A 144,179-nucleotide genomic window follows, 5' to 3' on the forward strand; every position below is an offset into this window, starting at 1 on the left:
TCCCTATCTATTTGCCTTGAAGTAATGGGACTGGATGCCATAATCTTCATTTTTTGAATATTGAGTTTTAAACCAGTTTTTTCACTCTCCCCTTTCACCTTCATCAAGAGGCTCTTTAGTTCCTTTTCACTTTGTGCTGTAGGGCTGAGATTATTGATATCTAAGCCCTGCATATCTAAGATTATTGATAATTCTCCTGGCACTCTTGATGCCAGCTTGTGCTTCATCCAGCCCAACATTTCACATGATGTATTCTGCATAGAAATGAAATAAGCAGGGTGACAATATACAGCCTTGACGTACTCCTTTCCCAGTTTGGAACCAGTCCTTTGTTCCATGTAATGTCCTAACTGTTGCTTCTTGACCTGCATACGGGTTTCTCAGGAGGCAGGTGAGGTGGTCTGGTATTCCCATCTCTTTAAGTATTTTCCAGTTTGTTATGATCCACACAGTCAAATGCTTTAGCATAGTCAATGAAGCAGAAGTAGATGATTTTCTGGAATTTTCTAGATTTTTCTATGATCCAACAGATGTTGGCAATTTGATCTCTGATTCCTCTGCTTGTTCTAAATCCAGCTTGAACATCTGGAAGTCCTCGGTTCACATACTGTTGAAGCCTAGGTTGGAGAATTTTAAGCATTACATTGCTAGCATGTGAAATGAGTGCAATTGTGTGGTACTTTGAACATCCTTTGGCATTACCTTTCTTTGGGATTGGAATGAAAACTGATCTTTTCCAGTCCTGTGGCCCCTGCTGAGTTTTCCAAATTTGCTGACATATTGAGTGCAGCATTTTCACAGCATCATCTTTTAGGATTTGAAATAGGTCAGCTGGAATTCCATCACTTCCAGTAGCTTTGTTTGAAGTGATCCTTCCTAAGACCCACTTGACTTCTCACTCCTTGGTGTCTGGCTCTAGGTGAGTGATCACACCATTGTGATCACATTGGTGCATTGGCTTTGTAGAAATGAATTTTCACAAAGAGATGGAAAGTGGTGAAACAAGTAAAGTGTTTATTAGGAGGAGAAAAGATCACAGACTCACATGGACAGGTTCAGAGAGGCGCCCTCGTGATAGTTTGAATCACTAATATGGGGTATTTCTTCCAGGTTTCCTCTGGCCAATCATCTTGCTTTGCCTGGCTCTGAGTCCACATTTGGTTTTTCTCAGGGTCCTCCCCTGTGCATGTGCTTCTCTTAGTCAGATGGATTCTAGCAGTGAGGCCGATGGGGAGGTTGACATCACCTACTATGGGGGTGGCACTCCTCCTTTTTTATGCATTTATAGTTGGAAAGGTCTCTTTGACCTGGAAAATGAGAAATATGTGATCTCTTTGTCTCTTATCTAGGCAGGGCTCCACTCTTCCTCACTCCTGCTATTATCTTCATCTTTGAGTATCTGTCCACAAGGCACAGAGCCCAGCTGCTCGGCCTGGGGTCCATCTATTTCTTGCCTCAGTTTTGTGATCTCTAAACCACCATAGGAGAAAAAGTCAATATTAAGTGAATATTGCTCTTTATTGAAATATAGAGAAGTTTCCTTTTCTTAGAACAGCCTGAGACTAGGTTGAAAATTTTCAAATAAAGCATCAAGGGAACTAAAGAAACATACACCCTCCAAAAGCATGGGAAAAGAGAGAGAGTTCAGGTCTCACGTTCTAAAGCCCTTTGAGACTGGTGGATGACTAGGTAGCCGAAGAGTCAGTGAAGGCGGGAGGAAGAGCGCTTCTCCGCTGAGTCCCACGTGTGGCTTTCAAGCAGAGCTTTGCTGCCGCCCACTCTCTGCGCGACTGCCTTCCCTCCCGCGGGTGAGGACTTCCGCCTGTGTATGGCTTCATTCATTCATTCATTCTCTTATACCCAGCACTTGGCATTAATGGTTTACACTCTCAAACAACTTGAAAAGAATAAGTATAGTTCAAACATGAAAAAAGCATGCTTTTTCTTAAGAAGGCACTTATAATGGGAGTATTATATGTATAAAATTTCCTGTAGTCCTGTTTCCTCTATGAAATCAGTTCTGCCCTTACCCATCCCGGCTCCCCACCTGGGTCCTTACAGACAGGATGCCTATAACCCTGGGCTGAAGGAAGGAAGAGAAAGAACAGGGCCACGATGACAGATGGGAACCCAGGGAGGAGCAAACCCGTTAGGACCTGGGTGCGTCCAAGGCCAGTTCTGACTGTGCTGGCACGGGGCCTGGTCTGGTGCCAGCTTGGTAGGAAGTCAGTCTTCTGGGGGACTCAGAAAAGCCAGCAGTCCCCACGGGAAGTTGTAGAGCAGTCCTGGCATGCCAGGCCCAGGCTGAAGTCTCCCTGTGCTGGTCACGACAGTCTGGTGGCTGCAGCCTCTATTCCACTTTAATACACAAGGTTCCTGGGGTCCCAGGGAAGTGCTTTGCTCAAGGCCACTCCACAACAGATGCCTCAAGTGGATTCAGACTCAGGCTTCGTCAAGTCAATCTCTTGTTCTCAAGCCGTGCTGTGCATCAGAATTACCCAGCAGAGAAAAAGTCACCCAGAGGTGCTGGTAAAAACTGCAGAATCCAGAGCCTCACTCACCCCCTCAGATTATGATCCAAGAGTTATGAGGTAAAGAAGGAATGCTCCTTTAACAAGTACCCAGGTGATTCTGTTAAGAACTGTCCAGAGCACCTTGGATACAAATAAGAAGGGTTTAACAGTTGGAACATTCACCAGAATGGTCCTAGAATAGGTAGAGCTAAGATTAACTCAAAATTTACTATGCATCAGGTACTGCTCTGAAGGCAGATTAACTCACTGAATCCTCCTAGCAAATCCATGAAGAGAAAGCTATCTTTATCTCCACATTACATTATATTATATTATAATAATATTGTAAATAAATAATATTAAATTATTCTAAGTGAGGCAAAGGAACAATAGAAATTGAGGCTGGGGGGACCTCTCTGACCAGTTAAAAATGAGGAAATTGAGGTCAATGCCACAGAACTTTTGATAGGCAAGCCTGAGTCTGGCCATCTGGGACCAGGTCTCTGTATTTCCATGCTAAACAGCCTCTTGAAACACGTGCCAAAAAGGCCCACGAGGAAGTGACCAGCAATTCCTCCAATGCTAGCTGGGGAGAGGGCAGTCAGGGAGAACTCTGGGCAGACACAAGCTAGGACTCCCACGTGCAGAAGCAGACCCACAGAGAAGTCAGGAGAGGGCGCTGTGGACTGAGATAATATAACTTGCAAGAGACCTGGGCAGGCAGAGGGGTGTCCTCCATGGGTCATGAACACGCGCATAAGTGTAGAAGGGAGTGGCCACCAGTGGGGCTGGAGGAAAGCCTGCTGATCTGAAACTCTGGGGGTGGGGCCAGGCCCCCTGTGCTTCCACACTTGCTCCAGGTGATGCCGATGCTCACATGATCATGAGGTGTTCTGAGCTAGAGCATCTGGAGAGGCTTCTTCCTTGGGGCCTCATAGTTTCTGGGGATTTCTCTTAGTCTCCTGGTTGCCTTCTCCAGTTCACTCCACACACCTAATCACGAGGTTGGCACAGGAAAGTGGAGAAGGAGGAAGGCTGGATTCAGAAAGTGCTTCCATTTTGTAAACAATGATTCTGAAGCCAGACGCACTTCCACAGCAAGGTACCTAAGTGAATGTGGCAGCAGGGACCTGCTTGACCCGCCCAAGGGTACTGGCGAGTGGGCACAAGCAGACTCATTTCCCCCTCCATTGTCTACCAGCGCGGGCTTCCAGCAGGACCTCAAACAGGTTAAGCACAGTGACAACAGTTGGTAGCTGTCAGCCTCCTCAGCATTATGTACTGGGGTGTGACCCCCAGCACCCTGTGCCATCCTTGCCAGTCCCCTGACTCACTGCTCCAGGCATATGGGCCTCCTGCCCCTTGGCGGATGAGGGGAGGCTGCTCCTTACTCAGGATCATGGTCCCTGCCCGTCCCTCTGCCTAGAATGCTTTTCTCTAGGCTCTGTCACTTTCTACAAGTCTCTGTTTTGGTGCCGCCTCATCAGAGAGGCCTCCTTAGCCACTCTAGCAAACGTGGTCATCCATTCCCCACTTGATTCCACTTTTCCTATTTTGGTTTTCTTCCACTAGACAGTATTTGACTCTTTATTTATTATATACCATCCACCTCAACCAGAATATTAGTTCCATGAAAGCAAAGATTTTTTTTTTTTGGTCTACCACTAAAACCCCAGCTGTTAGAAAATACCAAGTACACGAGGACTAAATAAATCTTTATTGGATGGAAAAAAAATGTATGAGGCCTTTGTGATATCCTTGGCTAAGGTAAGGAGCTGCACTGGGCAGTATAGACACAACTCTGGGATTCTTGCCTTTGAGCCGAGGATGAGCCCTGGGCTACAGTCTAGGTCAGAGGCACCTATTAATTATTCATTCATTTGTTAATATTCCCAAATACATAAGTAAGGCCTTGCTAAGTACAAAGCTCTAAGGTAGATGCTAGCAATGCTGATTACTAAATGCAAGCAGTGTCTTTGACATCCTAGAACTTACAATTCAAATACTACAAAATAATCACACAAAATACAAATGTGCTTCAAGGAGAGGTAACCTGGTACCCCAAATCCCTCTAATGAAAGGACTTGATCTACTCTAGGTCAATGAGGAGAGCTTCCCTGAGGAAGGATAGGATGAGCAGGAGTTAGGAGGTAGAGAGGAGGAAAGATGATGGGGAGAACATTCTAGACAGTGGGAGCAGCATGGGCAAAGGTCCTGTGGCAGGAAGGGAAGCCTGGTGAGTTTGAGGGAACAGAAGGAGGCCAGGGTTCCTGGAGAAAAGAGAATGATGAAGAGGTGAACTGGGAGTGCCTGGGGTGGGGTGGGGTTTAGAGATGCAATAAGGAATTTTGCCTTGATCCTAAGAGTGATGTAGACCCACCAACACATTTTAAACTGGGTAAGAGGGTGTAGATGAGTGGAATAAGCAGATTTCTTGTTTTTTAAAAAAGATTTCTCTGGCAATTCACTTGAATATGTATATTGAACTCAAAATGCTATATATATGTGTGTGTGTGTATATATATATATATATATATATATATATATATATAAATAAGTGGTGGGTAAGAACCATGGGCAGAGAAGGCAATGGCACCCCACTCCAGTACTCTTGCCTGGAAAATCCCATGGACGGAGGAGCCTGGTGGGCTGCAGTCCATGGGGTCGAGAAGAGTCAGACACGACTGAGCGACTTCACTTTCACTTTTCACTTTCATGCATTGGAGAAGGAAATGGCAACCCACTCCGGTGTTCTTGCCTGGAGAATCCCAGGGACAGGGGAGCCTGGTGGGCTGCCGTCTCTGGGGTTGCACAGAGTTGGACACGACTGAAGCGACTTAGCAGCAGCAGCAGCAGGAACTGTGGGACTGGGCACTTGGGTTCAGATCCCAGAATTATCCCTCATTACCTGTGTATTCTTGGGAAAATTACTCAGTCTCTCTGCCTCAGTTCTGTTATGTGTAAAATGGGGATAATAGTAAGTACTTACTTCATAGGGTTGTTGTGAAGATTAAATTAGCTAAAACATATAACAAGTGTGTACTTCACAATATGCATTTATAATACTAGTTATTGGTATCTCCATGGAACAGATTTAAATCTGCAGCACAAAGAATTTAAACCATACATTCAAGATTGTTCAGCTCAGTGACAGAAACATAATTCAAACTCTGTCTATCAGACATCCCAGCAGCCACGGCTTCCCAGGTGGCGCTAGTGGTAAAGAAGCCACCAGCCAATGCAGGAGGCGCAAGAGACACTAGTTTGATCCCTGGGTCAGGAAGATCCCCTGGAGTAGGGAAGGGCAACCCACACCAGTATTCTCGCCCAGAAAATTCTACAGACAGAGGAACCTGGCGGGCTACTGTCCATGGTGTCTGGAACTATAATCCATGCGACCTCAAAGAGTTGAATAGGACTGAACCACACAAAACATAGAAAGAGTGTGTACTTTATGATATGCATTGATAATACTAGTTATTATTATTGACCCCATCAAACAGATGAAAAACTGCAGCACAAAGAAGTTATACCATACATTCAAGGTTGTTCAGCAAAGTGACAGAAACATAATTCAAACTCTGTCTAACCCCCACATTATCAGACATCCCAGCAGTCAAGATAAATAGGACTGGCTGGACTTTACTGAAATATTCCAGCAAAAGTCACTAACCAAATAAACAAGAAAACAACTCTGGGGAAAGTTAGGGCAATATATCTAGAGTTGCTATAATATATTATCTAAAATTGTAGTCACTGCCTCCTGTACAATGTTACAAACCTCTGTCCATAGTTCTTCAGGTATTCTGTCTTACCCTCTCATTCCCTCCACTGTATAATCATAAGGGATTTGATTTAGGTCATACCTGAATGGCCTTGTGGTTTCCCCTACATTCTTTGATTTAAGCCTGAATTTTGCAATAAGGAGCTCATGAAATGAGCTCCAGGTCTTATTTTTGCTGACTGTACAGAGTTTCTCCATCTTCAGCTGCAAATGATACCACTCTAATGGCAGAAAGTGAAGAGGAACGAAAGAGCCTCTTGATGTGGGTGCAAGAGGAGAATGAAAAAACTGGCTTGAAATTCAACATTCAAAAAACTAAGATCATAGCATCTGGTCCCATCAATTTGTGGCAAATAGAAGGGGAAAAACTGGAAGCAGTGACAGATTTTATTTTCTTGGGCTCCAAAATCACTGAGGATGATAACTGCAGTCATGAAATTAAAAGATGCTTGCTCTTTGGAAGGGAAGCTATGACTAACCCATATAGCATATTAAAAAGCTGGCAAAGGTCTGTGTAGTCAAACCTATGATATTTTCCAGTAGTCATGTATGGATGTGAGAAGGGGACCATAAAGAAGGCTGAGCACCAAAGAATTGACGCCTTCAAATTGCGGTGCTGGAGAAGACTCTTTCGAGTCCCTTGGACTGCAAGGAGATCACATCAGTCAACCCTAAAGCCCAGGGATGGGGGAGCCTGGTGGGCCACCGTCTATGGGGTCGCACAGAGTCGGACACGACTGAAGTGACTTAGCAGCAGCAGCAGCAGCAGCAAAGGAAATCAACCCTGAATATTCATTGGAAGGACTGATGCTGAAGCTGAAACTCCAATACTTTGGCCACCTGATGCAAAGAGCCAACTCATTGGAAAAGACCCTGATGCTGGGAAAGACTGATGGGAAAAGGAGCGACAGAGCATGAGATGGTTAGACAGCAGCACTGACTTAATGGATATGAACTTGAGCAAATTCTGGGAGATAGTGAAGGACAGGGAAGACTGGCGTGCTGCAGTGCATGAGGTCACAAAGAGTCAGACACAACTTAGCAACTGAGAAACAGCAATAATTATCTAAAATATCCAGTTTTCAAAAAAATTAGAACTAATGAAAAGAAGCAAAAAGTATGACCAATCAAGAAGAGAAGTAGGAAACAGAAACTGCATTTGAGAGGATCCAAACAAAGAGTTCTTAGCAGCTGTAATAAACATGCTCAAAGAACTACAGGAGACCATACTTTCAGAAATAAAGGATTAGGTTAAGGCTCATTGGCAGAAGTTAGAGTAAAAGCTGGGAACCTAATAGAGGAAGAGAAATTCTTAAAACAAGACAAAAGAGCATGAAAATTTTGGGCTGCTGAGAGAATAAGCCAACTGCTCTCAACAACTATCTCCCTTCTTCACATTCACTTCAGTTCAGTCACTCAGTTGTGTCCGACCCTTTGCCACCCTGTGGACTGCCGCACGCCAGGCCTCCCTGTCCATCATCAGTTCCCAAAGCTTGCTCAAACCCATGTCCATCACGTCAGTGATGCCATCCAACCATCTTGACCTCTGTCGTCCCCTTCTCCTCCTGCCTTCAGTCTTTCCCAGAATCAGGGTCTTTTCCAATGAGTCAGTTCTCCGCATCAGGTGGCCAAAGAATTGGAGCTTCAGCCTCAGCATCAGTCCTTCCAATGAACATTCAAAACTGATTTGCTTTAGGATTGACTGGTTTGATCTCTTTGCAGTCCAAGGGACTCTCGAGTCTTCTCCAACACCACAGTTCAAATGCATTACATGGCTGTTTTCATAAACGGGTATTCTTTGCAACAGTTATCATTTTTTTTAAAGTCTAAATATGTTTGGTGTTGTCTCAGAAGACAAGAAAACATAATATATTTTAGATGGATTTCATCAGTTAATGTGTAAGACTTAACTATCTAGGGAGTTCACATAGGCAATAGATATCTTTTCTAAGGGCTTCTAGCTAAATGAGGAATACTGGTTGTATTTTTCATGCCAGTATTAAAGATGTGGACTATAATAGGAAAATGGGAATTTCCCTAAGTGCATGCCTACTCCTGTTACTCTTACTATTTAAAACATTAGATACAATTAACATTAAAAATACATACATAAATCCATCAAGAACATTTTGCTGTTTCAAATGAAAGGTTTGCTCCCAATTCTCAAGATGTGGAAAGCACTTTATGAGCCCCAGTATTTTGATAACCAAGCTCTCTAGGAGTTTCCTCATTTGGCTGCTGGATTTTTGAGCAAAAACATCCAAAAAAAAGGGGGGGGGTTGTTTAAAAACAAGACAACTTTCTTTCACCACTGACTGTTTTTGCATGCAATAGTCGTAGGAGAAGGGTCTCCTTATAAACAATAAAAAATGAGATCAGAGATATATTTGATATTAAAAATAAACATTGAAGTTGTAATTTAATAACAGCCCTAGATAAATATGTTTTGGTTTTATTTTAAAAAAGAAAAAGGAAGGTATAATGATAATGTCTCATCGAACAGAGCATATCAATTAAGAGATAAGAATTATCAAAAAAAGACAAATGGAAATTCTAGAGTTTAATATACAATAACTGAATTGAAAAAACCTACTAGCAGGACTCAGCAGTATATTTGTGCTGGCAGAAAAAAATAATTAGTGAATTCGAATATAGATTGATAGAGACTATACAATGAAGAACAAACAGAAACCAATAAATAAAAATGAAGAGTTGCTCAGAGACGTATGAAATACCACCAAGCCTATGAATGTACACATAATGGGAGTTCCAGAAGGATAAGAGAGATAAAAAGGGGACACAAAAGCCAAAACAATATCTAAAGAAAGAGTTGCCAAAAACTTTCCAAATTTGTTTTTTTTTAAAATGTGTAAAAATATCTGTAGATTCCAAATAAGATAAACTCAAAAAGATCTACATTAGACATACCATAATCAAACTGTTGAACAGTGAAGACAAGGAATCTTGAAAGCAGCAACAAAAAAGCAATTCATCACTTATATGGAAACTTCAATAACATAAATAGTTTATTTTTCATCAGAAACTATGAAGTTCAGAAAGCAGTGGGATGACATATTTAAAGTGCTGGGGGTTAAAAAGAGAATTCTGTATCAAGTAAAACTATATTTGTACATGACATAATTTTGTATAAAGAAAATCCTAAGAAACCCATTAAATCAATTACAACGAATGATTTTGGCAACTTTTTAAGATACAAGGTATATAAATCAATTGTATTTCTATATACACTAGCAATGAACAATATGAGATAAAATTAATAAAACAATTTCATTTACGATGTCAAATGGAGAAATACTTAGAAGTAAATGTTATAAGACTTTTGCTCTAAATTCTTAAATAAATGCAACAATATTTCATGTTGCCGAACTAGAAGACTTAATATCATTAAGAAGGAAACAATCCTCAATTGATCTATAGAATCAGTATGTGTGTGTGCTAAGTCAGCACACACATACAATCCCTATCAAATCCAAGTTATCTGTCTTCCAGATATTGACAAGGTTATGTTAAAATACATTATGGGGTCTCATGGGATGCCAAATAGCAAAAAAAAAACCTTGAAGAAAAACAAAGTTGAGGATTTGTGCTTCCCAAAATCAAAATTTACTTCAAAGCCACAGTGATCAAGACAGGGCAGTAGTGGCATAGGATAGACAGGTCAAAATTGAGAAGTCAGAAATAAACTCTGACACTGATTATCAATTGATTTTCAACAGTGGTCCCAAGATAACTTAATAAGGAAAGAAGAGTCTTTTCCACAAATGGTACTGAGACAAGTGGGTAGCCTCAGGCAAAGGAATGATGTTGGACCTCTACCTCACATCATCTACCAAAATTAATTCAAAAGTGATAATAGACTTAAATGTAAGAGTTAAGAGTATAAAGCTCAGAAAAAAAAATCGGAGTAAATCTTCATGACTTAAAGTTGGGCAACGTCTTATACATAACACCAAAAATGTTTGGTAGAGGAAAAAAGAGATAAATAGGATTTCACAAAAATTAACAACTTTTGTGCTACAAAGGACATCATCAAGAAAGTGGAAAAGACAACACAAGGGATGAGAGAAAGTATATGCAAATCACATATATATAATAAAAAGGAGTTGTATCCAGAATATATTATAAAGCACTCTTCCACTCAGAAATAAAAGATAAATAACCCAATTTAAAAATGGGCTAAGGATATGAATGAACAGACATTTCTGTAAAGAAGATAAACAAATGGCCACTATCACATCATTCACATTGCTGCTGCTGCTGCTAAGTCGCTTTAGTCGTGTCCGACTCTGTGCGACCCCATAGATGGCAGCCCACCAGGCTCCCCCGTCCCTGGGATTCTCCAGGCAAGAACACTGGAGTGGGTTGCCATTTCCTTCTCCAGTGCATCATTCACATTAGGAAACTACAAATCAAAACCATGAGATATCACTTCCCACCATCAGGTTGGCTATAATAAAAAGACAGAATAGCAAGAACTAGCAAGGAGGTGGTGAAATTGTTACTCTCAGATATTGACAATTTGAATGTAAAATGTGCTGCCACCTTGCAAAGCAGTCAAGCAGCTCCTCAAAAGATTAAACAAAGTTGCCATATGGCCCATATATATAGTTATATATCCAAGAGAGATTAAAACATGTCCTCACACACACAAAAATTGTGCACAAATGTTCACAGCAGCATTATTCATAGTAGTCAAAGCCAAATGTCCATTACCTAATAAATGGATTTTTTTAAAATGTAGTACAGCTGTATAATGGAATAAAACTCAGTGATAAAAAGGAGTGAAATATTTATGCAGGTCCTAACATGTATGAGACTTTAAAACATGCTAACTTAAAGAAGCCAGTCACCAATGACCACATACTCTATGATTCCATTTACACAGTGTCCAGAATAGGCAAATCTATAGAGACAGAAAGTAATTTAATGGTTGGTTAGAGTTGAGGAGGTTGAGTGGAAATGAAGAGTGATATGAAGAAATGAAGAGTGCTAATGGGTAAAGGGTTTATATTTGTGGTGGTAAAAGGTCCCAAATTATTTGAGGGGATGGTTGCACAATGCTGTGAATATATTTAAAACCATTGAATTTAAATGAGCTAATTGTATGGTACCTGAATTATATCTCAAGCTGTTAAAAAAGAAGTTTCATCTTTGCCATGTTTAGAGTCAGCTTGTTTTCAGGTAGCTTCTTAATCATCACAAAATGACTGCCATGACTCCAGGCATCGCATTTTCATGGGACAATATCTAGAAGATAATAAACGTGTGTGTGTGTCTGTGGGAGTTGGGCGGGCGGTGGTATTCTTTCTCATGCTTTCTTTCAAGATCTGGGAAATCTTTCCCAGAAACACTCAGGCAGACTTCCTCTCACAATCCATTGGCACAAACTGGATCTCAAGTTCACCATTAAAATAAAGAGACTACCACTTCCCCACTCCAAACTCTTAAGTGTTTCCCCTCAGAGAGTCAAAGTCCTTATGATGGTCTAAAATATTCTGGAGGATATCCTCCTCCTCCCCCAATCATTACTGCTCTACTACTGCCTCTCTAGAAATCATGGAATTTTAGCTCACCCCATCAGTGCTCAGGCCTGATGAGTGGCCTGCTTAGACCTCAGCCCAATCTTGTCCATCTGTACCCTTTGCTCTGAAACAGGGGTCTGCCTCGCTTGGAAAGCCATGTTTCCTAAGCAGCTAAGAGTCTTTCAACCCCAAGAAGTTTCAGCATTGTTAATAGAAAGAATGACGCAAACCATACTCACAGTTTGAATATATTTTTGTGTGTTTGCTTTAGGAAAATTTATGTATATTTGATATTTTTAAAAGTACTTGTAATGTTTAAAGTTACTTGGCATATTGGAGTATATAAGAGATCAATTTATGATTCCAATTAAAAATGTAATTGAGTAATTGATTTAGATTTATGATTTTACATTAAATAGTATGTGATTTTATTAAGTTTGTAAACTGATTTGAAATGTGTAAGAAGACTTAAAAGTCACCATATTGCAAGTGTTACTCAAATATTTCAAAGTTTTTATTTATTAAACAAGCAATTAAAGGACTCAAAAATAAAATCAACTATATTAAATTTAATAGTGCAGCTTGATATATTTATTAATTGCAAAGGCCCCCTGAAACTGATTATTCTAGATCTAGAAGTAGAATAAAGATTTATGAGATTTATGAATTAATAGTTTAGAGAACTAGGTTTTTACTTGCTAAGCTTAATATGTTTAATGTTAAATGTAAAGTTAATGTAATAAAAAATAGTATTTGCTGTTTATGAAAGACATCCTCAGGGAGCCCACACTGATATTTTTGGGAGCAGGCACATGACCCACCAGAGCCAATGACATGTAAGCAAATGCTTGCTAGAATTTCTGGAAAGGTGAAGCTGGTTTCCTCTCCTTTCAACAAGGGGTACCAGAATATATCTTCTCTCTTTCTTCAGTTAATAGTGTAGGTGATATGAAATATGGAACAATGGGACCATGGTGTACACAGAAGAATCTAGACCTATTTTGTGATGGGGCAAATGTGGAGCCAGAGGAAAAAGCTAAGCAACAAAGCACTTTGAGATCAAAAGAAATTAGGCCTTTGGTGAATTCATTTGAACTACTAGATCAACACCTGAATCCACACTAGACTCTTTGGTTACATGGTCCTGTAAATCCCCTTTTCTGTCAAAGACAGATTCAGTTGGATTTTCTGAAGGTGCCCTAACAGTAAAATGAGTCAGTATAATCTTGTATATTGATTTAGGTCATACCTGAATGGTCTAGTGGTTTTCCATACTTTCTTCAATTTCAGTCTGAATTTGGCAATAAGGAGTTCATGATCTGAGCCACAGTCCACTCCCAGTCTTGTTTTTGCTGACTGTATAGAGCTTCTCCATCTTTGGCTGCAAAGAATATAATCAATCTGATTTCGGTGTTGACCATCTGGTGATGTCCATATGTAGAGTCTTCTCTTGTGCTGTTGGAAGAGGGTGTTTGCTATGACCAGTGCATTCTCTTGGCAAAACTCTATTAGCCTTTGCCCTGCTTCATTCTGTATTCCAAGGCCAAATTTGCCTGTTACTCCAGGTGTTTCTTGACTTCCGACTTTTGCATTCCAGTCCCCTATAATGAAAAGGACATCTTTTTTGGGTGTTAGTTCTAAAAGGTCTTGTAGGTCTTCATAGAACCGTTCAACTTCAGCTTCTTCAGCGTTACTGGTTGGGGCATAGACTTGGATTACTGTGATATTGAATGGTTTGCCTTGGAAATGAACAGAGATCATTCTATCGTTTTTGAGATTGCATCCAAGTACTGCATTTCGGACTCTTTTGTTGACCATAATGGCTACTCCATTTCTTCTAAGGGATTCCTGCCCACAGTAGTAGATATAATGGTCATCTGAGTTAAATTCACCCTTTCCAGTCCATTTTAGTTAGCTGATTGCTAGAATGTCGACTTTCACTCTTGCCATCTCCTGTTTGACTACTTCCAATTTGCCTTGATTCATGGACCTAACATTCCAGGTTCCTATGCAATATTGCTCCTTACAGCATCGGACCTTGCTTCTATCACCAGTCACATCCATAACTGGGTAGATCAAATTGCCAACATCCACTGGATCATGGAAAAAGGAAGAGAGTTCCAGAAAAACATCTATTTCTGCTTTTGACTATGCCAAAGCCTTTGACTGTGTGGATCACAATAAACTGTGGAAAATTCTGAAAGAGATGGGAATACCAGATCACCTGACCTGCCTCTCGAGAAACCTATATGCAGGTCAGGAAGCAACAGTTAGAACTGGACATGGAACAACAGACCAGTTCCAAATAGGAAAAAGAGTACATCAAGCCTGTATAGTGTCACCCTGCTTATTTAACTTACATGCAGAGTACATCATGAGAAACGCTGGGCTGGAAGAAGCACAAGCTGGAATCAAGATTTCCATGAGAAATATCAATAACCTCAGATATGCAGATGACACCACCCTTATGGCAGAAAGTGAAGAGGAACTAAAAAGCCTCTTGATGAAAGTGAAAGAGGAGAGTGAAAAAGTTGGCTTAAAGCTCAACATTCAGAAATCGAAGATCATGGCATCTGGTCCCATCACTTCATGGCAAATAGATGGGGAAACAGTGGAAACAGTGTCAGACTTTATTTTTCTGGGCTCCAAAATCACTGCAGATGGTGACTGCAGCCATGAAATTAAAATATGCTTACTCCTTGGAAGCAAAGTTATGACCAACCTAGATAGCATATTCAAAAGCAGAGACATTGCTTTGCCAACAAAGGTTCGTCTAGTCAAGGCTATGGTTTTTCCAGTGGTCATGTATGGATGTGAGAGTTGGACTGTGAAGAAGGCTGAGCACCGAAGAATTGATGCTTTTGAACTGTGGTGTTGGAGAAGACTCTTGAGAGTCCCTTGGACTGCAAGGAGATCCAACCAGTCCATTCTAAAGGAGATAAGTCCTGAGTGTTCTTTGGAAGGACTGATGCTAAAGCTGAAACTCCAATACTTTGGCCACCTCATGCAAAGAGCTGACTCATTGGAAAAGACTCTGATGCTGGGAGGGATTGGGGGCAGGAGGAGAAGGGGGTGACAGAGGATGAGATGGCTGGATGGCATCACTGACTCGATTGACATGAGTTTGGGTGAACTCCGGGAGTTAGTGATGGACAGGGAGGCCTGGCGTGCTGCGATTCATGGGGTCGCAAAGAGTCGGACACAACTGAGCAACTGAACTGAACTGAATCTTGTGTATTGAGCCTGGATTTGGATTCAAGTATTCGTGCATGCTAAGGCACTTCAGTCGTATCCAACTCTTTGCAACCCCTATGGACTGTAGCCCATCAGGCTCCTCTGTCCATGGGATTCTCCAGCAAGAATACTGGAGTGGATTACCATGCCTTCCTCCAGGGGATCTTCCTGATCCAGGGACTGAACCTGAGTCTCCTGCATTGGCAGGTGGGTTCTTTACCACTAGCACCACCTGGGAAGCTGATTCAAGTAGATCTGGGTTCAAACCCTGACATATCATCCACAGACAATACTTTTCTGAGTCTCAGTCACCTTTTGAAAAGTGGCAGTAACCCCTTTACCTATATACCAAAGGTTTCCAGCATAGTGCCTCTCAAACACTGCAGGTGACTAGGAAGTATGCTCATTTAACATGTTGCATTTGTTGGGGACCAATGCAGAGCACTGCATCTTTTCTTCCTTTCCCTTTTATTTTTGTATGCTCATATCATATGTACCTTCAACAGTAACTGGGCAGTTGAACTGAATCTCTTCCTCCCGTCTGCTGGATACAGTTACCTCATTTCCCAGGACTCTAACACATGTCATTCCTTCACCAAAACTCCAGAGATCCCTTTGTTTCATTTTGTAATTATTTGTGTCCTTGGTTTATTAACTCCACTACACTCAAGAGTATCTTGCTGACAAGCAGCCTGGGAGCTGGTATGCAGGAGGTACTTAATAAGTACTTCATGAATAAGTCAATTCGTTTATACCCAAACAGAGCCCTTAAAACTCTCATCCTGTCTGCTTTCTCATAAATAAAATAGTGACAATAGCTGCCTATTCTTGGTTGATTTTTCCTGCGCATGAGTGCCTGCTCCTGTTCCTGCAAGCTAGAAGTGCCATGCCCTTTCCCAGCTCTCCTGTTTGATCATGTCTTTCTCCAGTGGGATCCTGAAGCTGTCGATGATGAAGGGACTGAAACCATAGCAAGTGAACAGCTGATATGGCAGCATCCATCACCGGCTTCATTTTGCTGCCTTGGCTTTGCTTGTGGATGAGTTTGAGATACACTATTAACTTTGATGCTTCACTGGAGGGCTGTTCTGTGCCTTCGGTAATGAGATTTGGCAGTTCTCTTCTGTTCTCACTGGAGCTGGAGCTGTGCCTTTTGGTTCCAGGCATCTGATTAAATTGTCCTCTGAATTTGTCTTTAATTCTCAAACATGAGTAAAATCCAGTCATTTGGGGAGCAGTTTCCTTCAGCCACCTCTGTACTGTTAGAAATGTGTTTAGTACAAGAAACAGAAAATCTGACCCCAGAGGCTATAATCCAACAGAGGTTTGTTTTTCTAATATAATGAGACCAGAGATAGGTGGCTGTTGATTTTGGTTCACTAGCTCAACTATGTCAGGGCACCTGCTTTTGTGATTCTCTTCACCTTCCCCTCGTAGTAACAAGATGGCTGCCACTACACCAACCATCATGTCTATGTTCAAGGCAGAAAAAGAAAGCAAAAGCTTTAAGAACCCCTAAACCCACACTACACTCAAGTCAGCAGAATTTTGCTTAGGTCTCATTCACCAGCGGAGAAGGCAATGGCACCGCACTCCAGTACTCTTGCCTGGAAAATTCCATGGACGGAGGAGCCTGGTGGGCTGCAGTCCATGGGGTCACTAAGAGTCAGACACGACTGAGCAACTTCACTTTCACTTTTCACTTTCATGCGTTGGAGAAGGAAATGGCAACCCACTACAGTATTCTTGCCTGGAGAATTCCAGGGACAGGGGAGCCTGGTGGGCTGCCATCTATGGGGTCGCACAGAGTCGGACATGACTGAAGCAACTTAGCAGCAGCAGCAGCAGCATTCACCAGAATTGGGACATGAAGCCACCCTTAATTGGGAAAGTGGGGAACAGGACTGTTGCAATTGGCTTAGATCACTTGTGATCCAAGCCATGGGTCTGGATACACAGTCTTCCTGGGTGTGGTTACCTCAGCCTCCAGATGCTACTGCTGCTGTATTTGGGGGACGGTGCTTGTGGTTGCAATTTTTACTGCTTTTATCGAAATCCTGTATTAGGTGGGCCTCCCTCCCTCTTGAGATAGTAATAAAATCAGCTGGAAACCTTGGCTCTGAGCCCTGTTAAAGATTTCCTTATGGTATCTGTGAATTTCCAGGGTAAGGTAGGAATATGGCTGATGCCCTCAATGTCAATTCCAGCTTTGGATTCTTGCTTCCCGAAGCGTTATCTCTGTTTCCCTCTGGGTCCCTTCAAATGATCCCATAACTGCTCCAACCTGTGTACCACCACCACCATCCCCTGCCAAAGAAAAGAAAACCAATCCACACAAAGCCTCTGTTGAAAATAGCAGACCTTAATCAAGGGCAGGGGTCATGAGGATGTGTGCATGGTGCACTGTACACCATTCCATAAGCAACATCGCATCTGTGGTATCCAACATTGTTCTCCAAAGCTACCTGGTCTCCCGTCACCAGGGGTTTCCTGCAGGTCCTTTGCCTTCTGCAGTCCAGGCCCAAGTATCTCTGCAGGGAATCCCCTCCCCTCCTCTGCTTTCTTTTCTCTCCTTTCCTGTCCCTTGCTGGGGAAAGTACACATCTCAGTCAGGGCAGTTTGCCTTTTCCTCATTGGTGTCATGACCCTGCCAACACCTAAGCCCTCACTTTCTACCCTTAGTGATTTCCTGAGGTATTTTCCACCCTCCTATCCCCACCAGAGAAATTCTGATGCCAAATATGAATACAATTTTATTTCGTTACATGCTCAGTGTTAATGGGGATCAGGCAAGACCAGATCAGAACACACTGGTTTGAAGCTATTTTGTCTTGAACACCTTAAGAAAGGAGTGGCTTACCCTAATCCACATCACTCACTAGGTTCTCTTTGCTGATATTTATGGCAAAGCTCAGTTAATCGTAAAGGCTTACCATGCCCCTTTTGTCAAAATGTTCTTTATGAATATACCTATTCAGGATGAGATTATAGAGGGTTTTCATCTTCTTTTCGCTTACATGCAATGAACTTGAATAAATAAGCACACTAATTTGTGTGTATCTACACCCACACACACACATATTTCAAAATATAGTTCTCCTCTCTCTGCTAATGTCCTCATACCACTTTATTCTAATCAGCTGAACTAAGGAAGAGGATGAGGGTGGTTTGGGGGCCCAGAGGTCTTTGAGTTCCAACCCTCAATCTTAGAGAATCCAGCAACAATAGTTAGGATTCTTGGCTGTAAATAACAGTGATCCTGCCCCTCTCCAACATAGCTTAAGGGAAAAGAATTGCAGAGATAGAGACCTTTCTCCTGGAGCTCCCAAGGCAAAGGTATGGCACAGATTTGGGTTCCAGTCCTTCAAGAAACTTTGACTCCATGTTACTTAATGTGTCTCTGCTATACTTGTTCTTCTCTGCCATGGCTGTCAAGAACCATAATATTTTTAGAGCTCCTCCATTTAAGACATTGGTCCAAACTAAACTCTTGGTCCCAAATCTCTATTTCCAAAAAAGAGATTGGTTCATCCAAGATCAAGAGTCTACCCTTGGTCCAATTAGTTATGGGAGTTGGCTGGGTCACACTGCTTAAACATGACAGCCTGGGTCCTATCCTATGGTTTGGGTGAACAGTTTCCAGAGAAAGTTAGTCAAGGTATTCTCAGAAGTGTCCTCTGTACTCAAGAAACACAAAGCCTCTCGTCTTCCCCATCCCTAACACATCAGATATTTTAGCTTCTATAGTTGTGGATGGACAGACGTGGGGCTTTTCATCTCCACCTAAGGAGCCAGCCTGGCCACAGAGATGGTTCTGGTGTGTCCTCTTACCCCTCTCCACCTCATCAACATCTAAGCAGCCGACTTAGCTCCAGCCCAAACATGTGAAAACCATCCCCACATCTCCCAGTTCTAAGGAGAGCAAAGTTTATTCATCCGTGGTGGACATAGGGGAGTGGCTTGATTATAATCAAAACTCGCTAACAAATTTAACAATTTGGATGACATGAACAAATTCCAAAATGAACAAAAACAGCAAAACTGACACAAGGCAAAACAGAAGATATGAGTAGCTCCATAGCTGTTAAAGACGTTGAGTCTGTCACCACAGATCTTCCCACCAAGAGTACTATGCCTCAAGTAGTTTCTCTGGTGAATTCTAACAATATCTAGTTGAGCCTACTTCCTGTGTGACTTTCTCTACTGCAGTGAATGGAAAACTAGGAATGCATTTCTCAGACTGCTGTGCAGCTAGGGGCTTGGATATAATTTCATCTGACCAATCAGATGCATTTTAAATGTAGAACTGAATGAGGTGGGGAGGGGAGCGGGACACAGGCATTTACTTTGCCCGTGTGGATCACAGCAAAGGCGATGTGGTTCTGGAGTCAGGAAGCAGGGTAGCTGTTCCTCGCTTCTGCAGGCAGCTTCCTCACTGTGGTAGGGACAGTCACTCGCTTGGCGGCCCAGTTCTGCAGTGTGACTCTAGGAGTCACTTCTGGAAGGTAAGCACAGAGGTCGATTCTTCAATCCTTACAACAATTCTGTAAGCCACTCACTACTCTGGTGTAGATTCCTTTCTATACAAGTTGTGCATGTGTGTTAAGTCACTTCAATCATGTCTGACTCTTTGCTATCCTATGGACCGTAGTCCACCAGGCTCCTCTGTCCATGGGATTCTCCAGGCAAGAATGCTGGAGTGGGTTACCATTCCCTTCTCCAGGGGATCTTCCTGACCCAGGGACTGAATCTGTGTCTCTTATATCTCCTGCATTGGCAGGCAGGTTTTTTTTACCACTAGAACCCCTAGTTTAGTAAGAGCAATTCTGTACCCTGAAACTGACCAATACATAATCTTTCAGATTCAGACTCTGGAGTTGCCTCCTCCAGGAAGCTTTCCTGGATTACTCACAGAGCCCCTTATCTGAGCTCCTGCAGCCTTGCCCATCTGGGCTTTTCATCCGTATTTGCTCGTTGCCTTGTACTGTGAGCTCACTTTTCTGAGACTGAGCTCCCTGAGGGTGGGACCTGCAGCCACATGGGTGGCAACATTTATCATGGTGCTTGTGTCGCTTTGCAAATGATTAGTGGAGTGAATGTAAGACCAAGCTCTAATGAGGTGCCTGGCAACCACGGGGGCTTTCAGTAAGATTTTTGTCCCAGGAAAAAAGAACATTTAGAGAAAATGGTCCCTTTTGGATCCATCCCCTTCCTCCTGCCTTGACTTTGGTTTTATGCAGCTATTTTGTAACCACGAGAGCGATAACAAACTAAGGACAAAAGCCCAACACAGCTGCGTCAGTTAGCTTTTGATGACTGGAAAAAAACCCTCAAATGTAGTGGCTCAAAACAACCATCATTTACTTGTGGGTCAAAATGTGGGCTGGGCTCAGCAGGGATGCTTTGTGTCTGCCCCACATGGTATTGCCTGGGGCAATATCTTTATGACCAGGGCCTCCACTGGGATTGCTGAGTCTCTCACCATGAAGTGGAGGTTGGTCCAAGCTTGTTTACAGGGCAGCAGCATTTTAAGGGGATGAGAAGAAGGCTCAAGGTCCCCTGGGGCCTAGGCTTAGAACTCTCTCACCCTCACTTTCATTGTATTCTATGTATCAAAGACAGGCTGGCCCAGACTTAGGAGCTGTGAAAACCCTCCAACTCTTCACAGGGCCATTTGGAATTGGCTGGAACAGACAAGGATGATTGGACAGAAAGACAGAACAGGTCTGGTCAGAGACAATGCCTGTGAGCTACTCACCAATGCCTTCCTTGACTATATGATATAGGGAGATTTCCTTTTTTCGGGGGTGGGGGAGGGATTTCCTTTGTTAAAAAAAGGTAGCTTTTTTCTTGCAGCCAAAGGAACCTCTAGCTTATATATTAGAGGGAAGAAGAATATACACTCATTGGACCTCTGGGAGATGAAATGAGGTCTGTATGCGTGTAAAGCACTTGGCGGGTAAGCATGCAGTATGAGTTAGAAGGTATTTCAATTAAAAACCATTCTCAGTGTACATCCTAAACACAAGCCATTCCCATTATGGGCTTTTTTTATTCGTAGCCACCAAAGGGGAAACACATACACTGAGCCTGGGCCCCACAGGCCAGTTACTAGGGGTCAGTATGGCAATCAGCTGCCAGCTACTTTAGAGAGCTGGTGTCCCATGCTGCTGCTGCTGCTAAGTCACTTCAGTCGTGTCCGACTCTGTGCGACCCCATAGATGGCAGCCCAACAGGCTCCCCCATCCCTGGGATTCTCCAGGCAAGAACACTGGAGTGGGTTGCCATTTCCTTCTCCAATGCATGAAAGTGAAAAGTGAAAGTGAAGTCATTCAGTCATGTCTGACTCTTAGCAACCCCATGGACTGCAGCCTACCAGGCTCCTCTGTCCATGGGATTTTCCAGGCAAGAGTACTGGAGTGGAATGCCTTGCCTTCTCCGGGTGTACCATGCTGCTGCTGCTGCTAAGTCACTTCAGTCGTGTCCGACTCTGTGCGACCCCAAGGACTGCAGCCCACCAGGCTCCCCCGTCCCTGGGATTCTCCAGGCAAGAACACTGGAGTGGGTTGCCATTTCCTTCTCCAATAGAGAACCTAAAATCAAGGATGCTGATAACTTCAGGCTCACAGAGAGGGGTTAGGCTTAGGGGAAATCATTAAATTTTTCAGATGGGGAATCTGAAGTCCAGGGAAAAGAAGTGACACAGCCAAAGTCACAGAACCCAAACCTCCAGACCCCAGCCCAGGGTTCTTATGTCATTAAACTCTGTCTTCCTGGAAACAGTGGGGTTTTCCCCACCAAGAATGGAAATTTACCCTGAGGGTAAAGTGAAAGTGAAAGTGGCTCAGTTGTGTCCGACTCTTTGTGACCCCATAGACTGTAGCCTGCCAGGCTCCTCTGTCCATGGGATTCTCCAGGCAAGAATACTGGAGTGGGTTGCCATTTCCTTCTCCAGGGGATCTTCCCAATCTAGGGACTGAACCCAGGTCTCCCACATTGTGGGTGGATTCTTTACCATCTGAGCCACCAGGGAAGCCCCAAGGGTAAAACAGCCACTAAAGGTCCAGCTGAAAGTGAAAGTGTTCCCCAGGGTTTGTGACTGGGCAGCGACAGCAAAGCCTGAAGAGCCTGGGGAAATGTTCTGTTTCTTGACCTGAATTCAACCTATGGTAAAATTTTGTGAAATTCACTGAGTTTGAGATGTGCAGGCATGACCCGTGTTTGCTTGTTTTTAAATCTTTATATTTCAATGGAAAAAAAAAAACCAAAAAAATAAAAACCACTTCTCCCAGATCTCATCCTCACCAGAGGCTCACGGAAGGTGGACAGAACCTGCTGTGATGGACAAGGCACTGGGTCAGGGCTCAGGCACTGAGGCTGTAGACCAGCTCGTCACTTTGTCTTAACCTGCCTCAGGGTCCACTGCCCTCTTCCTGAAAGAGGGAGAGTCATACTTGTCTTGAATCCATAAGATTGCACTGGAGCAAATGAGATCATGGGTGTGAACAAACTTTGAAGACAATGGAATATATGAGTTATGTGCTTCCCACGCAGGGCTCACAGTTCTCCTTTCTTGAACTATTGTGAGGAGGGTGGGGGGGGGGGGACTCTGTAGAGACTGCCCCGCAGACACACCGGCCTCAGTCTCCCTTGCAGCCCACTAGGACTTCGCAATACTGCCAGGGGGCGGGCGGGTGCCTCCTCCCACTCCTTTCATTAGCAGTTCCTCTCAGAGGGCGGGAGACAGCCAACCAAAGGGCTCTCCAGGCCAGCGGGCCAGTGCGGGGATTGTCAGAAGCCGAATTAAAAGTCTCTAGCAATTTAGAGCCTCATCTCTCATGCCATTGGTGCCTATGAAATTGTAATATATGGTCCAAATTAAGGGCTAAAAAGAAAAACACCATTGCACTGGGGAAGGGAAAGGGAGGAGAGGTCACTCCCTTACTTTACTTATCTCTCTGTCATTGCTTATTGCGTGTCCAGCCTGCCCATCTCCCTCACTGCCCTCCCAGCCAGCTCCCTGCCAGTAGCTGTAACACCGAAGATCCGGCCTGAAGAACCCCTCCAACAGGAGCAGCTCAGCCTGCACCCAGTCCAGGCCAGGGGATCCGAGTGATGCTCGAGTACGGGAGGTGGAGGACCAGTCCCCCCATTGTCCTCGTCCTTCGGGTGGGAGACTGCTTCCCAGAGTCCTGCTGGAGGTGAGCCCCTGTGCCGCAGTCACCTGCTGGTTCGCTTCCTTGTGTGGCTTCTCTCCCTTTCCTGTTTCACTTGCCTGGTCCCCTCCAGGTGCTTTCTGTCCCTCACAAACATCCCGTTAGGACTCAGCTCCTAGCTCAGGGTCTGCTCTTGCCTGGACCGACCTAAGACAGTATGTATCTTCAATGCTAGAATGCAAACTCTACAAGAGCAAGGGTCTCTTTGACTCAGGAATTCAGCTCCCGCACGTAGAATCATGCCTGACACATCAGAGGCTCTGCCAAAATATTTGTTGAACAGATTGTTTATACATTGAATGACATTCAACAGATCTTTAAGGAGTGCCTACTCTGCCAAGCTTGGCACCAGGCATCTGGGACATTCCGGGAGCAAGATAGATGCAAATCCTGCCCCCTGTGCTCACAGTCTAGCGGGAAGAGAAAAAGAGTCACTATAAGTGGTCATTACCAAGGCGGGACATACAGAGGGCTGTGGATTACAGAGGAGACAGCAAGTGAAGACACTGGGGTTCCAGCCTGCATCAGAGTGGGCTTCAGTGATATGCAGCATGTACAATCACACAGGGCCACAAACGTGGTTTAATGCTTTGCTGTTGCATCTTGAAATTCTGAATATATGTTGAACAGGAACCCCCATGTTTTCATTTTGCATCAGGCCCAGGACTCATCAGAAAAGACCCTGATGCTGGGAAAGATTTAGAGCAGGAGGGGAAGATGACGACAGAGGATGAGATGGTTGGATGGCATCACCGACTCGATGGACATGGGTTTGAGCAAGCTCTGGGAGAAGGTGAAGGACAGGGAAGCCTGGCGTGCTGCAGTCCATGGGGTCGCAAAGAGTCAGACACAACTGAGCAACTGAACAATAGGAAATCACATATGCAGTACTTGCTGGTGTGGGATCCACCCTGAGACCGGAGAGGGTGCATGGAGAGTGGGGGTGAAGGGGACTGCAAAGGTCATGTTCCAGGCTCAGAGGTGAGAGGGAGCCCAGAACATTCTGGAAACTTTAGTCCAGCTGGAGTATAGAGGGCACGGGGTGCCAGAGAAGGTGGTGGGAGCCAGATGTGAAAGGCCATGTGGGTGTCCCATGCTCGGGGGCGTAGACTTTATCCAGAGGTGTTCACTGTGGGTCAGGAGGGCTTGGGGGCAGGACCAGAGGCAGAGAGCCCAGCTGGAGCTGCTTCCAAGGATCCGGGCCAGAGAGACAAGGAGAGCATGGCAGATCTGAATGATATTTAGGAGGTGGAAGCCAGTTCTCAGTGATGGATTGGGTATGGAAGGAGAAACTGTGCCAGTGTGTGTTTACCCAAAACCTTCAAAGTGAGAGTCCCTGGGGAGTGGCTCCCACGGGCCCGGGCATTGTGCCTTTCAGATGCTGGTTTGCGACACATTGCAGCTCAAGCAGGGCAGAGAGCCGGGGGAGGCCCTGAGTGGGGAGACTTGGCTCCGGCCTCTCCTCCCAGCTCTAACACAGGCTCCAAATGAGCTTTCTCCTGGAACTTTAATACGTTAAAAATGACTGTGGCGCTGCCTTTGCCTCCCAGCACCTGATGCTGCCGAAGCCACAGACTCCCTGGGGAGAGGAAGCGAGAGGAACTGATGGTGTGAGGGGCCTGGCTTGATACCAGGATCAGTGGCTTGAGTCCCTAAGATTAGTGAATTCTGAAACACAGAATATCAAAGCCAGAAGGAAGGTTAGCCATAATCTCATCCAAACTCCTTCCCATTAAATAGATGGGGAAACAGACCCTGCAGAGAAGAAACAAATTGCTCAAGGTCACAAGGGAGGGATGGAGTGTCCCAGGCTCCTGACTGCCATCTGGCGCTCATGCCATCATCTGTGTTGCCTCCCTGACCCATGACCCCTGCCCCACCCAGAGGATCTGAGAGGCACAAAGCTCCAGTCACAGAATGCCTCAAGATGCGTTTGGTTTCATGGAACAGAAGCTTAACTCAAAATGCTTTAACGAGTGGTTCTCAAAGTGTAGTCCTCAGACCAGCCAGCATCAGCATCACAGGGAACTTGTTAGAAATGCAAAGTTTTGGCTTTGCCTACTGAATCAGAAATGCTAGGGGTGGGGTCCAGCCATCTGTGATTTAACTGTGATGTTAGTGCTGCTCAAGTTTGAGAACCTAAAGCAGTAAAAATGTTTGTTAACTCACAAAGCTGGATGCCCAGAGCTGGTTATTTCAGTAGCTTGATGCCCATCACTGCATGGGCCTGTCTTCAGACTTGGCCCCTCCTGGTCGCTTGGTGGCTGCCTCCATTGACAGCTTCACAAGAAAATATTGGGAAGAGCAGAGACCATATTCTCTGGACATCCCCCTCCCCTTTATTTTTTGCCATGCCATGGGGCTTGTGGGATCTCAGTTCCCCAGTGATTGAACTCCAGCCACAGCAATGAAAACTCCGAATCCTAACACAACACCACCAGGAAACTCCCTGGACATCTGTTTTAATTAATAAGAAAACCTATCCGTACCCCTACACACACACACACATGCCCCTGCCAGACATTCTCTCACATCTCATGGGCCAAAAGTGCAGCATGCTCTTCTCACACCAATCACTGATCAAGAAAACAGAATTCTTATGATTGGTTAGGGGTAATCGCCAGCTATAGAAAAGAAATATAATAAAAAGCACGGATTCTCTGGCTCTTCCACCCTCGAAATCCTGGCTCTGCCGTTTACTCATTTTATGACCTCGGTCAAGTTACTTAACCTCTGTTTCTCAGTTTCCTCATCTGCAAAATGGGTATAACAATAACCCCATCTCATAGAATTCTTAGGAAGACTAAGTGAATTTATAATTTAAAAAGCACGTAAGACAATTGGCTATACAACAGTTTGTTAAATAAACGTACAGATAGTTCTTTATTCTGATTTTTACTTATCATATTTTTTAATAACCTAACTATTAAGAGTTAAGAATCATCCAGTAATAGTACAGATGGGACTTATTCGTTCTCTTTTTTGTTAGTTTGTTGGCAGGCTATTTCATTATATGGGTGTGCATATAAGGTTATTTTAATTTCTTGGCTGTTACAAATAGAGCTGCAATAGATGACCTTGTGAATGTGTTGTTTTATGTATGGGTGAGGATATACGCTGGACAACATCCTAGGAATAAAATTGCTGGGTTGAAGGATTACTGTATTTGTAGTTTTGATGGATTCTGCGACATGGCCCTTCTCGGCAGTTATGCCAATTTACTCTCCCACCAGCAGCATGTGAGGGGGCTCCTTCCACCCAGTCTCACTACCACAGTTAGTGTCTCTCAAGTCCTCCTCCCCTCACAACAATTCACAGGGTTCATTGCTCTCACCTACCCAGAAGAGGTGAGCTGACCTGCCTGCAGGTGATCAGTGAGCGCAGATGAGAATGAGATGAGGCCTGGTGCAGGCCTTCATGGTCTCCAGAGCACTTCCCTCCTACAGCAGGAGGTCCCTTGGTGCCAACTCCCAGTGTGATTTCACGCCCAGCATCCAGCACCCACGTCTTTCAGAGGACAGCCCTTAGCCAGCGCTTATGGAGAGGGAAGTGCCTGGAGAAGTATGTCCTCCCCCAAGGAACTTACTTCCTCTGATCACTGATGAGTACAGAAGAATAGATACTCTAGCTCCCTTGCTCTCCAGATGCAACAGCTCTGAGATGCCACCAGAAGTATCTCCAGATCTTTGCTGCAGGATTGATCCAAAGTGGACTTTGAGATAACTCGTCCTTGTTTGGCTGTTGTCCATCCTCTCTCTTGACTTCCCGTTCTCTTTCCTAGGAATGCTCCACAGTCATCATCCTGTATCATATCACCTTCTTTTATATGTAATCTTTACTCTCTGGAATCTTTGTCTCAGGGTCACCTGCCATTGTTTCCTTCATGCTTTCTTGCCATTGTACCCATTATACACAGGAGAGAACAGATTGGCGAAGGGACTAGCTGGAAGTTACAGAGCTACCAGGGGGTCCAGGCAGGGACGAGTACCCAGGACTTTTAACTCCTCATCCACGTTCCTTCAAAGGAAGGAGGGAAACTCCAGCCCCAGGTGAGAAATGGAATTTGTCCCTTCCTCTTTTCTTACCTCCTGAGAACAGTGGATCTTCTACAAACACCAGCCTGTGTGCGCCTCTCCCCACATGGCGTGTCTGGGTCTCCGAGTTCGGCCTCATCTTGTCTCCCACATGATTCTGCTGCCTGATACTAAAATCAGCTCACCATTTCAGGTCGGTCACATCCTGAATGCTGAGTTTGACTATAATTGCAGTAGGCAGATCATAATACATTTATTTAACATACCTTGAATTAGGACCTCTTGCATATATTTGCATGCTATTTGCATCTATTTGATTGGATTGGGAAAAAATCAACAGATGTAGCTCTTGAGTCAGGTAGGCTGGAAAGGGGCTGCGCCTAAGGCTGCACTAATCAGGGGCTGAGCAGACCCCCACCTCTGCTCTCCCCACAAGGCTACCTTGGCAGGAGCTGGAGCGCTGTCCCAAGTCTCTTCTCATCCCAGGACTCACCACGCCTAAGACCAGGGTGATGCCCTTCTGAGCCCAAATCCCCATCCTACACGTCACCCCCAACCATGCTTCGTGAAGGCCAACATCACCTCTGTCTCGTTGCTGCTGGATTCCCACAGACTGTTGGATGAATGGATGAAGGAACAAATGGACACACGTGGTCTGGTCTATTTAGATCCTGTCCCTTCCTTGCTTGAAAACTTGTGGTGGCTCCATATGAACACAGGATAAAACCCAGGGTTTCATTCTGGCATTCAAAGCCTTTCACAACTGATTCTGAGTGTATGAAGTATAAACAGTGCTTACATCCTACTATGCCAGGCCTGTGACAATGATCCTGGAACTGGGCTTGCAGAGAAGAGGTGAGCTGACTTGTCTTTTTCCCACTTCTCTCCTCCTTCCTTCTGCATAGCTGGTTGGAACATCTTAAGGTTCAGGCCCAGGGTCAAAAGCCTGGGTAGAGAGGGAAAGCCCAGAATGTTAGAGAGATCCCACCTGGAAGGCTGGCAGGAATCCCAGGGATCTGCAAGTGAGCCTCTAGTGGGCGCCATGAACCTGGCTCCACTTCCCAGATTGGGCCAGGAGGGGGCGGCAGTATCCCAGCTTACAGGTACAAAAACCACCTCTAGCTTCTGAGTATGATGCAGCTGGGAACATCTGAATATGTGAGCCAGGCGTGGATGAGTGCACGTGTTTGCAAGTGTGGGAGAGGGTCCAAGTGTGTGACTGAGTGCCCTGACTGAGAATATGTTTCATGAGTGCATGTATTCATTCAACTCTGTCGCTCATTCACAAGTGTTTATTAAGTGTCCACTCCTCCCCAAGCCCTGCTCAGATGTCTAGGACACAGCAGTGAGCACAATGAATGTGGTCCCTGCCCTTATGAAGCCAGGGCTGGGCAGAGAGGAGACAAGGAAGAAAGCAGGCCAACAAATCAGTGATGTCACAGGATGGGAAAGATGACCTCAGGCCAAGTGGGCATAGAGCACCTCTCCAAGGAAGTGACGCTGGAGCTGAAACTAGAAGGACCAGAAGGAATCAGCCAAGCAAAGTGGGAGATCGCCCCTGGCAGAGGGAGTGAAGAGGGTAAAGGGTTGACAGCATCTGTAGAAATCTGAGCTTAAAGAGCTTGAACTTTATTCTAAGGAAAGTCCTTGGACTTTTTAAACTGGGGGTGATGTGATGTTGATTTACAGTTTTTAAAACTCTCTGGTTCTTGAGTAGAAAATGGTTGAAAACTGGACAGGGTAGACAGTGAGGAACCTCCTGCAAGGATCCAGGCATGAGCAGACAGTGGCTGCACCCCAGTGTGACTGTGGAGCTGGGGGGACAAATGTGGACCCCACATTGTGGAGGTGACCCGACGGTGGGCGAGAAAAGAAAGCAAGGGCATCCCTGGGCTCTGGGCCTGAACGGCTGGGCTTCTAAGTGGGAGCAGCTGTGTCAGGGGCTGCTTTGCATTTTGCATGCGTGCATGCTTAGTCACTCAGCTATGTCCGACCCTTTGCAACCCCATGGACTGTAGCCCACCAGACTCCTCAGTCCATAAAATTCTCCAGGCAAGAATACTGGAGTAGGTTTCCATTTCCTTCTCCAGGGACTCTTCCTGACCTAGGGATCAAACCCGCATCTCCTGCATAGCAGGCACTAGCTATCGGGGAAGCCCACTTTGTATTTTAAAGGCCTGTTTCTGCCTGCAGCCTCTATGTCTGGCTCCCTGGCCTGTCTGACCAGCTCAGACCCCCTGGGGCCAGTCCCTCCTGCCTCCTCTGCTCCACCCCTGCCCTCCAGGCTTACCCAGGCTCCAGGACACAGCATTCCACTTGGATCCTGTGTGGAGGGACCTGCCAGCTCCAGGCAGATCTCTCCCTTCCTTGCTACGCTTTATTACCCACACACTCCATCCACTGGGGGCGGGGCGGGGTGGGGGTGTCAGCTCAGAATAGGCTTTGGAAACAGAGAGACTCTCCCAGGACTCTTGCTCCAAGGCCCCAGGGAGAGCCACTCAACTAGTCTCAGCCCACCCAGCCCAGGAGTGAAAACACCTTTTCGGGGACTGGAGCCCAGCCCCCAAGTTACTCATCTAATGCCTACAGGAGAGAGCTGAGTGGTCTCTGCCAGGCCCTGCAAACTGCACATTCAGGTACACAAAAAGGTTGCTGTTTTAAGTCATTACTTAAAATGTGTAGTTTGTCACACAGCAAACAGGTATTCAGATACCTGAATAAATAACCCAGAATCCCAGCCCTACCCAACTAGCTGTGTGGGCTTGGGCAAAAGCCTAAGCTCTCTCGAGTCTCAGTTTTTGACTGAAAACAAGGACACTCATTATGAGGTGTTCCCAGGAGAAATCCTCATCATACCCAGAAGGATCATAACACTCACGTGACCCTCGTCACATGACACCTCACATGCCCCTCAGATACCTCATGTGACCTTCATAGCATGACATCTCACGTGACCCTCATCTGTGGAGGGTCACACAGACAGTAAGCAGAGACAAGGACGCCTGGCCTGAGGCCCGTGCTGCCTGTACTGCTGAGTTTCTGTGCCACACCCTGAAGCAACCCCTAGAGACCCAAGCTGGGCTGGCCACCGAAGGAGCGAGGTGGTGTCTGAAGAAGGGTCAGCATCCAGAGACTCAGCGCCTCTAGGTCTGTGACCTCAGTGTGTCCATGGAGGGGCCTGCCTGCTGGAGCCACTGCTCAGGTGCCACATAGGCCCCTCCCACTCCAGGTAGTCTAGGGCCTTGACCACTTGACCTCTGGAGCCTTCACTTACACTGCAGGAATGCTGGACCTTACATCACCAGGGCTTGGGAGGTATTAGGCCCACAGTTCAGTTCAGTTGCTCAGTTGTGTCTGACTCCCTGTGACCCCATGGACTGCAACACGCCAGGCTTCCCTGTCCATCACCAACTCTCAGAACCTATTCAAACTCATGTCCATCACTTCAGTGATGCCATCCAACCATTTCATCCTCTGTTGTCCCCTTCTCCTCCTGCCTTCATTCTTTCCCAACATCAGGGTCTTTTCTAATGAGTCAGTTCTTCACATCAGGTAGCCAAGTATTGGAGTTTCAGCTTCAGCATCAGTCCTTCCAATGAATATTCAGAACTGATTTCCTTTAGAATTGACTGGTTGGATCTCCTTGCAGTCCAAGGGACTCTCAAGAGTCTCCTCCAACACCACAGTTCAAAAGCATCAATTCTTCAGCGCTCAGCTTACTTTATAGTCCAACTCCCACATCCATATAAGACTACTGGAAAAACCATAGCTTTGACTAGACAGACATTTTTTGGTAAAGTAATGTCTCTGCTTTTTAATATGCTATCTAGGTTGGTCATAGCTTTTCTTCCAAGGAGCAAGCATCTTTTAATTTCATGGCTATAGTCACCATCTACAGTGATTTTGGAGCCCCCCCAAAATAAAGTCTGTCACTGTTTCCATTGTTTCCCCATCTATTTGCCATGAAGTGATGGGACCAGATGCCATGATCTTAGTTATCTGAATGTTGAGTTTTAAGTCAACTTTTTCACTCTCCTCTTTCACTTTCATCAGGAGGCTCTTTAGTTCTTCACTTTCTGCCATAAGGGCTGTGTCATCTGTATATCTGAGGTTATTGATATTTCTCCCAGCAACCTTGATTCCAGCTTGTGCTTCATCCAGCCCAGCATTTTGCATATGTACTCTGCATGTAAGTTAAATAAGCAGGGTGACAATATACAGCCTTGATGTACTCCTTTCCTGATTTGGAACCAGTCTGTTGTTCCATATCCAGTTCTAACTGTCACTTCTTGACCTGCATTAGGCCCACAAGCACTCCCCATCTTCCTCCTCTCCCACGAAACCCAGTCTGAAACCTCCCCATGACCTCTGACCCCTCTGTCCTCTGTCTCCTCAGGTCACAGTTGTGGTGGGGGGCAGGGGGATGCTGCCTGCCGACCCACCATAAGCTCCCGGGCAGCACCCTCGGCCAGGCCATTTGTTTCCTCACCTGTGCAGAGGGGATGACAATCCCCATTTGCTGGTTCTCATCGGGATTTAGGATGATAATAACAACAGGAGCATCTGTGCGCTTCTACGAGGGCCACAGGCAAAGGCCCAGCAGCTGGAAGCTTTGCTGCCAAGCCTCCACCGACACTCTACCTGCCCTCTCCAGAGCCCAGCAGGTCTGGTCTCGGCTGGTGACGTGGACCACCACCGGAACCTGTGGCCACCCACGGTGTGTGATGGTGCCTGTTGCCAGGCAACAGGGCTCAGCTCAGGTTCTGTGTCTCGGGGTCAGCAGCCCACTGACCGGCCTGCTATTTCCGGGCTGTGGGGCTGTCTGTACTGCTAGCTCTCTCTCCTCTATCCAGCCTGGGAGGGAGGAGATGGCGAGCTGTGCTCTGGGGACTCCTTAAGTTGCCATGCCTCTTGAGAGGCAAACTCAGGTAGGGGTGCTGGAAAATAAGAAATCCCATCACGTTTGGGGCCCACCAAAGAGAAGGAGCTTGCCAAGATACAGAGCAAGTCATTGGTGGAGCATGGGTTCTAGAACCCAGAGCTATCTCCTAACTTCCATCCCCACTGAGAGATGATGCAGGTGGTTCAGAGAGGTCAAGTGACCAACCCAAGATCACACAGCAAGTAAGGAGCACAGGGAGGATTCCCTCCGCCCTCCTCTGTTCCAAGACATCATTTATGTACCTTGTGGTTTGCAGCTGGGACTTCTTGGCACCTCAGGTGTCTGCAGAAGTGTCTTGGGGCCTCAGGGTGAGGGGGATGTGACAGAGAAGCTGACTCATGTCGAACTCTTCTCCCACTTTCATCTACTTTTTTGGGATGTCGCAAGCAATACAGGAAGGTTAAAATTTTTGAAAAATTGCTGACTGATTCAGCACCTTAATCACATCAATGTGAAGACCAAGGCTCACGGAGGGGAAGGGGACTTCATGGAGCACAGCAGGAGCCAGGGTTACTGAGCCCTCAGCCAGAGGCTTCCTAGGGGGCCGGGGACAGGAAGTGACACGGATGGAGTACAAAGGGTCTTTGTATACACCAAGCAGCAGCTAATAAGACACTAAATACTCTCTTTACACCAGTACACAAGTATTTTCTTTCACCCCATCACATTACCTAAGCACCCTTTGTCCATTTCTTTCCCATTCACCTTGGTATTTGGTGTCCTCAGGAGTCATCCTGTTATCAATCAACTCACTTATTCAGTACAACCTCTCCACCACCAGAAGGTGGGCCTGGGGACAGGGACAAGCTCCACCTCCCTGTGCAGTGCTTGGTTTCAGTTACCAGAAATGATGAAGTCAAGTCCTCGCAACACCTCAAGCAGGACATTTGTCATTTTTGGTCACCCAGTATCCTTCCTAGAAGAACCTCAATTTCTTTGGGGAGAATTACCTTCCCCACCCTGTGTAGAGTCCTGGTGATTTGACAAGTCATGGAAGATCATTGCTGAACTCTCCCCTCCCAGAATATAATTATAAAAATGGCAACTAGCACTTGCTGAGTGCTTTCTGAGTGTCAGGTCCTATTCTAATTGGTTTGCACATATCACTTCATTTCATGTTTGCAGTAAATCCAGTACGCAGAGGCAGCTCCCCCGACATTTACACAGGGCCAAAGCAAGCTCAAAGAGTAACTTGCTCAGACACAGCAGTCTGGGGAATGAACTGAGATAGGCTTGCTCCAGAGGCTTCTTGCTTTCTCACTTCCCTGTGTGTGTCTTTCCCTCAGGTCCTGCTTCTTACCTGCTTCATGGTACAGCCAAGGTTGGACACACGATCATGTGCAGAGCCTTTAACTCTTTGCGTCCTGGCATGCAAGCATGAAGGCTTTGGTGGAATGGTCCCTTCTATAGGCAGGGCCCTGACAGTCTGATTCCTGCCTGATTCCAAACCTGGCTCTTTAGCCTTCACTTCAATTCTGTGATCCCCAATAATCTCCCAATATAGTCACTTTTAACCCAAGCACCAAAAAACTTAGCAGATTCAAGACCAAGAGGAGATCTATCAGTTAGCTGCTGTTGTGGAACAAAACAGCTCCTGAATTGAGTGGATTAAAACAAGCATTTATTTCTCACAATCCTGTGGGTCTACTGGAGACTTCTGATCTGAACCAGCTCCTTGGGGCTTATTGGTCTAGAATGGCCTCCATCACCAGTCCAGCTGTTGACAGACTGGTTGGTCTGGGCTTCGGCTGGTCTAGGGCTTCGGCTGGTCTGGCCGGGTTCTGTCTCCTCCAGTGGGCTAGCTCAGGCTCTTCACAGGGTGGTCTCAGAGTCTCAAAGAGAGTGAAGCCTCCGCTTGTGTTGTGCTTGCAATTGTCCTGCTGGCCATAACAAGTCACATGGTGAGCATGGACAGAGGGAGGGAAACCGTGTTTCATTCTCAGCATCTGCTGCCGGAGAGGATTGTTAGCGGTGGTGATCACCATTGTCCAGAGGAAGAAACCAAGGCGCAGAGCAGCAGAGTGACACTCAGCCGCCCTGGGAACCAGCAGAGCAAGGATTTCTCAGCCTCCTGGAATCTCTCCCTTAGATCCTCTGGTTAAAGCAGGGCCTGCTTTTTTCTCTCTGATGTGAAACAAGCTGATACAATAATCCTTCTTGCAATAAAGAAAAGCTACAGTGAGACATTTGTTGTGCAAAATTAGTGAGTCCCATTTCCTGTATGGAGAGCTGACCTGGAATAATTGCCTTTATGCACAGAAAAATAAGAAAGGGACCTGAGATTGCTTTCCAGGGCCCAGAAAGGTCACTTTGCTTAAAAAATCAATTACCTATTCCCACTTCAGAGAAAACACTTCACACACGCATTTTACATTCTAAGTAGAACCCAGCGCTCCCGGCTGAAACCTACCTGAAAATTCTTTTCAGGGACTGAGTGGCCAGACAGAGGTCCCCAATTACCTTGGCTATTGATGTTTCAGGTGGTGGAACGCAGTGGTCCCCTCAACAATGAACTACTTTTTCTATCCAGATGAAAACCCCAAAGTGTAAAATAAGCCTTGGATTGGGTTCCCCTCCATCTGACTGGTTGGCTGCCCCTTCCCTCTCCCCTCTGCACACACTTACTGGTCCTCTGGGTCTGCATGAGCTCTGCTGTCAGACAGATACAAGTCTGATCCCTGTTCTGCCTCTAATTGTTTGAAATTGGCTAACGACGCTTGCTCCTTGGAAGGAAAGTTATGACCAACCTAGATAGCATATTAAAAAGCAGAGACATTACTTTGCCAACAAAGGTCCGTCTAGTCAAGGCTATGGTTTTTCCTGTGGTCATGTATGGATGTGAGAGTTGGACTGTGAAGAAGGCTGAGCGCCGAAGAATTGATGCTTTTGAACTGTGGTGTTGGAGAAGACTCTTGAGAGTCCCTTGGACTGCAAGGAGATCCAACCAGTCCATTCTGAAGGAGATCAGCCCTAGGATTTATTTGGAGGGAATGATGCTAAAGCTGAAACTCCAGTACTTTGGCCACCTCATGCGAAGAGTTGACTCATTGGAAAAGACTCTGATGCTGGGAGGGATTGGGGGCAGGAGGAGAAGGGGACAACAGAGGATGAGATGGCTGGATGGCATCACTGACTCGATGGAAGTGAGTCTGAGTGAACTCTGGGAGTTGGTGATGGACAGGGAGGCCTAGCGTGCTGCGATTCATGGGGTCGCAAAGAGTCAGACACGACTGAGCGACTGAACTGAACTGAATGACTTAACAGCTCTTGACCATGGTTTTCTCGTCTGTAAAATGGGCACTGCCGCTGCTGCTGCTATTAAGTCGCTTCAGTCGTGTCCGACTCTGCGCGACCCCATAGATGGCAGCCCACCAGGCTCCCCTGCCCTGGGATTCTCCAGGCAAGAACACTGGAATGGGTTGCCATTTTCTTCTCCAATGCATGAAAGTGAAAAGTGAAAGTGAAGTCACTCAGTCGTGTCTGACTCTTAGCGACCCCATGGAGTACAGCCTACCAGGCTCCTCTGTCCATGGGATTCTCCAGGCAAGAGTACTGGAGTGGGGTGCCATTGCCTTCTCTGAAATGGGCACAATAAGAGCAAATCTCAGAGTCAGGGACTACAGCATCTTAAGGGGTCTTCCAGGTGGCAGTGCCCTGTACGGAGGCAAAGAGGAGGGAGCAACATTAGTTAAGCACTCCCTGTGGCCTCAGCCTCCCTGACTGTTGTTGAGGCTAGGTTTAGGCTCTGGAGCAGAACTGCTTGGGTTCAAATCCCTCACCAGCTGGCAGATTTTAGGCAAGTCATTTCGATCTTTGCTTTGATTTTCTTATCTGTACAGTAGCGGTGCCTGCTTTAAAGAGCAGACATGTGGGGGAGCAAGTCAACTAATACCTGGCAAGTGCTGAGGCAGAGACTGGCTCCTCGCCCTGGGGGTGGGAAGAGGATGGGCGAGAGAGGGCGTTGGCTCCACTGCAGCACCAGCCTCCCACCTACCCAGACACCCCATTCAGGGCCTTGGCGCTTGCTGCTCCCCTCCCCAGCCACCCACCCACCTGGCTCGCCCCTCACTCCAGCCAGGCCTCTGGTCAACGATCACCTCTGCACAGAACCTGTCCTGCTGCCCTGACCCCTCCACCTCATTGTTCTGATTGCTCTCCTTCCCAGCACTCACTCCTGCTGCCTGCTTATGTTTGTTCGTTTATATCTGTCTCCCTGAGCTGGGCTCTAAGAGCCAAGAAGGCAGATGACAGTGGGATGCACAGATGACTCTGGTCCCCAGCAGCTGGCCTGGGCCTGGTTTGGAGTGGCCTCTCCATGATCATGACCCTCACTCACTGACTCTGAGAGGGAGCCCGGCCCTTGACATGCGTGCATGGTGCTATGAGGCCAGTCACCATTACCATTGCCTAGTAGCAGAAGAGGATGACAAGGCTGGCAGAGCCCCCGCCTGGCCTGGGTCACACTGTGGGCAACAGAGGCTTGGGCCTGGGCTGTGCCTCACCCAGCAGCTCAGGCTGTGAGCCCTAGTGCAGGAAAGGTCAGTGGGCAGACAGGCAGAGTCTCAAGTGAGGCCTTCAGCCCAGGAGTATGTGGGCAGGGGTTATAGGTGTTGACCTCTCAGCATCCCCACTGCCCAGGTTGGGCGAGGCCCTGGACATACCAGTGCCCCAGTTCCTCCCAGGCCCCGGGTGTCTGTGCAGCCTCCCTTCAGGGCCAGTGGGCACGGTGAATGGGCCGTGGGGCCTGTCGAGGCAATTAGGGAGCACAAAGCTGAAGGGTTGGCAGCTCGGGATGTGGCTGGGGAAGCTTCTCCGGGCAAATGCATAACAAAGGCCCTGCCTGCCCCTCTCGCTCTGCCTGATGCCAGATTATGTAATGTGTTGATGCCGCAGGTGGCACCCACCCAACCCTCTGAGAACCTGCCTACACCCAGGAGATGGGTCTCAGGAGAGTACCCAGCTGGCCCAACAGGCATGCATACATTTGCACACACACACCACTGTTCAAAGGGAAGCAGGGACTGGCTTTGGCATCAGTGACTCCAGAAGTCTTTATTGAGTACCTGCTCTGTTGCAGGCACCCTTCTAAGTGCTGAGAATACAGCAGCGATGGGACAGACAAACTGACTGCCCTGGGGACGTGGCATTCTGGTGGGAGAGATGGGCAAAAAACAGGACAGATAGATGGCAGGTGAGGTGGTGAGAAGTGCGCAGGAGAAAGACAAGACAAAGCCAGATGGGAGGGGAGCAGAGGGAGGACCCTGGGAGCTGGCCCAGAGTGGAGTGGGGAGACATTTCCAGAGAGAAACAGTGCAAAGCCCTGAGGGGGCATGGCCCTGCTGTGTGTTCTCAAAACCGCCCAGAGGCTGGTGGGGCTGGAGCAGAGTGAGTGAGGCCAGGAGGAGAAGAGACTGGCAGGGTGGGGACGGTGGTAGACCCAAGGCCTGTGTACCACGGTAGGATCTCAGCTGGCACGCAGGGTTTCTGAGGGCGAGCCGGGCTGTAGGCACACGATTTCCCAACTACAAGAAGAACTGGTGGCCTGGCACCTCTTGAGGCCGTGGCCGGGGCTGGAGACAATGTCCTCAGCCACTGGGCTGCTCCTCCACACCTGCCCCCTTCCTGAGACTCACCCATGCTTTATTCTGAGCTCCACCGGGGGTGGGGGGCTCCAGGAGAACAGGGGCAGCAAGAGGAGCCGAGCAAGAAGTGACAAGTACCCTGCCACCAGTGGCCCAGGCCGGACAGGCCAGGTGGGGCTGTGGCTGAGAAGAGAAAGAAGTGCCAGGGACCCCTGGTGCTCAGAGATCTGAGACCTAAGCTGACTCACCCAGCCGGAAGGACCCCTCTGGGCCAGCTACCCCTAACCTGCCTGTTCTCCTTCAACTTTTAACTCTAGCTTCAACTTTACACTGACAGAAAAGTTAAGAAACATGCTACAAACACCCATATACCCTTCAGCTAAACTCACCAGTTGTTAGTATTTGCTGCAATGCACACACTCTCTCCCCACCTCCCCTCTTTGCTTCCCTTTCTTCTTCCTTCTCTCCTTGAAGGGGGCTGAGGACAGCTAGGATGAAGGTATATAGATGGAGCTATCATACCATTTCACCTCTAAATACTGCAGCGTGTACCCAGGTATGGCCCAGAAACGAGGGCATTCTTCTGTACAACCAAAACACCAAACACCAAAATAACCAAAATGTTTCATGTTCTTACAATACATTGTCACCATCCATTGTTACAATAAAATCAGCATGTATAATAACTTCATAGAGCCCAATTCTGAATTCTCCAAATGTCTTGATAATATCCTTTATAGCTGTTTTATTTGGACTTTTTTCAACCCTAGATTCCATCAAGATTAGGAACATCACTTGCTTGTTTAGCTCCTTTAGCGCCTGACCTAGAATGGATCCTGTCCACTTCAACTCCCATGCTGCCTATTTTTTCTTTCATGACATTGATAGTTTTAAAGAGACAGCCCAGTTGTCACGTTGAATGTCTCTCCATTTGAGCGCATCTGATTGTTTCCTCGTGATTAGATTCGGGCAGAACATTTTGGGCAATAACACTACAGAGGTGAGGTCGTGTCCTCCCCAGCATGTTACGTAAGGATGGAGTCACGCCAGTTGTCCTGTCATCAGTGATGTTAAATGTAGATCTCTGCACTCTAAAGTTAATTTTCCACTTTGTAAACAATTAATCTGGGTAATGGATGATGATATTTGATACTGCGAATACCCTGTGCAAATTTTCCCCAAACTTTCCCCCAGTGATTTCAGCAGCTATCGATCTCTTGCCTGAATCAATTATTGCATTGGTGGCTGCAACATGGGAATTTTCCTATATTGGAGTATAATTGCTTTACAGTGTTAGTTTCTGCTGTACAACCAAGTGAATCAGCTATATATATATACGTATCCCCTCACTCGGACTTCCCTCCCACCCTGATCATCCTATCCATGTAAGTCAGCACAAAGCTCTGAGCTGAGCTATTACTCTTTGTACATTTTTCTGCAAAGAAAAGTTTTCCTCTCCTTCCTCTCCTCTCCCTCTTTTCAAACAACACTTTGTAGTATTACCACGCATTTATGGATTCTTTTATTATTACTACTGTTCAATGTATTAAAAATCCATTACCATCATTGTTCTTTTTGATGTTCAAATTGTTCCAAGTTTGACCTGTGGGAGTCCTTTCAAGCTGACTCTTATATCCCCCAACTTCTTTAAATAGCAATTTTATTGAGGCATAGTTGACACAGAGTAAATTGCACATATTCAAAATGTGCAATTTAATAATTGCTGATGTATGTACATAGCCATGAAGCCATGTTTATAGTCAAGATAGAGAGTGCATACACCACTCCCAAAGCCACCTGCTGCAGCCCCATTTTCATTTCATAGCCGTCCCTCCAGCCCTCCACCATCCCCAGGCAACCACTGATCCTGCTATCAATTACTATTGCTGAGTTCGCATTATCTAGAGCTTTATAGATCCTGTGGATCATAGAAAAAGCAAGAGAGTCCCAGTAAAACATCTACTTCTGCTTTATTGACTACACCAAAGCCTTTGACTGTGTGGATCACAACAAACTGTGGAAAATTCTTAAAGAGATGGGAACACCAGACCACCTTACTTGCCTCCTAGGAAATCTGTGCATAGGTCAAGAAGCAACAGTTAGAACTGGACAAGGAACAACAGACTGGTTCCAAATTGGGGAAGGAGTAAGTCAAGGCTGTATATGGTCACCATGTATATTTAACTTATATGCAGAGCACGTCATGTGAAGTGAAGGGTTGGATGAAGCACAACCTGAAGTCAAGATTGCCAGGAGAAATTTCAATAACCTCAGATGAACAGATGACACCACCCTTATGGCAGAAAGCGAAGAAGAACTAAAGAGCCTCTTGATGAAGGTGAAAGGGGAGATGAAAAAGCTGGTTTAAAACTAAACATTCAAAAAATGAAGATCATGGCATCCGATCCCATTACTTCATGGCAAATAGATGGGGAAACAGTGGAAACAGTGTCAGACTTTATTTTGGGGGGCTTCAAAATCACTGTAGATGATGACTGCAGCCAGGAAATTAAAAGACTCTTGCTCCTTGGAGAAAAGCTTTGACAAACCTAGACAGCATATTAAAAAGCAGAGACATTACTTTGCCAAAAAAGGTCCATCTAGTCAAAGCTTTGGTTTCTCCAGTAGTCATGTGTGAATGTGAGACTTGGACCATAAAGAAAGCTGAGGGCTGAAGAACTGATGCTTTTGAACTGTGGTGTTGAGAAGACTCTTGAGAGTTCCTTGGACTGCAAGGAGATCAAATCCATCCCCTAAAGGGATGGATTGAATGTTCATTGGAAGGACTGATGCTGAAGATGAAACTCCAATACTTTGGCCACCTGATGCGAAGAACCGACTCATAGGAAAAGACCCTGATTCTGGGAAAGATTGAAGGCAGGAGGAGAAGGGGACAACAGAGGATGAGATGGTTGGATGGTATCACTGACTCGATGGACATGAGTTTGAGCAAGCTCCAGGAGAAGGTGAAGGACAGGGAAGACTGGCATGCTGCAGTCCATGGTGTTGCAAAGAGTCATACACGATTGAGAGACTGAACTGAACTGAGAGCTTTATATATGAGAAATAAAATACTGCCTGCCATATCAGAAAACAAAGCATGTTGCAGCCATTGAGCCATCACATTACAGCTGCCCAAGCGGTGAGCCCTGAGGGAACTCAGAATGGAGACACACAGGGGCTGCCCACTGCCAAGCCCGTCTGGCAGTCAGCCACAGAAGCCACCCCTAGCGGTGCACCCAGAGGACACTCAGGATGACAGCCCCAGACAGCTGAAGTGAAAGTGAAAGTCGCTCAGTCATGTCCGACTCTCTGCGACCCCATGGACTATACAGTCCATGCAATTCTCCAGGCCAGAATACTGGAGTGAGTAGCCTTTCCCTTCTCCAGGGGATCTTCCCAACCCAGGGATTGAACCCAGGTCTCCCACTTTGCAGGCAGATTCTTTACCAGCTAAGCCACGAGGGATACTGGAGTGGGTAGCCTAACCCTTCTCCAGGGGATCTTTCTGACCCAGGAATTGAACCAGGGTCTCCTGCATTGCAGGCGGATTCTTTACCAACTGAGCTATCAGGAAACAGCTGAGGTGTACATCAAAGGAGTGATTTCAGCGAGCCCAGGTTCTTGCATCTACTCATACATAAAAAAGCACTACATCCCTTAACTTGAGATGTCTGTTTTTCTCTTATTAAACAGTAATTCTTTGATGTTCCTACTACCTGGTCTTTTGTTGAAAAAACTTCTATATCTCCCGACTCCCCACCTAGCCTTTCTGGAACAGTTTTCTCAGCATTATCTGAGATGCTGGGTCCTGGGCTTAAGTCTTCAGAAAGTCTGCCGAGTAAAACAACTCTCAACTTTTCAGTTCAGTTCAGTCACTCAGTCATGTCCGACTCTTTGCGACCCCATGAACTGCAGCACGCCAGGCCTCCCTGTCCATCACCAACTCCCGGAGTTCACCCAAACTCACATCCATCGCTTCGGTGATGCCATCCAGCCATCTCATCCTCTGTTGTCCCCTTCTCCTCCTGCCCCCAATCCCTCCCAGCATCAGAGTCTTTTCCAATGAGTCAGCTCTTCACATGAGGTGGCCAAAGTACTGGAGTTTCAGCTTCAGCATCAGTCCTTCCAAAGAACACCCAGGACTGATCTCCTTCAGAATGGACTGGTTGGATCTCCTTGCAGTCCAAGGGACTCTCAAGAGTCTTCTCCAATACCACAGTTCAAAAATATCAATTCTTCAGCATTCAGCTTTCTTCACAGTCCAACTCTCACATCCCTACATGACCACTGGAAAAACCATAGCCTTGACTAGACAAACCTTTGTTGGCAAAGTAATGTCTCTGCTTTTTAATATGCTATCTAGGTTGGTCATAACTTTCCTTCCAAGGAGTAAGTGTCTTTTAATTTCATGGCTGCAATCACCATCTTTTAGGTTGTGTATTTTTTCAATCCACAATATATAGAAAATCACTCTTTTGTATGACTTTTTAAAAAATGTCTGGTTGTTTTTATGTCTAGTTCCTTTTACTCAGCATGGTACTATGAGATTCATCCATGTTATTGTGTGTATTGCATTCATTCGTTTTTGTTGCCAAGTAGTACCCCATTGCCGGAGAAGGCAATGGCACCCCACTCCAGTACTCTTGCCTGGAAAAATCCCATGGATGGAGGATCCTGGTAGGCTGCAGTCCATGGGGTCACTAAGAGTCGGACACGACTGAGCGACTTCCCTTTCACTTTTCACTTTCATACATTGGAGAAGGAAATGGCAACCCACTCCAGTGCTCTTGCCTGGAGAATCCCAGGGATGGGGGAACCTGGTGGGCTGCCGTCTATGGGGTCACACAGAGTCAGACACGACTGAAGCGACTTAGCAGCAGCAGAAGTACCCCATTGCATGGATATATCAAAATTTGCTTATGTGTAAGTTGATAATGTTGATGGGGATTTGGGTTGTTTCCAATTTGTGGCTATTACAAATAAAACGTTTAAGAACATTCACGTAAGTCTTCGTATAGACATGTATTTCTTCTTCTCTTGGGTGAATATCCAGGAGTGGAATAGCTTGATCATATAGGAGGTTTATGTTTAATTCTTAAGAAACTATCAAAAGTGTTTCCAAGGAGGTGATACCGTTTTCCATTCCTTTCAGCAGTGTATACAACTTCCAGTTCCCCCTTATACCCACCAAGATTGCTATGGTCAGTCTTTAATTTTAGCCACTGTGTTAGATGTGTAGTGATTATCTCATTGGAATTGTATTAATGACAAGTGATGTTGTTTATCTTTTCATGTGCTATTTGTCATTTATTTTCTCTTGTTAAATGTCTTTTCAAATCTCTGGCCAATTTTTTATTAGACTGTTTGCTTTCTTATTGTTCAGTTTTGAGAGTTCTTGAAATAGTCCAGATACCAGTCCTTTATTAAATATATGCTTTGTAAAAATTTTCTCCCCAGTCTATTTTGTCTTCTTTCTCTTGTGTTTTAAAATGCAGAAGTTTTATCTTTTGATGTAGTTCAATTCATCCATTTGTTCTTTTATGAATTGTGCTTTTGGAGGCATTTTTTTTTAATTGGAGGATAATTGCTTTACAATATTGTGTTGGCTTCTGCCGTACAATACCCCAAATCAGCCATAAATATACTTATACCCACTCCATCTTGAGCCTTCCTCCGACCCCTCCATTCCGCCCCTCTAGGTCATCACAGAACACAGGCTGAGCTCCCTGTGTTATACAGCAACTTTCCAGTAGCTTTCTATTTTACACATGGTAGTGTATAGGTTTCAATGCTACTTTCTCAATTCATCTCACTCTCTACTCTCCCCTCTGGGTCCGTACATCCATGGACGTGTAGCAGTCAGCCACAGCAGCCACCCCCAGCCTCTATTCCTGTCCTGCAAATAGGTTCATCAGTACCATTTTTCTAGATTCCGTATATAGTTGGTGGCATGTCTTTTAAGAGGTACTTCCCTAGCCTACTGTAGATCACAAAGACATTCCTGTTTTCTTCCAGAAGTTTTATCATTTCACATTTAACCTTTAAGGTTATGATTCATTTCGAATTAAATTTTGTACATAGTGTGAGGCATACATTGAAGTTTTTTTTGTTTGTTTTTGATGTGTATCCAGTTCTTCCAGCACCATTTGTTTAAAAGGCTATCCTTTCTCCATGGCACTGACTTCATAACTTTGTCAGAAATCAGTTGTTCAAATATGTGTGGGTCTGTGTTTGGACTCTATTCTGTTATACTTATCTACATGTCTATATTTTTGCCAGTACCATACTGTTCTGATTACTGTAGCTTCATAATAATTCTTGAAATCAGATAGTGTTAGCCTTCTAAATTCGTTTTTTGTCCAATCTCTTTTGACCATTTTATGTCTTTCCATATGAATTTCCATATGAATTTTAAAATCAGCTTGTCAGTTTCTGTAGAAAATTCTGCTGGGATTTTTATTGGAATTGCCTTGAATCTATAAATCAATTTAGGGCAAATTGCCATCTTAATATTGAGTGCTCTGACCCATGTACCAACCAATACAGTTGAGTCTCTTTATTCCCAGTAGTTATTGTCTATACAATCTCCATGAACACTAAATTGGTGAATCTGAGCCATTGCTCCCACGGGAAATACAGGGTTAGGTCCTGTGAGCGTCTAATCACATTTTTGTCAACTGATCAATAAGTAAACTTGCTGTATGTGTGTTTCTGTTAAAAGATGTCTTTTGTCATATTTTCTGGTGATTTATGAACAATGAATTCACAGCCAACAACATTATAACTCAAGCCTGAATGAAGTTTATCTGACATAACAAGTTTTTGCAAAAAGGCACCTCCCAGACTTCTTGCACAGAAAAGCACCAGACAGCCTTTCCCCACTATTCTTGGGGGATCATTTTAAAATTACCAACAAATAGTACAAATGTGAAAACATAGCCTCAAATAGGCTGTGAAAAGGACACTTGCTGAGGGTCTGAAACAAGAGGCAGAGCGTCACCTTGTTGACCTCAGCTGGGAACACGTGTGTCATGAGGTCCTGGGCAGCCTGCAAATCTGCAGCAGCATGGGCACCACTGACTCAGGGTCACAAATGAACTTAAAGAACATGTGAGTCCGCAAATGTAGAATCTACAAATACAGAAAAGCGACCTATCTCTCTCCATGTGTAGATTTTCTTTAATTTCTTTGGGCAATGTTTTCTAGTGTTCACTGTATAAGTCGTTCACATGTTTTATCCCTAAGTCATTCATATTTTTTGATGATACTGTAGATGGCATACTTTTCTATTTCAATTTTCAATTATTCATTGCTAGTATACAGAAATACAATTGATTGTTGTATATTGATCTTGTATCCTGGAACTTTGCTAAAGTCAATTTTAGATTCCATTGGATTTTCTATATAAATGTCACATGCTAATTAAGAGTTTTACTTCTTTCTAATCTTATGCCTTTTTTTTTTTTTTTTTTAAGTTTTAAAGAACCTCTTTGCACTGGCTAAAAACTCCAGTACAGTGTTGAATGGTAAGAGTGGATATCTTTTCTTGTTCTGATCTTAGGGGGAAAGCATTCTGTCTTTTACCATTAAGAATGATGTTGCTGCTGCTGCTAAGTCGCTTCAGTCGTGTGCGACTCTGTGCGACCCCATAGACGGCAGCCCACCAGGCTCTGCCGTCCCTGGGATTCTCCAGGCAAGAACACTGGAGTGGGTTGCCATTTCCTTCTCCAATGCATGAAAGTGAAAAGTGAAACTGAATTCACTCAGTCATGTCTGACTCTTAGCGACCCCATGGACTGCAGCCCACCAGGCTCCTCCGTCCATGGGATTTGTCAGGCAAGAGTACTAGTGGTAGTTTTTTCATAAATTCCCAAGGAAGGACAAACTTGTATGGTGTTTAGACCATGTTGGAAAAGGTGTAGTTCAGTCACCAGAGAGCAGAGAAGTTTGATGATTTAGCCAGCTGGAGCTGGTCTGAAACTTCTGAGCAAGTCATAGGCATCGCTCCAGAGTGGATACATGTGGGGGAAGAGAAAAGTCAAGTTGCTCGGTCGTGTCTCTTTGTGACCCCATGGCCTATACAGTCCATGGAATTCTCCAGGCCAGAATACTGGAATGGGTAGCCTTTCCCTCCTTCAGGGGATCTTCCCAACTCAGGAATCAAACCCAGGTCTCTGAATTGCAGGCAGATTCTTTACCAGCTGAGCCACCAGGGAAGTCCAAGAAGACTGGAGTGGGTAGCCTATCCCTTCTCCAGCAGATCTTCCTGACCCAGGAATCAGACTGGGGTGGTCATCAGGCCTTTAGCCAACAGTATCATGGGCTGTGGGAGACTGCAGGTGGCCTTCAGACCACCTGGGCTGCACATAGGCTTGTGGAGGGGCCGCTACTGGGTGTGTAAACTCCAGGCCAGAGGCAAGTGTGCACAGACTATGAAGGGGCCGTGGTTTCAAGAGGGCTCTGGACAGGTTATCAATGGGCCGAGGCTGCAGTCACATGTGGACCGCTTTCTGTGTCCTCTGCTGGAGTTGGAATTCATCTCCTGTCCTGAGCTGGGAATTACAGGAGGACTTTTCCTCCTGCCATGTCCCTCCAGAGTCTTCTACTAAGAGCTTAAATTCATGGTCACCTTAAAAGGGAAGTGCTTAAAGGAATTCTGTTGCTTACCATAGAGCACATATTGAAGGAACATTTAGAACTGAGGGGCAATTAATTAATACCTGACAAAGGTGGTCAGAGCTCACTGTTTTAAATCACTCCCCAAAGCTGGCTGGGGAGGGTGTGTGATAGTCTCAAGAACAGGGTTGGGTGGAGGGAAATGGTCATAGAAACTGCCCTGGGAATTGAGTCTGGGGTCCTGAGAAAAGAAAACTGGCAGGGCTCTGAGGTGAAGGCAACTAGCTCAGCTCCACAGCATCCATGGCTGAGAACATTTTGTCCTCAGATTACTGCTCATCTGATAACTTAGGAAAACAGAGGATTATTTTTCTGTGTTGGAATTGGGTGACCTTGTCCCCTGGGTCCTGTCCACAGGCCCTACTGCCTGCCCAGAACTATGAGACACAGACGTGGGCAGGCCACATCCCACCTGGGCCTGGGGCTAACCCCAAGTCTCTTAGCCCCTTGGATCCATCTCGCCTGGACCAAGTTCTCAGAATATGTCCTCTGTGTGCCCCTCCCCTGACCCCACACCTCTGCCTAGCCATCTTCAGGACGGTCAATGTGGTGCACAGTTGGAGGCATAGGAACATCCCTGTGATGAGAGAATCAGGTTGAGATGGATTTCATCTTTGAATCTGCAGTGCCCAGCAGAATGGCTGTTCAATGAATGATCTGATCCAGGCAGCAGGAAGAAAGCCAAGTAGGTGTTAAGGAGCTTCACGACCCACTCAAGAGATCCCAGTGCTTCTTATTCAGTGTTCAAAGCACTTTATTTGTATTAATTCATTGAACTCTCAGAATAATCTTGTGATGGTGTTTATTATATTCTCTAACTTAGAGGTGAAGACAATGAAGCTCAGAGGGGTTAAGTAAGTTGCGCAGGATCACACAGGAAGTGGCAGACCTGGGACTCTATCCAGAAAGCATATTTCAGACCCCAGTCTTAATTATCATAAAATACTGCCTCTTCAGCCATCTCTTCTCTACCCTCAGTCCCAGAATAGCAGTGGATACATAACTATTGACTAAATACCCAGCCCTGGGTAGTTCCCCAGTACTACACAGGTGGCCACTCTGCCAGCTCTGAATAAGGTGCCCTTGTATCTCTTCTGGCTAATTGTTTTCTCTCCTTTTTGAGCCCAGATCTGCAGCACTGTTATTAATAATGATAATATGTGTGTGTGTGTTAGTCACTCAGTCGGTCTGACTCTTTGAAACCCCATGGACTGTAGCCCACCAGGCTCCCCTCTCTGTGGAATTCTCCGGACAAGAATACTGGAGTGGGTTGCCATTTCCTTCTCCAGAAGATCTTCCCCACCCTGGGACTGAACCCACACCTCTTGTGTCTCCTGCACTGCAGGTGAATTCTTTACCATCTGAGCCACCAGGGAAGCCCAATAATGATAATACCTTACCTTTATTAGATGAGCCAGAGGCATCCTCAGTACTTGACTTCCCAGTATCCAGTCTTCCCTCAACCTTAGTGACAGGTCCACTGCCCCCCTCTTGTCCCAGCCTCCTTGGCAGCAGATGTGGCCCTGTGCTAATTTGCCAAGTCAGTGAGATATAAGTGGTGACATGGGACTTCAGGGAAGCCTCCAGAGAAGGAAGGGCGAGCTCTTTTCCTCCCTCCCTCTTTGCTATCACTTGGGATGAGGAGACAATGCCTGAAGCTCCAGCCGGCTTCCTGGACTAGAAAGTGACCTTAAAGATGAACCTGACTGGGAAGCTACTTGTGGAAGGTGTTGCAGCAGGAAGTCAACAGGAGATGGGAACCCTGATGACTCCATATCACCAGCACCATAGCCCTGGACGGCACATGCCCCGTTATGCTTGTTTCAGCTGCTGTTCTTTGGGGTCTCCAGTCTAGGCAGCCATACTGAAACCTCAGAGACACAGATGCAGCTGTCACCTCCATTTTACATACGGGGAAATTGAGTCCTGAAGGAGGCAGAGCCAGCTGGTTTGAACGAGCCGGTCTCATGGCAGGGCCTGTGTGCGGCCCCACTAACTACAGGTGCCTCCCAGCAGAACGCTAAATGCTCATCAAAGTGGGTAAACACTAGCTGGAGGGCGGTGGGGCTTTGCCAACATGGGGAGCAGGAATTTGAGGGCTTTGGCAGTGGCTTTGGTCTGCTGGCGGGGGGGAACTGCTCTCTGTGTTCTCACCACATTTGAGTTGTCTGAGCTGGGGCCCTGCAGCATTTTGGCAGGGTACCCAGACCATGGTTATTAAATTCCTCATATTCTGATCTGCCCTCAAGGAGCCAGTAGACCAAGCAGAAGCAATTATTGGAGTCTTTTGCAAGAGGGAAGTGATTCTGGCCCCATGTGAAACAGGATAGGATGGCTAAAGTCCCTGGACAGGTAATTAGGATCTAAGAGCTGCAAAGATTCTCTTGTTTAGCATCTCTCAAAGTGGGCTTCAAAGCATTTTCCCAGAACACTGGTGTCAGGAGATGTTATCGGCATTCGATGTGGAAGCGCTGATGATCCGCGAAGCTTGAGAAACAGGACTTCTCAGAGCCTTTATGATGCATTAGGACATGGAGCGGTGCATTGCTTACTGGTATTTGAACTTTGAGCCCCCTCCCTTTTTTTAAGAAGCACCTTACAGGATGTTTCTCCTCTTTAAAAAATATTATCAATATATATTATTTATGGCTAATTTAATGCATGCCAGGTGCTATACTCTGCAATATACATGCACTGTCATTAATCCTCAGAAAAATCTATGAAGTGGGTAATGATACTACTGCCATTTTACAGATGAGAAAACTGAGGCTCAGAGAATGATACATCATGGTCACAAGACTGTCAGTGGTAAAGTGATTATCCTAACATTTCTGTCTGGCCCCAGAATCCACCATACTATTCAACCCAGAGAGGAGAGAATTTGCCACATCCTGCAGCTGGCAAGAGGCCGCGCTGGATGTGGGTGCAGGTTTCTGGACTCCTGTTCCAATTGTATTTCATGCTTTTCTAGATTCGAGAACATATGTCCATCTCCCTGCACTTTCCTTTCCTCCCCCAACCAAGCTGCAGCCAACAGACCAGCTAGAGATGAAGCAGAGCCTCTGGGCCTGGTTCTCCCCCATCACCCTACATGACCTCTCACTCACCCCTGTGGACATAACACGTGACCCAGAGACACAAATCTGAGCTGGACTCATCAGTTCCAGGCCATGCAGTCTACTGCACAGGTCCAACTGTAGACTGCTCTGGATATGCGGTTTTACATTTTTAAATAGTTGAAGAAAAATAATATTTTGTGACAATGTAGTGGAAATCATGTGAAATCTAAATTTCAGTGTCCATGACCAAAGTCTGATTGATTCAGAGCCACACTCACCTGATTACATACTGTGTGTGGCTGCTCGTGTGGGAACATGGTGAAGCTGAACGGCAGCAACAGGGCCCAGGGCCTGCAAAGCCTAAAGTACTTACCTCTTGGCCTTTGACAGAAAAAGCTTAAAGATTAAATTAGTATCATCATCTACAACTGGTGATTCCTTCTCACATAGCTTGTTTTTTCCCTACTTCTCAGGCACTGGTGGGAATGGGAGGACTAAAACTCATGAGCAGACAGGAGTTGCAGGCCAAGCCACAAGGGTGGCTAGGCTCAGGAGCCCTGCTTCAAGGGCTGGGGCCTGCCCTACCCTGCAGGCCCCTGAGCAGGTTCCTCCCATGGGGCCATGTTCCTGCAGGTACGATGTGCCCTCATCCATCTACTTCATAAACATGTGCATGCTAAGTCGCTTCAGTCATGTCCCACTCTTTGTGACCCCAGGGACTTTAGCCCACCAGGCTCCTCTGTCTATGGGTTCTCCAGGCAAGAATACTGGAGTGGATTGCCATGCCCTCCTCCAGGGGATCTTCCTGACCCAGGGATCGAACTTACGTCTCTTATGTCTCTTGCATTGGCGGACTGGGTTCTTTACAACTAGTGCCACCTGAGAAGCCTAATAAACATGTGAAAGTGAAAGTGAAGTTGCTCAGTTGTGTCTGACTCTTAGTGACTCCATGGACTACAGCCCACCAGGCCCTCTGTCCATGGGATTTTCCAGGCAAGAGTACTGGAGTGGGGTGCCATTGCCTTCTCCATTAACAGCGGCTGGCATATTATATTTACTTGGAGCTGGTATACTTGGTGACAGCCTTAGTGCCCTCAGACACGGTGTGCTTGGCCAGCTCCCCAGGTAGCAGCAAGCGCATGGCGGTCTGGATCTCCCTGGATGTGATAGTCGAGCGCTTGCTGTAATGCACCAGGCGCGATGCCTCACCAGCGATGAGCTCGAAAATGTCGTTGATGAAGGAGTTCATGATTCCCATGGCCTTGGATAAGATGCCGGTGTCCGGATGGACTTGCTTCAGCACCTTGTACACGTACACAGAGTAGCTCTCCTTGCAACTGCGCTTGCGCTTCTTGCCGTCCTTCTGGGATAAACATGTAGTGAACACCAATTATGGGCCATGTTGGGTCCTGTTTAATGTATTTATATACATTCACACACACGCTACCCACTCCAGCGTTCTTGCCTGGAGACTCCCAGGGACGGGGGAGCCTGGTGGGCTGCCGTCTATGGGGTTGCACAGAGTCGGACACGACTGAAGTGACTTAGCAGCAGCAGCAGCACACACACGCTTGTATATTGTACACGTGTGTGACACATAAAACTTTCTGCTAGTGATTAAGTTCTATAAGGAAAAAGAAAGCAGGTTAAAGGGCTTGAGATAGTGATTGGGTGTTTCTTTGGATAAGGGGACCAGGAGAGCTCTCTCAAGGGCATGAGCAGAGACCTAACTAGAGCAGTGAAGCGATGCCTTCCAGGCAGCAGGAATAGCAAGCTAAAGGCACTGAAATGGAAATGTCCTGTGTGTGCTTCTAGGAGAGCAGTGAGGCTGAGATGGCTGGACGGTAGAGCCTGAGGGGTGCTGGTAGCAAAAGGGTCTAGGGAGGATGATGGAGAAGGGCCTGACAGGCCAAGGAGAGGGTCTGGATGATCCCATGAGTACAGTGGGAGCTCAGAGGGTTTGTGCCATGAGCTATTTTGATGATTTAAAGGGGAATCTGCCATGCAAAGGCTGGATTGAGCAGTTGGTCTCAATGCCACAAGCTCTCCTTTGGGTCCTCAGGGTGGGATACGATGCAAAGACCTCCTGGGTAGCAGGAAGATGCTGCAACTCTCCAAGTTGAAAGGCTAACAAAGGCTGGGTGCTGTGCCCACTGCAGCCTGTCAGGGCACTGTGGGCTGGGGACTGCAGTGTGGCCTGGAGAGAGCTGGGGGCTCAGGTCAGACCACAGGTTGGACCAAGTGTGGCATCAGGCCTTACCTCGTCCAGCATGTCTCCACCACAACCACTCCATAGCCGAATGTCCATCTGCCTCAGGCCAGGCATGCCATGACGCACCTGTCTTTTTTGAGTCCTTCCTCCCCTAGATGTGGAGCCCACAGGCCCCACTTGGTTCATAAGCAACGTGCTGGTGGCTGGAGCGGCTACTTACCGAATGACTGAGCCAGAGGCTGGAATTGGAGGGACATGTGGAAGCAGGGCAGGAGGGGATGGGGAGTGCAGGCCTGGATGTGTGACCTCTCCTTACTTGGGTGAAGGGCGCCCAGATCCCCCTCTCCAGAGACCCCATGTCCCAGTGGTGTGCCCAGGTTCAGCACTCACACCCACACCCACACCCGACACACAGTGAGCCTCTCAAAGCCCCTCCACTTTGATCCCAGTTCTAATGAACCCACAGTGCCTGGGAGACAGGGAGAGAAAGAAATGCTCTGGAGTGCCCACCATGAAAACTTTCAGGCTTGCCAACTCTCACATGAAGGGGATTTTACTACTTTGCAGATGAGAAAATCAAGTCAGAAAGGTGATCTGCCTCAGGGTCAAGGAGCCAACAAACAGCAGAGCCAGTTTGTGTTCTCTGAACTCTGCACCCCATGCCTGCTGGAGTAGTGACTGGATGGGAATCTAAACCGGAGAAGGCAATGGCACCCACTCCAGTACTCTTGCCTGGAAAATCCCATGGATGAAAGGGCCTGGTGGCTGCAGTCCATGGGTCGCTAGGAGTTGGACACGACTGAGTGACTTCACTTTATCTTTTCACTTTCATGCATTGGAGAAGGAAATGGCAACCCACTCCAGTGCTCTTGCCTGAAGAATCCCAGGGACGGGGGAGCCTGGTGGGCTGCCATCTATGGGGTCGCACAGAGTCGGACACGACTGAAGCGACTTAGCAGCAGCAGGGAATCTAAAGTAGCTATTCACTGTTCTCCCTTGTCCGCCATTAGTGGTATAGGGGTGTAGACATCTCTTAACACCTACGAGGATGACCGCAAAAAAAGACAGTAACAAGTGTGGGAAAGGAAGTGGAGAAAGTGAAACCCTCTGATATCGCTGGTGGGAATGTAAAATGGTGCCCCCTCTTTTTTAAAAAATTGGTTTACAGTGTTGTGTTGGTATATCCTTGTGGAGACCAGTTTGGCAGATCCTCAAAAACTGCTGTAGGCATTGGATGCAGTCTACTGCCGGGTATGTATGTGCCCAAGAGCATTAAAACACAGGTCCGCGTAAACACTTGTACACGAATCTGCATTGTGGCATTATGTGTAATAGCCAAGATACTGGAAACAATCCAAACGTCAACCAATTGGTGAGTGGATAGATAAAATCTAAGATGTGGTATTTCCATACAATGGAATACTATTGAGCAATAAAGAGGAAGGAAACCCTGGTATAAGTAAATAACAGGGATGAGCCTTGAAAACATTATGAAGTGAAAGAAGCCAGACACAAAAGGCCACCTACTATGTGATCCCATTTATATGGAATATCCAAAGAGGCAAATCCAGACACAAAGGCAGATCGGTGGTTACCTAGGGCCGGAGCGGGGGTGTGTGTGCTGGGTGGGGGGGGGGCTGGTGTGAGGAGCATGTTTGGGAAGGGATGACAGCAGGTGGGCATGGGTTTCTTTTTTGAGGTGATAAAAATGTTCTGGAATTAAGAGGTGATGGCTGCATAACTCAATATACTAAAAACCACAGCCATGTACCCTTCAAAAGGGTGAATTATCTCAGTAGTTATTTAAAAACAAAAAACAAAAAACCCAGAACGCTTGCGGGTTGTTTTTCTTCAAGCTCCAGGTTAAACACAGAAGTGTCCTTTGCTAGAAGCTTCATCCCCAGCAGCTGCTGGACACCAAGGCTTGGGCCTGGAATGCAGCCTGCTCACTTTCAGATTAGGCGGGGAGCCTGTCTTATCTCTTCCGCTAAACCCACATTCCAGAGTTCTGACTCTGTCCTCCTGCAGCTCTATGACTCCTGGGCTTACCAGATCTCCTCAGGAAAAGTCTGAGTGGTAGGTCCCATGTCAAACACCAATTCTTTCCTGATTTTTAAGCTTTACAGATGCTGTGCAGTACCAGGAGTCAGGGTCCAGAGTTCAGCAGACTCCCAGAGAATCCCAACTCTGTCCCTTTGGGAAAAGGAAACTAGAGACCCATTTTTCGAGAGCCTTCTAAATGCCCGGCCCAGGACTACGTTCTTACGGAGCCCTCAGCTTCTCTGAAGGTAGCGATCACCACCCTCACTGAAGAGGAAGGGACATGCAGCCCGGCTGACACCTGTCCCAGCGACGCGTTGCACGTGGCTTTTCCTCTTCACCAAGCGTTCACCCTGCAGCCTGGATTTCTCTGGGCTTTAGTGCTCTCCTCAGCAGAGGGGCACACACACCATGCAGGTAACCAAGCACCTGAGTTTTAATGCCAGTCCTCACTCTTTGTGGAACGTGCTCTGTGCTGGCCAGGCAGAAGGTGATGGGCTGTATGCTCATTCTTCCCTTCCCCAGAACCTCCAAGGCCAACCGATGCTCTCCGCACAGGGCTGCTACCCCCACATGGCTGTTCTGCCCTGCTCCTCTAAACAGCCACCTCCCGGCTGAGCTTTCCAAGAAAGTCCTCTTCCCCTTGTAGCCAGGGTTGGGAGACTCCTCTCATTTCTACACTAAAAGTCCCTAGGGGCAGAACTTGCGGAAGCACAGAGCTGGGGCTGGAAGGAAGGGTCTCTGGATGTCTGGGCAGCTGGCAAAGTTGGCTAGGCCTTGGACCCCTGGGGAGAGAACAGCAAGCCTGGGGTGGCTTCCGGCCCCAGGTGTGGAGGGGGAGAAGACCACTCAAGGCCACGAGGCATTTTCTCACCAAGCAGCAGAGAATCCTTTTCTCTTGCTGCTCACCCACCAGGACCCACACAAGTTCCTCTGCACAGGAGACGACAAAACCACAAGGCACTCCTTTTCAAATCACATATGGCTTCTTTGACCCCATCAAATAACTTTATTCACACAAACGTCCCTTAATTTACAAAGCCTCAGTCATTCATACACATTAGGGGGATCCACAGTGTTCAAGGAACTTAAATATAATGTATCATACCAACCCAAGTAAACCAAGTACAAAAAATATTCATATATAAAGTTGTTCACACGTAGGTCCTAGATTACCAGCTTCTGTGCAAAAAAAAAAAGAAAACAAAGAAAATAGATTAACTAGTCTTTGAAACTAACCTTGTGCCTGGGTTAAAACCTCCCTTGCACCCAAGCTGGCCCCACACGAATGTAAATCACTCCAACATCCTCCCTGCTCTGATGGAAAGAGGCACCTGGAGAACAGACTTCTTTAAAATGTCCCTTCCTCCTGAAGCCTCTCAGGGAAAAAGATGCAGGGGTCTCCTTCCTGTTTACCCCCTAATCTTAGGGACTCTGGGAGCCACTGGCAGCGGACTCAGCCCTTGACTATGTGTGCTGACATTAGCCAACCTCATGACACATCCTGGTGCTCCACTCCCAGTGCCTTCTCTCCAGATGGCCTGGCCACTGAAGCCTGGCAGGGCAGGATCGGAAATGGCCCACACTGTCCCTAAGGCTGCGCCTCAGCCCCAAGCCAGGGGTCTGGAGCCTGGAGCCGCACAACTCAGCTCTTCTCAGGTTACCAGGTCTTGGAGACTCCAGCGGCTGGGCCCCCTGCCCAGGCTCAGGATGGGGAAGGGACAAGAACCTAAAAGTCCCACTTAGAGGCAGAGCCAAGACAGGCAGGGAGAGGTCGGCACAGAGGAGTAAAGGTGGGCACGCATTTGGTAGGCAGGGCTGGGAGCCTGGGCGGCAGGAGCAGAGAGTTAGGGAGTGGAGGCCTGATCCTACCTCTCCAAGCTTCCTAAGGATAACCTGAGGCTGAAACCCAGATATCCATCCAAGTTAGAGCTGTTTTCTAAAAAGGTAAACAGCAACAGCAGGAAAAGAAAGAAGATTCCCACAATGTCTGCTCTTTTCTTTTTAGAAAAGGACTCAAGCAAAAAAAAAAAAAAAAAAAAAAAAAATCTTATTGCTCCAAACACTGGTTTTCTAGGAAATAACTGATATGTTAAGGAGAGAGATCTTGGAAGAAGGGAATGAGAGGCGGGGAATGAAGGCTGTGAGGAAGGTGGCAAGTGGTCTTAGCACCGCAAGGTCAGGGGCAGAGGGGTTGTGGGGCCTGTGCCCCAGCCCTGGCCCCCTGCCTTCATTCGCTCTGGGGTCACCATGGGCAGTGCCACAAAGGAGGCCAGGAGCCGTACAGAGAGTCAAATCTCCACCCAGCAACGGGCAAGTTTCTCCTCCAGCTGTAAACAGGGTATTTCTTAAGTAAACATTGAATACACTCCCTCAGAAAGGCAGCCATGGGGGCACGAATCACAGCGGGTTAGGGGAAAGAATTCCACTTTTGACCCATTGCCTCTGGATGAGAGGAGGCTAAGGTCCACGGCCTTAGTCCCTGTGCCCAGGAGGGGGTCAGATGGAGCTGGCCTTGAAGGCCTAGAAGAAAGAGACGTGCATCCTCCTGGCTGGAGGGAAGAGGTGGGGATCTGCTGGGGAGGAGGGCAGAGCGCACACCCGTCTACAGCACAGCTCTGTCCTCAGCGAAGCTGCTAGTTGTGCCCTGGGGTGGGTGGGGACACATGGCTGGCTACAGCTGAGGAAGGGATGGGGAGGTCGCGGGGAAGCCATCCTCCCACGTGGCTATGTGTGTGGGGGAGTGAGTTTAAAGGACAGATGGACACAGACAGGGAGACAGAAGCCATGTACTAAGCCAGACGGTCTGGCGGAGAGGGCAATGGAATAAGGCACTATGATCTGTCTTGTTGATTCCTCTCACTGAGGGAGAATGAAGCTCAGATCCTCCCTCCGAAGACTTTCCTTTCCACAGATCCCAAGAGAACAACCGACAGTTATTTTAAGGACTAGAGATTTCTACAACTTGCACAGGACTAATAAATTGGTGGTGCTGAGATGATGTGCCCCAGGGCAGCTGCCAGGCCCGAGACCCAGGTGAAAAGGCAGGAAGGGACAGGTGGCTGACCCCAGCGAGAAGAGATGCAGAGTGGCTGAGCCACAGACAGCTAGCTACCCAGGCAGAGCCAGCCTTAACTTCAGGCTGCCTTCCACTGGCTGCGGGGTGCCGAGGCAGACGAAGTGGAGAGCAGGGGAGGGGGAGAGACAGGCACTTGGGGCTAACAAGCTGGGCCTCAGGAGCTAGGGAAGGAGGTCCTGCCACCAAGCAAGGATGGGCTGGGAGTCCTGCAAGACCAAGGTACGTGGACGCTGCTACCTGACCGAGACCACCCACCTCGCCCAAAAGGTATGGCCACCTGGGACCTTACTCAGAGCCAAGACATCTGGGGAGGGCAGAAGGGAAAGATAAGCAAAAGGTAAATATCCTGTTAGACGTGAACCCTCGCTAGGATTTCAGAGTGCGGGCTGTGGCCAGGGAGAGGTGGGGGTGCCGAGTCCAGGGACTGCTTCCCCATGTGCTCGTGGACAGACAGCTGCCCCCAGGGGAGGGCAGGGAGGTGGGGCGGAGAAGGGGCACCAACTGCAATTAGGGGCTGCGCTCTTCCAGCTGCAGCTCAGCGCATCCCCAGGGGAGTGAGGGGCCTGGTCACCACCTGCCGCCTTGCCGGACCCTGCTAACCACAGCCAGCCATCTGCCCAGAAGGAGGAAGAAGCCTTGAGAAAAGGCGGAAAGAATGTGAGCAAACACACTGCTGAGTTTGCAAATCTGGGCTGATGCTGTGTTGGTCTCTTCCAGACTCCCAGGGTGGAAGGACTGTGGCTCTGGGGGGAAGCCCCCCTTGGTCACATACCAACTTAAATGCCCTCCAACATCTCCCCCTATCCATTCTACGCTGGTTTAGAGAAAACAACAAAGATAAACACAAAAGAAGAACTCCTTTTCCCTTCCTTGCCTTGCTGTTCTGGGGTGAGAAGCCTGTGGAACAGCTGAAGGGGCTTCTGGGTACGGGGCAAGAGGAACAGCTCTCCTCCTGGCAAGGGGAGAGGACACGCCTCTTCGAAAGCCCAAGAGGGAGGCTGCGTGAGTGTCGATGGAGAATGGAAGAAAGGCTACACAGACAGACACTGGAGGTGGGGTCGGGAGTCACGGCCACCAAGCCCAGTCACCTGATGGCTGTGGTCCACCCGCTCAGCCAGGTCCATCCTTTCCCTTAGACACGTTTACACTGAGGGTGGGCACCTAACAGGAAGGCTCTGCGGGGAGGGAGACGACGCTTGGCATTGTCACCATATATGACAGCCTGGGGCCTGGCTCACAGGGCACACGCTGCACTGTGAGGAGTTAACAGCCAGTTTAGGACACCCTGTTCTTATGGCAATGGTCACAACTGGGTCTCAGGGGGCTCTGACACCCTGGACATCTGGCGGGCACATCTGGGAAGATGATCCTGGAGGCAGGAGGTGGTGGGTGCTGACGTCACAGGAGTGACAGATGCCAGCTGAAGACCCTGCTGTATCCTAGGCAGAGGTTTGGCACGACATTTTTTCCCAGGGAATCATCGTCTGGGAGGAAGATCACTGACAGAAAGGTAGGTCTGTAGAGCTGGGGGGGGCTGGCCGCTCAATTACCGGGGAGTAAGAGATGGTCACCTTCGGGCCCTCCCCCGTCAGAACCCCTGGTTATGAAGGGCAGTAGAGGGAAACAATTCCCTCTGTAAGTCCTGGTGTGACTCTGGGTTTCCAACCACTTAAAAAAGACAAACTCCAAACAGGGATCTTCTTTCTTGAGTTCTCCGGGCCAAGCTCTGGTCTTCCCCTTCTCGGTGGTTCTTGGCCTCTGATCATCTCCAAGGCCGAAGGGCCAGACAGGAGCAGCCCACCAGGGAGTCCAGCAGTTCCTGCACCTGGTGGGGAGGCGGCACAGAGGCCTGCTTCTGTCCTCATGCCCCCTGATCCAGGAGAGGTCCCCAGATTCTCCACGGAGGGGTAGGCCTTCTCTGGGGAAGTGAGGTGTTATAAGCAGAACTAAGAGATGGGTAAAAGAAAGAAGACAGGGAAAATAAAGGACAAAAACAAAATAGCTCCCTAACCCCTTATAAAAATTAAAAATGAAATTTATACATATGCTTTGTCCATATTGAGTTTCTTTAAAGAAAGTGGTGCCTGTCCACAGCATAACTTCCTGCTCTTCTGAAGTCTTAATCATTTAAATTAAAAAAAAAAAAAAAAAAAACAAAGGCAGGGGGACAAAAAATAAAAAATAAAGCAAAAGTAAGAGGAGGGGGAAAACCCAAACGAAAGCTTCACATTGCTGGAGACCCGGCTGTCAGGAGATCACCAACCGGCCAAGCCACCACCTGTGCCCTCTGCTGAACTCTGTGCGAGACACGATGAGACTGTGGGTCCCGAGGGTCAACCTGAAAGACAGAAGGCAGGGAGAGTGGATGTGGGTCAGTGGGTGTGGGTGCCTCCAAGCTCCAGATGCCTCCCTAGGTGCCAGCACCCAACCCAGATGAATTCCGGAGCTGTGCAGGGGTGGGGTGGGGGAGTTGGTTTCACTCTTGGGGGGTGAATCCAGCCTCACTACAGCCACCAGGTACCGGACACGCTATCCCCACCATTCCAGATCAACTGTGATGCAGGCTAAGCACCACACGTCAGATCACCTCACTGCCTAAGGGGCAGGCTCCGGCTGGAAATCCACATGTGAGGCCCTGGCTACAAATTTGAGTCCCTCTCTCCTGGCTTCCCCACCCTGCTCAGAGAAGATGAACAGGATCCTAGTCATCTGTCCCTGAGCCATGGCAGCCAGGATGCCCTCATCCCCTCCACACCCCCTTCCCTAGTGACTAATCAGGCTGCCCTGAGCATTCACAGCAACCCTCTCATCCCATTTCAGAGACAAGAAAAGTGAGGCTCAGGGCTCTGAGAACCTGCACTAGGCTACCCGCCCAGGTCATAAGGCTTTCTAGAAGGTCATAAGGAAGGCCAGAGTCCCACAGGCAGGGGCACTGTTCGTCTCCCAGCCACCCGCTGGGCCCTGTGCTCAGGACACTGCCGTGCTTAGGAAGGAGGCTGGAGCCAGAACTGCAGCCCAGTCCACAGGCTCTGCCACTTGACTGTGAGCAAGTCTGAGTCCTCTGGTTCTTTGGTCTGGGCACTGTACCACATCACAGGTATTATGAAACCCAAATAAACTAATATGTGGAAAGCTTACAACAGTGCCTAGCTGTACTGTTACTAGCTATCTGGGAATGGCAAGACCAGTGGCCTATGCTTCAGGAACCTGTTCTAGTGGAGGCCTAGAATACAACAACCTGCAGAGATTATCTCTGGGCGGTCTCCACCCTGCCCAGCCCTACTTTCCCAGTCTGAGCCTGAACAGAGCTAAGCATAGTCTAAGCCTGGCAGGCGGGCCACCCAGGGCGGTAGTGTTCCGTGGAAACCCATGGTCTCATCAGTTTCTAAATGCCCATCTGAATGATCAAATCAGACCAGCCTTACCCAGGGTGCTTGACTCCCCCACTGGCTTCAAGGCTCCGTGAGCTGTTGCAGTCCGACAACACGGCGTGGGTCCCAGCCCCACCTCCGACCCCCATTACCTGACACGTGTACACTCAGAGCACTGTAATCCTCAGGTCCCGGGGAGATGCCTGGCTATCCTCACTGGAGGCGGCAGGATATGGTGATATTGGACAATTTACTTCTCCAGGTCAGCCTTCCTTTCCTCTTCTGTGAAATGGGGGCTCTTTTTTGAGATTTGAGTGGAATAACAACTGTGTGAAGTACCTGGCCTACGGCAGGACCCGACTCCTTGACGAGCCCATCCTCTCCCAGCCATTTGTCCCCAACCAGAAATTACAAATGTGTCAGGCTTACGAGGCCATGGCCCTTGGCCACTGAACCATCCTAACTGCCTCCAGCCCCGTGAATGACGGCAAGGACATGCACACCCCTGGAAGAGTATGACAAAGCCTTCTAGAAAGCAATCTGGCAACGTTTTCAGAGCTTCAAATGTATTTAGACCCTAAAATTCCACTTCTGGAAATCTAGTTTAACTGAATATACTAAATATGGAAAAGACTTTATGAATAAAGATGTCCACAGAAGCAGTATTTAAATTGAAGCAATAACCACAAATCCAAAAATGAGAGATTGAAGCAAATGATCCATCTACTCAATGATACATTATAGAGGAAATGAGAAAACCATGTGGCATTCTAAACAAAGTGTGGCAGAAGCATTTCCAAGGGTTAAGTGGGAAAAAAAAGGCTATGAAGTTCTGTGACATACAGTATGATCATAGCTATGTAAAAGCTAAAAACCTCCAAGTATAAGAAATCTGGCAAGAAAACACATCAAAATACATCAAAATGTACTTGTCACGGGTGGATTTTCCTCTTCCTCCTCTCTCCCTCTGTATTTTTAATACTGAGTACACATCATGTTGTCACACTGTACTTTTTAATGGGAAAAACCATGTCCTTTGATGAATAAGAAAGGTCCCTGGGAGAGGTCCCTAGAGTAGTGAGGGGTCCCAGAGCCCAGATCCAGGCTCTTCTCTGGGCTCCTCCACACACAGTGGATGGTGGAGAATCTCCACACCTTCAGATGAGAGACTAGACTGTGGGACCCTTCCTCCACTGCACAGGGGAGGCGTGACCTGGGGTCCCTGTGTGGAGTCATGTGAGATTGGATGATAAAGGCACTGGAGAAGTTATCTGATCTTGGAAGGAGAAGCTGGGACCTCTTCGCCCCAGCCTTCTTTTCTGCTGCTTCTGTTGCCCTGCCTATTAATCCCCCTCAACAAACCTCCACTGGTGGGTCTTGTATGCCAGTTTTTGACTTGGAAAAATACAGTCATCACAAGCATATCCTGGGATGGTCCTGCCGCCATCCCCAATTCCAGCTTCATTCAGCAGGCCGAGTGCCTTCTCCCTGCTGCTTCCAGTAGATGAAGCAGAGCAACCAGAAGATGGGGGAGGGAAGGCTTGGGGGGAACTTCACCATATAAGAAGACATTAAGTCCTTGTGAGACACAAGAAAGGCCTGGGAAGTGGTACGGTCATGCTGACATAATTTTGGAATCAGTGATGTCCTTTTCAACACTGCTTTCCTCCCTCCCCTGGCTGGACCCAAGCTGAGGACAACCTCAAATGGATGACCGTCAGTCACAACAGGAAGGTGGCCCATGGCAGCTGAAAAGCAGTGCCGGCAGGGAAATTCAGAAGCCAGAAGTCTCTTTTACATAAGAAACTAGCAGAACAGAGTGTGCCTGAAGAAGGTCAAACCATGTGCCCAGCACTTTGTGAGAGTGCCGGAGACACCAGCCTAATGACTGCTGTAGCCACTGGGTCCCTTGCCAGGACACGGCTGACATTTCCACAGGCTCCTCCATACTCCCTCCAGCTTTGGCACTGGCCCTCCTGGTAGGACACCTCAGGACAATCCACAGGTCTGCCTGCTTCTGCCCAGTGGGCAGGGACAAGAAAAATACGACCCTTTCTTCCATAGAGAGGACGCTGGCTTTGCACTCTTCTCCATCTCCCATGAGAGAAGGTGCGCCTTCCCCAGGGAGCCCATGGCTGCAACCTCCCTGGAAGAGAGCAGGGGTGGGGGTGGGGGTGGGGTTCGCTACAGCCTGGAGTAGGAAGGGCTCAGACCACATGGTTCGAGGTAAAGCAGCAGCAGGCTCTCCCAGAACAATGAATGGTCTGGGCCCAGCCCAGTGGGCCCTTGGGACTCCTCCTAGCAGGTGCCACCCCTCCGTTCCCTGACCGCCTGGACTGCAGCCTGACTGCCTGATTCTCGGCATCAGTCATGGCTTGCCTTGTCCGTTTCGATTGGAACACTGACCATAGTAGAGCCCTCCAAGTAGGCGAAGCCATCCCTCTGAGCACAGTGAAAACTGGTGACGTGGTTGGCCCGCAGGTGAGGTGCCATCGGCAGTGCATGCCCGTCTCCCACCTGCCCTATGAGCTCACCCGTGAGGAGTTAACAAGGCAACAGACCCAGAGATGGAGCCACTTGCCCACAACAGAGCAGCAGGACCAGCCCTCAGCCCCTCTTCTCCAGCCTCACAGCCCAGAGCCTTTCTACTACGAGCCTCTGTTTAGTGCTTCCCGAGCGGGCTCCGTCAGTGGCTCTAACAGTCCATATTTGAGATGTCTCCTGGGGAGAAGGTGCCAGGAAGGTGATGGCAAATTCTTCCCCTTTTTACGTTCGCTCTAGAACTAAGTTCCCTCAGCACATCCGACTTCCTTATTTCTCTATGATTGTAAGAGCAATCACTTGGTCAGCACTGATTATGTACCAGGCATGTTCTATGACATATAAATATAGGCCACTTTCATAGGTAACAACTTAGTAAGGCTGTCAACCCTCTTACGCTGCTTCCCGCTCACTGGACACACACGTTTTACGTCCATTGCTTCCTCTCACTCAACCACCGTACTACGTAGGAGCTGTTGTGGCCCCAGTTTCAGAGACAAGGAAATGAAAGTCCAGAGTGAAGATCTGCATGGCTAATAAGTGGCGGAGAAAAGGGCTGAGCCTAGCTCTGACTCACTCCAAAGCTCCTGCTTTTTATTACATGTAATATCCCCCTAGAGAGACAAGAAGAGCCTAAGTAGAGTTTAAAAGCCATTTAATCCCTTCATCTATAAACAGACTCACTCAGAAAAGGCTTGTGGAAGGCTTGGCTGAAGTACCTCTTCTGCATGGGTCTGGGGTCCAGAGCACAAAGGGGATGTGGTGCCAACCAGGCAGTGAGCAGCCTTCTGGCAGCTTTCTCTGCCAGCCAAGCAGTTGTCTGGTCTGTCCGAGGAAGCTGAGGAACCAAACTGCTCCCATTAAGGCCATCAGCGGGCTGGAGAACAAAAGCTGGGGAAAGCAGAGGTTGGAGCAGGTAGCCATGGGGCTGGGGACAGAACGGGCTCACACAGCCAACTCCCTCCCCTAGTCCTCGGCTCACAGACTGGGAACAGCCGGGTAAATAGACGATTACCCTTTATCCTAAAGGTATGGCCTTCCTATGCTGGTCAAAATGTCACTTCTTTGATGAAATGATAATGAAAAGTAAATGGGAGTGGTTTAAAAAGTTGTCTTCCATCTCCTATCTCCAGTTCTCAGCTTTTAAACTCTACTGTCCTTCAAAACATGTAAGTCTGGCAATCACAGGATTGAAAACTATCTGGGAGCCACAGCTACACTTTAACTCGGCACTTTCACCTTAGCCACGTACATTATCCAAACCTCTTTTTCCCTCCTAACAAACAGGGAATCTATTTGCCCTCTGGGGTCAGCTGTGAGGGGTGAGGATTCCCAGCAGTGGGGCATGGAGGGAGCTCTCTACCTTATTAGTTATCTTTCTCTCTCTAACTCATCTGGAGTCAAAGCTTAATTTGGGAACTTTCTATGTTTTCAAGTTGTTTAATGGACTTCCCTGGTAGCTCAGACGATAAAGTGTCTGCCTACAATGTGGAAGATCCGGGTTCAATCCCTGGGTCGGGAAGATCCTCTGAAGGAAATGGCAACCCACTCCAGTACTCTTGCCTGGAAAATCCCATGGACGGAGGAGCATGGTAGGCTACAGTCCAAGGGGTCGCAAAGAGTCAGACACGACTGAGCAACATCACTCACTCACTCACTGTATTTTCAAAACGGAGATTTAAGAATAAGGGCAGGCAGGGTGGTGGTGGAGGGGGGAGGGTAGCTTTTCATGGCCACGCCTTTGCCCCAAGGGCAGCCAGATGGTGGCAAAGGTATCCTCAGCACCTTTCAACCTGCTTAGGCCTAAAGGTGGACTTTTGAAGTCCAGGGACCTAGAAATCTGAAACACAAGAGTCCTTGCTCTGTGCTGCTAAGGTGAGTGGGGAACACTGAGCCACAGTCCTCACAATATTCTACTCTACAGACACATCTATCCATGAAAAAGGCTCTCCTACAGATGAGGGATTTTAGTCTCAAGAGGTTACATATCAAGTTGTAAAAGGTTAAATGGTTGGTAAAGGGTGGTTGTTGTTCAGTTGCTCAGTTGCATCCAACTCTTTGTGACCCCATGGACAGCAGCACGCCAGGCTTCCCTGTCCTCCACCATTCCCAGAATTTGATCAAACTCACGTCCATTGAGTTGGTGAGGCCACCCAACCATCTCATCCTCTGTCATCCCCTTCTCCTCCTGCCTTTAATCTTCCCCAGCATCAGGGTCTTTTCCAATGAGTTAGCTCTTCCATCAGGTAGCCAAAGTGTTGAGGCTTCAGCTTCAGCATCAGTCCTTGCAGTGAATATTCAGAGCTGATTTCCTTTAGGGTTGACTGGTTTGATCTTCTTGCTGTCTAAGGGACTCTCAAGAGTCTTCTCCAGCACCTCAGTTCAAAGGCATCAATTCTTTGGTGCTCAGTCTTTATTAATGGCCAGCTCTCACACCAGTACATGACTCCTGGAAAATCATAGCTTTGACTATATGGACTTTTGTAGGCAAAGTAATGTCTCTGCTTTTGAATATGCTGTCTAGGTTTGTCATTGCATTTCTTCCAAGGAACAAGTGTCTTTTAATTTCATGGCTACAGTCACTGTCCACAGTGATTCTGGAGCCCAAGAAAATAAAGTCTGTTACTGCTTCCATTTTCCCCCCCATCTATTTGCCATGAAGTGATGGGACTGGATGCCGTGATCTTCATTTTTTGAATGTTGAGTTTTTTTTTTGTTTTTTTTTTTTGTTTTTTTTTGACAGGAAATAGCATTTATTGGTGAGCATGATTAAGGAGGGGACAGCCCTGATGCTCATGAGTGCAGGGCCTGCCATTTGTCCAGGGGACCACAATTAGGGATGCATTTGACCCCACAGCCATCTGGGATGAGTTGCTTTTCTGCCACCATGTTCTCAAATTCATCCGCGTTGAACTTGGTAAATCCCCACTTCTTAGAGATGTGGATCTTCTGGCGGCCAGGGAACTTGAACTTGGCCCAGCGGAGGGCTTCAACCACATGTTCCTTGTTCTGCAGCTTGGTGTGGATGGACATTATGACCTGGGCACTGTTTACTCTGGCCACTGTGCCCTGGGGCTTTCCAAAGGCACCGCGCATACCTGTCTGGAGTCTAGATTGGGAAACAGCAGGCCAGTCATGAATGCCCACTAGGAAGAGTTGTCTCCAAGGTCCCTTAGAGCAACCTGTACAGGCAACAGGTTGCATACACTACCAAGGAGGCTGCTATTTGCAGCCACTGCACACTGGGCCCCTATGGGGAAAAAGAGCACAGTCGGCTTAATTGGCTGCAAATGAATGTTGAGTTTTAAGCCAGCTTCTTCACTCTCCTCTTTCACTTTCATCAAGAGGCTCTTTAGTTCCTCTTCGCTTTCTGCCAGAAGGGTGGTATCATCTGCATATCTGAGGTTATTGATATTTCTCCCGGCAATCTTGATTCCAGCTTGTGCTTCATCCAGCCCAGCATTTCGCATGATGTACTCTGCATATAAGTTAATAAGCAGGGTGACAGTATACAGCCTTGACATACTCCTTTCCAATTTTTGAACCAGTGTGTTGTTCCATGTCCAGTCCTAATTGTTTTTTCTAGACCTGCATACAGGCTTCGCAGGAGGCAGGTAAGGTGGTCTGGTATTTCCATCTTTTTAAGAATTTTTCACAGTTGGTTGTGATCTACATAGTCAAAGGCTTTAATGTAGTCAATGAAGCAGTAGATGTTTTTCTGGAATTCTCTAGCTTTTTCTATGATCCAATAGATGTTGGCATTTGATCTCTGGTTCCTCTGCCTTTTCTAACAATGGCACCCCACTCCAGTACTCTTGCCTGGAAAATCCCATGGATGGAGGAGCTTGGTAGGCTGCAGTCCATGGGGTCGCTAAGAGTCCAACATGACTGAGCGACTTCACTTTCACTTTTCACTTACATGCATTGGAGAAGGAAATGGCAACCCACTCCAGTGTTCTTGCCTGGAGAATCCCAGGGACAGGGGAGCCTGGTAGGCTGCCATCTATGGGGTCGCACAGAGTCGGACACGACTGAAGTGACTTAGCAGCAGCAAGTTCTTGGTTCACGTACTATTGAAGCCTAGCTTGAAGGACTGTGAGCACTTTGCTAGCGTGTGAAGTGAGTGCAACTGTGCAGTAGTTTGAGCATCCTTTGGCATTGCCCTTCTTTGGGATTGGAAAGAAAATTGACTTTTTCCAGTCCTGTGGCCAATGCTGAGTTTTCCAAAACTTGCTGGCATATTGAGTGCAGCACTTTAACAGAATCACCTTTTAGGATTTGAAATAAAAACCAAAAAGATGTAAAGGGTTGACTGGGATTCAAATTGAAACTCTGGTTCTCTCTATTCTTCTCTGCCTCTCATGTATTTATCAGAAAATAGTCACCTGACTGGCATACACAAATCGTGGTGTCATTGAGTGGGAAGCCAAGAATTCACCCTTACCTAAGCTCTCCCAACGTCCTAGCTGGTGGTCTTAGTACTGCAGTTAATGATGTTTGTGAAAAAACCAGACATCGTGCAAGGCCTGATCCGCAAAGCTTCCTTTTGTTCAGGCAAAGGACCATGTAGGAATTATCTCCATTTTATGGATAAGCGCATTGAGGCTCAGGTTATTCATTTCCAGCATATCATTCTGGGGAAGCTCAGAGGCAAGGTAATCTCAGGGTCACAGAGGGCTAGCCTCTCGTTCTAAGCAGGATTAGCTTCAAAATGAGTCATTTTCATTTGTTTTACATACTAGACAGCTGGCTTTTCATTAAAGATATCAACATGCCAGCCCTGGCCGGGGCGGGGGCGGGTGGAATGGGGAGGGGGAGAATGGGGGGCTGTCAGTGGCTCCGGGACTACTGTCTAATCTGTCAGAGGGACTGAGGCCAGGGAGCCAAGCTTTCTGGCATCACTTCTCTGAGGCTCGGCTAAGCCAACAGTGGTGCTCAGCACAGGGCAAAACCAGGGACAACTGTACTGTGGACACCTCACAGCACAGCATATGAGGTCCTATTGTCAGGGTAAAAGAAAATGGAGCAGACACTACAAATGGGATAACGATGTCTCCAGGTACCCAGAAAGGGCACGGTGTCAAGGAAAGGAAAAGTTCAGAGAGCACCGAAGCCTACCCAGCAGGAGCTTCACAGCAGGTTTAGACAACCTGGAAGGCCTTGGTGCTGGGCTCTGTGGCCTCTGAGTCCTGATCAGGGGACCAAAACAAGGCAGAAGCCCAGGAGCAGGTCCCCAGCGTGGCAGGAGTGCCATTCAAAGAGCACAGGTTACAGACTGGCGCAGTCAGTGCTCTGTCAAGGGCCTGGGTTTTAGAGTAGAAAGATCTAAAGTTTACACTCCAGCTCAGTCAAGTCTCAGTTTTCTCAACTTAGTGTGGAAACGTCTATTTTGCAGGTGTGAAGCCCAGTGATGGGCTCAGTGAGACACATAGGAGATACCTAATCAAGCCTCAAAGACATCCCCCAAACCAACATCTCTTATCCACTCAGGCAAAAACTTCAGACAAGACGAACTGGTCTCGTGTCAGTCTTCTCTGGAGGCGACAGCGTCTGTCCTGCTCTGAGGATCCATTTTCCTTTGGTCCTCAAGAACCGCAGGTCTGGTTACACCGCTCCCTTCCCTGCCCCTTTGCTGTCAGCTCAGATGGCGCATGCCTCCTCCGGGAAGCATTCCCAGGGGCCCGGCCACCTCAGGGACTCTTCTCTGTTCTCTGGTGAGCAGGCACAGGATGACCAGAGACCCCCTGCCCCCACTAACCATGCTCCACATCTTCTCATCACCCCCTAACAACAAGCTTCCTGGGGGAAAGGGACAGTCCCGTGCTTCCCTGGAGCCTCTCAGGTTGCCAAGTGCAGAAGGAGCTGGAATATTGCGTGATTGATAGGAACTGGGAGTTAGCACATGGCAATAAAAAATTAATTTACGAACTTCATGGACTCATTCATTCAACACGACAGGAGCTTAACATAAAAATATGGCTTTGAAACCCCTACCCCTGGTTGAGTTCCAACTGAACATCCAGCAAGCCAGGTGCAAAGATGGACGCTCACCCCACACCAGGAGGCTGGCCACCTCTCCAGACTCCAGCGGCTGCAAAGGGACAAGCTGGGGTTTGGCTGGTGCTGTTTTTCTCCCATGCTACACTGTGCTCCCCCAGTCTGGTATCCCCATACCCTCAGAGAGAAGTGGGCACACAGGAACGAAGGGTTTTCCTGACACAACAACAGCCTATCAGTGACGGAATCAGGAGGCTCCTCCACGACTGCCCCTCTTACTGACTTCGCCATAGAACCCCGGCTCTCACGGGGAAGAAGACAGCCCACAGACTGCAAACAAGTCTGCGTCAACTGAGAGGGAGCTTGAAACCTGGCTGTGGCTAGCTGGAGCAGCCTGGCTTCAGAAAATGTCCCCAGTCTAAGTCAGTCATGGTAAAAGGTTAATGAGAAGGACTGGAAGACTTGGATTTGGCCTCAACTCTGCATATTTCCCAGATCTTAAAGTCCCGCTGTAGCCTTCTTCCAGGCCCAGCCATCTGCCAAAAAACGTCCAGCAAGTCCCCTTAGCTGACATGGCTCAAGAGGCTGTGGGTTCATACCTAGCGCCTCCTATTCTCCACACTGGGAGGACATGGACTGTGGAAACTGGCGGCGGGACAGGGCAGCCCCGTGCGGAACTAAGCAGCAGCCCCGGTGCAGCCAGAGGTCTTCACTTTGCCTAAGAAACCATCCCTCCCATTTTCACATCCTCCTCGCCTACTGATGCGCATCCAGTGCAAGTGCCCCGTGTGTTCTCCGAAAGGCAGACTGTCACCCAGGCTGTGACAGCACGAACACAACCGGAGGAGCGTCCCCCACGTGGCAGTCTATTGAGACACCGACCCGCCTGGTGGCGAGAGTACAGGCGGGGAACCTGGCTCCCAGTCTCATCAAGGCCCCACGCCACTCTTTTCTCGGGACCCAGTTTCGCCACGTGCTGAGGGGCTTGGGACCAGGGGTCCTTCTAACCTCAAGAATGGGCAGAAATCCTCCTGAAGGCACAGGACTCAGAGTATGTGAGTCATGTGAATTTTTCTGGGGAAATATCCTCAACATGCAGAGTCTGAGGAGTCCAGGACCCAAGGAGTACTGAGAACCAAGATGAGCTTTGTAGGCTCCGTCTCCATTGAGGAAACCCTCTAGCTAGAAGGCAGCATGGGGGCGTCTCAGGCAAAGGAGGACTGGGCACTGTGCGCTGGGGGTCAGGGTGGGAGGGCGACTCCAGCTCCTGCACCGGGGCCCCTCCACACAGAGCAGTGGGATGGTGAGGCCTGTCTCCTACAGGCTTTCAAGTGGAACCCAAGATGCCCTTACAGTGGACAAATGTCACTAAGAGGAGGTGGGCTCTATGCACGTCAGTCAGCTGAGCTCAAGCTGTGCCCCATGCAGCACAACGAGGGCCCATGCTCTCATGGCAGCAAGTGGCAGGCCCAATATACAGAAGGGCACAGCTACAGGGAGACAGGGAGTGAGCAGAGCTTAAAGCCAGGATGGTGTGTGGATGCAAACACAAGGCATCTTTATCTCAAGAACATCCCAAATTCAGTCAGGGCAGCCAAGAGTACCATGCAACTGTAGCGTGGAGACTCGTTCATATTACAGCAGTGTCTGTGGTGTGACCACTGCTGACCTGATTGATACTGTCTTAAACCTGCTCATTCCCTGAAGCATGCTGCTAGTATTTATGTTTGCCAAATGTACGAAAAGAAGAACCATGGGGCAAGACCTAAGATTCTGCGATTTGGAGGTCTCTATGGATCTGCGTGCAGTCACCCACCTGGATCTGAGGACCCAGATCCAATTAAACCCCGTCTTTTTGGCCTGGAGAATTCACTGGGCTGTCAGGGTCTGGGGGTTGGGGCTCTCCCTAAACCAGCTCAGGTGGTGAACAGGTCCAGGTGGAACTCATTCAAGACAAACTAAGGGGGAACTTTTCTGTCTCCAGAAACAGCCCTGGTAATTGGCAGTCAGCTAGGGAGATACCCTAATTCCACCCCCTCAACTTATTAAATAAGTGCGAGGATGAAATGAAAGCTGCCGACAGCCTCAATTGGCCCCTAAAGAGACTGGGGTTCAGCTGTGGCTGCTGTGATTAGCAGAGAAAGGGCTCAGGGCAGAGGGTGGGCTCCCGGGAGAGTTCTCCTCACCTCTTGGGCCCTTAGCCAGGAGGAAGATGTCTAAGGAGCTGTCAGAGCTAAAGGGGAGAGGAGGCTCACCATATGGGGATGGAACAATTTGTGGTTGTGAACGGCACAGGTCGTACCCAGAGTGGTCTGGGCCAAAGGAGACCATATGGACTCTGGTTACAGCAAGAAGTCTGAAGCCCAGTGTGTCGAGGGGAACTCACGAAGGGCACTTGCTAAAGGCTTGGCACTCTCTTAGGGAAAAGAAGGGCAATGCAAATTGTTAGTGAGAAATGAAGCAAAAACGAATGATTAGCCTAAGAGATTTAGCAAAAACAAACACAACAAGGAACTATACAGAGGCAGCCACCACTTACTGAACTCCTGCTGTGAGCGAGGAACTGCACTGGGCACTTCATGTTTCTTGTGCATTTAGTCCTCCCAACAGCATACAGTAAGCATCAGTGTTAAACGGGCATCATTTAATGGATAAGGAAATAGGGGCCTAGAGAAGTTAGGTGACTTGCCCAAAGCACTTCATTGATAAGAGGCAGAGCTGTGATTCAAACCTAGGTGTATCAGCGTATCAGATTCAAAAGCAAAAACGGGAGCACAGGGTCTCTACTTGAAGGGCAGGCCTTGTACCTTCTGAAGACAGGCGCTTTTGGGTGCAGCATCCCATCTCCCTCTCTATCTCTGCGACAGACTCACCTGTCAAAACCCGAGCAGCGCACACCACTGCCACCTTTTCTGCTAGATGAGGTTCACTCTCCTTAGACCAACATTCAAGGCTCTTGGCAAACTGGCGTTACTTTCCTCTCCAACTTGAGCCTCTGCGTGGACCAACCCAAAAATCTGCTCCTCCCACAGATCCCCAGTGGTCTGTCTTTGCTCACATTCCTGCTCAGAAGACCTTGCCTGCTCTCCTCTCTCCAAGGGCCACCTGAAGTCACACATTCTACTGTTGCCACTACTTCTTCAACAAAAAGCCAGCACATGGTCCTGAGTTCCTGGGAGCACTGAGACACCACTGTGTTGCCACATCTTTGGAAGCCCGATGGAAAAGGGCATGGATGCCCGAGCTGTAGCCTGGAGCTGGCAGGCACTAGCCATGTGCCCTGTGGGAGCAGGGTGGACACAGCACTTAGGAAGCCGCCCATGTGAGGATTTAACAAGACAGTAAATGGGGAGGGGATGAATCTGGCAAACAGCCTGTGCTCAGTAAGTTTAGGTGAGAGAAGGCGCTCCCTGGCACCTCCCCCACCACGCCTGACAGATGATAAAGGCTCCAGGCTGCAGCAGGCCTGATGCTATTCAGAAGCAAACACAGTGCATATAAGACCAGCAGCAAGCTGCAAAAGCTCTTCTTAAGCATTTGCTAAACAAGTGCAAAAAAGGACTCAGGCTCTCTTGGGTTCCAGAAAGGAGATCTGTGGAAGGCAGGTGGGGCCATTCTCCACCCCAAGGCCTATACAGAGTTCAAACCAAGGTGTGACAGGACAGCTGAAGGGCTGAACTTAAGGGAAGGGCCACCCCTCTGCTTCTGATATTTGCACTTAGAAACCCGAAGGCAACAGACTACAGACCTTCTCTCTTCACCTCCTTCCTCAGTATTCCTTTCCTTAACCCCCAATACAGAGTATTTCCCAATTTAGAAATTGGGTGGCTCTCAAAATCAATTTCATAGCCAACAATCATGATTCCAATGTATAACTATTTAAAAAAGAAAAAAAGTGATGCCAGAGCTGACAAAGATGCTCTTTGTCAGAACAACCAGCCTACCCATGTGACAGGACACTGCACAAGTTTTCAGCTCTGAAAAGCAAAAGTAAATACAAAACCAAAACGCTATGTTCTTGAGACATAATTACAGCAGAGTGAAAATGCAAATAAAGACCCAGAAGAGCTAGATCCATCAGTCAACTAATCAGAAGCTGATTACAAAGAGGAGGAAGAACACAATACAGCAAGACTCGGTCATCAAATAAAGGCTGTGAAGGCGGCCCTGGGTCTATGGAGGTCACCTTGAGCCCAAGAAGGTGTTTCATTTTCAGTGTTTTTTTGGGCAGGGGGCGGAGAGGGGGGACAAGAACCTGCACACATTCCGAGATACTTCTCTGTTACTGTATTATGCACGGCAAGAGCCGGTATGAAAAAACAGCAGGACTCGACAGCTGTGGAGTACCTACTGCATGCCCAGCACCCCCAGGCTAGTTTTACATGAATTTTTCAATTTACTCCTCCTGAAAAACCTATGGGCAAGTGCTGGCAACCTCACTTGGTAAGTGAGGACTCCCAGACTCAGATGTCTACAGTTTAGATGGACTGAGGCCGGGAGAAATTTTCATCTCCACAGCCCATGCCAGGCACACAGCAGGTGCTTAATACATGCCTGTGGAACAAGTAAGTGCAATTTCCTAGTCTGGTTCAAAGCTATGTCTACGATTCCACTCAAGAGACAGAAGCCCGTCTCTAGTGCCATCACTTCGCCCTTTCCTGTGCCTGCTGGCCCTCAACTTCCCCTTCCTCTTCTAAGAGCCACCTCCTGTCCCACAGTGGCCTCACACGATCTGTTACTCCCCCGAAGGACTCTCGCTCACTGTTACTATGGCGTGGAAGCCCATTTTCCCAGGGTCTGGGAAGCCTGAGAAGTTCAATTGCTTTCCTTCCCCCTCTCTGACAGGAGGCCACAGGGCTTCACCTCAGTCTCAAGACACACACACAAGGAAGCAACTATGCCAGAATCTGGAGTTCCCCTCCTAGGACCGCACCCACCGTGGAGCTCTGAACATGCCAGAGCTGGGCCGAGTGGTCCTTTCATACTACTAGTTTTCTGGATGAGGCATCCAGGACCCACTGTGTGTGACCTGTCCAAAGCCCCATGCTAGGGTAAGCATATTAGACAGAGCCCGGATTGGAACCCGGCAGCCCCTCCTAGTTCTCAGGCCTCGATCCAAGCTTCCTGCGGGGCCATGGCGGGGGCCGGGGAGGAGGAGCAGGCAGGTGTCACAGGACAGATTCTGGATCTGTTAAGCAGAAAACTTCTTGGCCCCAACACTCCCAGTTCCTGCCACTGAACTCTACCCGGGCTGTCCAGAATGAGGCTGCAGATTCTGAAGATGCACCTGGGTCTGCCTATGTTGTTACTACTGTAACGGCATTTCATTGCATCTCAGTGAAATTCTAAAGTGGGAATTCTAAGTGGGAAACTGGAGTTCTGGGGACTGCTGTCCTCCTGCTATAGGGCTTCCAAAACACCGGGCTGGAGTGACGTGCTTCCGAAGGCTCTCTGTGATATGCCTGGTAGGTGCCCGTGCCCCGAGATGCTCAGGGTGGGGGGACAGAGGATGATCTCTGGATCACGTCAGTGGTGACATCTGGATTTCAGGTTAGGCAACTGGCCTAAACTCCCAAGCAACTCTTCTTTTTTTTTTTTGAGGAAGGAAGGTAAAAGTCACCCTGTTGTTTGGTTTTGGGTGTGGTATATTCACACTCATTTCTGCTGTCCCACACAAACCAACGATTCCATCCAAACATTCATCACATCCAAGCCTGCAATCTGGTTACTAACAACAAATGAGTCTTTGGTTGTGACTTCCAGCTCTCCTTACGTCTGGTACAAGGCTGGGCTGGGCTGGAAAGGCCATGCATTCTGCCAAGATCTGACAGCCCTCCCCTCTTTCTGTCCATGCCTTAGCTCTGCCCTAGACTGGAACTCTCCGGGAGGACATGTCTTAGACATGTCTGAAAAAAGCAGAAAGGAAAAACACAAAAGGGTGCTGTACACGATATTTAAGAGCTTCCTTTTTGCAAAAGGATGGAAGTAAACACAGAATGAGTCAACTGGCTCACATCATCTGTGACTCTTCCATTGGAACATAAGGTTAATACCAAAATCCAACATGATATACCATATATCCCGCCTGCTTTCCACTACTTCTCCAGGGCCAGGTCTCAGAATGACAAAAAGCCAAGGTTATCTACCATTCATAAGATTACCTGCCCAGGCCCCACATCTGGCTCCTTTGTGCAGTCTGGGAAAATAGAAGCATTTTCATCTTCCTCATTATGCCCTAAGGTGTGCCTGGGTGGCTCTAATCCATTCCTTCTGAGTCCCCAGACATCACTTTCTTTTACAAAGAAACAAAATACAGAATTCTGACCTGTGTACGATGCAGGCTGAGTTACAGCTTTCCCCTGGCGCCTCTAACTGAAAGTGAAATTCCTTTAAAGTTAGGAAATTCATTGCAGTATTTTACGGTATTGATTTATTTTAAACTCAGCAGGCAGTTTTAAGGCCTGCCATGCCTCTGAATCCTAGAAATGCTGAAGGAGGTCTCCATTTCCTTTGGTTCTGTAAAATCACAGAAGACTCACTAGCGGAAATGAAAAGAGGGGCTGAGAGCTTATACGCCACTGCCCTAGTTTATCAAGACAGACCTTGGGCATTCTCTCCAGGCCCTGGTCTCGAATGCCCCTCCAGTTGGGGATTTCACTACAACAGTCCTCTCTCCTCTCACCAGCCAAGTTCCTATACTCAACAAGGCCACCGTGTGCCAGGGCGAGTTTCAGACAAACCCTGAGATGTGATCACCTCACTTACCACCTGGCTTACAAACTGCCCCTAAACCTACCTTCAAGAACCAGCCCAAGGCACCACCTTCTCCAGCAAGCTTTCCCTCCACTCTCTGCAGGCTTCCTATATTTCTCCCCAGCCATGTCTACTACAATTAAGTGTTCTCAAGTCTGTGGCTAACTTGGGAGTCTTAGAGGACAACAGTGGGGTCTATGCTATCAAGACCACTGCTAGGCAAGTGTCTGCCGTAAGAGGGCTCTTGTTCATCAATCTGACTTGGCCTCAGAATTAAACACAGGGCTGCAGACAGCTGTATCAACAGGGACGAAATCATGAAAGCCCTCCGCTCTGGTCAGTAAATGAGCTGGAAGATGGGTCAGGGAGAAACTCAGCAACCCTTGCCATTTTGCTTTAGATCCTCATCAAACTTTACCTAAGCTCACTTAGAATGGGCTTCTTCCAGGCACCAGGGATCAGAGACAACAGGATGCCTGTGAGTCTCGTCAGAGCCCTTCCCTGTCCTGGTGTGTAGACTGTCCTGTCCCCGCGGTGCCTGTGCTTTCCTGCTGCCCCCACCTGGGGCATGCTTTGGGTCCCCTGCTTTCCAATGTTAACCTCTGTCTGCTTGTGTGGCTTTCTGCCTACTGGTGCCTGGCCCCTGGTCCTATGGGCGCCTCACCATGCCAGTCTTGCCTCACCTGCCCATGTTTGAGGCTCAGTGTGACATAAGAGGAATCAACACGCAGGTGATCTCACCTGAAGGAGAAGGTGGCCCTGCTGCAGTGTGCTGTGCCAAGGCCGTCAGACTATGAAGGATGCCCATGGGCAGCACTGATACTAATACCTGGGGGCCTCTCGTGTGGAGCTAACAGGACGGGGATCCAGCATCTGCCTCAAAATATAAACACACCAAAGCTGCTTTTAAAGAGGCTCTAGGAGGCAGGACGGAACAGAGGAATTTCCAGTCAGGTACCTAGTCTCAAATCCTGACTCTCAGAACTGTAGTGAATTCTCAGCTTCCTCATCTGCAGAATGATGGCAGAGAACAGAATAGTTGCCCAGATGATGTGATAAATAAGATACTGTATGTAAAGTGCTTAATTCAGGACTGGCGATAAAAGGACGGGGCCTCTGCCCTGCACAAGTCAGAGGGCCCCTGAAAAACAAGTTTTTATAACCAGGAGCTGCTATTGCTGGGGGAGTATCTGTGTCCCTGGGGTAAGAGGAAATGGGAATTGAAAGGACCTCAACCGTCAGGAGCTAGGCTCACAGCTGGAGGATTATAAGAGCTATTTTGATTTGCCCAAAGGGATGCTGCCTAGCCTAGGAGGAGCCAAGGATGCCAAGGAGGAGGAGAAAGTGAGCAACAATAGCCCTGGGGCAGGCCTGTCCCCTCATGGATGCTTTGATGTCCTGCAGAGCTTCAAGGGACAGATTATCCTTGGGGGCAACCAATCCCGTTACATAACAGACAGCTCGGCTTCCTCATGTTGATACAGCAGGAGCAACAGACAGAGAGGGCAAAAGCAGGGGCAAAAGCTGGCACCCAGGGAGCGGCCTGGCCTTACTACCACCAGCCTTCCCCGACTGAAGCTCCCAGGAAACACCAGCAGATGGACGCAGAGCCAGGGGCAGCCTGCACACTGCATACTGGCGGCACCTGGAGCTACCAGGTCTTCAGTGAACCCCGAGCTTGACGCTCCTGGGGAAAAGAGAAGCAAACCCACGCCGCTCTGCTCCCACAGCTCTGTAAAAGCTAGTGAGACAGGGTAGGACAAGGTTGGGGCCCCCACTGATAGACAGGGACTCAAGAGGCTCAGCAGTTCTAGTTCTGCTTGGACCTAAGATTAACAGTCACTGTCTAAATACCCTTGCCTCCATCTCTCCACTTTAACTAAAGCTTCCATTCTTTCCAAGGACCTAATCATCTACTTCAACTTCTCTGGTGACTCAGATGGTAAAGCGTCTGCCTACAATGTGGGAGAGACACGGGTTCGATCCCTGGGTTGGGAAGATCCCCTGGAGAAGGCAATGGCAACCCACTCCAGTATTCTTGCCTGGAAAATCCCATGGACGGAGGAGCGTGGTAGGCCACAGTCCATGGGGTCGCTAAGAGTCAGACATGACTGAGCGACTTCACTTTCAATCATCTACTTCAGGGTGAGGTTGGCACTTTCCTCTTCTGTTCCTCCCATCTTCTCTCGGGGCTGTTCAAGATTCTCCCAGACACTAAAAGGGATGCGCCTCTGGGGTATGAGAACAAAACTTCGGACCTTGGTCTCTTCGGCGGTTGCAGTGACTCTGAGAAGCCTTCCTCGCTCACTGTCCTCTGGGATGCCTAGTTGCTTACCAGCACACTCCGAACTTTGTCAGAGCAGAAGAAACCACCTCCCAACTGGAAACTGACTAAGTGCCAGGCACCTCAGGACCAGGTCACTCATCTCAGAATGTGCGGTGCTAGGGACGCAGCAGTGCAATCTACGTGATGCTCAGTTGTTTGTTGAGTTTTGAAAACATTTGAGATGTATACACAATTCCATACACATTGGCTAAAGCTATGGATTTAGACCTAGGTTCAAATCTAGGCTTTGACCCTTACAAGCTCTGTGGGCTTCAGGAAGTTACTTGAAAAGAAGTAAATGAAATAATGGTCATAAAGCACCCAGCCCAGGGATGGTCATTATCATCATCATCTCTGGCACTGCTACCCTCCATCATAGCCTGAGACTTCTAGACTCAGGAAGTGATGCTCTGAGTGGAGGTCTCAGAAGCTAAGTATTGCCCATGGTCTCCTCCTGCCTCTTCCCACAGCGAGGGCAGTCCTGGGAAAGGCCTGTCAGTTCCTAGGTTAGTTCTGATGCTTGGGTCAGGAAGCCGCTCTCGGGTACAGGCTGGACACTAATCTAGTCTTGGGTTCTCAACCACTCACTTAAAATCCTTCAAAAATTTATAGCCCCACTCCTACCCTAGGACAAAGTTTTGAAGACTTTGTCATTTAAAACAAACCACATTAAATACTGCACCGCCCCCCCCCCCATTTTAAAGTTTTTAGTCTTATTTTTGATGAACTTGATACCTATAAGGTGACATAATTTGGGTTTAATTACAGCCAAAAGGAAGAAAATAATCTGAATGGGTTTCTACAGCTTCAGTGTAAGCACGTGCTGCTGCCTATGAGATGAGCGGAAAAAACTTTTGAATCTCCAGCGAAGGGGCTCAACTCGAGTGCCGTGTTAAAAAACCTCAAATTCATAAAACAGAAATGAAACCTGAAGCCCAGGTCAAGCGGCCAACCGGATACCCAGCATGGCAGCCCAGAGCCACATCTTAGGACTTCAGGCCAGTGAAAAATACATCATTTATTATTTCAACATTACTCTTCCCAGGTGGCGCTAGTGGTAAAGAACCCACCTGCCAATGCCCGAGATGTCAGAGACCCAGGTTGGATCCCCAGGTGCAGAAGATCCCCTGGAGGAGGAAATGGGCAGTCCATCCCAGTATTCTTGCCTGGAGAATCCTATGGACAGAGGAGCCTGGGGCACTACAGTCCATAGGGTTACAAAGAGTAGGACATGACTGAAGAGACTCAGCACACGCACACATTACTTCAAGAAATTAGGCTCAATTTCCTTCTGATGTGGAGCAGCCACCGAGATAGCATATGGTACAAAGAACATTTTCTATGACCCTCAGATCTACCAACATCTGAGTTCCTTCTTCAGGCCTGAACTGCCCACTCCACATAATGTCATTCAAGGTCTTGGCTTCAAAAGGCCCTAGTAACTGAGGTCTGTGTATCAGACAGCAAACTTGGCCATGAATGCAGAGTCCCTTATCCCTCAACACCCTCCCTGGTAACATGTGGGCGGTGGCACCTGGAACATTAGTTTGGCTGGCTTCCTGCTTAGGGTAAGGCTTTTGGCTGGCTGGTAGGGACCATTAGGAATTATTAAATAAAGGTGACAAATAAGGGAGTAGTAGGACCCATCATTGAATAACCTTTAAAAAAATAGATACATTTTTCTGGAACAAGCTATTGGACAGTTGCCTTGACTATAGCTTTGCTTCAAAAGAGAAAGCTACTTATTTGGTAATCCTCAGAAGCAAGGCAACTAAAGACCACTGTCTTCAGAGATAAGACAATGCTTCCACCTCAAGCCCAAGTGGGTATCTAAAACTCTACCGTTTAGTATTTCATTTAGACAGTTTATACAAGGCACGTTCACAGCCTCTTGCAATCCCCCCAACAGCCTCACTCAGATAAATATGATCTACTCCATTTCACAGATAATAAAACCCAGAGAGGTAAATAACTTGCCTGAGGTCACACAGCCTAAAAAGCACAGATGGGACTCAATTCTAGACAGTCCACGAGGCAACACTCCTTTAAGAGGAATCCCGTGTTTCCAATCCAAAGTGTATTTCCATTCAAGGTTTGCAAAACACTGAAACCATTTAGCCCCAATTTAAACATTACTCTGAAATCTACAGTCCTAGATTGCTGAGGCATTCTTTCATCATGCTGATACTTGGGACAACCGGGTTTCCTTTATGCAGCTAGAATGTGATCCATGACCACAGGTTTGGTACGAAATCTGGCCAGGAATCAGGTCACCCAAGTTCTGACCATTCATTTGGAACTTTGAATAATTTCTTCTAAGTCTCTCCTACTTCTCAGCTCCCCATCATGGTAACAGAAAGAGGCATCAAAATCTCTTCTGCTGCTTGGCAATACATGAAGACAAAACTTTTCAGTTATCTGTCTTTTTCACTTTCATTCTCTTATAAGTGTATGGTGAAGTTTTCCAGAAGTTACATGATGAGTGATGTAGCACCAGGGTACACAGGGGAAGCAAATGAGAATTCAGCTGACTATCAAAGCAGATGCTGATTTGCAAAAATAGAAAACAATGCCACGCTACTGACTAAACATGGGCTTTCCCCAGTGGCTCAGCAATAAAGAATCTGCCTGCAATACAGGAGATGCAGGTTCAATCCCTGGGTTGGGAAGATTCTCTGAAGAAAGAAAAGGCAACGCCCTCCAGTATTCTCACCTGGGAAATCCCATGAACAGAGGAGCCTGGTGGGCTACAGTCCATGGGGTCACCAAAGTTGGACAGAATTTAGCAACTGAACAACTCACTAAATGTTTTTGGAAAGTTGTTTTTCATAAATTATGTGCAATAGCATGTAACTAAATTATTCATTTGAAAGAAACATTTAAAACATCCTTGGCTATCTCCACACTTGTACTTTTCTAGACCATTCTCTCCCCTGAACTTCAGACTCCTCCACCTGCCTACTTAACTTCTGTACTTGGATTCTGAACAGGCATTCCAAACTTTCAGATGACCAAGACCTAAATTCCTCCACCCAAACCTGTTCTTCCCCATCTCATTTGATCCTCTCTATCCTTCCAATGGTTTACGAAGCCAAGAACTTGGAGTCATCCTTAATTCCTTTCTCTCACATCTTATGTTCAATCTAGCATGAAATCCATCGGTTGACTTCAAAATTCACCCCAAATCCAATCATTATCTTCCCCGCTCCACTGTTCAAAGTCATCTTTATCTCTCACCTGGGTTATCAGAGTAACCTCCCATCCTATCCCCTCGCTTGCCCCCCTCCAGTTTACTTTTAGCACAGTAGTTACAGTGATCCTTTCAAAAGATCAGATATCACACAGCTGAAAACACATCAATGACCTTTCATCTTACTGAAGATTAAAAGCCAAAATCCTTACAGTGGCCTACAATGTCTCTTCTGTTGTTCAGTTGCTCAGTCTGAGTCTTTGTGACCCCACTGCTGCTGCTAAGTCGCTTCAGTCGTGTCCGACTCTGTGCGACCCCACAGACGGCCTCCCACCAGGCTCCCCCGTCCCTGGGATTCTCCAGGCAAGAACGCTGTGACCCCACAGACTGCAACAAACCAGGCTTCCCTGTCCTGGAACTTGCTCAAACTCATGTCCATTGAGTCAGTGATGCCATCCAACCATCTCATCCTCTGTTGTCCCCTTCTCTTCTTGCCTTCAATCTTTTCCAGCATCAGGGTCTTTTCTAATGAGTTGGCTCTTTGCTTCAGGTGGCCAAATAATTGGAGCTTCAGCTTTAATACTTCCAGTGAATATTCAGGGTTGATTTCTTTAGGATTGACTGCTTTGATCTGCTTGCAGTCCAAGGACTCTCAGTTGACTCCTAATTATCTCTCCAGCTTCTTTTCCTATACTCACCTCCCTGATCACTCTGTCTAGCCTTCATGCTGTTATAATGGTTATTGCTTTTGAGATTTTCTTCCTCCAGAAATCCTAGTGCCTTACTCCCTCAACTCCTTCTAACCGTTGATCAAAGGTCACCGTCTTTAAGGAGACCTACCTCGATCTCTTCCACTTGGAAGTACACCCCCATCCCTCACCTCTCTGCATTCTAATTTCACTTATCCTGGTCTACACCACCTCCACCCCGACCCTGCCCTGCTAACCCATAGCTAACATTTATGTCTGTTCATCTCTCCAGGAAATATAAGTTCTACAGTTGCAAGAATTTATTGGTTTTGTTCACAAATGTTATCTTTTGTGTCTGAAATAGTCCCTGGCAAACAGTTTCTCAATAAATATGTTGAATGAATATACAGAACTAGTTTCTCCATCTATATATAAAGCTTGATTGGCAGAAAGGGGAGTTTAGACTCTACAGATCTTCCCAGCCCAAGCCTCTGATTCTCTAACCAGCCAGATACTCATTTATACCACAAGTGATCTGAACCTTTGGCACAACAAGGTTCAGCTCCCAGTCACAAAGACTTGGGCCCTGAATCCGGCCCAAATTCTAAGTGTTCAGCTCAACAGAGCAGGACAGGCACCACTGACCAACCCCTGTCCTCATTAGCTGTCAGAGTGTGGGACACTTGGCCATAACTATGTTCCCGATCTTTTCTCAAGGTCACTTATTTCTCCTACCTGAAACAATACTCCTATTTAGCTTTAACTTTGCCCTGCAAAGCAGCACAGATCCCAAGGGTGGGTGTCCAAATGGGAACCACAGTTTCAACTAGTTAGGACAACCCCATAACCCTAACCCAAATTCAGGTCCCTCTTCCAATGATGACCTTCTTCGTACCCCAGGGCACACTTGAATTCTAAGCAGTTTTTTTTTTAAGTGGAAAAGATGAGGTGGGAATTGCCAGCATGAAATACAATTAAAATACTGTCCAGCCAACTCTTTTTAGGCTTGAACATGGTACTACCCCAAACCTAGCTTTAAGAATGCTGGGCAGTAGGACAAAGTGGCCTGGCACCTGGAAGATAATAAATGTTTGTGGAATGGAAGAATTAAACCTTGAGTGACTCACTTGAGAAGTTCACTGACTCAGTATTAACCAACTCCAACCAGAAATCTAAGGGTGACAAAGGGAAAGAAGGGACTAAGAACCCACCCGGGTAAGGGAGGGTTCTGTGCCCCAGGTGCTGAGGCTCCTTGCTCATGACCACAGGGATCAGCTTCTACCTATCACCTCCTCTCAAGGCTTCAGCAAAATCTAAGACTAGCTTATTTTCAGCTTGCTGTCTTGATATTAAAAAAAACAGGGGCTGGGGAGGAGGGGGCATGAGTAAGATGTTGCTGTTTAGTCGCTAAGTAGTTAGTGTCTGACACTTTTTGCAACCCCTCATGGACTGTAACCCACCAGGCTCTTCTGTCCAACGGCTTTCCCAGGCAGGAATACTGGAGTGGGTTGCCACTTCCTTCTCCAAGGGGATCTTCCCGACCCAGAGTTCGAACCTGCATCTCCTGCATTGGCAGGTGGCCTCTGTACCACTGAGTCACCAAGGAAGCCCCTGTTTTTAAATTAGTAGGATCTTAGGTAAATGACTTAACCTTTTGCAGGGCTGCAAAGATGAAACAAAATGGTACATGTGAAAATACCTGGCATTCAAGGTGATCAATGTCCTTTTCTTTTCCCTTTAAGGAAAATAAATAAAATCTGACCAATACATTAGCCAGCAAGTATATCAATCTCCCAGTATCTCTTATTTCCACACTGGCCAGCTGCCTTGCTAATTCTGCCCCAAAGATCCAGGGCATTTCTCTACCCTCATTGCTGTCCATTTAGGTTCAACAACATCTTCTTACTAGTATGAATCAAACAATTGGTCCAACTGGTCCTCTAAACTCCAGTTCAAATCAGCATGCACATGCTGAAGTTCTTAATGAACTGTTCTGCTCCAGCTTATAGATGGCTCCCAAATGCCTACTAAGTCAAGGTCAGATTCCAGGGTCCCATATTTCACCTTATTTCTAACCTTTGTTCCTTTGCTCACATCTCAGACTCTGGTCCAACTGCACTCCCACTGCTGTTCCTGGTATACACTTCCGTATGCTTTTACCTCAGCTCTATTCCTGCTCTTGCAGGCCCTCAACTACTACCTGTCTTCATCTTTCACTACCCTAAACTGCTAGGCTGCCGCTGGCTTCAGCTCCCTTGCAGAGACTAGGCCTTTTACCCGAATGCTCCCCTCTGCTTCCAGTTCCCTACTTTTGTCTCTGGGCACCATTCTCTGGAAGGTCAATTTCCTTACATCATAAAGCAACTATGATAAATAATGATTTAATGATTCTCTCCCTGACTAAGCTGCAGAAGTCCCAAGGATGGGGCATGTTTCCGATTTTGCTTATCATCATTTTTCCAAAGCCTAGCACAGTACTTGACAAATTAAAGTCCACCACCAATCTGTTAAATAAGCAAAGATTTTTCTATAAGAATTCACTCACCCACAGTTTATAGTATCTAAAATGGAGAAACCATTTGCTATCTGAAGTGGGAGAATAATTACATTATGGCACCTATAATGGAACATCAATTACTTTCCAGTAGTCATGTATGGATGTAAGAGTTGGACTATAAAGAAAGCTGAGTGCTGAAGGATTGATGCTTTCGAACTGTGGTATTGGAGAAGACTCTTGAGAGTCCCTTGGACTGCAAGGATATCAAACTAGTCAATCCTAAAGGAAATCAGTCCTGAATATTCATTGGAAGGACTAAAGCTAAAGCTCCAATACTTTGGCCACCTGATATGAAGAACTGACTCACTGGAAAAGACCCCGACGCTGGGAAAGATTGCGGCAGGAGGAGAAGAGGATGAGATGGCTGGATGGCGTAACCGACTAGATGGACATGAGTTTGAGCAAGCTCTGGGATTTGGTGATGGATAGGGAAGCTTGATGTGCTGCAGCGCATGGGGCTGCAGAGAGTCGGACACAACTGACTGAACTGAACTGATGCTTTCAAGGAATGACATGGGTAAATGTTCAGGTTAGAACTGAATGGAAGAACAGAAAACTAAACCTAAAACAGCATGATCTAAACTATGCAGAACTGGATGTACACGTAGAAGGATACAAATTGGGGACAGCGTTTATTCTGAAAAAAATTGTCTGTACTTTTGTACATTTTCTACAGTAAGCATTTATTGAGAAAAAGTGTTTCTAAAAATCTTAAGAGACTCAGTTCAAATGCAGTGTCCACTCAAAACTTCTCTAGACTTTCTAATTTGTACTCAAATAATCCCATGACTCCTCATGGAGACTTGGGAGGAATCTGTGGTATCGAGCACTTTATTTCTCTTCCACCCTGCATTTCCCCCCAACTCCATTCCCCATCTCTCCTCCCATCCCCCAGGGCCAAGTCTGAGGAATCCAGCAGTCCAGGAAGTGCACATGCAGAGCAAACAGAGGTACACTCACCTAGTTGAAAAACACCCAAGATGCTTTGCCCTGAATTTTAAGCAGCACATGTGACCTGGTCCATTCTGGTTTCAAGTTCAAAGGCATCAGGCCGGTCCTGTGGGTTAGCAGCTAACATATCTTTCAAGAGCTGCTTGATCCCCTCAGACATGGAAGTCCTGCGTTTCTGGGGGATGTGCAACTCCATCTTTGGGTTTTCTAGCAGCGCCTCACCAACAGGGACGATCTCAGTCCCCTGTTTGATATAGGTCCCCAGGAGCTCCTTCTTGGTCTCAGAGTCAATGAAAGTGATTCTTTCTATCATTGCCCAGATGATAATGCCCAGGGCAAAGATGTCAGCCTTGGCTGTGTAGTGTCCCTCCCAGACTTCAGGGGCCATGTAGAAGTCTGAGCCACAGGCTGAGGACAGCCAGTATTTATTCACATTCACATTTTTGTTGTCTGGATTGCCCTCTTTACCTCGGGGGGCCAGACCAGCACAGACCTTGCTTAGTCCAAAGTCTGCCACCTTGAGGATGGGGGTGCCAGACCGCTCTGTGATGAGGATGTTGTCTGGCTTTAGGTCCCTGTGCACGATGTGGTTTTTGTGCAGGAAGGCAATGGCGCTTGTGAGCTGCAGCATGAAGCTCTTGTTGGTGGCTGGGTCCGGCCTCCGGGACAGGACATACTGATTCAGGTCTCCACCTTCACAGAACTCCATGACAAACCAGAGATAGCAGGGTTCCTCAGCATAACCCAGGATCCTTTCTCCTAAATCAAGGGAAGACCAGAAAGAGCCTGAGTGAGATGGACGCAGTCACACCACGTACAGACTACAGAGATGCGGCACATGGGAGGAGGAACGACAGTGCTGATGGCTGCTTCGATCCAAGAGGACCAGCGAAACTGGCACGGAGCTAACTACACAAGAAGACCCGCCTCTACTCACTCAGGGGAGTCAGGGATAACACGAGAAGGGAACCCGGGCTTACCGCTGATCAGCCAGGAGTGCACCCTGCCCAGTTTCCGCTTCTGCTTCTTTACCTGTCAATGGCCATGTGTGAGGCACAGTACCAATACAGGCACCTGACATTCCATTCAGAATTTACCAGCACCGTAGAAGGAAAAAAATAGGCCCATCTAATGAAATGAACCCAAGGCTCACAGAGACTTAAGAGTGCACAGACTCAAATCTATGACTGCAGAGCCACTGCATTTCATTATACTGTGTCCAAATAGGTAGCATACTCCAGGGCTGCTGCTGCGATGAGTGAAAACATGTGAGAAGACTGTCAAATGTCTGTTACCCCATGCGAGGCCAAAGGCCTTCCCTCCATCCCTCCCTGCTTTGCACAGGATTCTCGTCATCGACGTATCTAGAATGGCACTACAATGTTATTTCAGATATCTTTCACTCAGTGTGTTCTGGTAGCCCCCCACACACCAAGCACCAGTTAGATACATGACAGGCCCATCTCTATGAAGTTTAGTTTGAAGAAGAGAACAGATCTTTAAAACAGCAAGCATCCTAAGTTGTGCACTGGCATCGAGGTCAAGTTTTATGAACAACGAAGAGGGGGCAGGAGTCACCAGATCTAAAAAAGTCCAAAGGGGCAGGACTTGAGTGACCCTAAGAGACAGGCAGTAAATCAGCAGGGGAATAGCCAGATGGGAACTCAAGGCTGAGACGGGATGGATAATGAAGCCCAGGAACAAAAGGACCAGAGAGGTGTAATGAGGAAGTCTGAAGTGGGTATAATATATAATCAAGTTGTGTGGGCTTGAAATTCTAGCTCTGCCTTCTCCAGAAAGTCTTTCCTTTTGAAGCACAGAAACTCCAGGAAAGCTGGTGACTGGCACCCAGACAAATCCCAATATCCTTTATAAAGCAGTAACAGTTCACTGAAACCTTAGCAGGAAGCTATCTGATGACTGCAAGAGCCCAGATAGCTTGAGCCTAAGTAGGCAGGTGTCTCATCCTGCTGATGAGGAGGCTGGGCCTGCCCTGGGTGGTCACACGGATCTTTCATGACAAGTCCTCTGACCTCTAACACAGTGTCTTCATTCTACCAAAAATGAAGGCTGCACCCCGTCATACAAGTCTCTGCCAGAAGGTTCCTTTTACCATTTACTTTATTACAAGGAGAACAGGTGATTCAGATGAGACCCCACTAAGCCCCCAAATCACCAAGGCACACAGTCAACAAAAAGCCAGCGGTTTAGGAGCTTTAGGTTGATGCAAGAAGGTGACTAGATGGACAAGGCAAAAGCTTTAGGTTTTTGACCATCATCTGACAGACCACATTGCCCCTGTAATTATATAATTTGTTTATATTGCTCACAATCAAAAGCAATACAGGTAGAACCAGTTTAGGGCAGATGGATTTTTTTTTTTTTTTTAAAAACCAGTTGTTTCCCGTCTCCTAATCCTCTTTCTAGGTCATCAGCTCTAGCGGCTTGAGGCTCTATCTAAAAAGACTGCAAAATAAAGCAATGATTTGAGCCCTGATCAGTCTAGACTCTAGAATAAAGATCCATAAAAAGGAGACCACGAAATGTTTGCTGATGGTAGAGCCAGAAAGGAAACTATTAAAAAGCCATCAGATTCCTTCTGCAAAGGCCACATCAGAAAACAGTGAGACTTCTGGTGGGGTAACAGAGGGTGGGGATGATTATTTTATATACAAAGTTGGTAACTATGGCAACTGAAGTAAAAAGAAAACAACTCTGCAAAAATGACTACATAACTGTGAAGTTCAGGTTATGAGAATCCAGGGAAAGAAAACAAAAGGTGAAAAAGTGCCCTCGGTCAGTGGATGGGTGGGTAGAGACACCCAAGACTGAGGCACTTGCTCTGGAGAATAAGCTAAGGTCAGGAGACACCTGAGGAGGGGCCTGTCTGTTAAGATGCCAGTGCTGGACAGGAAGCAGACACATCAGTGAGCGTGACGGAATGGAAGGTGGGGGGACACGGCGACATGTCCCAGGGACAAAAAGCACTTCTCTGCGCAGGCAAGGGCCTTGGGCTCATTTTATGAGAAGGTGCAGCATGTTTTTATGCAGCAATCCCAGCTGCCCTCAAAAACTAGGAGAGGCATGTCAGAATTCTGGTCCCTTCCTTTAGGCAGACTGCCTCCCTGGGCCTCTTTTCAGTGACCTCACATCACAGCAAGCTGGAGGGCGGGCACTGGACGCGTTGGGCGCATTTCTGTCGAGAAGCCTGCAGCAGCAGAGTAAGAGAGGGCTGGAAGTAAGGTCCAGCTTAGACCCCAATTCTGCTCCGTGGTTTACTGGGTGACTTTGAGACCAAGTATGATGTGCAGTTGGCTTGAACTGGGGGTGAGTCCCTGAACCGCTCAGCCTCCATCTTCTCATCCGTGAGATGAGAACGCCACGCCACATATTCCTGAGGGAAGCCACAGTCAGCAGAGTTTCAAGTGCTTTGGGGGAATCACACCCTTGCCATCTCCTGCACCATCATCCCCGCAGACCTCAGCCAGGGCCCCGCAAGTCACTGATTTCAGTCCTCCCAAGTGCTGGAGGCCAGAGAATTCACCTCTCACATATTAGGCAAAGAGGAAACGGAGACCAGAAAATGACAGTGGTGATTACATCACATTTCTCAGGCTCTAACAGCTAAAACTCATATGCTACCTAGAGCAGGCCACTTTCACGGGCATTTTATTACCTCCTCCGAGTCCAGTAGCCAGAAGACCACAAGATAAACTTTGTACTTCAAAACATAACCTATGCCACAGTTCACAGGGATATAATTAAAAAAAAAAAAAATCAAGAAGGTGTCTCACATCTCATTACTCATGGGCATAAGTAGTGTTCAAATCATCCAAAAAAATGGGCTCTATCGAGAAACTTGAGGCCAGCAGACTAGGCATAAGGATAAATCAATATGAGCTATGGAAAGGCAAGCACGTCCTGGAAAGGGATACAAAATACCCAGAATTTTATGAGCCTGTTTCCAAGCATCCTCCAGAAATTAGACTTTTTTTTAAAAAATTGAAATATAGTTGATTTACAATGTGTGCCAATCTCTGCTATATAGCAAAGTGACTGTTATACACATACATTCTTTTAATATTCTTTTCTATTATAGTTTATCACAGGAGACTGAATATAATTCCCTGTTCTATACAATAGGGACTTGTTTATCCATCCTATATATAATAATTTATTTATATCTGCTATGCTCTAGTATAAGTACATGGTCATACTAGAGTACATACTGCTTCTCAGACACCAGAGATGTGATAAGGGGCAGTCTCTGCCCTTATGAAGGCTTCCAGTCCCTAGAAGCAGAATGACTGCAGCTATGTGAATAAATAGGAGGCAGTTCTGCCTGAGGAGTAGGGAAAGGTGGTTAGGATAAGAGACAGGAAGGCTGAGAGTAAGTGGATTATGTATTGTGTCTCCCAGGATGGAGAGAGTGAGAGCACCCAGCTCAGAGGGCTGCATACTTGCAGCGAGGGACCCACGTAATCTGGGGTAATCACGGAAGAGATGTGGTAGGAGACGGGGAGAAATGAGGCTGGAGATGGCCTGGAGTCAGGTCAAAAGAAAGGGCGTCTGGCAGACAAAGAATGTGAACTCTAAGAAACGGCAAGTGACTAAATGTTCTTGAACTATTTTAGAAAAATAAGCTGCTTATTGAAATTAAGAAGTCACTAATGTTAAGTAAGGCATACCATTTAGGTAAGACATCCAAGCTGGCAACACTCTGGCTTGCCACTAAGTGCTGATTTCAGAGATGTCAACATGTGGAAGAACACATCTGAGAACCAGGTTCCCTCTGGAGGCAGGAGTTAGAAATGGAAGATAGACTAGCGGCCAAGAGACACATCAGAAGAAGCGAGCGCAAGGGAGGAGGCAAGAAGGGGATGGGAAAAGGTCTTGGATATTTAGAATCAACAGAACTTAGCAATGTATCATGTGTCTGTCACATGTGACAGGAAGGAAGAAGCCAAGCCTCTCCTCACTCCAAACTCGCATCTATTCACACGATCCTTTCACAAGTGAGGAAAAGGAGGCTACGGTCTCACTGCAGTCTCACAGAGGCAGACCTCAGCGTCTCCACAGCCTGGGTTTCTAATGGTGATGCTTTCCTGCCACCTCTTGCTGCCAGCAGCAGAAGTTAACACCTGGATGTCCCATTTCCCACTTGGATGCAGCTCCTTGAGTACTCTTACGTATGCCCCCAAGGAGTTTAATATTCATCAAGGCCAATCACACAACACGCTGATGCATTTTTCATAAAGGATTAATTATGATTTTGATAAGTATGCTGAGATAATTCAGCAATATTTATCACAAGTCTTCAAAATGCTCAGTCAATGTGACATAAAAATCCCATTCCAGGAATTTATTCTAAGAGAAGAGAACCAAAATGACAAAACAAAAATCTACCAGCATCAAAAAAGCAGCACACCAAGCACTAAAACATGCAGAGCTGATCTCCACACAGCACAGTAAAAGTGAGGAGGCAGAACGACCGTCCACGAGTAGTAGGTAATGATTAGTAATGGCATTGCCAACTTAGTTGAATGCTTACAGGGTCATGCTTTACTTCAACAAAATTTACTTAGCCAAAAGAGAAAGGTCATGTAACACATCATAAGCACAGTTAATGTGAAATAGGAAATAAGGTACAAAATTTTTAAGTTATGTTCAAAAAACATTATAAAGGAAGCCAGAATTGAGGTTTGAAAATTTGTTATGACCATAGCCATCCCTACTTTGTATTAAATACAAAATTTAATATATAACTTTTAACTTAAGAAGTGGCTCAGAAGATCAGTCCCAAGAAGATGCTGAAGACGAGGACCACCCAGCACGTACTCCCAAGATGAGCTCATAGACCAAGCCCTGGTCCCGGCCTCAATGACCTTGAGCTGTGTCACTATAAAGAGGTTGGGTCCAGTGTCAACACCACAGGCTCTGTTCAATTCAAAGTACTTCATTAATCAAATGTCACTGTGCACTAGAGAACAGACCCCCTCCGAGTGGCTGCCAGGGCAAGATACAGTGTCCAACAGAGGCCACGAGACCAATGCTGAAGTCTTTGGCCCAGTGGCCCTCCTGGGGTCAAAATCACCCACTCCGACACTTTCATGGCTATGTCACCCCAGGCCAACTTCCAAAAAAGACCCCATGAATGGTTCCTTTCTCATAAACTTGGAAGACACACGTACCCCAATAGGCGGGAATAAGGCTTAACTGTGACACACAAAGCATCTTGCAAGGTGCCTGGACACCAGGGCAGATAACTATCCAATATTAATCATGTTAATGTGTCAAGAAGCAGGATAGTCATACAGCAGCAGGTCAAGAACTGGAAGAACATTTGGATATAAACCTAGACCCTGACCCTACACCGCTACAAGTTACTAGTAGTATGACAAGTTACTCAAGTAACGCTACAATACTGTAAGTTACTCAGCTTGATGGATCTTGATTTTCTTGTGTGTAAAACTAGGTAACAGAAACTCTAACCCAAAGTGGAGAGGATTAAATGAGAGGATGAACCATGAAAATCTAAGGTTAGTTATTAGGACTCGGAACATTCCAAGGATCTTGTTAAAAATGCAGATCCCATTGGCCATGAAGACGGGCCAGTAACCCAGGGCAGCCCTGGTGGTTTCTCTCTCCGTGTGCAATGGGCCCTGCCAGGCCGCCTTCTGATTTGCCCCTTTATAACTCAGCCTTCCCTCCTCTCAACTTAGTCCACATTCCTGCCAGCTGTCCTCCCAGAGCGCCTCTCACGGGCTGCAGTCAAGTATCACCAGCTGTGCTGTGCCCGTCTGTCTCCTCCCTTAGACTGGGCACCACAGTGGAACAAGGCCAAGTCTCTGGGCTCCCACGATGTACCTCAACACACTGAGTAGGTGATCAATAACTGGGTGAAATGAATCAAGATGAGAGCTCTTAGCTGAAAAGGCGTAAAACGAGAAATAACAGAACGTTCTAGTATAGGACCTGCAGAATATGTAGATTAAGACAACTAAGCAAGCATCCAGAATTTGTGAGTCCGTGAGGAGGGCCACTGGTTAAATACCACTGAAAGCCAAGTTCAAGTTGAAAATAAAGTGATGTTCTATTGGGACCCTAAGCTCTCCTTGACAGTTTATTTATGCCATAAAAGGCCCTACCCAACATGATCCCAATTAATCAAACCTCTCAAGTAAGGGCTGCTTCTATCTCCTGGGGCTGGTATCTAAAACCCCCACTGCACACAGAAGGAAGGCAGTCTGCCAGTAGCAAGAGAAAATAAAAGTTTGCATGGCTGTCCCAAGACAATCAAGAGAACAGAAAGGAAGTAGAGGGTCCCTGGCAGCTGAGACATAGGGGCGGCACCGGTCGAAATAAGCAGTGCCACAAGTACTGGTTAATACAGAATCTGAAATACACAGTAGTCATTAGTTTTTCAGTAAAATATCATTACACCCATTTAACAACCAAGAGAAATAAGAGACCTCAGACATAAGCCACCTGTCTCAAAGTGCAGCACAGCTTTGTGAAGGAAATCAGGCTTGATCCAGAACACCAGGGCTTTGAGCCTGACTTTGCTATCTGCTTAGCTGCTTTATATCGGGCAATTTCACTAACTTCAGTGCCTCAACTGTCCTACCTGTAAAATAGGGATAATCACAGTATACACTTCAAAAGGTACTTGTGAGGACTAAATCAGTTAATTGGTAAGCCTTCAGAACAGCTCTGCGCACACAGCAATCGGTGAGGTTTAGCGTTTTGTTGAACAGGGTGAAACTGGGGCTAACAACTTCTGACAATACCAATGTTCTACTGTATCCCACTTATTTCCAGGGCCCCTAATGCCGCCTTTTTATCTACGTCAGAGTAGCCAAAGATTACCAGTCAGCTCTCTGCCTCTACCTAGGGGATTCTCTATACTCTGAGGCCCCAAAGCTGCAGTAGAGAATTCAGAGCTGCTTTCTAGGGGCCTGGAAGAGGGCAACCCAGCTCTGAACCCAAGGTTTCCCTGGGTTCTCAATGCCTGAGAGGAGTCTGCAGGCCGACAACATATCCACTAAGATCCTGGGCCCTCCCCCGGGGATCCTGGCTCCCCCTCAGCTTACTGAGGTCCACCTCCTTCCCTTGCTTCCTCAGGCCTCTCTGCTCCCAGAGGGAACCTCTACTATTTTCCAGGAAACCCACCATTTGTGACCTTTCACCTTTCGCCCTTAAGAGTAAGACGTTATGGGGAAGTCTTCTGCATGCCTTGTGGAGGAAACTTTGTATAGCTTCTTCTAGAACAGTATGTGGCTCATGGTCATCACTAGGCATCAGGGTGCAGACAAGATTACCTCCCAGGAGCCAAGATTCCCACCCACCTGAAGACCCTCAAGGTATCTTGAGTACCACTGCTGCTGCTGCTGCTGCTAAGTCGCTTCAGTCGTGTCCGACTCTGTGCGACCCCATAGACAGCAGCCCACCAGGCTCCGCTGTCCCTGGGATTCTCCAGCAAATAATCGGTCAAATGGAACAAGTTTTACCAAGCTGGGATAAGCTAGGTTCCTAGCTTTTCCAAACTTCTAATTCTTCAGTTTTATGAATCTTGAGGGTTTGTCCTGGATTTTCTTTTTGGTCCTTTTTGTTGCTATTTCTTAGAAGGATCAGTGTGTACCTTAGAGACAGCATCAGAATTTCTGAGTTTGACAGTGAGCTCAGGCTTGGCTGACATCTTTTAAGTGGCAGTAACCTTGAATTTAGTTTTAGGTGCAAAAGACAGGGTGCTTTGGCAATGAAAACAAGGGGATAAAAAGCAAACTGTAAACTCCTTTTTAACGAAAAGTCCTTAAAAGCTAAACAAAGCCACCAACCCATCAACCAAATAATTTACGAGACTGTTAATTTGTTTTTTTTAAAACAAAAAGCCTGACAGACTGGTTTGAATACTACCACTAACTCACTTGGGGTTAAGTCCTGTCCCTTTTCTGGGCTTCAATTTCCTCCCCTGTGAAACAGAAGGCCAGATGAGACACCTAAGATGGCTCACTGCTGACTGTCAAACTTCTGTTCTCTATCCAATGCTCTGGGTAGGACCTTTTGGTCTATATTCAGAGAGAGAAAGGAAGGACATAAAACACAGAAGTCTACCAAAGTTGGACAAGATGAAGAACTGTATTAAGAAGTCCTCTACCCCTTTTCTGACACTGGTTTATTCATACGTAACTTTTTAAAACTATAGAAACGTCTTCGGGTAGAGTTGACACTGAAGTGGGGCTTGGGGACAGGGACGAACCAGTCTCTATTCAGCCGAATTATGAAATAAAATGCACATTCTCTCTACCTATCCGTGTGTTCTCAGGCTCCCTTCTTTCAAAGCCCACCTTCCCTGCTACCTCCCGGTTCCCAGTCTTGCTAATTTGCACAACACAGTACAAAGCTGTTGTTAATGAGCCAACCGGCCTTTTCCTCCTCGGGTGACCCTGATTAGCATTTGAGTTTTCTACAGCTCCTCAAACTTTTCAAATTAAGTTCCCTTGGGGCTAAGAGTTGTGCCCCGCCCCCCCTGCAAATATCACTATACGGACCTCAGTAAGTTTGCGGGTTTGGTTCATTGAGACTTTAAGGGAGATTAACACTTTTTAGTCTGTTATTTATTCTAAATTACAGGAGACTGGTCAAGAGGTGACCACAAAGGACATTCTGTTTACAGACAGAGCTGAACCAGATTATCTGCAAACTGAAGGAATCTGCCCCGGGGTATATCAGGACTGCTAAATTTTGGAAGTTGAAGTCAGGGAAACTTAATTTGGGGTAATCTGGATACTTATTGTTCTCCACTTTAATACTGACAGTAAAAAACAGGCTTATTAACTGCTTATTAAATTAACACTCTGAGCATCAGCCTATAAGCAGAGGCAATATACACTGCCTTTACTATTCTTTCCCTGGGCCCAGAACATTAACTGACCCATAGCAGAGGCTCATATATTTAAGACTTCAAATAACTGAAAGGGATGTATTAAGTATGTGGCCTAAAGCAAAATATTTCATTTCTTTTAGGTCTCAGTTTTAGTCACAAAGGGAGGAAGAAAATATCACTGTTTCTGTCAACTTGGTGCTGCAGACAACCCAGGAAAGACAAAGTGTTCCACGGTCCACTTGGGGAAACTTGTACAGGAACTTTGTGAATCTTGAAGGGGATGACACTGGAAGGTTCACAATGTAGCCTGAATTTATTGAAGCAGTGGCTCTCTCATCTGGAGCACTCGTGGACATTCCCAGGCTGCACAGCAACCCTATGACAGAGGAACCCTCTCCCTATGAATAAAGGACTGCTCTCCACAGATTTGAAACAACCTGTCCCATGTTTCATGCAGTCAGCTTAGACAAGCCATGTCTAAAAGCAAATCTAAACCCCAAAGCCCATGCTAGGCTGCCACTGTTTACTGTGGAGTTGACAAAGCCAAGACTTCCAACCCAGGCTGAAGTTTCAAGACTGACATAGGGGACCCTTTGGCAAAGCAAATTGCTACATCCCAAGGAGTGGTGTAAGACGAAGTCCAGACCATTCATTAACCACAGAGAAGACAGTCTAAGAGTGAACTGAAGAGCTGGAAGAATCTCCTAGAAAGTCTTTTCAAAACAAATATATTCACCGTGGAGAGAGGGTGGGCTTTTCAGGACAGATGGGGCAGAGATGGGCATAAAAAGTGGAAGCCTATTTTGAAAAAGGACCCCAGGTAATATTGAGCATGTTCTCAATCCACTATCAAACTGATCTGAAGTGGGTCAAGGAGTTCTCTTGAGATGGGCCTTGCAGAATCTTGAGATCAGGCAAAAGCTCCAAACAAAATGCACTAGCTGATCCCACCCCACCCCAGATCCTACCCATCCTAAGGTCAGGTCTAGTTCATCTTCAGGGGAGAAGAGCAAATTGTTACCCCTCTTAAAAGGATTGAGACCTTGAATCAAGACAAATCTGGGATCACATCCCTTAAGCTATGAAAAATTGTAAAGAAAGCAGGAGGACAACCCTACCTCCCTTACAAGCTGATTAACCTTCATCAACTTACCTTCAAGTTCATCTCTAATCCTTAGTTTCTCTGTTTATAGAAAGAGGAGAGGATTTACTTTTAAAGTTATTACCTCCAGTCACTGTAAGAGATCTAGGGCAGAGCTGGGGCTCAGATTAGCAACCTCTCCCCTGAGAACACTGCTCAGGCCTTCCTAGCCCACTGGCTAGGAAGAGACCCCTGGCTACTTGTAGTGTGAACAAGACACGTGAGCACTCAGGATGCACACACCCCCTAACTGCAGTTAAAACCACCAAACCAGGACTTGCCCTCCCCAGGACTGCAAAACCCCTTTGCCTCACTGAGCCCTACCTTTTCTAGAAATAAAACCACTTACAAGTCAGCCTCAGAAAGTTAAGAACGTGTAAAACAAGAGGAAAAAGATATTCGATGTTGTTGTGTGACAGTTCTGGCCCACCTGTGGGGTTATTATGCTGCAGGTCCCAAGAGGACCTAGCCTAAAAACCACCAGTTAGCTTGAGTGCCCTGGGAAGAAGAGCTGGGGGTCTCAGAGGAAAAAGACGAACCAGAGTCTGCAGGGTGGAGCCCGAGGGTTCGGGGATTTTTGGAACCAGACAAGGAGTGGGTGTGGGTAGGTCCAGCTGAGTTTTTTTCTTTTTGTTTGCTTTGGGAGGGAAAGAGAAGGGGCCCAAGCCTGTAAAAGGGCTCGGTAGTTCTTCCACTAACTCTGAACCCAACCCCCTCCACTTCCAAATCCGACCTTCAAAGTGCTAGACGTTTCATAATAATGGCTCACACTAAAGGAGCACTATTACCACAATGGTTAGCACTTAATGAGCCCTTGTTATGAAAATTCCAGCTAACATTAGGGCTGGGAACTGATTCCGGATCAGGAGAGGGGAGGGAGGACTTTTTGCCTGGCGCAGAAAGGAGGGTGTGTCGGGTCCAGGGTGACAGGACTGGGACCAGGTTCTAGGGGTCCAGGGGTCAGTTTGGGTCTGGCCACCAGACTCTCGGGCCCAGGCCCGGCGTGGCCCGGGCGGCCCTCGGCGCTCCTACCTTTGAGCGAGGTCTCCACCAGGCGCAGGTAAAGCTGCGAGCTCTTGTTGCCGTGGCTCATGCGCTGGGCGAGCCCGTTGCGCTGCAGGACGCACTCTTCAAACTGCACGACATTCTGGTGGCGCCGCTTGAGGCTGGTCAGGGCCCAGAATTCGGCCAGCGCCAGCTCCACGTTCTCGGGGGCGTCGCAGCGGATCTTCTTGACCGCCACCCGGGCCCCGCTGCGCCCGGCCACTGCCTCGTACACCACGCCGTAGCTGCCGCGCCCGATCTCCGCCAACAGGCTGTAGCGCGGCCGCGCCGACCCGCCGCCGCCCTCTGGCCGCCGCCGCGCCAGGTAGGCCTCGCCCGGGGCCTCGGCCGCCACCGGATCCATGGCCTGGGCCGCCGCCGCCGGCCTCAGCTTCGCGCTGAGCGCCCGCGGCACTGGGCTTCGCCTTTTCCGCTCGGGGCTTTGTGTACCTCTGCGAGCGCCGTCCTCCTCCCCCGTTTCCATGGCTGCGGGCGGCGGGGGGAGCAGCAACGGTGCTGCCCGGGACCCCCCTGCCTCATCCCTCCGTCCGGCCCCGGGACGCGGAAGAGCGGGACCTTGGATTGTGACCTGCGGGCGAAAAAGTCAGTTAAACGACCAGGCCTAGGCGGGGAGGCCTGGAGCGTAAGCCTCAGGGCGTCCCACCTCCTCCTCCGGCCGTTGCGGCCCCTTTAAGACGGAAGCCACGGCTGCAGAGCGAACGGGGGAGGGGAGGGGAAAGCGGGAAAGACGAAACCACGGGGCACTGGCTCAGAGGGGGGAGCCGGAGAAAAGAGCAAAAAGTCCCCGCCTTTTCAGTTAATTTATCGTGTAGCAGTACAAAAAACAAGGACCCGCAGTTTCCATGACTGATGAAAATAGCCTTCAGAAGCAATTCAGACTGTGGAAATCTTTTTCCGCTGCTTGGCTCCCTCTGGGATGCCCCTCCCCGCGTCCCGCCCAGAGTTCTCCCGGGTGTAAACAGTCCATTGAATTAAGCCCTAGCAGAGCCCCGCGGACCGACCCAAGTCCCGCCGGACTGCGGGTGTAAGAGGGTGGCTTAAAAGTTCGGCGTCCCTGAACGCGCCCAACCTGGGGCCCAACTGCCCTCACAGACCCCCGAGGCGGCAGGCGTAGTTCCAGCTTCGGTGCTAGCTTTTACGCCGTGGACAGCGCGCTTACCTGGCCGGCGCCCTTCCACTTCCGGGCAGCGCGTTTCCCTCCTAAGGCCCCCGGTTGGGGATGGTCCGCCCCTGGACAGGGCTGCCTCGGGTACGGAGCGGCGCGGGAGGCCGCGGCCCGAGTCGGGCGTGCGACGGCGCCTGCTACTGCACGAGTGATGGCAGCAGTGCTCTCGAGGGACAGCTGGGCGTCCGGGCTCCCGCGGCTCTCCACGTGTTCGCGCCAGCTGAGCCCTTTACGTAACCTTTTTATATAAGCCGCACGTCCGGCCCTCAGTCGGGCCAGCGGAGGCTCCTGGTGGCCCATCCCCCGGAAGGCCGGCTGAGTGCTGCGCCGCCGGCGTCTTGCCAGGGTCGGCCGGCCAGCCGCAGCCCGGCGCACCCACGCGGGGCGGGGGCCCAATCACAGACGAGAACACCCAACCAACAAAAAATAGGCGCCAAATTCCCGCGATTCGGCTGTGGCCTCTGGTCTCCGCAGCCGCTTATGCACCGCAACCTCCTCTCTCCGTCCGCGCTGCGAGAAGAGCTGCACGCAGTAGGCCCTAATAAATACTGATTGGTCGATTGGATTGGTCCGTTTAATTGATTCATGGGTCTTGCCTGGGAACCGCCCGGACTGGGTTGGACTCCATACCCAGTCTCCTATTAAACCTGTTGATCTTGGGCAAACCATTGCCTCCACTTGGAGCCTCAGTTTCCTCTTCTGCAAAATGGGTAGACTGGCCCTTACCTCCCAGGATTGATAGTCCCAAATTAAATAAGTATATTTTGTATAAAATGTTAATATGTAAATATTTAGATGTAAATAGTGGCTAATTGCAGGGCTGAGAGCCCTGAATGTAAGCTCCGTTTAGGCAGGAATTTCAAAATATCTTGTTCACTGCTGCTGCTGCTGCGAAGTCGCTTCAGTCGTGTCCTACCCTGTGCGACCCCATAGACGGCAGCCCACCAGGCCCCACCGTCCCTGGGATTCTCCAGGCAAGAACACTGGAGTGGGTTGCCATTTCCTCCTCCAATGCATGAAAGTGAAAACTCAAAGTGAAGTCACCCAGTCGTGTCCGACTCTTAGCGACCCCATTGACTGCAGCCTACCAGGCTCCTCCGTCCATGGGATTTTCCAGGCAAGAGTACTGGAGTGGATTGCCATTGCTTTCTCCTCTTGTTCACTAGTGGTGCCTAATAGGTGCTCTGTATTTGTAAACTGAATCTACAGATATTTATGGAGTGCCTATAATGTGTGAAAGTGAAGTTGCTCAGACGTGTCCGGCTCTTTGCGACCCCATAGACTGTAGCCCACCAGGCTTCTCCATGGAATTTTCCAGGCATGAGTACTGGAGTGGATTGCCATTTCCTTCTCCAGAGGAGGATCTTCCCGACCCAGGGATTGAACCCGGGTCTGCCGCCTTGCAGGCAGACGCTTTACCATCTGAGCCACCAGGGAATCTTCCATAATGCGTGAGGCGCCCGTTTTTTAAGTTGCTTCCCAGGTAGCTATGATAAAGAACCTGCCTGCCAATGCTAGAGACATAAGAGATGCTGGTTTGATCCCTGAGTGGGGAAGACTTCATTGAGGAGGGCACGCAACCCACTCCAGTATTCTTGCCTGGAAAAGCCCATAGACAGAGGAGCGTGCTGGTCTAGGGTCCATAGGGCCGCAAAGAGTTCGACAAGACTGAAGCGACTTAGCACTGCATTCTCCCCGGGGAAAGAGCACTGAACAAGACAATCTCTACCTTAGTTGAGGTTCTGTGCCTCATCAAATCATATGCTGCTGCTGCTGCTAAGTCGCTTCAGTTGTGTCCGACTCTGTGCAACCCCATAGATGGCAGCCCACCAGGCTCCCCCGTCCCTGGGATTCTCCAGGCAAGAACACTGGAGTGGGTATCAAATCATATGGGTGACTGCAAATTAGTTAACACACTTTGTGTCTCTCCTCCTTATCTGTAAAATGCGAAGAGCAGTATGTGAGAATTCACTGAGTTTAGAAGGTTAAAGCACTTAGGACAGGGCCTTCGCACACATTAAATGTTAGATATTATTAAATAAATTAATCAGATCAGATCAGATCAGTCGCTCAGTCGTGTCCGACTCTTTGCGACCCCATGAATCGCAGCACACCAGGCCTCCCTGTCCATCACCAACTCCCGGAGTTCACTGAGACTCACGTCCATCGAGTCAGTGATGCCATCCAGCCATCTCATCCTCTGTCATCCCCTTCTCCTCCTGCCCCCAATCCCTCCCAGCATCAGAGTCTTTTCCAATGAGTCAACTCTTCGCATGAGGTGGCCAAAGTACTGGAGTTTCAGCTTTAGCATCATTCCTTCCAAAGAAATCCCAGGGCTGATCTCCTTCAGAATGGACTAGTTGGATCTCCTTGCAGTCCAAGGGACTCTCAAGAGTCTTCTCCAACACCACAGTTCAAAAGCATCAATTCTTCGGTGCTCAGCCTTCTTCACAGTCCAACTCTCACATCCCTACATGACCACAGGAAAAACCATAGCCTTGACTAGACGAACCTTTGTTGGCAAAGTAATGTCTCTGCTTTTGAATATGCTATCTAGGTTGGTCATAACTTTCCTTCCAAGGAGTAAGCGTCTTAATTTCATGGCTGCAGTCACCATCTGCAGTGATTTTGGAGCCCAGAAAAATAAAGTCTGACACTGTTTCCACTGTTTCCCCATCTATTTCCCATGAAGTGGTGGGACCGGATGCCATGATCTTCATTTCCAACTTTTTCACTCTCCACTTTCACTTTCATCAAGAGGCTTTTGAGATCCTCTTCACTTTCTGCCATAAGGGTGGTGTCATCTGCATATCAGAGGTTATTGATATTTCTCCCGGCAATCTTGATTCCAGTTTGTGTTTCTTCCAGACCAGCGTTTCTCATGATGTACTCTGCATATAAGTTAAATAAATAGGGTGACAATATGCAGCCTTGACGAACTCCTTTTCCTATTTGGAACCAGTCTGTTGTTCCATGTCCAGTTCTAACTGTTGCTTCCTGACCTGCATACAAATTTCTCAGGAGGCAGATCAGGTGTTCTGGTATTCCCATCTCTTTCAGAATTTTCCACAGTTTATTGTGATCCACACAGTCAAAGGCTTTGGCATAGTCAATAAAGCAGAAATAGATGTTTTTCTGGAACTCTCTTGCTTTTTCCATGATCCAGCGGATGTTGGCAATTTGATAAATTAATACACAGAATCATTTTACAATGCAGCGGATGTTGGCAATTTGATAAATTAATACACAGAATAATTTTACAATGTAAGTGTGATAGATGAAAAGAATGAGCTAAGGAGTGCCAGGGGGCTGGCGATAGGCCACTTTTGTTGGTGTGATCACTAAAATAAATTTTGGGGGTAAAATTTCAAATTTACATATAAATTGCAAGCATGGTAAAGATTCTCATACATTTTTTAACCAGGATAATAGTTTGCTATATTTTACTACATTTGCATTGTCGTATTCACTTGTATATTTGTATATGTATTGTATATAGACGTGGGTGTACTTTTTCCCCCCACACCACTTTATGTTTCAGACATCATGCCCCTTTAATCCCAAATACGTCTGTGTGTATTTCCTAAGAACATGAATATTGTCTTGCAAAACCTTGGTACAACTATCAAAATCAAGAATTTTGACAATAAAACGATTTTTAATACATCTTCCATAATTAAATGTTGCCACTTGTCCTAATAATATAGCTATTCCCACGATCCAATCAGGATCACATATTTACATTTAGTTGTCATGCCTCTTTGGTGGTGGTGGTTTAATTGCTAAGTCGTATTAGACTCTTTGTAACCTGCATGGACTGTAGCCTACCAGGCTCTTCTGTCCATGAAATTTCCCAGGCAAGAATACTGGAGTAGGTGTCCATTTCCTCCTCCTGTGGATCTTCCCGACCTAGGGATTGAACCGGAGTCTCCTACATTGCTGGCAGGTTACCACTGAGCCACCAGGGATTCCCCATGCCTCTTCAGTTTCTTCAGAAAAGCAGTTAATTACTCAGCTTTTCTTTGTCTTTGTGACCTTAACGTTTTTGAAGAGGACTGGTGAGTTATTTTTTGCTGCTGCTGCTAAGTCGCTTCAGTCATGTCTGACTCTGTGCAACCCCATAGATGGCAGCTCACGAGGCTCCCCCGTCCCTGGGATTCTCCAGGCAAGAACACTGGAGTGGGTTGCCATTTCCTTCTCCAATGCATGAAAGTGAAAAGAGAAAGTGAAGTTGCTCAGTCGTGTCTGACTCTTAGCGACCCCATGGACTACAGCCCACCAGGCCCTCCGTCCATGGGATTTTCCAGGCAAGAGTACTGGAGTGGGGTGCCATTTAGATATGTCTGATATTTTCTCATGATTAGAATCAGGTTATGCATTTTTGGTAGGAATGGTACCAAAAGAAGTCAAGTCCTCCATGGACCGCATCAGGAGGCACGTGACATCATTTTATCCCAGTACTGATGATGTCCACTTTGATCACTTGGTCAGGTGACCTTGTTTTATCCCAGTACTGATGATGTTCACTTTGATCACTTGGTCTCTGCCAAGGTACTCCACTGAAAAGTTACTGTTTCCCCCTTTTTAGTTTTTAAGTATCTCACGGGATGATATTCTGAGACTATCCTGTTCTGCCTCAGATCCTCACCCAGTTTTTTTTACCATTCATTGATGATTCTTGCCTGAATCAGTTTTTCCAATGGTTACAAAATGGTGGTTGGAGAGCCTCTAGTTTAGTTTGCTAGGGCTGCCATAACAAAATACCACTGACTGGGTGGCTTAATAAATTTATTTTCTCACAGTTGTGGAGACTGAAAGTCCAAGATCAAAGTGTGGGCATTTTGGCTTCTCCTGAAACCTCTGTCCTTAGTTTGTAGATGCTGCCTTCTGGCTATGAGGCACAAGACCATCCCTCTGTGTTGGTTATCTTTTCGTCCTCTAGAAAGGACACAGTCATACTGTGTTTGGGCCTACCCTGACTGGCTCATTTGGCTTAATCACCCCATTAAAGTCTTTATCTCCAAATATTCTAAGGTACTGGGGGATTGTGAATTCCATGGTGAAGTACAGGGAAACCTGGCATGCTGCAGTCCATGGGATCACAGAGAGTCGGACATGACTGAAAGACTGAACAAGAAAGGTACTGGGAGACTGTAAATTCCACACATGAGTTTGGCAAGTGTGTGGAGGGGAGAGTGACACAATTACATCTTTGACAGTGACAGGAACTGGAACCTCGAGGTAGCTGTGCTCGTGGAAAGGCATTTCAGGAAGAGGGAATAAGTACAGAAGCTGTGAGACAGCAACATGATTGATGTCAAATGTAAGCCAGTGGGTGAGAATGTGAAATGGTACAACCACTTTGGAGAAAAAAGTTTAGCAGTTTCTTTTATTTACCCTATAGCCCAGTAAGAATTCATTAATACACTTACATAAGAGTGTTTATAGTGGCTTTTTCTTTAAGAGTCCCAAATTAGAAAGCACTCCAATGTTCAACAATATTTGAATGAATAACCAGATTGCTGTATTCTTGTACCAAGAAATGCTGTTCATTGGGTGAAAAAAAGGAATGCAATATTGATACAACAACATGGCTGAACCAAAATAATTATGCCAAGTGAAAGAAGTCAGGTACAAAAGTGTATATGCTGGGTAATTCTATATATAATTCTTGAAAATGCAAACTAATTTATGGTGACTAAGAAAGCAGATTAGTAGTTGGAGTAGGGAGGAGGAGATGGAATATAAAGGGACTTGATAAACTTTTTGAAGGGGTGGATATATTCGTGACCATGAAATTATCTTACTATACTTTCAAGAGGGGAATATGTTTAAAAAAAAAAAACTGTCCGCTTTAAATAAATGCAGTTTTTGTACATCAAGTTTACAGCTTTACCTAAATAAAGCTACTTTATAAATGGGGGCGGAGGGGAAGAGTACATACTGTGTAATTCCATTAATGTAAACGAAAGCTGCACTGATCTATGGTAGCAGAAATCATATCAGTGGTCATCTTTGGGTGGGAACTGACTGCTTAGGGGCACAAGGGAATTTTCTGGGTGACTGTGCCACCATGAACACCCATCTTTACTTAGAGCTTCTTTTTTATTAAATAATTTATTTTTATTTTTAAGATTATTTTATTTTCGGCTGCACTGGTTCCTTGTTGCTACCAGCAGGCTTTCTCTAGCTGCAGCACACAGGTGTCTCACTGCGATGGCTTCTCTTGTTGCAGAGCGTGGGCTCCAGGGTGCGCTGGCTTCAGCAGTTGCAGCATGTGGGCTTAGCTTAGTAGTTGCGTTGCCCAGGCTAGGTTGCCCCACAGCATGTGGAATCTTCCTGGACCAGGGACCGAACCTGAGTCCCCTGCATTGGCTGGCAAATTCTTAACCACTGGACCACCAGGAAAGTCCTACTTAGAGTTTCTAAGGGCAGATGGCTGCATCGTGCTCAGGCACAGCCCTGGCTCCACTCCTGTCCTCACTGGCCTCATGTGTTGAACAAGCCCAGTGGAGTCTCCCTTCCTGTAGTTTTCCTACCTGAACTTTCAGCTCAGTTCAGTTCAGATCAGTCGCTCAGTCGTGTCCGACTCTTTGCGACCCCATGAATCGCAGCACAACAGGCCTCCCTGTCCATCACCAACTCCCGGAGTTCACTCAAACTCACGTCCATTGAATCAGTGATGCCATCCAGCCATCTCATCCTCTGTCATCCCCTTCTCCTCCTGCCCCCAATCCCTCCCAGCATCAGGGTCTTTTCCAATGAGTCAACTCTTCGCATGAGGTGGCCAAAGTACTGGAGTTTCAGCTTTAGCATCATTTCTTCCAAAGAAATCCCAGGGCTGATCTCCTTCAGAATGGACTAGTTGGATCTCCTTGCAGTCCAAGGGACTCTCAAGAGTCTTCTCCAACACCACAGTTCAAAAGCAAGGTTGAGAATACCCAAGGGGCGGCCGACCCTGAGTTGGTGGGGAGTGATTCTGTGAGGAAAGCATTAGGCTCTGGCCTGAGAGGGAAAGGTTGGGTGAGTGGAGAAGTGTAGAAGGGATGGAAGCTGACAGAAGGCTGAGGCTGCTCCAGTGGGCTGTGTGAGAGGGTAGTGAGAATGAGGAGAAAGCTTGGGGGTTGAGGGTTGGGGGCAGGAGGTGGCAGGGGGCCATGGTGGAGAATTATCTGAAATAAATTGTAACAGGGCAGCTCAGGGGGTTTCATAAGGGGGGAGAAGCTGATACAGGGTATGGGAGAGGACTGTGGAGGTGCTGAAGGACAGAAGCTTGAGATGGATGCCTCAGGTAGAGGATGTACTCTGAGCCAGGGACACTGGGAAGAGCTGGGGGGAAGGCTATGCAGTTGGCTTGAATTCCCCTCCCTTGACAGAACTGTATTTCTGAGGCTCCAGGAGCTCTGTCCCCAAGAAAAACCGGAGCCTGTCATGCTTTCTAACTAAGTCTCTCGCAACTACAGGGAAAGATGGTTGACTCCATTTTATAAATGGGAAGACAGAGCTTCAGAAGCTGTCACATCACAAACAAGCTGAATGGCTGAAATCTGATCCCCAACAGCCTTGTGTTTTGGTATCCAAACTCTTAGTTACTTAGTTCAGTTGCTCAGTCCTGTCCAACTCTTTGCCACCCCATGGACTGCAGCATATAAGGCTTTCCTGTCCATCACCAACTCCCGAAACTTACTCAAACTCCTGTCCATCGAGTCGGTGATGCCATCCAGCCATCTGATCCTCTGTCATCCCCTTCTCCTCCTGCCTTCAATCTTTCCCAGCACCAGGGTCTTTTCTAATGAGTCGGCTCTTCGCGTGGTAGCCCAAGTATTGGAGCTTCAGCTTTAGCATCAGTCCTTCCAATGAATATTCAGGGTTGATTTCCTTTAGGATTGACTGGTTTGATCTGCTTGCAGTCCAAGGGACTCTCAAGAGTCCCTTCTCTAACACCACACTTCAAAAGCATCAATTCTTTGGCACTCAGCTTTCCTCATAGTCCAACTCTCACATCCATATATGACTACTGGAAAAACCATGGCTTTGACTAAACAGACCTTTGTAGGCAGAGTAATGTCTCTGCTTTTTAATATGCTGTCTAGGTTGGTCAAAGCTTTTCTTCTAAAGAGCAAGAGTCTTTTAATTTCATGGCTGCAGTCACCATCTGCAGTGATTTTGGAGCCCAAGAAAATAAAGTCTGTCACTGTTTCCATCTAAACTCTTAACTGTTATACAAACCAAGGTTCTCCAGCTTGAGTGCAACTCAGTATCACCTAGGTTGCTGGGCCCCACCCCCAGAGCCACTAACCAGTGGGTCCTAGATTGGGCTTGATTATTTACATCTCACTGGTCCCAGGTGATGCTGATGTTGATGTTGCTGGTCCAGGAACCACACTTTGAAAACTAATGTGCAAACTATACTGCCCCTGGACTGAACACAACAATGATGCAGTTGTAGAGGACTGGAGTTCTGGCAAAGAATTTGGGGATGGTTTGGAGCTATTACATTGAAAACGTAAGCAAATAAGTCATGAGGTGATTATTGAAGCCAAGAAAATAAAAACAATTTTTAAGAAAAACATTATAATCATCATAAACTATAACACTCAGCTGGAAATAATATTACATTGTCATTATCATGTAAAAACAGTACATTGATTTAACCAGAAATTATGATATAATTATTTGGGGAAAATTGAAGTGGGAGCATGTGTACGTGTGAGTGCGTGCATGCACACGCGTGCGCACGTGTGTGTGTGTGTGTGTGTGTAGAGAAAGAGAAAAACTGTATCTTTATTCTTTACAGCTGTAAGAAATAGAAAAGTCTAAAATTTTAAAATCTTAACGTGACACCATAATCAGGTATAAAGAAGTAAGCAGGGACTTCCCAGGTGGCAGGTGGATACCCTGCAATGCAGGAGACTTGGGTTTGATCCCTGGTCAGGGAACTATGATCCCACATGCCACAGGGCAACTAAGCTGAGCACTGAAACTATTGAGCCCACGCACCTTGACTCGAGAGTCTGTGCACCTCAACAAAAGATACTACCCTCAAGCACCACAACTAAGACCTAGCACAGCTCCTCGCCTCCGGAAAGTAACCACAGAATGAGTTGTTGCTTTATAGGATGGGTTTCAGTGGCGAGAAAGGGATTTTTGTTTTAAGCCTTGTAGTACTATCTAACTTGTAGCAATAACTGACTCTTAAACATTATATATATTTATTACCAAGATTAAAATTGAAATTAAAAATAAAAGTGGATTTAGCCACCGCTGAAACAGCCTGTCAGCTTGGTGGCGCTGTTCAGCTTCTGGCCACAATACCCACCTCTTGTCCTTAAATTGCCTAGAAGCATCTGGAGGGCTACAAGCAGTAAGTATCCAAATCACACCCTGGGGATGCTACACTGGAGACTTTACATCCAGTGAGACTCAACAGAGGAGGCCTCTTGTCTATTGAGGACCTGAGTCAGAAAACAAAGATGGAAGCAGATACAGCCACTCTGTTTCCCAAACTTAATGGATTGTTCTCATTTCAAATGTTCTTCCTATCAGTGTTCAGATTTTCCACTTCTCTCTTCTGGGAATGGCATAGAAATTCTTTGTTCAGCTCTCATCTGAGTATTTGCTGCAGAAAATTTGCTGTTAATTTCTCAGGAGTTGTTTTTGATTCTTCGAAAGGTAAAGGAATACAATCAGCTAGCAGGGCAAAGTCCTTGATTCTATAACTACTATGGGACATTCAAAATAAACTATTGAGGAGTCTAGTTGAAATGCACATGACTGGAAGGCACCAAAGTACACAAAATGATCAAAGTGTGAAGCATACAGCCTTTTAGGAAGGGAATTTGAAAATTCATTGTTTATTAATATATTTAAAAATTCATACACTTTGAACCAGGGATTTCATTTCTAGAATTTATCCTATAGAAATACATGCCCATGCGTGGAAGAGTATGTATGCTACAAGGATTTTTATTCTAGTCATTTGTAATAGTAAAATATTAGAAATATTCAAAGGCCAGAGACAGGGGATTAGTTACATACAGCCACACATTTGAATATAATGTAGCCCAAAATGAATGAGTTATCTCCTGTATGCTGCCACAGAATAAGAATTCACAACAAATAGCTGAGCAATTTCAAGTCCTAAAAGATGATGCTGTGAAAGTGCTGCACTCAATATGCCAGCAAATTTGGAAAATGCAGCAGTGGCCACAGGACTGGAAAAGGTCAGTTTTCATTCCAGTCCCAAAGAAAGGCAATGCCAAGGAATGTTCAAACTACTGCACAATTGCACTTATCTTACACACTAGCAAAGTAATGCTTAAAATTCTCCAAGCTAGGCTTCAATAGTATATAAACTAAGAACTTCCAGATGTTCAAGCTGGATTTGAAAAGGCAGAGGAACCAGACATCAAATTGCCAACATCCAATGGATCATAGCAAAAGCAAGAGAGTTTCAGAAAAACATCTACTTCTGCTTTTATTGACTATGTCAAAGCCCTTGACTGTGTGGATTATAACAAACTGTGAAACATTCTTCAAGAGGTGGAAATACCAGACCACCTTCCCTGCCTCCTGAGAAACCTGTATGCAGGTCAGGAAGCAACAGTTAGAACTGGATGTGGAACAACAGACTGGTTCCAAATTGGGAAAGGAGTATGTCAAGGCTGTATATTGTCACTCTGCTTATTTAACTTATATGCAGAGTACATCATGCAAAATGCTGGGCTGGATAAAACATGAGCTGGAATCAATACTGCTGGGAGAAATATTAATAACCTTAGATGTGCAGATAACACCACCCTTATGGCAGAAAGTGAAGAGGAACTAAAGAGCTTCTTGATGAAAGTGAAAGAAGAGTGAAAAAGCTGGCTTAAAACTCAACATTCAGAAAACAAAGATCATGGCATCTGGTCCCATCACTTCATGCCAAATAAATGGGGGAACAATGGAAACAGTAAGAGACTTTATTGGGGCTCCAAAATCACTGCAGATGGTGACTGCAGCCATGAAATTAAAAGACACTTGCTCCTTGGAAGAAAAGCTATGACCAACCTAGACAAAATATTAAAAAACAGACACATTACTTTGCCTATGAAGGTCCATCTAACCAAAGCTATGGTTTTTCCAGTAGTCATTTATGGATGTGAGAGTTGAACGATAAAGAAAATTGAGTGCTAAAGAATTGATGCTTTTGAAATGTGGTATTGGAGTAGACTCTTGAGAGTCCCTTGGACTGCAAGCAGATCAAACCAGTCAATCCTAAAGGAAATCAACCCTGAATATTCACTGGAAGGACTGATGCTGAAGCTGAGCTCCAATACTTGGGCTACCTGATGTGAAGAACTGACTCACCTGATGCTGGGAAGGATTGAAGGCAGGAGGAGAAGCGGGGACAGAGGATGAGATGATTAGATGGCATCACCGACTCAATGGACATGAGTTTGAGTAAGCTCTGGGAGTTGGTGATGGACAGGGAGGCCTGGTATTCTGCAGTCCATGGGGTCGCAAAGAGTTGGACAGGACTGAGTGGCTGAACAGAACATAGAAAGAAGAAAAGTCAGTCAGTTGTGTCTGACTCTTTGTGACCCCTTGCACTATACAGTCCATGGAATTCTCCAGGCCAGAATACTTGAGTGGGTAGCCTTTCCCTTCTCCAGGGGATTTTCCCATCCCAGGGATAGAACCCAGGTCTCCTGCATTGCAGGCAGATTCTTTACCAACTGAGCTATCAGGAAACTGAACATATTGTTACATAAAATGCAAATATAAACTGGAAACTAGCATAACCTCAAATTTTGTTGAAATATATATACATGGCTGCTAGCCTTCACTGAGTTTTTCTCTGTATTTGGGACTGTCCTCTGTGCTATAAGGGAGAAGGCAATGACACCCCACTCCAGTACTCTTGCCTGGAAAATCCCATGGATGGAGGAGCCTGGTAGGCTTCAGTCCATGGGGTCGCTAAGAGTTGGACATGACTGAGTGACTTCACTTTCACTTTTCACTTTTATTCATTGGAGAAGGAAATGGCAACCCACTCCAGTATTCTTGCCTGGAGAATCCCAGGGATGGGGGAGCCTGGTGGGCTGCCATCTATGGGGTCGCACAGAGTCGGACATGACTGAAGTGACTTAGTAGCAGCAGCAGTAGGTGCTATAAATAAATACTAAATAAATAAATAAATATTAATTTATTCCAATACACCTATAGGTTTTTTCATTATTATCTCCATTTTCCATAGAAACTGAGGCTCAGAGAGGTTAGGTTACTTTCTCAAAGCCATAGCACTAAGAAGTGATGGAGCTTGGTTTTAAACTGAGGTATATCTGATTCCAAAGCTGGTGGTACTTATATGTACTCATGTTAGTTTCTATATACATAAAGGAAACATTTGGATAAATAATACTCTACATGCCAAAAAGAATTCTCTCTAGGTGATTCTTTCAACATTTCTGTATTATTTGAACTTTTTATGCATTTAATCTTTGGTATTCGTTTTTAAGTACTTTTTTGTAGATATAAAAAGAAATAAAATTCAGTTCACTAGAATGTGCAATAATGTAGACTGTACTTCCTTGCTCACTTGCTTAGTGAATATTGATTAAGCTCCTACTGTCTGCTGGATTAGGGACTGAGATGAATGAAACCCAGTTCCTGTCATAGAGGAACATAGGATCTCTGGAGAACCAGAAAGAAGCACTGGGTCCTCAGTCTTCCGGCTGTATTGCACTGAGACTTTCCTGGAGACTTTGGTTGGCCAGAGAGCAATGAGGGTGCGGCGTTGGTATCAACTTTCAAAGTGTTGCCTCTTTCAACTTACGGTACCGGGTACAGTGTGGAGACCTGAACATAATACACCTTCAGGATCTCGTTATGAATAAAGCACACTTTCTGCTGGCAAAATCTGGTATTGTGAGGAAAACTATTATTTTTCTAAATAGTTACAGTTCCCCACTGGTGAAAATAATGATAATAACTAACACTTAAGAAGTACTCACTAGACACTGGTTCATATACATTTTTAGGTGTTTTTTTTTTAATTGAAGTATAGTTGATTTACAATGTTGTGCTAATTTCTGTTGCATAGCATGGTGTCTCAGTTATAGATGCATTCTTTTTTGTAGTCTTTTTCATTATGGTTTGTCCCAGGACACTGAATATAGTTCTCTGTAGGACCTATAGTTCCCAGTAGGACCTCATTGTCCATCCACTTTATGTGTAATAACTTGCACCTATGCTCCATACTCCCCATACATTTCTTACATGTACCAATTTGTTGAATTCTTAACCCTCTGAGATACTGTCTTTATCTCTATTTTACGGATGAGGAAACTGAGGCAGAAAGAGTTTAGGCAATTTGCCCAAGATCACACAACTAAGAAATTCCACTGAAGACTAGGGAATTCCAATCCAGGTAAGTGCTTAGAAGAGCACAACTAAAGAACCCAATGTGTGGGAGAACAATCATGATAAAAAAATTGTATTATCAGCCCTAATAGCACCTGTCACAACTACACAGAGCTTTGTGAGTTTTAAGTGCTTGTGAATACATGTCTCCATGATAGGTGATCCCCAATATAAAATGATCCTCCCATTTTTCACAATGAGAAGTTTGCAAAGAAGAAAATATTTGGAGGCCCATCTTGAATGTATAACTTCTTAAGACTGTCGATGAAATTATCAAATGTCTATGTATAATATTTATTATTTTAGGTATGTACATGTTTTTAATATTGTTAATATATTTAAATGTTATTTAAATATGTTATATATTAATTTAGAAATACTGTTTTTTCCCCCTAATCTGACACTTTACAAAACGTCTTTATCGCATCTCATCCTGTGCATCTTTGACCTCATATCTTTATTACCCCTGGAATGGGAAATAGCAACCCACTCCAGTATTCTTACCTGGAAAATTTCATGGACAGATGGCTTCTGAATCACCCAACTCACTTTCTAGAAGACATACATTTCACTCCTATATAATTTGTTTGTTATCCAGAACTTTCTGAGCTTTGTATGATGTTGTCACTGAGATATTTTATACTTAAAGTCCCAGTTCACTTAATCTTAGGACAGTATTGTTTTTTTGTGTGTGTCCTATTGGTTTATATTTGTGATCACAACATCCTTTTTAAAGTCCTCTTTATGAGGCTTGCATCTTTGCTAAGTCGCTTCAGTCGTGTCCGACTCTGTGTGACCCCATAGACGGCAGCCCACTAGGGTTACCCCCATCCCTGAGATTCTCCAGGTAAGAACACTGGAGTGGGTTGCCATTTCCTTCTCCAATGCATGAAAGTGAAAAGTGAAAGTGAAGTCGCTCAGTTGTGTCCAACTCTTAGTGACCCCATGGACTGCAGCCCACCAGGCTCCTCCATCCATGGGATTTTCCAGGCAAGAGTACTGGAGTGGGGTGCCATTGCCTTCTCCAGTATAATGACTACATCTGTGTCAAAAACGTTTTTTAAACCCCTTCGTCAGGTGACTTCTGTAAATTAGTCTTTTGCAAACAATACTTTGTTGTTTAAAGTAATTGAAGAGGGACTTCCTTGATGGTCCAATGGCTAAGACTTGCTGGTCAGGGAAATAGATCCCACCTGCCACGGCTAAGAGTTCGCATGCTGCAGCTAAAGATTCTATGTGCCACAACCAAGACCTGGTGAAGCTGAACAAATACATAGAAAATAACTTAAAAAATATAGTAGTTGAGATAGTCTGCTGCTGCTGCTGCTAAGTCGCTTCAGTCGTGTCCGACTCTGTGCGACCCCAGAGACGGCCTCCTACCAGGCTCCTCTGTCCCTGGGATTCTCCAGGCCAGAATACTGGAGTGGGTTGCCATTTCCTTCTCCAATGCATGAAAGTGAAAAGTGAAAGTGAAGTCGCTCAGTCGTGTCCGACTCCTAGCGACCTCACGGACTGCAGCCCACCAGGCTCCTCCGTCCATGGGATTTTCCAGGCAAGAGTACTGGAGTAGGGTGCCATTGCCTTCTCCATGAGATAGTCAAGGTAATACGAAAGACTGTGAGGCTTTGTAAAAACTGAAATACAAAGCAATTCCCACTTTTCTCTGAGGGATAATTTATGGGGAAAACCACCTGCCTTATATCCAGGTGTAGACCACACATTAACCTTATCTATTAAACTTGGCAAACTTGCCTGTACAAATCTGTATAGTGGGCCCTATCCTCACTTGCTGCTAAGTCACTTCAGTCATGTCTGACTCTGTGCAACCCCATAGACGGCAGCCCACCAGGCTCCCCTGTACCTGGGATTCTCCAGGCAAGAACACTGGAGTGGATTGCCATTTCCTTCTCCAATGCATGAAAGTGAAAAAATAAAGTGAAGTCGCTCAGTTGTGTCCGACTCCTAGGGACCCATGGACTGCAGCCCACCAGGCCCCTTCATCCATGGGATTTTCCAGGCAAGAGTACTGGAGTGGGGTGCCATTGCCTTCTCCGTATCCTCACTTAACACATGAGTAATCTGAGACTCAGAGGTGAGGTGACTTGCCCGAGGCACCTCACAAATGGCAGAACTGGAACACAACTCAAACCAGAGTCTGTCTGATCCTCTCACTCACCTTCTCCCATTAAAGCCACCGGGAAAAAAAAAAATAAAGCCACCGGGAGAGTTTCTAAACCAACTTCCTAATTTAGATGGCTGGCCCTGGTAAGAATGTGGGGCTGTGTTGACAGAATACTAACACTGATTTATTTATTGTTCTCTTATTGCCTTATGTTTGTATAGCTGTATGCAGTATTTCATAAAGAGAATGGCAAAGCAATTTGCAAATATAAAACCCAGATGCTTAATTTTAATTTCTGGGTTTCTGTTTCAAATTTAGTGCAAGGCAGGTTGTTTATATTGTAAGTAAATGCCCTAGTGTCTATAAAGATCCCTGGAAGCTGCTCTTAGGTCCTGAAATGGTTTATTTGCTTACATTTGTTTTGTTGTTGTAAAATAATCACCTCAGGTATGAAGTGGGAAGAGTCAATGGTGCCTGGTTTGGGAGTGCAAGTTTCACTACAAGGCTGTGCTGGAGCTGTCTCCTCAAGGCTCACGAGAGCTGTTCGTGCACATCTCTCCCAAGCTCTGCTCAGTGATGTCAGGGTGGTAGCTGGAAATCAGCCAAGGGGAGTATTTACACCATGGAAATTGGTAAACCTTACAAAGAAAGTCCTTCCATTCCCCCTCTGCCCCTTCCCCAAATGATTTAAGCTCCCTGTACATTGTGAATAGTAAGAGTACTTTCTTTCCAGGTTTTCTGAAGATTTAGTGAAATAAAACATGGCAATGCTTCTATGTTTATTTATTTAGATAAATAATGCATATGCAGGGTTGAAATAGTCAAACAAAAAAGGCTACAGTGAAAAGTAAGTTTCCTTCCCAACCTGGACTTCCATTCCAATTCCTATCCTGAGAGGCAGACTGTTTCTTGAAATCCTTTCAGAAATGTATTCTGCATTTATAAGCATATAGTGAAAAAGGAACGTGAAGTCACTCGGTTGTGTTCAATTCTTTGCAATCCCATGGACTGTAGACTACCAGGTTCCTCCGTCCGTGGAATTTTCCAGGCAAGAGTACTGGAGTGGGTTGCCATTTCCTTCTCCAGGGGATCTTCCCAACCCAGGGATCGAACCCAGGTCTCCTGCATTGCAGGCAGATGCTTTACCATCTGAGCCACCAGGGAAGCCCATAAGCATATAGACAGGTATACAAATGTAGATCTATAAGCCAGTTTAGAATAATCACAGATAGACAGAGATAAAATATATGTCTGAGTGTGTGTGTGTTCTGCCCCTTGACACACATACTGAGACATATATTTTATCTCTAACTGTGATTATTCTAAACTGGCTTCTAAGATCTGGTTTTTTTTTTAAATTATTTTTTTATTTGGGTCTTCATTTCTGCTCCAGCTTTTCTATAGTTTCGTTGAGTAGGGGAGACTCCTCTCTAATTGCAGTGCACGGGCTTCTAGTTGCGGTGGCTTCTCTTGTTTCAGCTCACGGGCTCTAGACCACAGGGTCAGTGGTTATGGCACACGGGCTTAGTTGCCACGTGGCTTGTGGGGTCTTCCCAGAGCAGGGATTGAACCCATGTCTCCTGCATTGATAGGCGGATTCTTTATCACTGAGCCACCAGGGAAGCCCTAATGTTATTTTTAAGGGTTGCCATTATTCCATTTTTAGATGCACCATGGGTTATTTAACCAACCTTCTGTGGGTGATATTCAGATTGTTTTTCATCTCTTGCCAGTACAATGAGCATTAAATAACCTGTCTTTTGCACATAAACATGAGTGTATCTATATGCTCAATTCCTGGAAATGGAACCATTGGGTCAAAGAGTATAGGCGTTTAGAATTCTGGTTTGATTGTCAACTGCCTTTCAAGAGTTGTACCGCTTTTCTCTCCAATAGATGAGTGCGAATCCCTACAGCCTCGGGACATTGTCCAACTTTTTGATCTGTCTCATCTGGCAACCTGGGCACATAAATGGTCCTCATTATTATTATTGATGGAAAAACTTAGGTGTGGGAGTGGCACTTGGGCACTGGAGTTCCATGAACTCTGCTTTGCAGGCTCTTTATCATCTCCATTTTTCTTGAATGAAATTTCTCAGGAACATTAAGGATCAAGAGGGTGAGAAGCTCTAGTACTCTGGGAAGTTCTGGTACAGTTTGTTCCCTGTCACTGTAACAGAATCAGCTTTCTGAAATACAGACTTGCTCTTCTTGCTCTTCTCTTGCTCTTCTGTCTAAACTTACCGTGGCTCCACATTTACCAAAGTTCTTGAACCAGCAGTGCCCTTGAACTGGTTGGAAATGTACATTTTCAGACTCCTCTGCAGACCTACTAAATCAGACACTCTGGAAGAGGGGCTAAGCTCCAACAAGGGTGATGCTGCTGTGAGCTCAAGTTTGAAACCCCTGACTTACAGAATGAAGTGGCCCCTTTCTAACTTGTGACTCAAACGTACCTTTCCTACTCTGTCCTACAACTTCTAAACACACCTAGTTATTGGCTTCTCAAAACTCCCTCCACTTTCTCACCTCTGTGCTTGGGGCAGGAACAGAGTTGTTCCTGCAGGAACTCTAGTTGTCTCCCAATTTCTTATAGAGCAATAGACGGTTGCATTTTAAAATTGCATTTCCCAGACTCCCTTGCAACTACGCTCTGGCAAATGGGAAGTAAAGTGTACAACTTCCGAATTGTGCCTTCAGAAGGAAGGAGCATGCCTAACCTTCTGCTTGTGCACTCCCACTGGCTGACTTGATGGTTCTGAACCACAAAACAGATGAGGGCCAGGCCTCAGGTGTTGGGGGCATCAGGAGGGATAGGCCTGGGTCCCTGACCCTGTGGGGTCACTATCGGAGCCAGAAGACCACTTAAGCCTAGACTGTGATGGTAGAAAGAGATAGACTTTCATTTTACTTACCCCACTGTTCCCTGAGGTTGGCTTGATCACTGTCGACCATCTTCCCTAATACAATGCTTTCTGGTGTGCTGTTCCTCCACCTGCCTGGCAACAGTCTTCTCTTTCCTTTCAAGGACACAATCCACCTCTCTCCTGGATCCTATGAGAGGTGATTTCTCCTCAGCAGGAACTCGTTTCACTTCAGAGTCCCTGTTCCCAGCCAGTGTGGAGTCAAGTCATATCCCCACTAGAGCCGGGGCTTCCTGAAGTGGGGGCAAGGGTCATCATCTGAAACTATCCCACCATCTGATTGAGTGTCTGGCACAAAGCAGATACCAAAAAACATTTTTTAGAGGCAGTTTTAAGCCAGCCTCTGCCTTTTCTACGTTCTCTGATAAACTGTGCTTTGGTGAATACCTTGGATGAGACTGAGAACAATCGGCAGCCTGGTGACTAGAAGCTGTTTTCCTCTCCCCAGAGCAGCTGTGGACCAAGTGGACCGAGACGGGCCACTGAGGATGCTGGTGGGGGTGGGGGGGGTGACCTAGGGAGTCAGGGGCATGAGGGGAAGAAAGAAGGCAAGAGAGAAGCGTTTACTGTGCCTCTGCACAGCCCATTTAGCCATGTCCTCAGCATGCTAAGGCTAAGCGGCGTGGAGAGACCTCAAGTTCAAGACTGTGAGAAACTGACACTGCGAGACCTTTCTCAAAAGGCCAATCAGTCATTGCACACCCAGGTTTCATGCTCCGGGAGCCAACTGATTTCTCAGAGCAATGTTTGTTCCGTGGGGCCAAGCTACACCAGAACATGCTGACCTTTATTCTGACTCAACTGAATGTCTGAAGTAATACACGGTCAACCAGATTGGCGATATCTGTCCCCTGGCCCCCTCCTTTCTCCTTCCCCTCCTCTCTTCCCCACCCCCTCCCCGCCCCGTCCCCCACCCTGCAGGGCTAACAAATCGTTACCGTTCCATTGGTTCATCAAATAGTCGTTCAGTGTCAGCCTTGTGCCAGTCACCGTGCAAGGTGCTTGGACATAGAGATGAAGATGTTCTCTGGTCCTCACTCTGTGCAGGAACACATGTGTCACACACGTGCAGGGGTTTCTCAGCTGTGGTCCCTGAGACGCTTTTAGGGGATCTGTATTATTTTCATAAGAATATTGACTCTGTTTGCCCCTTTTACTCTCAATTTTCCATGTGTGTACAATGGAATTTTCCAGAAGCTGCATGATATGCGATATCACAGCATATAGAAATGGACATGAGAATTCCAGTTGTCTCTGAAGTCAGACTTTTAAGTTGTGTGTCAACTTGTAAAATACGGTCATTCTTCTCAATATTTTTGAAAATAGACTTGTGTTTTACAAGAATGTTTTGTTATGTATTTATACATTTTAAATTTATGCATATTATTGTTTCAAAGATAAGTCACTAAATAAATACTGTTAAAATGTCCCCCTTTTTAACTTCAAATTTGGTAATTTGAAGTTTGGTAATATTACTTCCCTGGTGGCTCAGATGGTAAAGAATCTGCCTGCAATGTAGGAGACCTGGGTTGGATCCCTGGGTTGGGAAAATCCCCTGGAGGAGGAAATGGCAACCCATTCCAGTATTCTTGCCTGGAGAATCCCATGGATAGAGAAACCTGGCGGGCTACAGTGCACGGGGTCACACAAAGTCAGACACGATTAAGCACAGCAGAGCAGAGCCTAGATAAACAAAAGACTCTTATGGCCTTTAGTTCTTTTTTTAAACTTTTAATTTTGAGATCATTGTAGGTTCACATGCAATCATGAGAAATAATATGGTGATATCTGAGTACCCTTCCTCCAGTTTCCCTGAATGGTAATGTCTTGTATAACTTCAGTACAGTATCACAAATGGGAAACTGGCCCCTGCACCCATCTTTTCCAGATTTCACCCATTTTCCTTGTATTTGTGAGTGTGTTCAGTACTGTGCGGCTCTATCATGTGTGGAGATTGGTGTGACCACCCCCAGAGTCAAGACACAGAACAGTTCCGTGACAAGGGTGCCTCAGTGCCCTTTTGCAGACACAGCCACCTCCTTCCCTCCCCTCCCTAACCCCTATTCTCCCACTCTGTAATTCTGTCAGTTCAAGAATATTATATAAATGGAATAATTCATTTACATTATGTAACGTTTTGAGGTTGGTCTTCTCAGTATAATTCCTTTGCAACCTATCCATGTTGTTGCAAGTGTTAATAGCGTGTTTCCTGCTACAGCTTAGGACTGTTCCAGGCACAGAAGTACCACCGTTGGTTTAATTGTTCTACATTAGGGTTGTTTCTGATTTCTGGCTATTATGAATAAAGTTGCTTTATTATGAATAAAGTACCTGAATGTTCATAATTCATGTACAGACTTTTGTATGAACATAAGTTCTCTTCTCTGGGATAAATGCCCCAAAGTACAGTTACTGGGTGGTATGGTAAGCACATGATTAATTTTGTAACAAAGCACAGCAACTTTTCCTGAGTGGCTATACCATTTACATTCCTACCAGGAATTTATGAGTGATCTGATTTCTCTGCATTCTTACCAGCATATAGTGTCATCGGTATTTTTTATTTTAGCCATTCTGATAGTCGTGTAGGGATATTTCATTGTGATATTAATTTGTATTTCCTGATGGTAATAATGTTGAAAATACCTTCACATGTTGTTCCTTCCCTAAGTTATGTCCGGCTCCTGGCCACCCCATAGATTGCAGCACACCAGGCTTTCCTGTCCTTCACTATCTTCCAAAGTTTGCTCAAATTCATGTCCATTGAGTCAGTGATGCTATCCAACCATCTCTTTCTCTGCCTCCCCCTTCTCCTTTTGCCTTCAATCTTTCTCAGCATTGTTGTAGGAGATAGATGGGCCCCTGGGCCAGGCAGCTGATGTTTGTCAAATGGAGCAAAACTGAAGTTTTTGTCTGTAGTCAGACAAGAACAATGCTTGTTTCCTTTCCTCCATTGATACGGAGGCAATAACTAACGGGGGGAATTTGTTGCAGCAAAACAGAAATGAGTGAACAATCTTTGGCACATACAAGTCAAACAGGCCTAAGAGGGTTAAACAATCTTGGTTATTCTTTAACTGTTACTACAAACAAATACTTGTAGCTGGACTTGTCCTTCACAAAGCTAATTACTCTGACTCCATATAGATTATACTCTGCCCCTGGCATACTTTCCCCCCTACACTCTCTTGTAGCATTCTGCATTTTGGAAAAGTCATGGGCCAATAACTTCAGGGACACAAGAACCAGTTGCTGAGTTGCCTGATGCCAGCTGCGGCCGTTCAGAAATTTTGCAGGAGAGAAAATTAAGCAAGACCTTCAAGAGGATATAAAACCTCTTCCAAAAAAAAAAAAAAAAACCTCTTCCTTTTCCTGAGAAAGGAGGGCACAGTTCTTGAGGTGTTAGCCTGCTGTGTTTCCCTTTTGCCTGGTGAAAATAATAAAGCTATTCTTTTCTATTTCCTCCAAACTCTGTCTCCATATTTCAATTTGGCATTGGTGGACAGGGAGCCAAGATTTTGGCAACAGCATCAGGGTCTTTTCCAGTGAGGCTGCTCTTCGCATCAGGTGGCCAAAGTATTGGAGCTTCAGCTTTAGCATCACTCCTTCCAATGAATATTCAGGGTTAATTTCCTTTAGGGTTGACTGATTTGATCTCCTTGCTGTCCAAAGGACTCTCAAGAGTCTTCTCCAGCACTGCAATTTGAAAACATCAATTCTTTAGTGCTCAGCCTTTACATTCAGTTCTTACATCCATATGTGACTACCAGAAAATTCATAGCTTTGACTATAGGGACCTTTGTCAGCAAAGTGATGTCTCTGCTTTTTAATATTCTGTCTAGGTTGCTCATTGCTTTTCTTCCAAGGAGCAAGCGTTATTTTTCATGGCTGCAATCCCTGTCTTCAGTGAATTTGGAGCCCAAGAAAATAAAACGTCACTGCTTCTACTTTTTCCCCTTCTATTTGCCATGAAATGATGGGACTGGATGCCATGATCTTAGATTTTTGAATGTTGAGTTTTAAGCCAGCTTTTCCTCTCCTCTTTCACCTTCATCAAGAGGCTCTAGTTACTCTTCACTTTCTGCCATTAGAGTGGTATCATCTGCATATCTGAGGTTGTTGATATTTCTCCTGGCAATCTTGATTCCAGTTTGTGATTCATCCAGTCCAGCATTTCACATGATGTACTCTACATATGAGTTAAATAATTAGGATGACACTATATACCCTTCTCGTGCTTCTTTCTCAATTTTGAACTAGTCTGTGGTTCCATATCCGGTTCTAACTGTTGCTTCTTGTCCTGCATACAGGTTTCTCAGGACACAGGTAAGGTGGTCTGGTACTGTCTTGGGTGGCCCTGCACGGCATGGCTCATAGCTTCATTGAGTTATGCAAGCCCCTTTGCCACAACAAGGCTATGATCCAGAAAGGAGTTTATTTGCCAACTGTATATCCTTTTCATTTCTATATCTGTTCATGTCTTTTGCTCATTTTCTAATTGGTTGGATTATTTGTTTTCACTCTTGAGTTTTGAGAGTCCTTTATGTATTCTAGATACCAGGCCTTTTCAGTTATGTGATCAGCAAATATTTTCTCCTAGTATTTTTATCCCCTTCACAGTCTCTTTCTCAGAACAAAAAGTTTTCATTTTGAATGATCCAATTTATCTTTTTTTTTTTCTTAATGGATCATGCTTTTGGTGTTAAATCTAAGAACTCTTTACTCAGCCCTAGGTCCTCAAGATTCTCTTTTTTTTTCCTCTAAAAGTTTTGTAGTGTAACATTTTACATCCAATCTTTCATACATTTTGAGTTAATTTTTGCATAAGTTGTGGGGTTTAGGTGAAGCTTCATTTGCTATGAATGTCAATAATTCATAAGGGATCCTGGGACCAAAGATTTGAGAACTTCTACAATAAGGTGTATAAGATACTCTGAAACAGGTAAGTACAAAGAGCTATGGGAAGGTTAACTTTGAGCAAGGTAGTATTGGAAGACTTCCCAAAAGAGGTGACATTTGAGTTCTACTTTGAAGGCTGGATAGGGTTATTGGTTTTCTCTGTCTCCCATATCCAGAGATAGTCTCAGTGTTGGGGTTAATTTTAAAAGAGGGAGATGTGGAAAATAAAGAGAAGGACCTAAGAAATCAGGCAGATCTTGGTTGAAATCCTTCTTAAGTAGCTAAGTTACCTTCCTTAAGCCTCAGTTTTCTTATCTGCAAAATGGGGGAATAATTCTTTTCAAGGAAGCTGAAGATTAAATAAATATGTAAATGGGCAAGCATGGTGCCTGACACATGGTTGCCAGTCTATGAATTACCTACTACCCCACTTTCATGATTTCCTTTACCTTTTCTCCATGTGATGGAGTTATATCCTCCCTTTGATGTTCAACCTATGCTTAATTTCATTCTTTCCCCCCATATTGCTCTAGATGAGTGATTCTCACAATTTAACTATGTATCAGCAGTCACAAAGCTAACACTCAATATTTAGTTGTGGAGAGGCTTTTAAAACACAGATTGTAGAATTTCTGATTTATTAGGTCTATAGTAGAACCAGAGAATTTGCATTTCAACAAATTTCTAGGTGATGCTGATGTAGCTGGTCTGAAGACCACACTTGGAGAACCACAGCTTTAGATATTCCCTGTAATTATCTCAATAAATTGTATAGAAGGAAAAAAAGTATCCACATTCTACGCCTAAGTAGATGTTCAAGGAAATGGCTTGTTGTTTTTCAAAATTCATAGAAAACCGAACAGGGAGACTTCTGTTTTTAAGATGGCTGAGTTTTGTTTTGTTTTTAATTTTGGCAAAAGAACACATAACGTTAAATTTAGCATCTTCACCATTCTTCAGTGTGCAGTTCAATATTGTTAAGCATATTTAAGAGTAGCTGAGTCTTGTGTCTATGCTGTTCTCTCTTTATAAAATATAAAAGCCATTCCAGACCACAGGGAGGACGTGCAAGCACCCTCTCTATCTTTGATGAAACCAGGAGACCGCTCCAACCCCGAGACAGCAAATGGAGACAGTAACTTGGCTGGGGAGTGGCAAACGATTTGGCAAAATGGAGGAGAGTCAACCATCCTACCTAAGGAGGGGCGTGTATCCAGGAACAGCCCATTCATCCCGGAACCCCGGAGGGCTCAGGCGCTGGGAGAACCAGGTAGTGGAGGAAGTGAAGAGGAGGCAGAGGATTGACCCCAAGCCTCTGTGGCATTTTGACCTATTGCAGTCAGGCACTCACCCCTCAGAGGATACCCGGGATCGAATATCTACAGAAACTGCATCTGCGAGGGCCCAGATTTAGTGGCCACAGCATAGGGAAAAGGTGAGGGTGTGGTAGAGGCTGGACTGCGACTTAGGGATTAACTGGAAATCTGCACCCTGAATGATGACACCCTGGGTTCATTCCCAGACAAGCTCCAGAATATTTACTCCTAAGCTTATTCTGCAACATGCCCTGCCCACCCCCACCCCCACCCCCTTGCCACCAGGAGGGGATTTGAGCTTCCCTGTATGAAGAAAACCAACTGCCTCAGAGAAAAGACTGGCTATTGTGGTGTTTGGGACTTCTCAGAAAAATCTAACTTGGCACTTAATTACCCCGCAGTGAAGCACATCAGCTGTCAAGCTGTCTCCATGCTTGCCAAGCTTGCAGTCAGCTTTCACCTGCTTCGCTTTGAAATAAAGATCATTAGTCACTTAAGGTGAGTTTCGAGTCTGAACAAGAGAGACCAAAGAAAATACTGCTGCAGAGGCAATGCTTTGCTGTGACTGCCACCTTGACATTCTCTTGGCCTATTTGGGCATCTGTGAATGAAGAATTGACTTACATAAAGAATTCTTAACTGGAGATCCTTGGACAGTGGATGTCAGTTTCTGTGTGTGTGCGTATGAGCTCAAATCTAAGGTAGCACGCACCAGGTCCCCAGGGGGTCTGAGATGCACTAAGAAGTGATAAGCCACCTATTGACTGGATTTCTGAGCTCTCTCCCAGCACTTATTCCTTGAGTATATTTTGCCCTCTCACACCTTGGGAACTCTGCACACACGGGTACTTTGAATGGAGTACCTTTTCCTTCACAATGGAGTTAATTCCTATTCTTTCTTCTAGACTTATCAGAAATATTGGGTTTTCTAGGAAGTCTTCCTTGACTTTAGCCTCCCTTCTGGGTTGGGTGACCAACCCCTTGGGTTTCCTCAGACCTCTGTACACCGTCCTCATCTCCCTTAAAGAGATGTGTCTGCTGCTTCTGGATGCAAAGGCCGCTCTTCTCTCAAGAGCCTGGCTGGAGAGCTGAGTAATAATATCCTAGCAGCACCCGCCTGCCCAGTCCCAGGGCAAAGCACTTGTTAATTGGGTTGAGAGCTGGACTGGATGGATGCTCAGGAGTAAATCAGCTCCAGCCTTTGTGATACACTTCAAAGTGCAGCAGAAGGCAGAGTGAGCTGACTGGAAAAAGGAACAGGAAAAGATAGGACAATTATTAAAACTCTTTTTGCCTCTGTCCTTAGGTTACCTACTAGGCTGGGCTTTCTGAGCCTCTTTTGAATACTGTGAACATGAACTTAAACTTGGTGAAGGAAAATCAAGGTCAAGGCAATACCTCCATCCTCTGATTCAGCCCTTCTAGCATCTGTCAGGAGAAGGGTGAGACGTGTCTGAGTTGGTCCAGCCTGAACCCACATGATATGTGGAACAGACATTTTATTGGGGGGTTTCCCTCTATCTGAACCCTTTTGTTCTATTTGGAAAGTTTCTTATGTTATGAGTCTTCATGGAGGGCAGAGACCATTTCATTTCTGTTACAGACTTTTTAATCTCTAACGTTTCTGTTTCATTCTTTCTTAGAATTTCCATCTCTTTTCTTACATTGCCCATCTATTCTTGCAGGTTGTCTACTTTTCCCATTAGAATCCTTAGCATATTAATCAAAGTTATTTGTGTTCCCAATCTGGTCATTCCAATATCCCTGCTCTTTCTGAGTCTGGTTCTGATGTTTTGCCTGTATCATCAAACTGTGTTTTTGCCTTTTAGTATGCCTTGTAGTTTTTTTGGTTGAAAGCCAAGCTGCGTAAAAGGAACTCTAGTAAACAGGTTTATAGTGAAGTGGTGATAAGGTGTAGGGTGAGGGGAAGCATTCCACAGTCTTATGAATGGGTCTCAGTCTTCTAGTGAGGCTGTGTCTCTGGGCCATGAGCTTCATAAACATGTCTGTTTTTCCCTCCCTTAGATGGGGCAGAATGGGTAGAGAGGACTGGAGTTGGGTATTTTCCTTCTCCCAGGCCAATTAGGCTCTGATAAAACCCAAATAGGTTCAGTTCAGTTCAGTTCAGTCGCTCAGTCATGTCCGACTTGTTGCGACCCCATGAATTGCAGCACGCCAGGCCTCCCTGTCCATCACCAACTCCTGGAGTTCACTCAGACTCATGTCCATCGAGTCAGTGATGCCATCCAGTCATCTCATCCTCTGTCGTCCCCTTCTCCTCTTGCCCCCAATCCCTTTAGATCAGATCATTTGCTCAGTCGTGTCCAACTCTTTGCGACCCCATGAATCGCAGCACACCAGGCCTCCCTGTCCATCACCAACTCCCAGAGTTCACCCAGACTCATGTCCATCGAGTCAGTGATGCATCCAGCCATCTCATCCTCTGTCGTCCCCTTCTCTTGCCCCCAATCCCTCCCAGCATCAGAGTCTTTTCCAATGAGTCAGCTCTTCGCATGAGGTGGCCAAAGTACTGGAGTTTCAGCTTTAGCATCATTCCTTCCAAAGAAATCCCAGGGCTGATCTCCTTCAGAATGGACTGGTTGGATCTTCTTGCAGTCCAAGGGACTCTCAAGAGTCTTCTCCAACACCACAGTTCAAAAGCATCAATTCTTCAGTGCTCAGCCTTCTTCACAGTCCAACTCTCACATCCATACATGACCACTGGAAAAACCATAGCCTTGACTAGATGGACCTTTGTTGGCAAAGTAATGTCTCTGCTTTTTAATATGCTATCTAGGTTGGTCATAACTTTCCTTCCAAGGAGTAGGTGTCTTTTAATTTCATGGCTGCAGTCACCATCTGTAGTGATTTTGGAGCCCAGAAAAATAAAGTCTGACACTGTTTCCACTGTTTCCCCATCTATTTCCCATGAAGTGATGGGACCAGATGCCATAATCTTCATTTTCTGAATGTTGAGCTTTAAGCCAACTTTTTCACTCTCCTCTTTCACTTTCATCAAGAGGCTTTTGAGCTCCTCTTCACTTTCTGCCATAAGGGTGGTGTCATCTGCATATCTGAGGTTATTTATATTTCTCCCAGCAATCTTGATTCCAGCTTGTGTTTCTTCCAGTCCAGCGTTTCTCATGAGGTACTCTGCATATAAGTTAAATAAACAGGGTGACAATATACAGCCTTGACGAACTCCTTTTCCTATTTGGGACCAGTCTGTTGTTCCATGTCCAGTTCTAACTGTTGCTTCCTGACCTGCATACAAATTTCTCAAGAGGTAGATCAGGTGGTCTGGTATTCCCATCTCTTTCAGAATTTTCCAGTTTATTGTGATCCACACAGTCAAAGGCTTTGGCATAGTCAATAAAGCAGAAATAGATGCTTTTCTGGAACTCTCTTGCCTTTTCCATGATCCAATCCCTTTAGGCTCTGGTAAAATAGTTTCTCCTGAAGGCAGGTCTTTTTAAGAAGAACAGAATGCTCTAGCATATTTAAAAATACCATATATTTCCTCTTCCCCTGTCAGAGGCATTAAGGAATTTCTCTCTCACATTCACTGAAATTCCAGTATTCACTGTGAAAGCTTGGTCAGGCTCCCAGAGGTGAAGTTCATAAAAGTGAGGGGTCTCCTGATGACTAGATTCCACTAGAGTTTGTATCTCTCAGTCTCATCCACGCGGAGTCTCCAGCTATCTGTCGATTACAGTTCAGGTTTTCCTATCAAAGGTTTCTGTGGAGGTTTCTGCTCCAGTAAGTCTAACCCTCTGTATCTGCCTGTCTCTTCAATTTTAGGGGCTGAAATTTTCCCTGTGACCTCATTTCTCATACAGACCTAAGAAGACATGTTGATTTTTTGGCTTTTTACTTTCTGTTAGGACAGTGACAACTTCTGAGTTTCTTGTGTGCTAGACTGGAAACGAAGTCAGTGATTTTTTTTTTACATTTTTTTCATTGTGGTAAAAAACACGTAGCATAAAACTTATCATTTGAACTATTCTCAAGTGAACCATTCAGAGGCGTTCAGTACATTCACAGTGTTGTGCAACTGTTACCACCATTCATCCTCAGAACTTTCTCATCATCCCAAACTGAAACCCTGTTTTCATTAAGCAATAACTCCCCGTTATATAAAGTGCTGGCTTTTATATTATTCTTGATGCTATTGTTGTTATTATGTAGTGTTGTTGTTCAGTTGCTCAGTCGTGTCTGAGCGTGACCTTTGTGACCCCATGGACTGCAGCATGCCAGGCCTCCCTGTCCATCACCATCTCCTGGAGCTTGCTCAAACTCATGTCCTTCGAGTCGGTGATGCCATCCAACCATCTGGTTCTCTGTCATCCCCCTCCCCTCCTGCCTTCAATCTTTCCCAGCATCAGGGTCTTTTCCAGTGAGTCAGCTCTTTGCATCAGGTGGCCAAAGTATTGGAGCTTCAGCTTTAGCATCAGTGCTTCTGAGAATATTTAGGGTTGATTTCCTTTAGGATTGACTGGTTTGATCTGCTTGCAGTCCAAGGGACTCTCAAGAGTCTTCTCTAATACCACAGTTTAAGCATCAATTTTTCAGCACTCAGCCTTTTTTATGGTCCAACTCTCACATCCATACATGACTACTGGAAAATCCATAGCTTTGACTATATGGACCTTTGTCAGCAATGTCTTTGCTTTGTAATATGCTGTCTAGGTTTGTCATAGCTTTTCTTCCAAGGAGCGAGTGTCTTCTAATTTCATGGCTGCAGTCACCATCTGCAGTGATTTTGGATCCCCCAAAAATAAAGTCTGTCACTTTACAATGTTTCCATCATTTCCCCACCTATTTTCCATAAAATGATGGGACTGGATGCCATGATCTCAGTTTTTTGAATGTTGAGCTCTAAGCCAGCCTCCTCTTTCACCTTCATCAGATTATGTAGTGAAACAGCAATTGTTCTATTAGGTTGTTAGGCATCGTTCTCAAGAACATTTGGAGTGGGGCATCATAACTTAAAGAGATGGGAATACCAACCCACCTTACCTGCCTCCTGAGAAATCTGTATGCAGGTCAAGAAGCAACATTTAGAACCGGACATGGAACAACAGACTGGTTCCAAATAGAGAAAGGAGTATGTCAAGGCTGTATATTGTCACCCTGCTTATTTAACTTATATGCAGAGTACATATGCAAAATGCTGGGCTAGATGAAGCACAAGCTGGAATCAAGTTTGCAGGGAGAAATATCAATAATCTCAGATATGCAGATGACACCACTCTTATGGCAGAAAGCAAAGAGGAACTAAAGAGCCTCTTGATGAAGGTGAAAGAGGAGAATGAAAAAGCTGGCTTAGAGCTCAACATTAAAAAAACTAAGATCATGGCATCCGGTCCCATCACTTTATGGAAAAGCTTGAAAGAAAAGCTATGACAAAGCTAGAGAGCATATTAGAAAGCTGAGACATGACATTACCGATAAAGGTCCATCTAGTATGGATGTGAGAGTTGGACCATAAAGAAAGCTGAGCACCAAAGAATAGATCACTTTTGAACTGTGGTGTTGGAGAAGACTCTTGAGATTCCCTTGGACTGCAAGCAGATCAAACCAGTCAATCCTAAAGGAAATCAACCCTGAATATTCATTGGAAGGACTGATGCTGAAGCTGAAGCTCCAATTCCTTGGCCACCTGATGTGAAGATCTGACTCATTGGCAAAGATTGATGCTGGGAGAGATTGCAGGCAGGAGAAGGGGACGACAGAGGATGAGATGGTTGGATGGCATCACTAACTCGATGGACATGAGTTTGAGCAAGCTCCAGGAGATGGTGGTGGACAGGGAAGCCTGGCATTCTGCAGTCCATGGGGTCGACAAGAGTTGGACATGACTGAGACACTGAACTGAACTGAACTGATCATAACATACTTTTTGAAGGGAGCTGATGAGATCAACATGTTTTAAGAAGGAAGGGTCAGTGATCAGGAAAAACTGGGGACTGTGATGTTGATGCTTCTTCAAGTCAGAGCTGAGGAAGCTGCCCTGAAAGTCTGTCCTAAATGGAAACATTTATGAGTGTAAATGTGGTAGGTTCACATTAACCTCATTCCAGCAGTTTTGTTTTATTGTTTCATCTGCCCAGGAATGGAACCTTGAAACTCCAGAGAGATGAGTGGGAAGATTCCATGTACTAATCTCATTTCCAAATGTAATTGACAAGTAACTAGGAAGCTCTCTGCGTCCAAATGCTGTGTTTAAGAGCCACCCATCCTCTTGCCCATCTAGGTGGGCCAGCCTGCCACTGTGATGCATTTTCCTTGCTCCAGTAGTGGAGATGTAGTGGAGTTGGTACCACCTTTCTGGAGGACAGTTCTGCAATATGAATCAAAAATATTAATTTGCAGAAACTTCAGCCCAGCCATTTCATTTCAAGGATTTAATTTATCTCAAAGAAGTAATTGGATAAATGGGTAAGGATGTTTGCACAAAGATGTTCAAATGAGGTTGTGTTTATAATTGTAAAAAATTGGAAACATTCTAAATGTCCAGCAATAGAGAACAGTTTATATCCATTATGGCATAAACAGTGACATATTTACTCTGGAACTGTTGCCAAAGTTGACGTAGAGTTGTATGTAAGGGGAAACCTCCACAGTATTAAGGCTTATCCTGCAGAACGTTTTCCTGGTTAATGTTTGCCCAGTAGAATGACTGTTCATTTATAGCACACAAACTTAGGGTTTATGTGTCTCTTCATAGCAACTTTTTTTGGCAAATGTTTTTATAGGAAAGAATATCTATTGACATCCCTCTAACTCAATAGAGCATTTTAAACCAAATTACTTGGGAGAAAAATGTCTTGTGTTTTATCCCAAATAAAATTGATAGCTCAGAATTACATGTAGAAGTATTGAAAAATTAAACAAGTGACCCAGAACCTCTAGTACTGGGAGATTCTGGTTGATAAGTGCAGAGGTCACTGGGTGAGACTCCCAGGAAGGCCTTTGTAGAGGAACAGACCCCACTTTCTTGAGCCCTTTGGCCATTCTTCCTGCCTGGAACACTGACATGATGCCTAGAGGTACAGCAAACATCGAATAATTCTGAGGCTACAATGCTGAAGATGAAAGTCTTTGCACTCTGACAGAGGGGAAAGAAAGAAAGAGAGGCATACCCAGGGCTCCTTGTTACACGAGACATACAAGCCTGCAGTCGTTCATTCCTCTTTTTTTCTTTTTAAAAAATCTTCACCTTATTTATTTACTTTCTAATATTTATTTATTTGGCTGAGCTGGGTCTTAGCTGTGCATGTGGGATCTAGTTCTCTGGCCAAGGGTTGGACTCCAGCCCCCTGCACTGGGAGCCAAGAGTCTTAGCCACAGGACCACCAAGGAAGCCCCCGTTCCTCTGTTTTCTTATCTTCTATCATATACTTCCAAACACAATCCCGACACAATTGTTTTCAGTTCCCTCTTTCTCTTTCTAACAACAGATGATAAAAATCATGTACCAATAAATATATCTGGCTAATGAAATAAAAGAAGATATAATTTTAAAAGTCAACGGAGTGATAACAAAGCATTTTGTGCACCTTGGCTGTCATTAGCAGAGAGGGAGGCCATGTTACCATACCCTTAGCAAATGTCTAACAACAAGTTTGTTCATGATCTGGAAGTAATGCTACGCGTCTTACAACCTAATGTGTATAGTTTTAAAAAAACATGTGTCACTGTTCATCTGAAACCATCACATTTTGTTAATCGGCTGTACCCAATACAAAATAAAAGGTTCAAAAAAGTGTATGTGTGGTATCTGTGTGTGTCTGTGTGTGTGTGTATACATTTTACGGAGTTTTAGTAAAATTTCAGGCAATTGGCTGAGGGTTTTGAGCTAATATGTGTACGATTTTTCCTATTCAATATAATGGAAATAGGTTTCCTTTCAGCATTTTCATTAAGAATACCTTTTTTTAAGGACCTGATTACTGATACTAAGTGAGACATGCCAGGTCTGGAGGGGACCCTGCTGCCCTGAAGCCAATTCTTATCTGCATAGGCTCTCTTGTCCCCAGTTCCAGTTTCCACCGTTTCCCTCCCTCAGGGCCCTGAATCTGCCTACCTACTGGCCTTTGCAGGTTCTCTCTAGACCCTGACCTCATCTGGCACTTGCTCCTACAGCTGTGCGGGGCCTTCCCCTTTCTAGGATCTCTCCCTTCTGCCCTCCAGTGGCCCTAATCTGGGGAGAGTAGCTACTTTCCAGATTCCCTGCTGGAGCCTGGCAGTTGCCTGAACAGTTTTTTGTTTTTTGTTTTTTTAATTAATTAATTTGGCTGTGCCAGGCCTTAGTTGTAGTACGCAGGATATTTAGTTGCACCACGTGGGATCTAGTTGCCTGACCAGGGAAAGAACCAAGGCTCCCTGCATTGGGAGTGTGGAGTTTTAGTCACTGGAACCCTACCTGACCAGTTATTAATCCTCCCTTCTTTTTTTTTTTTTAATTTAAATTTATTTATTTTAATTGGAGGCTAATTACTCCACAATTTTGTATTGGTTTTGCCGTACATCAACATGAATCTGCCACGGGTGTACACGTGTTCCCCGTCCTGAACCCCCTTCCCACCACCCTCCCTGTACCATCCCTCTGGGTCGTCCCAGTGCACCAGACCCAAGCATCCTGTATTGTGCATCGAACCTGGACTGGTGATTCATTTCATATATGATATTATACATGATTCAATGCCATTCTCCCAAATCATCCCACCCTCTCCCTTTCCCAAGAGTCCAAAAGGCTGTTCTATACATCTGTGTCTCTTTTGCTCTCTAGCATACAGGGTTATCATTACCATCTTTCTAAATTCCATATATATGCGTTAGTATACTGTATTAGTGTTTTTCTTTCTGGCTTACTTCACTCTGTATAACAGGCTCCAGTTTCATCCACCTCATTAGAACTGATTCAAATGTATTCTTTTTAATGGCTGAGTAATACTCCTTTAGAATGGGGGACTGGGAGCAAATGAGTAAGAAATGCAAAACTGCAATAAAAGTTTTGTAAAAACTAAGTTAAAAAGCACGTTATAAACAACTTTTATACTGAACTAGTCAGGAAGCTTTTGGCTGTTCAATTCAGTTCAGTTCAGTCTCTCAGTCGAGTTGGACTCTTTGCGACACCATGAACCACAGCACATGAGGCCTCCCTGTCCATCACCAACTCCCGGAGTTTACCCAAACTTATGTCCATTGAGTCGGTGATGCCATCCAACCATCTCACCCTCTACCGTCACCTTCTCCTCCCACCCTCAATCTCTCCCAATATCAGGGTCTTTTCAAATAAGTCAGTTCTTCACATCAGGTGGCCAAAGTATTGGAGTTTCAGCTTCAACATCAGTCCTTCCAATGAATATTCAGGACTAGTTTCTTGTAGGATGGACTGGTTGGATCTCCTTGCAGTCCAAGGGACTCTCAAAAGTCTTCTCCAACACCACAGTTCAAAAGCATCAATTCTATGGCACTCACCTTTCTTTATAGTCCAACTCTCACATCCATACATGACTACTGAAAAACCATAGCCTTGACTAGATGGACCTTTGTTGACAAAGTAATGTCTCTGCTTTTCAATATGCTGTCTAGGTTGGTCATAACTTTCCTTCCAAGGAGTAAGCATCTTTTAATTTCATGGCTGCAATCACCATCTGCAGTGATTTTGGAGTCCCCCAAAATAAAGTCTCCCACTGTTTCCACTGTTTCCCCATCCATTTGCCATGAAGTGATGGGACCGGATGCCATGATCTTAGTTTTCTGAATGTTGAGTTTTAAGCCAACTTTTTCACTCTCCTCTTTCACTTTCATCAAGAGACTCTTTAGTTCTTCACTTTCTGCCATAAGGGTGGTGTCATCTGCACATCTGAGGTTATTGATATTTCTCCTGGCAATCTTGATTCCAGCTTGTGCTTCATCCAGCCCTACGTTTCTCATGATGTGCTCTGCATATAAGTTAAAACGGCAGGGTGACAATATACAGCCTTGATGTACTCCTTTTCCTATTTGGAACCAGTCTGTTGTTCCATGTCCAGTTCTAACTGTTGCTTCCTGACCTGCATATAGGTTTCTCAAGAGGCAGGTCAGGTGGTCTGGTATTCCCATCTCTTTCAGAATTTTCCAGTTTGTTGTGATCCACACAGTCAAAGGCTTTGGCATAGTCAATGAAGCAGAAATAGATGTTTTTCTGGTATTCTCTTGCTTTTTCAATGATCGAGTGGCTGTATGGCTGTATGGACTTTTGGCTGTATGTAACTTAAAATGGTAGAAACATTAGTGAAATCTTATTATCTCACTTCATAGTGGAGGCATGGGTCAGTGGTGACCTGTTGCAGGGTTAGGGGTGCTGAGTGTAGCAGTACATGCATAGGATCTTTTGAAGGAGGTTATCTTCATTACCTCCACCATAGTTTCACCCCAGGTAAATAGCAGGGAGGGAACACAGCTCCACTGATCAACAGGAAATTGGATTAAAGATTTACTGAGCATGGCCCCACCCATCAGAACAAGACCCAGTTACCCCCTCAGTCAGTCTCTCCCATCAGGAAGCTTCCATAACCCTCACATCCTTCTCCATCAGAGGGCAGACAGACTGAAAACCACAATCACAGAGAACTAACCAATCTGATCACATGGACCACAGCCTTGTCTAACTCAATGAAACTATGAGCCATGCTGTGTAGGGCCACCCAAGACGGACAGGTCATGGTGGAGAGTTCTGACAAAATGTGGTCCACGGGAAAGGGAATGGCAAACCACTTCAGTATTCTTGCCTTGAGAACCCCATGAACAGTATGAAAAGGCAAAAAGATAGGACACTGAAGGATGAACTCCCCAGGTCAGTAGGTGCCCAATGTGCTACTGGGGATCAGTGGAGAAATAACTCCAGAAAGAATGAAGAGGCAGAGCCAAACAAAAAGAACACCCAGTCATGGATGTGACTGGTGAAGGAAGTAAATTCTGATGCTGTAAAGAACAATATTGCATAGGAACCTGGAATGTTAGGTCCATGAATCAAGGCAAATTGGAAGTGGTCAAACAGGAGATGGCAAGAGTGAACATTGACATTTTTGGAATCAGTGAACTAAAATGGACTGGAATGGGTGAATTTAACTCAGATGACCATTATATCTACTACTGTGGGCAAGAATCCCTTAGAAGAAATGGAGTAGCCATAACAAGAGTCCAAAATGCAGTACTTGGATGCAGCCTCAAAAATGACAGAATGATCTCTGTTCATTTCCAAGGCAAATGTTCAATATCATGGTAATCCAAGTATATGTCCTGACCAGTAATGCTGAAGAAGCTGAAGTTGAATGGTTCTATGAAGACCTACAAGACCTTCTAGAACTAACAGCCAAAAAAGATGTCCTTTTCATTATAGGGGACTGGAATGCAAAAGTAGGAAGCCAAGAAACACCTGGGGTAATAGGCAAATTTGGCCTTGGAGGACAGAAAGAAGCAAGGCAAAGGCTAATACAGTTTTGCCAAGAGAACGCACTGGTCATAGCAAACACCCTCTTCCAACAACACAAAAGAAGACTCTATACACGGACATCACCAGAAGGTCAACACCAAAATCAGATTGATTATATTCTTTGCAGCCAAAGATGGAGAAACTCTATACAGTCAGCAAAAACAAGACCGGGAGCTGACTGTGGTTCAGATCATGAACTCCTTATTGTCAAATTCAGACTTAAATTGAAGAAAGTAGCAAAAGCCACTAGAACACTCAGGTATGCCCTAAATCAAATCCCTTACGATTATACAGTGAAAGTGAGAAATAGATTTATGGGATTAAATCTGATAGACACAGTGCCTGATGAACTATGGACAGAAGGTTGTGACATTGTACAGGAGACAAGGATCAAGACAATCCCCGAGAAAAAGAAATGCAAAAAAGCAAAATGGCTGCCTGAGGAGGCCTTACAAATAGCTGTGAGAAGAAGAGAAGCGAAAAGCAAAAGAGAAAAGAAAAGATATACACATTTGAATAAAGAATTCCAAAGAATAGCAAGGAGAGGTAAACAAGCCTTCCACAGTGACCGGTGCAAAGAAATAGAGGAAAACAATGGAATGTGAAAGACCAGAGATCTCTTCAAGAAAATTAGCGATACCAAGGGAACATTTCCTGCAAAGATGGGCTCTATAAAGGACAGAAATGGTATGGACCTAACAGAAGCAGAAGATATTAAGAAGATGTGGCAAGAATACACAGAAGAACTGTACAAAAAAGATCTTCACAACTCAGATAATCACGATGGTGTGACCACTCATCTAGAGCCTGACATCCTGGAATGTGAAGTCAAGTGGGCTTTAGGAAGCATCACTATAAACAAAGCTAGTGGAAATGATGGAATTCCAGTTGAGCTCTTTCAAATCCTGAAAGATGATGCTGTGAAAGTGCTGCACTCAATATGCCAGCAAATTTGGAAAATGCAGCAGTGCCACAGGACTGGAAAAGGTCAATTTTCATTCCAATCCCAAATAAAGGCAATGCCAAAGAATGCTCAAACTACTGCACAATTGCACTCATCTCACACGCTAGTAAAGTAATGCTCAAAATTCTCCAAGCCAGGCTTCAACAGTACATGAACCATGAACTTCCAGATGTTCAAGCTGGTTTTAGGAAAGACAGAGGAACCAGAGATCAAATTGCCAACATCTGTTGGATCATCAAAAAAGAAAGAGAGTTCTAGGAAAAACATATATTTCTGCTTCATTGACTATGCCAAAGCCTTTGACTGTGTGGATCACAACAAACTGTGGAAAATTCTGAAAGAGATGGGAATACCAGACCACCTGACCTGCCTCTTGAGAAACCTATATGCAGGTCAGGAAGCAACAGTTAGAACTGGACATGGAACAACAAACTGGTTCCAAATAGGAAAAGGAGTACATCAAGGCTGTATATTGTCACCCTGCCTTTTTAACTTATATGCAGAGCACATCATGAGAAACGCTGGGCTGGATGAAGCACAAGCTGGAATCAAGATTGCCAGGAGAAATATCAATAACCTCAGATGTGCAGATGACACCACCCTTATGGCAGAAAGTGAAGAACTAAAGAGTCTCTTGATGAAAGTGAAAGAGGAGAGTGAAAAAGTTGGCTTAAAACTCAACATTCAGAAAACTAAGATCATGGCATCCAGTCCCATCACTTCATGGCAAATGGATGGGGAAACAGTGGAAACAGTGGGAGACTTTATTTTGGGGGACTCCAAAATCACTGCAGATGGTGATTGCAGCCATGAAATTAAAAGATGCTTACTCCTTGGAAGGAAAGTTATGACCAACCTAGACAGCATATTGAAAAGCAGAGACATTACTTTGTCAACAAAGGTCCATCTAGTCAAGGCTATGGTTTTTCAGTAGTCATGTATGGATGTGAGAGTTGGACTATAAAGAAAGGTGAGTGCCATAGAATTGATGCTTTTGAACTGTGGTGTTGGAGAAGACTCTTGAGAGTCCCTTGGACTGCAAGGAGATCCAACCAGTCCATCCTACAGGAAACTAGTCCTGAATATTCATTGGAAGGACTGATGTTGAAGCTGAAACTCCAATACTTTGGCCACCTGATGTGAAGAACTGACTTATTTGAAAAGACCCTGATGCTGGGAAAAATTGAAGGTGGGAGGAGAAGGAGATGAGAGAGGGTGAGATGGTTGGATGGCATCACTGACTCAATGGACATGAGTTTGAGTAAGCTCTGGGAGTTGGTGATGGACAGGGAGGCCTGGCATGCTGGAGTCCATGGGGTCTCAGGGAGTCTGACATGACTGTCTGCACTGAACTGAACTGATTATCTCACTTAAGAAGTTGAGAAGTAGAGTATTTCTGCAGTTGGCTAAGCTGGCACCACAAAACGACATTATAAAGAACTCAGATCTTTCCATAGTCCTGCTCTGTCATCTCCAGGTCACTGCCATCCTCTTAGTTTCATTCCCCTCATGATCTCAGGATGACTGTCATTGTACAGATCGCCATTCTGCTGTTAGTGTGTAGAGGCAACAGAAACCTTAAGCATATCCTTCTCTGAGATTGAGGAAAACTTCCCCAGAACCTCCATCAGCTTTCCCGTCATTGCTCACGGCAAGAACTGAGTCGTATGTCCCACTCTTAAGCCAGTCAGTGGCAAGGGGAATGAGTCCAGTAGTTCTCAATGCCTGGGGCGTATTAGCAGTACTCTGAGCTCCTAGCAGGCCAGTTATGAGTAGTGCCTCTGAGGATTGGACCTGGGGCTTTGTATATATTAGTATTTTTAATTCCCTAGGTATTTTTGATGGGCAGCAGGGGTCAGAACCACTCTTTTACACTAAACGTAATTCACCTTCTGGAGCTAGGGAAGGTGTATTTTCCCTGAAGCCTGTGGCCATTAGACACCTGGAGAATAGTAAGGTTGTTAGCAAGGAAAATGATGGAGTGTTTGTTGTGTAGGCAAATGATAGTGTTTGACATTTAGGGTGTGCTCCTATTTCATGTATAATAAGATATATATGCCAAGAAAAAATTGTGGAAGACCATGGATCAAACTTTTAATAGTTACTATCATGGTGTGATAAGGGAGAGAATTAATTACAGCTGATTTCCATTTAGTTGAACTTTTACCATGAGCATTAATCACAATCAGGAAAACAATGAAGATACATGCATTTTGGGGAAAAAAAATTTTTTTTTTTTAAGAAATAAAAAGCCATTGTAAGGAATGAAATGCTGTTTTTCCCTCTGTAGGGTAACCACTATGGAGCAAGCCCTGTTTCTTGTTCAACAACTTGTTGCTAGGAGCTTAGGATTTATTACTGACCCAGTAAGGACACTTCTCTTTCCTACCTGACCAGGAGAAAAATAAACTCTCATCTGGACAGCCTCATTTGCCTTGCCAGTGATTGGGTTAAGCCAGGACCTATGATGCAGTTGTAGCCAATAAAATGTCAGGAGGCATCAGCTGGGGGTATGGTGTGTGTTTCTAGGAAATATTTCTTTTTTTTTTTTTTTTAATTTTATTTTATTTTTAAACTTTACATAACTGTATTAGATTTGCCAAATATCAAAATGAATCCGCCACAGGTATACATGTGTTCCCCATCCTGAACCCTCCTCCCTCCTCCCTCCCCATTCCATCCCTCTGGGTCGTCCCAGTGCACCAGCCCCAAGCATCCAGTATCGTGCATCGAACCTGGACTGGCAACTCATTTCATACATGATATTTACATGTTTCAATGCCATTCTCCCAAATCTTCCCACCCTCTCCCTCTCCCACAGAGTCCATAAGACTGTTCTATACATCAGTGTCTCTTTTGCTGTCTCGTACACAGGGTTATTGTTACCATCTTTCTAAATTCCATATATATGCGTTAGTATACTGTATTGGTGTTTTTCTTTCTGGCTTACTTCACTCTGTATAATAGGCTCCAGTTTCATCCACCTCATTAGAACGGATTCAAATGTATTCTTTTTAATGGCTGAATAATACTCCATTGTGTATATGTACCACAGCTTTCTTATCCATTCATCTGCTGATGGACATCTAGGTTGCTTCCATGTCCTGGCTATTATAAACAGTGCTGCGATGAACATTGGGGTACTCGTGTCTCTTTCCCTTCTGGTTTCCTCAGTGTGTATGCCCAGCAGTGGGATTGCTGGATCATAAGGCATGTCTATTTCCAGTTTTTTAAGGAATCTCCACACTGTTCTCCATAGTGGCTGCACTAGTTTGCATTCCCACCAACAGTGTAAGAGGGTTCCCTTTTCTCCACACCCTCTCCAGCATTTATTACTTGTAGACTTTTGGATTGCAGCCATTCTGACTGGTGTGAAATGGTACCTCATAGTGGTTTTGATTTGCATTTCTCTGATAATGAGTGATGTTGAGCATCTTTTCATGTGTTTGTTAGCCATCTTTATGTCTTCTTTGGAGAAATGTCTATTTAGTTCTTTGGCCCATTTTTTGATTGGGTCATTTATTTTTCTGGAGTTGAGCTGTAGGAGTTGCTTGTATATTCTCGAGATTAGTTGTTTGTCAGTTGCTTCATTTGCTATTATCTTCTCCCATTCTGAAGGCTGTCTTTTCACCTTGCTAATAGTTTCCTTTGATGTGCAGAAGCTTTTAAGGTTAATTAGGTCCCATTTGTTTATTTTTGCTTTTATTTCCAATATTCTGGGAGGTGGGTCATAGAGGATCCTGCTGTGATGTATGTCAGAGAGTGTTTTGCCTATGTTCTCCTCTAGGAGTTTTATAGTTTCTGGTCTTACATTTAGATCTTTAATCCATTTTGAGTTTATTTTTGTGTATGGTGTTAGAAAGTGTTCTAGTTTCATTCTTTTACAAGTGGTTGACCAGAGTTCCCAGCACCACTTGTTAAAGAGATTGTCTTTAATCCATTGTATATTCTTGCCTCCTTTGTCGAAGATAAGGTGTCCATATGTGCGTGGATTTATCTCTGGGCTTTCTATTTTGTTCCATTGATCTATATTTCTGTCTTTGTGCCAGTACCATACTGTCTTGATGACTGTGGCTTTGTAGTAGAGCCTGAAGTCAGGTAGGTTGATTCCTCCAGTTCCATTCTTCTTTCTCAAGATCGCTTTGGCTATTCGAGGTTTTTTGTTTTTCCATACAAATTGTGAAATTATTTGTTCTAGCTCTGTGAAGAATGCTGTTGGTAGCTTGATAGGGATTGCATTGAATCTATAGATTGCTTTGGGTAGTATACTCATTTTCACTACATTGATTCTTCCAATCCATGAACATGGTATATTTCTCCATCTGTTAGTGTCCTCTTTGATTTCTTTCACCAGTGTTTTATAGTTTTCTATATATAGGTCTTTAGATTCTTTAGGTAGATATATTCCTAAGTATTTTATTCTTTCCGTTGCAATGGTGAATGGAATTGTTTCCTTAATTTCTCTTTCTGTTTTCTCATTATTAGTGTATAGGAATGCAAGGGATTTCTGTGTGTTGATTTTATATCCTGCAACTTTACTATAGTCATTGATTAGTTCTAGTAATTTTCTGGTGGAGTCTTTAGGGTTTTCTATGTAGAGGATCATGTCATCTGCAAACAGTGAGAGCTTTACTTCTTCTTTTCCAATTTGGATTCCTTTTATTTCTTTTTCTGCTCTGATTGCTGTGGCCAAAACTTCCAAAACTATGTTGAATAGTAATGGTGAAAGTGGGCACCCTTGTCTTGTTCCTGACTTTAGAGGAAATGCTTTCAATTTTTCACCATTGAGGATAATGTTTGCTGTGGGTTTGTCATATATAGCTTTGATTATGTTGAGGTAGGTTCCTTCTATTCCTGCTTTCTGGAGAGTTTTGATCATAAATGGATGTTGAATTTTGTCAAAGGCTTTCTCTGCATCTATTGAGATAATCATATGGTTTTTATTTTTCAATTTGTTAATGTGGTGTATTACATTGATTGATTTGCGGATATTGAAGAATCCTTGCATCCCTGGGATAAAGCCCACTTGGTCCTGGTGTATGATCTTTTTAATGTGTTGTTGGATTCTGATTGCTAGAATTTTGTTAAGGATTTTTGCATCTATGTTCATCAGTGATATTGGCCTGTAGTTTTCTTTTTTTGTGGGATCTTTGTCAGGTTTTGGTATTAGGGTGATGGTGGCCTCATAGAATGAGTTTGGAAGTTTACCATCCTCTGCAATTTTCTGGAAGAGTTTGAGCAGGATAGGTGTTAGCTCTTCTCTAAATTTTTGGTAGAATTCAGCTTAGGAAATATTTCTTTACTTTTCAAAAAGACTCAGGAGTAAAGGGTCTCTTCTTCCCCAAAACATATTCTTGACTATATATGATGCCTGGATATTGCAGCCATCATCTTATGGTTATGTGGGGACAAAGTCCACATGCTAGGGTTAACTGGGTGAAAATCCTTGGTTACGTTTTTAAACCCTAAATATAATTTCATACAATAAATTACAAAAATCTTAAGTGTACAGTTTGGTGAAATTTTGCTTGTACACATCCATGTAACCACTACAAGATCAAGATTCAGAACATTTCTAGCACCCCAGAGAGCTCTCTCCTGCCCCTTCCCAGCCAACAATAAATAGCCAACACCTACTGTACTGATTCCTGTCTTCATACATTATCTAACTGTTCTTGAACTTCACATGAATGGATTCATACAGTACATATTATTCTGTACAGGGCTTCTTTGCTCAATGTTTTCTTTGAGATTCATTCATGTTTTTATGTATGTCAATAGCTTATCAAACCACTGTGTGATATTCCATTGGTACCACAATTTATCCATTTCCTGTGGATGGGCATTTATTTCCAGGTTTTGGCCGTTATTTTTTTTTAAAAGTGCAATGAACATCTATGCACCTGTCTTTGAGTGAATATACATCCTTGTTTCTCTTGTGCATATACCTGGGAGTGAAATTGCTAGGACTTGGGGTAAACAGCTATTTATTTAGCTTTAGTTAGATACAGCCAAACAGTTTTCCAGAGTCATTTAACCAATTTACATTTCCACCAGATGTGTGAGATTTTCCATTGTTCTACTACCTTAGCAACACTTGGTATAGTCAGTCTTTGATTTTGTCCGTTCTGGTGGATGAATAGTAGTATCTGATTATAGTTTTAGTTTGCATTTCTCTGAAGACCTTTTCAAGTGCCTTTTGGTCATTCCCTCTCCTAAGAGGTGCCTGTTTAAGTCTTTTCCTCTTCTTAAAATTTTGTCTTCTGCTATCAATTTGTAGGAGTTTGTTTACATTCTGCATATAAGTCTTTGGTCATATATATGAAATGCAAGTATCTTCTCTCAGTCTGTAGATTGCTTCTTCAGTTGCTTAATAATGTGTTCTGATGAGTATAAGTTCTTATATTTAATGAAGTTCAAATGATCCATGTTTTTAGTATGGTGTTTTTTGTGCTCAGTTTTGGAGGTATTTGCTTACTCTTAAGATCATAGAGATAATTTCCTCATTTCCTCTGCAAGCCTGATTCATTTTAACATTCATATTTAGGTTGGTGATCCATACCACATTAATTTTTAGGTACAGTGTTGGGTAAAGATTAATTTTTCTAATACATATTATTTTCTGTATGGATACCCAGTTTCTCTAGCACCACTAATTGCACTGGCACCCTTGCTGTAAATCAAATGAACGTGCATGTTTTGCTCTATTCCTGGACTCCCAGTTCTGTTCCATTGGTCTATTTATCTATCCTTGTATCAATACCACCCTGGTTTAATTATAGCTTGATATTAAGCATTCATATCTGGTGATGTATATTCTTCTTCAAGATTGTATAGGTTGCTCTAGGTCCTTTGTATTCCCATATAAGTTTTAGAATTGACTTGATAATTTCTAATATAAACTTAGGAAATTTGACTGTGATTGTAATAAATCTACAAGTCAATGTAAGGAGGACTGATCTAACAATATTGTCTTCCAATCCATTTATTTAGATCTTCTCGATGACTTTGTTGAACATCTGATTTTATTTACTCAACCATGGAGTTACCTCACCTTTTTCTTGTTATTATAAACAAGATTATATAAATGTAATATATATTTTTGAATTACTGCTTAAGGCATTTTTTCTGGTTACTTGTAGCTAAAAACATCCCAAGTGATATGACATTCTTGCTCTGTGGTGTGATGGATTGATTAAGTAGAAGGCTTGAATCAGTGCTACTCCCTGTGTGGCCATGGTAAGTCACCTAACCTCTCTGGGCCTACTTCCTTATCCATGGAAATCTCATAGGGTTGGAAAGTTCTCTTTTTCACAAACTAGTGAATTCTGACTCATATTTTTTGTCTCAATTTAAGTATCATTTTCTTTGGGATGTCTCTTTTGATTCTTCCAGTAAAACTTCCTCGATATTTTTTTCTATGCATGCCTTTCAAAGCAATCAGTACACTGTAATATCATTGCTTGCATACTTGTCTCCATCAGTACCTTACTAATCAGGGAACAGAGGGTGTGCTTAAAGGGCTTAATTGAAGAGAGTTTAATGAAGGGACAATTATAGAGGAATAGACAGGATTAAGGAAATCCACACGGGATGATGAGGAACCCCAGGGACTAGCCACAGAGGCAAGTCATTACCATTCTTGGGTCTGAAGGATTGAGATAAAGGAAGTATTATTGGAACACAGTGAGACCTGTAGCTATGGGGGAGGGGCTGTCTGACAGGTGCTATGAGCTATAGGGGAACATAGCTGTTGGGAGAACCATGGGCAGTTAAAGAGGGGAGAATAAATACCCAATCCCCTCTGTCATCCTCCGATTTCCTTCAGCTCTCATTCGGTCAACCCAACCAGAGAGAGAAGGCAAAAGAGTCCAAGTGATACGGTTGTAGAGATCAGCCTCCTGGGGCACAAATAAAGCAGCAAGAGGCAGAGAATGGATATAGGAGATGAAACAGGTAATGATTAGTATACTCATCTTAAGCATAAGCTTCTTGAGAAAGGACAGAAAAATAATGTTGCCATAGTTTTTCATACACCTGTTAACAAAAATCTGAACATATCATAGAAAATAAAAGGCCCTTACTTCCCGCATAGCTCAGTCGGTAAAGTATCTGCCTGTAATGCTAGAGACCTGGGTTCAGTTCCTGGGTCAGGAAGTTCCCCTGGAGAAGGAAATGGCAACCCACTCCAGTGTTCTTGCCTGGAGAATCCCATGGACAGAGGGGCCTGGCAGACTACAGTCCATAGGGTCACAAAGACACAACTTAGTGCTCTTTCTTTCTTTATAATGCTGAGAAATAACAATAGCTACCTATCTGTTATATACCATTTCAGACTTAATGTACATTCACACTTCCCAGGTGGCCCTAGTTTAAAGAACCTGCCTGCCAGCGCACGAGACATAAGAGATGTGGGTTCAATCCCTGGGTTGGGAAAATCCCCTGGCGAAGGGAATGGCAACCCATTCCAGTATTCTTGCCTGGAGAATCCCATGGACAGAGAAGACTGGTGG

The 144,179-nt window shown here is 45.8% G+C and overlaps 1 protein-coding gene, 2 long non-coding RNA genes and 1 other non-coding gene across 4 annotated transcripts; all 4 read right to left on the bottom strand.

Moving 5' to 3' along the window:
• Window positions 1–26,166: 26,166 nt before the first annotated feature.
• Window positions 26,167–29,708, bottom strand: LOC129624996 (uncharacterized). The gene is made up of 3 exons (XR_008701218.1): window positions 29,615–29,708; window positions 27,376–28,270; window positions 26,167–27,067 (listed from the first exon to the last, which is right to left on the bottom strand). It is a non-coding gene; the product is annotated as an uncharacterized LOC129624996 (long non-coding RNA).
• Window positions 29,709–54,824: 25,116 nt separating this feature from the next.
• LOC129625702 (uncharacterized) lies at window positions 54,825–64,950 on the bottom strand. Its single transcript, XR_008701585.1, has 2 exons — window positions 58,468–64,950; window positions 54,825–55,020 (listed from the first exon to the last, which is right to left on the bottom strand). It is a non-coding gene; the product is annotated as an uncharacterized LOC129625702 (long non-coding RNA).
• Window positions 64,951–65,983: 1,033 nt separating this feature from the next.
• LOC129626342 (small nucleolar RNA SNORA70) lies at window positions 65,984–66,119 on the bottom strand. The gene has a single exon (XR_008701940.1). It is a non-coding gene; the product is annotated as a small nucleolar RNA SNORA70 (small nucleolar RNA).
• Window positions 66,120–84,954: 18,835 nt separating this feature from the next.
• STK35 (serine/threonine kinase 35) lies at window positions 84,955–98,849 on the bottom strand. Its single transcript, XM_055544380.1, has 3 exons — window positions 98,544–98,849; window positions 97,352–97,952; window positions 84,955–86,051 (listed from the first exon to the last, which is right to left on the bottom strand). Exons 1-3 carry the CDS (start codon window positions 98,847–98,849, stop codon window positions 85,339–85,341), a joined length of 1,620 nt encoding a protein of 539 aa, XP_055400355.1. The 3' UTR covers window positions 84,955–85,338.
• Between the last annotated feature and the right edge of the window lie 45,330 nt (window positions 98,850–144,179).

Source organism: Bubalus kerabau, chromosome 13, assembly GCF_029407905.1.
Source record: "Bubalus kerabau isolate K-KA32 ecotype Philippines breed swamp buffalo chromosome 13, PCC_UOA_SB_1v2, whole genome shotgun sequence".
Taxonomy (NCBI): Eukaryota; Metazoa; Chordata; class Mammalia; order Artiodactyla; family Bovidae; genus Bubalus; species Bubalus kerabau.

Excerpts from the sequence above, each read along its gene's own strand:
- STK35 (XM_055544380.1), bottom strand. The coding sequence starts at position 98,849 with ATGGGCCACCAGGAGCCTCCGCTGGCCCGACTGAGGGCCGGACGTGCG. Across the intron at positions 97,953-98,543 it reads AGTGGAAGGGCGCCGGCCAG|GTCACAATCCAAGGTCCCGC; the intron begins GTAAGCGCGCTG and ends TTTCGCCCGCAG. Across the intron at positions 86,052-97,351 it reads GGTGGAGACCTCGCTCAAAG|GAGAAAGGATCCTGGGTTAT; the intron begins GTAGGAGCGCCG and ends CCCTTGATTTAG.